The sequence below is a fragment of the Helianthus annuus genome, chromosome 17, assembly GCF_002127325.2.
Source record: "Helianthus annuus cultivar XRQ/B chromosome 17, HanXRQr2.0-SUNRISE, whole genome shotgun sequence".
In the NCBI taxonomy this organism is placed as follows: domain Eukaryota; kingdom Viridiplantae; phylum Streptophyta; class Magnoliopsida; order Asterales; family Asteraceae; genus Helianthus; species Helianthus annuus.
The window spans coordinates 20,404,117-20,548,295 of record NC_035449.2 but is presented as its reverse complement, the minus strand read 5'-3'; the positions used below and the strand labels follow the sequence as shown (position 1 = coordinate 20,548,295).

The following is a 144,179-nucleotide window of genomic DNA, read 5'->3' as shown; positions in this document are numbered from 1 at the left end:
AGCCATTTTAAGCGATTTCCGGGTTGTACCAGAAATCTGAGTTTTCTGATCAGATTATGGAGTTCAAAATACTTCATTTATTATATAAAATCAGTAGCAATTGGATTTGTGTCAAAATGTTATGTAGAACTCGTTTTATGCCCGAAAAGGGTATAATCGGTATTTACCGAGTCAAGGCCATAATCTTAGGTTATGAGCAGGTTAAAAATAATTAAAAATCTTTAAAAATACCAAAATATTATATTACATCAGTGTGTAAAAGGTTTGGTGTCGAAGTTAGGTTTAGATAGGCTTTATGCTAAGTGCGCCGTTTAATTAACAAAAAGTTTCCTAAATGCGCTAATTAGCATAACTCCTATTCTGGATCTCGAACTGCTATGAAACTTTAGGGACATGTTTATAAATCAGAAACCAAGGTTATTGTCCTCTCATATATCCAAAATTCTCGTTTTATAGTCAAAAGGGCGTTATGGTCAACATTGAGCAATTAACGGAAACGTGCAAATGAATTGGAAAATCAACAAACCAATCACAGAGGGTTATACCATCATGTAACTTGGTCCAAGGAAGCTCTTAAGGCATATCTAAATCATACTAAATCGGGTCAGAACTGCAGTCAAAGCAAAGGTTAAAGTTTTGCGACTTTGGTTCCGAACCGGGTTTAAACAGAAAATTGTCTCAAACAAGCCTAGACCAGTTCTTATACTTATTAGCATGATATATGAGTGATAAAATAGGTTACATGTCTTCCACATTGTTAATTATGCGTTAATTCGAAAATTAGCATTCTGTTGACTTTTTCTAAACAACTTTGACCCGACATTTGATCTGGTTAGAATGGGAATCAGAGGGTGCCCTTTTTAAGGGTTTAAAGCCCACATGATTACCAACTTACAACTACCTTCAATTCGACTAATCACTGGACCATTAATGATTAATCGCTAAGTCAAACGTTAATTATGACGGTTTGACTTTTAAGCTAATAACTAAGTAAAACTCAATTAGGGAAGGTTAAGCATACTTACAGAAGTCCTATGCACTAATAGGGATGCTTGGGGACTGTTCTTATGCTCCAGGAAGCTCCAAGAAAACAGATGAAAGGTGTGATCAAATGTTGCAACATGAAGGGCCTTTTTATAGTGTTCTTGAGGCCTTGTGATCATGACAACTAAGTCTAGCATTGTTCCCAGATCATTTACAAGTGCCCCTAAGGCCTAGGAACAGTTAGGGGTCGCCCATGGATGAGAAAATATCTTACTAAGTCGGTTAAAACGTTTATAACCGCCAACAGCCAACTTTCTGTCGCTGGGCACTCCTTACGGACCGTAAGGCAGGACCTTTACGGTCCGTAAGCCTTTACCAGAAGGCAAAAGAAATTTAACCTTCCAAGCTTCGAATAGGCAACTTGCATAGTATGCTTTTGAGCTAGGAATTGTCAGTATGAGGCCTTTAACCCATGCTTGATCAGCTGTGTCTACCCTATCTTGTAGTATCATTGCTTTGGACAATAATGGAATTTATAAACGAAGATTTATCGTGCATTATTTCATAGGATCCATTCTTGCAAAATTTGGAATCCATTATTATTAGAAATCACCGGATTTAAAGGTATAATAGATGTTTATTATCATGTTAGGGTCTTGGGATTTATAATGAAGTCGTTCAGAGGTATAAATTAACATGTCGACATGTTCAAAAATCCTGCCATACATCTTTAACTAAATCCGGGTTTATAACACTTTTGTCGTACATGACACGCGTCGTTATTGATTGAACACAAATTTTCGAGGTGTTACAAGGGGGTTTGAATTTTGAAAATGGAGCCAAAACTTATGTATTATAGATAAGGGCAGTGGTTTTGATGGCAGTAGTTTGGATTTTAAAGCGGGCCAGACCTTTGAAATTTTAATTTAGAGCAGTGGTTTGGATTTTAAAGTGATTTTAAATTAACACCATCAATAATAAAAATGTGAGCAGTGGCTGTTTTTTAGGGAAACCGTTGATGGTCAATATCAGTGGATGTCAACAATAAAAAAGTGAGCAGTGGCTATTTTTTCCTATCAGTGGATACCCAACAGTTTTTGAAACAGTGACGTTTGGTCAGTCAGTGGTCAACACGAAGATTGAAGAAACAGATGTTGTATTTCAGCAGTGGATAACTTTTAACAATCAAATGTTTGAACCAACACAGTGGTTGTAACAGGCTTTTAAACAGATGTTGGGGCTTAAACAGATGTTTCGCCTTATATATCAGTTGTCTGGACTTAAACAGAAGTTTGACCTTAAACAGATGTTTGCCCATAAACAGAAGTTTGACCATAAACAGATGTTTGGCCTTAAACAAATGTTGGAGCTTAAACAAATGTTTGCCCATAAATATATGTTTGCAAAAAAAGACCAATTTCAAGAATACTATACCCAAACAATCAAAATGAGGAGCTTAATAATCATCCAAGTGTACTTGATTTTTATTTATTAGTATAAAGATGAAACAACTGTTCAATTTATAGTACAGATCAAACCACTGAAGTGATGTGATAAATACTGTTACATATAAACACTATTACATATAAACACTGATGTCATAAAAATTGTTACATATAAAACACTGAGGTGATGACATCTAACAACCTAACAGACTATAAAACAATGATGTGAAAAACACTGTTACATATAAACACTGTAACATAAACAAAGGTAGAATAACTAATGTTGATGCTGAACCACTGTTGTTGTTGGACAGTGGTTCACCTTTGGTTGATCAGGCCTTTGGTTCATCAGTGCTTGTCTTCAACAGGACTTTGGTCTTCATCAGTGGTTTGGTCTTCAACAAATTAAATCTGATTGTAAGATTAAAACATTCAATGACTTACAGTACATGGGTCCAAATGATCTCAATTATGCACTAAAATTCCTATACTCATCTGAGATTGTCTTCCGCTCCACCATCTTAATTCGTCTCTCCACAACTTCAATTGTAAAGAAAAGGGCAAAAATCAAATACATGACTAACACAACCTCATTGAAAGTGGGACTGTAAATGAGTACCATACCGAATAACAAAAAGGGATGAAGCCTAAACTTTTGGGCTGGTATCACCTATCAACAGACCTGAAAACAAAATCAGTTTCTAAACAATGACTTCATGAAACTAAAAATCATCAAAGCAAACACAAATTAAGTAACAACCAACTTTAATTCAAAAGCCTGCAAATATAAAATTGCCACATGAACAAAAGAAGTACAACTTGCTGCAAAAATAATAAAGTGTAAAAACAATCTCAAAAACTTCTCTGTAATTAAGTAGTTAAGCTACTCAATTTAGTTAACTACATAAACAATCCAACAATGAATTTACCGTCCTTCTCCTTCTCTTTCACATTTCAATCTCGTCAACAACCGTCCGGCAGAGGTTGCTTCTAATCAACAAACTCTATAAAATAATAATAATAAAAAAATAAGCATAAAATCTATATATTCTACTTGGATTGCTAGAATAATAGTATGAAAGTTGAAATAAAAACGGAGGATCAAGAAACATAGGAGCATCAAAAATTACTAACATGGGGGAATAAATCAACAAAACAGCTTGTGAAAGACATAAACTACAAACATATCAAAATCTACTCGTAATCACATGATACAACAAAACAAGCATCTGAATAAACAATAACAAAGGAAAGACAAAATCAAAAGCTACAAACAGAGTTATTCATGTATTTCATACATATACAATAATAAAAACATTATTACAATATACCAGTGTCACCGATTAACAGGAGCTTGTACAAAAGGGTTCATCGAGTACGATAAGAAACCCTAGGAGATCTGCTTCTTCTTCTGAGGGTACAAAAGGGTTTATCATGTTCAGTATGAGAAAATAGATAAAACGAAATAAAATTTCTGAATGAAAAATAGATCTTACATGAATATTCTGTTGGCTCCTTTTGTTGTCAAGCCATCACATTTTCTTGAAACTCCTTTTATTTTAAGTTGCATTCATGGTTTGTCTTCGTAACCATGCTGAAATTCCCTTGTTGATACATACGTTTATTGTCAGGCTACCCCGAAACCAAGTTCAATTGCTTGAACTTATCCATTTCACATATTCAATTTAAAACGTCATATGATGTATTGGGAGCATCATATTCAAATATTTTTGCAAATGTTCTTTTGTTTCGAGCTGTAGTAGACTTGCTTGATCTACGACTCCACTAAATCGTTTGTTGAATATGATACCTGGCGGTGATACTTTCACAAAATTGAAGCTTGCGCTAATTTGGTTACGCACCTCATACACGGATTTGGTTGTCTATTCATTTGTTCTAAATCCATTTTGTTTATCACGATTAAAGCGATCTCAGCACAGTTGTGTGTTAAGACAATGGTACCTAGATTCGTTTCATATCACAGTGTACCTCCTAACAATTCTTTTGTTATAAATTGAATACCTTACAGTGTTTATTGCTTTCCATCTTCAATCAGAAACCGTAGTTCTTTGATGTTCCATAATCAATTGAAAACTCCATAACATTGTGTAAATCAAATCCTCAGGTTGTTTTAGTACACTTTCATTTGTTTACAAACACGGTGAACTTGTTCGGTCACCGCTATTATTGAAATATGTCAATTACGACACCTTGTGGTGTCATTACAAATTTGTAGCTTGTGCTAATCATGGTCAACCATTTCACATAAAACTACACATACTTCTGTTTGACTTGTCATTTAAACATTCCTGATGCAACTACGAATCAAGACAATGATACACCAGATTCGCTTGTATTTCATTCGGTATATTTTTCCAATTCAAGAATATCAACACACTAATCCTTACCATTTATTTATTCGAAAGTTGACAGATCTTTTTCATATTCAAGTTGTTGATTTTGAGTTCATATAGCGGATGCTATGGTTTATGAGTACTCATTTGCGTATTGTGACCGATTGTTTGAAGAATCCATTGGTCAACACTCCCCTTTGTGGAACCCCTGTTAACTGAGTTACGCTAGACTAGGCACCTCTACGACTTGTGTCCTTTAACATCAAATGCTAGAACACGTGCCTTGTAACTAATGGGCTCTTATTGTTAAAATATATCCATGGAATTCACCTGATGTGAGTGAGGTTAGATGCGGTTTGGTAGTTACCCCAGTATCATTCATATACATACACGCATAATGAAACCCTAAGTAGTTAAGGTAGTACAAATTTCGAGGACGAAATTTTCTTAACAGGGGGAGAATGTGACAACTGTCAAAAAAATCCAGGTATCCGTACATTTAATTAATATGAATTAGTGCTTAATGACTGTGCTGAATTTCAACTGATAACTTAAATTGCTTTCTGATTTCTGTATCATACATACATGTGCATCACATTTTATATTGTCACATCATTTATCACATACAAACTTTAGTGACATAAACGATGCACAAAGCACGGTTAGCACAGTTAGCGGATAACTCAGAAAAATGCTAACGATGTCCAGTACATAGACCCTCAGTGTTTTGAGACCCCGTAAGGGCCAGAGACAAGGTACTACACTAGTATGGTGTGTAGGGAAGTAATGATCATAAAACTGCGTCACTAGGTGATAGTTTAAGTGCCGGAAAGTGCCTAAAACCCACTTTAAGTGCAGAATTCTGCATATTTCAGCAAAATTCAGCATTTTAATAAACTAGTAACATGCAAAAATATGGCAAAATGGTCCTGAATGCTTTCCTAAGTGTCGGGAATTAAAAGTGTCACAAAAGGTAATATAAAGATCACTAAACGGAATAACTTGACACTTCAACGAATCGGTATCTAACCGAACAACCGGACATTACCCGGAACACCAAAATTATACTAAAAACATTATTTTATTATTTCTTGGCTAGTCATGATCCCCGAACAACCTAATACACTATATAATGCACCCTACACATAAACACTATATTTTTACACTTAATCTCCAACTAATTAACATAATTTACCATTAAAACTTACATTTACCCCCCCCCCTTCATATTTACGGTCACTAGGTGACCCCACCTCCCCAAATCTTGCAAGATCACACTAAATCTCTTCTTAATCTTCTTTGGATTTGATTAGATTATGTTGGTACTATTTGAAACATATAAACCTTTGGGTAATAACAAAGAATGGATTATAAGAACTCTAGAACACACTTCATCTTCAACACCACATCTCACCTCCTTCCCTCATCTCCCTCACGGCCGAGCATAGTACCACCCCCATCACCATTTTCCATTTCACTTCTAACCATTCCAAGTGGTACTCAAGGTGTAAGGAGCCATATTAGAAGGTTTGGTGGTCTTGGAACTTGAAGGACCTCTATTACTTGCTTTTATCCACCATCTTTGTCACCTTCTTCATCAAGTGTTCTTCCCTAGCCTTTGTGCTAGTTGTAAGACTCTCATAACCCTTGTTTACTTCTATTTTAGTTGGTTAAAAGATATATTATGTTGTGAATCACAAGAACACTAAAAGACATGAACATGAATCATGAACATAAAGCTTACATATGATGAAATCTTGATAAAATAGTGTTGTTTAGTGTATGTATGATACTTGTTGGTTGTTTACTTGAGATTATGATGTTGAGGAGCTTGCTAGATTGTGATTAAACACATGATCTAGCAAGTTAGAGGATGATTATGTGTTAACACATGAATATCATCCTCATACATAAGCATGAACTTGAATAAAAAGATGATTTCTTGAAAAATAATAAGCAAAGTAAGCTAGTAATCTTATGGATCTAAGATTTATGAATGGTTTTCCAAAAGAACCAAGTTTAAAATGTGATTTTTAGAAGATCTTGGTTTTTACTTAAATATACACTATTTTTAGTGGTAAAACAAGTGTATAAACACTTATGAAATGAGAAGATCTCACAAAGAAACATTTTTGTAAAGTATGTTTACAAGTTGTAAACACCTAAATTCTCTAAGAATGAGATTTTTAGAGAAATAAACACACTTTAAAGGATAACTAGACCTACTAAAGACATTAGCAAGTTACTACAAGTTTTGTAAAAGATCAAGTTCATGTTGTTATGTAAATTGTGTAGTTGGTTGTACTTGGTAAGTGTAAGTTATTTAAGGATTGTTTGTTGATTGTTGTGATGATTTTTAAAAAGAAAATGATATGCTTAATAGCATGGACACCTCCATTTTCAAAGGAAACTATGGAAAAATTTTCTAAAAATACAAACACTTAGAAAATATTTTCTAGACAAGTATGCTTTAAACTATGTTTTTCAATGTAAACTTTGCCATACATTTTGTTCCAAAAATACAAGTATTGGAGGTCGGTTTTTGTAAAAAAAATGGATATATATATATATATATTTAGAATATATATCTTATATTAAAGACACTTGTGTGAATATTTGTATACTTTGTGGAATAGTTATATTATTTTAGGGTAAAATAATATAACTTAACAAATACCAAGAATTTACAATCCCAAAATAATACCAAAAATCACAAGGAATAAATATATAAGTTACACACATAAATATTGTGAAACCGAACACAAGAACGTAATTTATGAAATATTCCGAAAAATACCATTCCAAATATATTTTTGGTAAATACTATTTTGGATACAAGAAGTGAAAATGTGATTTTTGTACATATTACCAAGTTACGTCATATTTTCAACAAGAAGAAAATATATTGTTTCTGGGAGATAAAAATATATTTTCCTAATATATTTAGAAGATATATGATTTTTGGGAAAAAAAATATATATTCTTGGAATACATTATTTTTGACAAATAAGTTATATATATTTTCTAAAGTGAGACTTGAAAATACATTATTTTTGAGAATACAAATACAAGAATACGAAAGTACATGTATGAAATACCCCCATCCTTGGGAAAGAAGTACGAAATTAAATACTTGAGAAGTATTGTTACAAAATATTGTTAAACAATTATTCCAAGATTAAATATAATTTAAAGTTAAAATAATTACTATTTTAACAAGTAATCATAACTTGGAATAATATTGGGAACATAAGAAACGTAACTCAAAAACGTAAATACAAGCAAGGCACGACCCGTTAGTCTAATAGACCCTAGTACATTGTAGGGAGTCGTGTTCGCTGAGGAGATTTGGGTTACGATTCTGAAGACGCAATACTGTGAGTTCATGTCCCCCTTTTCTTTTAACTGTTTTCAGTTTTATACTTCGGGGTGAAATACATGTTACAATTATGACAAACGTTTTATACATGGTATGATTAGCTTAAGGAAGGTTTACTGCTTGATCATGTGAGTGGTGGGTATGACACTTAAGGCCATTAATCCTCATTGTAGGACCAAGGGACATGAGTGATAGATCTATTTGGGTGTAGCGAGCCAACACCCATGCGGACCAGGGTGGCCCATGTGGTGACTATGTCTTCTTCCCGGAGACAAGTTTGCTAGGTTTGAGTCTTCCTGCACCATTTCACACATACCATTGGCTTTGCAACCCATCGGTGATTTGTTTTTCCTTATTGCTACATACCAGGGACATACATTCTTACAGACATACTTTAAAGGTTTATTCATATACACACACATGAACTCGCTCAACTTTTGTTGATGTTTTTCAAATTACATGTATTTCAGGAAACTAATGGATCTGGCAAGTGTTGCATGTTTTCCAGCTGCGTTATAAATAAAAGATGTCATCCGTGGTCGTAAGAGTTTAGGGGATGTATCCTACTCCTGGACGGGATACATGTTTCTAAGCCCGGGTTTGTTTAAGTACTTTTGTCGAGTCCTTGTGAACTCATTTAAACATGTCATGGTTTGTAACTTAATTTGGGTGTCGATGTTTTCAGACAAGTATGTTATGGTATTTTCTAAACTTAATTAATAGATGAGCATCTCATGTTTTTATCATATAGCGTTGTTATGATTGAATGCTATGGTATTAAGAAAGTCACACCAATAACCACGCTTCCGCAAAAGTCAGGGTGTGACACTTCTAGTCCTTTAAAACATATTTTCAAGTGCTTGTACCGTTACAAACTAAACCGATACAACCAAGTTCCTATCGCGTAGCGCGTGGGCAGGGGCGGATCTATCATGGTGACAGGGTAACCTCTGCTACCCCTCAACTTTTCGCCAGAAGTGTAACCCATCTTGTTTTTTTGACGTTTTTTGGATTCGCTACCCTTGAAAAAAATTATGCTACCCCTTCTTAATAACATAGCTACCAGAAGGCAGAAGAAAATGGCATAGATGAAGATGGGAAGCAAGAGATGAAGCCTCCGTAGGATAGAAAGAGTTGCAGAGGCTTGTTAAAAATAAAGGGAAAAAGATGACCTTTTTGGTTTATACTTATTTTAATGATAGGGTGTTGGGAAATGTTCAAAAAACTAAGAAGCCTACAAAAGCATTTGGATGGTCAGCTCATACTTACATTTAAACAAAAAAAAATATTTATTTTTTAACCATTTATTAACTTTTAATTTTTTTTAGAACTGGTCATAAATATTTTTCTTTTTTTAGTTTAATTAAGTTATCATAAACAATACTTCTTTTATTTATTTTTATTTTTATTTTTTACTTTATTTAGTTTAATTAAGTTATCATAAACACTACTTGTTTTATTTATTTTTATTTATTTACTTATTCTTTTTTTTAGTTTTAGATTTCTTTATTTAATAAGTTTTCGGTTTGTGTCGAAGATATTTAATAAAAACCTAAATATTATATATAAATCGTTTAAACATAAAAAGATGGTGTTTTATCACATTTTAAAGGAAGAAAGATGGTGTTTTCCGGGTGATCTTAAGGTCTTTTATCACGCTTTAAAGGAAGATTATACATTTGCAAAATTGATTGAAATGTGTGATCTCACTCGTGTAATGATAGAAACCGGAAAATGTAACACTTTCCCTTTGGTTTAATGGATACTGAAGCCAACTTTGGTTTTATTGGTTGCAACGCCACTTGTGAAAGATGTTTTCCTAAAATGAAGTTTATAAAGATGAATTTACGGAATCGAATGGGTGAGGAGTATTTGAAAGATGCTCTAATTTGTGCGGTTAAAAGAGAAACTTTTTTATAGAGTAAAATTAGAGAATGTATTGGCTTGATTTCAAGCTTTCAAAAACCAAATAAGAGGAATCTATTATGTATATGTTTAAGATTATTTATTATTATCATCATGTTTATATTTTTGTTTCGTTTGCATTGTATGAAGTATGGTAAAAAAAAATTGAACGTTACCCCTGCAATTTTTGTCTAGATCCGTCACTGCACGTGGGAATCTAACTAGTTATATATGTTAAGTAGTTTTGTGTAATGATAAAACTACCCATACTTTATAGCTAGTTTTTAAAGTTACCTTAATACCTAACGTTGTTATAAAAATAAAACCATAGAATTCAATGACAATGTTATAAAAGAATATTACCTAATATTGTTATCTTGACAAAACAACATTATCTAGTATCTTAATTAACTAAAGTCACATTTTAAGTATTGCATTGGATTAAAAAAAAAACAACTAAGTGCTAGAAAAATGAAATTTTGCTTTGAACATATCCATTGATGTACACTCACTCCTAGAGGGGACTCTTAATTTGTCCCACTCCATTCGATACCATGGCTCATGCTAAAATTACACCACATAATTTGAGATCTCATCCACAAAGATATTTGCTGGGATGTATGGGTCAAACACCCTCTAATACTTTTTTTTTCCTTGGAGGCTTCCTAGCTCCTTACTTGGTTGTCAAATTTGCTTTAATTGAATCTCCTTGCTTTCCAAGAAAAAGAAAGAATTTGAGATTTGAGATGACCGACGACTTTTCCACACCTTATCGTTTGAGTATTTCTTTTTCTATTTTTGTCAAATATACACGTCTCATAATAGGGCCTAGTGTGAGAAGAAGGAAAATAAACCTAAATCATAAGTCATAACATGGTTATTTATTTACTAGCCTAAGATCCCGTGATTTTCGCGGGTGGCTTAACACAAATATATAATATCTACTGGTATTGAATCCTCAGGTAGATCATCATTTTTGTTCTATGCCTTTCCAAACTTAGGCTTCACGTCTAAGTCTAAGAACCCGCGAGCTTCGCGGGTTGGTAAAAGAAAATTTCTTCGTTAATAGTTAATACCGCTGACATTAAATATTTTGATTTTATACACGGTAAAAGACAACCGAACATATTAGATTACGACGACAAATTGAAATATATGAATATGCAACAATAACAATTCGTTGAAAATCTCTTTATAAACCACATTAGTTGTTTTACCTGTAGGTTTCTCGTCGTTGTTAAGTATTAGTAGTTTGACCCTATCTCGTATTTTCACCCTTGATAAAGCAACATACAATTGATCATGAGAGAAGACAGGTTGTTTCAAGTACAAACCAACTCTTAAAAGTGATTGGCCTTAACTTTTGTTGAATGTCATTGCAAAACATATGGCCAGTGGAACTTGCCTCCTTTAAAACTTAAAAATATTTGTAAAAGCACATAAAACATGTGTAATAATTTCATGATATAATAGAATTTCACAGTTACATTAGCAAATTATAGTTAAATATAACATTGCAAAAAAAAAAAAAAAAACCAATAATATCTATCTCCAATTTCGCTGTGTAAAGTAAAATGTTCAAAATTTGAATATCCTTCGTGTTGAAATAAAAGGAGTATTAAATAGAGGACATACAATGCTTCCATGTATGGACATCCCTTTTGCTTTTAAGCTCAAAAATGCACTCCGAATGTTGGCGATCGATGTAAGAATTTCAAAACAAAGGTTGTTGCAGAAAATTCACCATTGTACATTTGAGGCATCCTGCAAAAGTTGGCGTAAATTAAATATCCTCCTCTTACATGTGTCTAATCATCACATAGTTGAACACAAACCATGCGAAAGTATCGGTACCGAAAGTACCAGTACAACATTTTAATAGAAAAGATTCAATAGCGAAACTATATTACTACTGTAACAAAATATAGATTATAAAACTTCAAAAAATTGGGACAAAAATTGTTTCGGCTCAACCCGATTTGCTCCGACCCACATATGGTAATGACTCGTCTTGACTCATTACGCAACCCACCCTACCCATGTCTAAATTATAGTAATTGTATGGATGGATTAAACACATACCTCATTGTTATATGCAAATAAAAAACATACGGGGTAATAACTTTTTGCAATTGGTTGATTCATCTCAAGATCCAAGTAAGCTATATGTAGTCTCGAATATGTAACAAAAATGGAACTTCAGTGTATTTCTTGATATGTCTAATTCATTCAAATGTAACTTCAGCAAAAACCATTTTCATCCAACTCACCAACTTCATCCAAAATTTTGAGTTAGATAAGGGGTATTTATGTCATTTTATATATATTAATACAAAATAAAATACTAAAACTAAATAAAATATAAAATAACATGTATAAATTAAACCCACCCATTTATAGCCTCACCTGTTCTTTGGGATTTTACTCCTGATCATTAGCCTCCACTTGGTTCGTTTATGCTTAGTTGTAATCATTTTAACATGCTCTCCCACCTCCTTTTCCATCATTTCCTTATCTAACCAAGAATAAACAAAACAAAACGAAATTAAGATTCAAGCAATTACATAGATAACTAAACTTCGATAAACAATCCTGAAAATCATACCTCTATTAAAGTTCTGAGTCCTTAGGGTAACCAAATAAGCTAGCCCGTTACATTGAGAGGCACAATCCGTCAGACCAACAACAAAGTGGACCAACCTATAACATTTTAATCGTGATGTTATAATCTTTAAAGTTCTTTTTATGCCAAAAGTATAAAGCTGGGAATTGAATTTTCATTTTGATCACCTAATTTCCTCTAGAGATATTAAGAGCACCATACTTGACCACCACTTGTAGTTGCATATTCCCTTTCTTCAACATTATCTTCAAGCCTATGATCAATCATAACAAATGTAACAGTCATACCAGACGTCTCGCCTGAATACGTTAGAAATAAATAAACGCTAGAAGTGATAGTCATTTGGCATTGGCAACCCCCAAATCTGCATAAGACTAAAGTTTTAAGTCTAAATAACGTTAGGCAATTGCTTAGAAGGTAAAAATTGCTTATAAATCAAGTTTGGCAATTGATAACAGATTATCAAAATTGACCCATTCATATATAACTGTTTTTTTTACTACTGTAATTTTAGTGCTATTCAATTTATGTTATCCTATAAAACGAAAATTCACCTTGGCCTTTAGCTGGGTTTGCCTTGACAGAGTTGGTGTTGTAAGAGGAAAGGTAATTGCTGGTGTTGTTGTGGGGGGTGGTAGTGAAGACAAAGAAAACCAAAACCTTGTGTTTAGAAAAAAAGGAACTTGAGAAAAAAAAAAGCCATTTATAGCAATTACCCTAAAACAGTGAAAAAGGCAATCGTTCAACCACTTAAGTATAGTGGATGGCAGGGATGAGCTCGGTACCAACCGGTACCGAAAATAGCGGTATTGAAAATCTCAAAAAATGGGTACCGGTACCAAAACCACAAATTTCGGTACCGAATCGGTACTGAAAATCTAGTCGGTTTGGTAAATTCGGTACCGGTTCCGAATCGGTACTCGGTATCATTTGCGCTTCCCTAGATAACATTTCCAAGATAAAGCATAACATATCATGACGACGAATTAGTTATTAAAAGTTTATAAACCATGAAAAAGAAAGTTGACACAAAACATAATAAAATAGTTAAAATGTTACCATATCTTTTTAATTTTGGATGTATGAGGATATGGTAAAACTTGTTTTTCACCTCGGCTTCACGGTCAAGTTTAAAATGAGTAACCTCAAAAGTTTTAACATCAACAACTTTAAATACCATATAGTCATTATCTTCAACACCACATTTCCAGTAAACATAGAACTGCTCCCATGCATTGTGTTTATTATATACATATGCCAACGCAAGCAACTGCAAGATACAATATAATCAGTCATTTTATCTTTTAATTAATAATCGTTTTTTTTTTCAAGAATCGATAATCACTAATCTAATCAAATTAAAACTTCACATAGGAACTACAAATAGTCAACATGAAAAATAACTAATGACAAATGCAAACCCGAATTGAAGAAGCAAGACCACAAAATTTGTCACACTGTGAAACACACAAAGCTAACCCTTGCATCTTGTCATGAGCCGAAAAACTTCATATAGGAACTGCAAATAGTCAACATGAAACAAAACACTAAGGATAGGAAAGAAGATGCAAACACGTTTAAATGGGGATGATACCTCTAGAATTTGGAAAAAAAACACCTATACATACCTGAATAGAGTAACAGCAACTAACGCCAGCTGATAACAACTTTGAAAGCTAAAAGATAAGTCCTGCAAAAGGGAACAAAACAAATTAGCAGCGCCAATTGGAAACTAACAAAACTGTACCAGAAAAACTAAACATCATCACACGACAATGTACTATGGTGTTAATATGATTTTTCTCAACAGTGTTCAGGCCTTGGAGGAACACACAAACAAACTCAAGGACATCCCAACAATGTACATTTCTATGATTGAGTAAGAAAAGTTAAAAACAACACAAACCTAATGGTTGAAAATCACAAGCTACTTTGACCCTTTCAACCTGTGACCCGACTATATATTTGACTCTACGACCTGCTGCCTGTGACCCATAACCAGTGCATCAGACAATTTTTCCCTTAAGTTACTGGCTCCACTTCTTCAATGAGTATGTAAAAAACGAAGCAGTAGGCCCGGAAAAAAAGTAAAAACAGGATCCAGCATCTTCATGGTGGCCAAAAACATGAAGTTACAATATTTTTTTGTGAGTTGTCAAAATGGCAAATTTTGAAGCATGATTTTCGTTAACTTTTTGTAACAAATCCCAGATGCCATTTTGATTCTTATCGAACAATTGATCCAAGATTACCAAAAAACCGCTATGTCTGTACATTTAAGCATAACATTAAAAAAATGTCTCTAACATGCTTCTACACCATGATCATAGGCTCATAGCTTTAGCCCAACACATCTAGCTTTTTCATGCATTTTATTTTATCCTTTTCTTCATTTTTGATCATTTTAAGAACTGGAGACCCAAAAGAAGACCAACCATACGAAAAATGTAACCAAATCAGAAGAACATAGAAGAACATATTGTTACCTTAGGTAATATCCGTGACATGGAGTCTAAATCAACGACAAATTAGCAAAAAATTACGTCAAATTAGCAAAAAGATTAAAGTTTACCTTGGATTCTGATTGGAGCTCAGGTTACTCCTGTTCTTGCTGTTGGTGAGAAGATTCAGTGTAGGATCTCTTTTAACTTCAAAAGCCTTGTCTTCCTATAAAGTGATTTCAACCAGATGCTCCTTGTTACATTAAAAGTTTACATGTTACTAAAAGAGTATGTACATATACTACTTCCATAATCAAATTTGTAACAAATTAGTGAGTGGCTTGTATTTTATGTATCGAATTAGCTTCACATTACAAAAAAAGAGTTCAAACACATAATCAATATGAAAGCTTTATATTTTTAATAGAAAACTAATGACACTGAAAGATAGAACAAATATTACCAAACATGACAAAATTAATGCCTCATTTGATCTCAATTGACATAAAACCAATTGCGCTACCTATATAACAAAATCAAAACATGAAGCGACACACTCTAAGGCTGCCTTAACTGAAACTTGAACCAAAGTTTGAAGCCAAAAGAGAGTTTATTATTAAAGTCACCAGCTGGCTTTCTGTTCCAATTTACAGAAGATGAGTCAAACATTGATAAAAAAAAAAGTGTAGTCTAGAAAGTATTTATCAAACAACATCGTATTTTTCCGAAAACTTTCCCATCAGCTTAATGGCATCTTAACTTCATTGTACTCATTTGAATTTAAAATAAAACATAATGAAATTAGAGTGCTCAGAAGGATCCATTGCTTGTTTCTAATCATGACTCATAAATAAGTAGATTTCAACATCACTGCCGCTCTAAATCATACAACAAAATTGAAATTCAAGTCATAAAAGTGGTTTGTAGAACAGATAAATGTTATAAATACCAGGAAAATGTTGATCATTGACATTCTAGAATGAACTGGTACATGAACAAATAATAAGCAATACTTGTGTGGTACATGGTTGATGGTAAAAGGCAGCACCAGACTTTGACCTTTGACCTGAAAAGCCAAAATTTGGAAAAAGGTAAACTAAGCTCCTTAGTTAGCATGATCATGGATTGTTCATAACAGTAATTTTCAAATACACAGACTAATCTTATCATCAAAGAGTTTTATACATTTAAAAATAATACCATGGATCTTTTATCACACTAATTGTCTCTAAAGAAAAGAAAATTGTTCATCACAACATCTCATCTTAGTACCCTTCAAGCTCTCCACATGTACTCCATTTAGCAGCTTCCACTCCAATCAGATCACATTTTCATAAGAATCTCAGTTCACAATCGAGTTGCATCAGTCATATAATATGGGTATATGTACACATCATATTTAAAATTATCTATTAGAGCTATATTAGTTGTAGTCTTAATTCAGGGAAAGCCCTTTTTTTCCATTTCGCCATTACTTCTTATTAATTTATTAAAAGAGGTTTTTTTTTTGTTTCAGTTTCAGTTAGATATAGCAATTGAAGACATTGAACCAAGGCCAATCAATACACCATTTAAATCAGATGCAACCATTATAAACAGTAGTGTTTGTAGTGTCAAATCCTCATCTAAAAACCTCAAAATCACCATTATATTCAGTTCATTAACATAATTCAAACAAAGTAATCATCAAAAAGCATCTTCTAGCTAAAAAAATTTACTTATGTGCACTGTGCAGTAAGTAAAACAGAAAATATGGCATATACTGAAGATCATTTGAAAAAAATGAGTTAAATGAAAAGGTTACCTGGTTAGTTTGAAATCGTAAACGCTGCGAAATCAACTCCTTCACTCAAAATCCCTAACAATTTCAAGTAATGATGAAACAGATCAAAAAAAAGTCTTAAATATTCAATTAACCCTAACTACATTGATCAAAACCAAAGAAAGAATGCAGAATTTAGCCTCAAAGTTAACACACTGAACGTATCAATCACCAAACTCTCATACCAAAAGATTTGTATCAAACAAAAGTAAATTTAATTGTATTAAGAAATAAGAAAAGAATAATAAGATACCTGAAACCCTATAGTGGAAGATCCGGCGATCAATAGGCGGTTAGATATTCGCTTCGGTATTCCGTTTGAAACTTTTGTTTTAGGCCATACTTGATTGTTTTAGGCCCGAAACAATGCAGTGTTGATTAGGCCTGAAACGAATCGTGACATGATGTTGTAAAAGTTCATCATTGAAACTATGGTCCATGAACTTTGTTGGCAACCACTGCAAGTAGTTAAATAAATTAATAAAAAGTATAACATAAACTACAAACATAAAGTAAGCATAACATAGTAACTTAGATATTTGAAAGGTTACCAGATTTTTTGCTTCTGGAATCATCGTTATATGACAAAACTTATCTTTGACATCCGATTCATGGTCAACCTTGAAATGCATGATTTCAAATGTGTTATCAACAACGACGTTAAAAAGAACAAAATATGTGTTTTCAACACCAAGATCTCTAACAACTGTCGACCATCCACGTTATTGTAAAAGGGGGGCGATAGCTGTAATATTGATTGAAAGAATTAGTTTTCCAAATAAGAGTTGCAATACTCTATACTAATAATTGTATAACGTATAACACAACTAAGATACAGTTTAATCCAATATTACCAGATATAGATATGACGTAGAAGCATACAAAATAATCTTCAGAAAGCCTGGAACCATTGCTCTAGAAAACAGAGAATAATACTATTTAGTCGGCTTTCAATCTGATATAAACCTCGAACTTTCTTTTAAAAAACATAAACATATGTTAATGTCAAAAGTTGTTGCTTTACATGTTAAGGTAAAATAAATATGACCAAATTAGGCAAAGTTAGTGAAAAAGAGTTTAGTGAACAACAAAGACGAAGTTATAAATAAGATTTTATATGGGATTTCAAAGAAAAATTCGAAGATGTAAGTTTCTTTAACACCTTGAAAAGACATGTTTCAAGGTAAACCATTACAAAAGAAAAAAAACTGAAGCCTACACTTCAATTTTGTATGAACTAATAAAGAAAACATATACAATTACAGTTTATAATCTATACAATAAACATCAAGAATAGGGGTTTTGAAAGATACGACCAATAAATTATTGTAATCTATAACATCATATAAAAAATCTCATCTTAAAATAATAAAAAAACAATAGGTTCAATATTATCCCTAAATCAGCGAAAGTTCGTTAATAAAAGTGTAGTGAAAACCAAACAGGAAGTTCAAAATCAGATATTATATGAGAATTAAAACCTATATAAAGAAGTAACTTTTTCATGCATATAGAGTTGTAACATGTGCTTTGGGGATTTTTCAAAAAAAAAAACTTGATTTTTTAGTTTTAACCCAAAGGTTTTACCTTTTGCAATTTTAACCCTATAAAATTTGTTTTTTTAACTTTAACTCAAAACTTTTCATTATTTGCAATTTAACTTCACAACTTTTGTCAATTATACTTCTCGTCTTTGGTTTAACGTTTTTACGTTTCGTTACGTATAGTTCTAAATTTTTCGAGTTCATAGGACGCAACGTACGGGTGTGGTTCAACTTTTTATGCTTTGTTTCAAATTTTGAAAGTTAACATGGCGCAACGTGCATATGTGGTTCAACGTTTTTACCTCTATTTTTTCATGGTTGACAGGTTCGTCGCAACACGCAGATCCTAGGTCGACTCAGTGTTGGTGGTCGATCACGGTTGTGTGACATTAATACTATTTGAAGTCGTTTTACGCCCCGCCACAAAGCAGGTTGTGCTTTGGGTGTTTTCTAAAGAAAAAATGGTTATGCATATGGTTGTCGTAACCTTGGCTTTAGAGATTTTCCAAAAAAAAATTGATTTTTTTTACTTTTCACCCAAAAGTATTTCATAAATTACTTTTAACCCAAAACTATTTTTTTTTTTTTTTTGCTTTTAACCCAAAACTTTTTATCTTTTGCAATCTATCCTCATAACTTTTTTTACTTTCAACTTTGATCCTTTATAGTTTTCATTTTCCGCAAATTTTCCGCTTTATGCTTGGTTCTAAATTTTGTGACTTAACACATCGCAACGTGCGTCTTTGGTTTAACTTTTTTTACGTTTCATTCTAAATTTTGCGAGTTAACACGACGCAACGTGCGTGTATGGGTGAACGTTTTTACATCGTCTTTTTTTTTCGTTTGACAGATTTAACATAACGTGCGGGTCTTAAGTCAACTTAGTTATAACTAAAGAATCCCCGCCGCATTGCGGCGGGTCTCAATTCTAGTTCAAATAAAAAATCAAGAATACAATTTTCATGAACACCTTCCAAAATACATGTTTCAAGGTAAACGTTAATAAAAAAAAAAAGTAAACCCTGCACTTCACTTAACGATGAACTCAATACAATTAGGGTTTATAATCTACACAATAAACATCAAATAACACATATGTTTTGAAAGATACGGCCAATTACGCTTTATAATCTACACAAGAACAATGGATTAATTAGTGAAATTAATGGAAAAAGAACACAGAATGAATGCATTAACAAACAATTAAAGAAATTAACCTCGAAGATTTTGATTGAAAGATGGATCAACAGTCGAATCGATGATTGATGAACAAACAATGGAATACGTAACGATTTATAGATCTAGGGTTTTTTATAGCAATTCTTTTTTAAAGATGGAAACTCGTTCATATTTTGGAAGGTGATTTGAGAGAAGATGAGAAAATGATTGTATCTTAACATTTTGCAATCACACACAAATTTCATTAAGGAAAAGTAATGTAAACCTACCTTGATGAAAAACGAATATGAAATCAATATTGAGTACGGATTCTGGAAGTGAATTAGTAGGTTTTAGGAAAGTCTTTGTCTTGCGATTGAAGAAGAAAGATAAAGGTTTAGGGTTTTTTGATTGGTGTGAAAACAGAAAACCTACATACCTGCTTATACAGTTGAAGATGAAGATGTTAGGTTTTGATGATGTAGAAGATGAGGAAGAAAAAGAGGATGTAGAAGTGAAGCCAGAGAGAAACTTTGAATATGATTACCAACATCAGTTAGATTCTTCATTGAAAATAATCTATGGATCCAAGTTTGATTTGAAGAGGATGTAGAGTGAAGCCAGAGAGAAACGGTTGAAAGAATGATTTAGGCTTTGAGAGGAGAATGATTTCAATTGATTGAGAGAATTGATTAGTTTCCAAAATTCAGGCAGTTTCAAAAATAAAAAGAGCGTAGGAAGGAAGAAATACATTGCCGCTCAAAGGAAAAAAAAGAGGAGAGGATGAGATGCCACGTGGCATCAACCAGCCTAAGCAAATGCCATGTGTCATAAACTTGTTTTGCTTTATTAGAAATAGTAGATAGTAGATTTATTATTTATCGTTTGAGTGTTTTTTCTTTAAGTTTAAGATAGATGAATAAACATTACATTTCAATAGTTTTCCTAAATTTTTAAGATCAGAAAAATAAATTATCTATCTTGTTCTCTTTCTTCTCGCATACAACATGTACTCTATTATAAACTAAACTCTCCCATGTATATATGGAGAACCACGTAAATACTATCTTTTTAAATGTGACACTTTTAACCATCTTTTGAATTCCCTCTATCCTATGAATGTGATCAGGGGCGGATCTACGTTAAAAGAACGGGTTCGCAGGAACCCAGTCTGGAACCCAGTCGGTTTGTAATTTTTATTGAAAAACTATATAAAAAATAGAGTAGGAACCCATAAATAAATTTTGGGTGAACCCATTAAAGAAAAATGTTTAGTGTTCCACTGGCATTGTGCGCCCTTTCCAACTGCGAGATACTGAGTTCGATTCACAGCATCCATCAAATTTTCCCATTTTTCATTCTTTTTTTAGGGTTAAAGTAAAATCCTCATTTTTCATTATCTCTTTTAGGCTAAAGTAAAATCAAACCGTGAATGCAAAACACATCCCGCCCCCACAGTTCACCCACTCCAGCCCCCTACCCCTACCCTGCTCCAGCGACCGTCTACCACCTCCACCTCCGGCGACCGTCCACCACTCCATGTTCCAAATCTCTTTAACTCTCGGGTGTGTTATAACTTATAGTTTTTTTATGTTAATTTTCAATTTGTTATCTTTCGAATATGCTTTAAACTAAGATTAGTGATGTTAATTTCTAGAGATAATGTTGGATTCACAGAAGATGACTTGAGCGATAAAAAGCCGCATACCCACAACTAAAATCTCATATTTTTGTGTTGTTAAGATAAATTCTTTCGAGGTAAACGTTCAATTTTTCTTATTTATCTATGATTATGTTTATGATTTTCAAACTCTGAATATGAATTTCTTTATGACTAGTGCTAATGGAAATTTGATACGGAAGTTAGGGCATTATTATGTTTTGCGACCCGATCCGACCCGACCCAAAAGTTCTTACTGAAGTTTGTGAAAATTTGACCACCCAAAAAAGTGAACCCATAATAAAAAAAATCCTGAATCCGCCACTGAATGTGATTATATTACATGCACTATATATAAGTGTTTATATAATCCTTATAGCTCTCTGACTTATTTGAATTCTCTCTATACTATGAATGTGATTATATTTCATGCACTATATGTAAACGTTTAGACAATTCTTATAGCTCTCGATTTAAAATGGTCAATTTAATTCAAAACATATTTTAAGTAAAATACTACGATAACTACATAATACACTTATACGATCTATACAGTGCTCCTTAATTTAAAAGTAGAAAGAAAGATAGTACTATAGTAGGTAGTTGGCTATATACATACCTTGTACCTTTTGTATATCATTATCATTATTATTATCATACTATTAAAAACACAACTTTAGGAATAGTAGTTTTATAAATCTTGACCATTCATTTTGATCTAAGGGTTCACATTGATTATAACTCTACCCATAACCTAAGGTTGCCACGTTCTAAACCCAGACAACAACTGTCTTGCCCAGAGGTTTTCTCTGCTTGCCACGCTTGTCCTCTGCTCCGTCCACCAGATCTCCACATCCGACCTCCACTGCCACTTTGGTTGGTTCAGATGATGCACAACTGATTCCACTTCCATCTTCATTTCGTTTCGCCATCACAGAGACCGACCGGTTATCCGGTTATGACGGTCTCACACATCAGACCATGATGAACGATGACGACGGCTAGGAGGTGTTTCGGTTACCAGAACGTCTACAGAAGGCGTAGGTGTTCCGGCAGAGGGGATTTATGATTTTTAATTACCTTTTTCCTCCATACTATTAAAAACACAACTTTAGGAATAGTAGTTTTATAAATCTTGACCATTCATTTTGATCTAAGGGTTCACATTGATTATAACTCTACCCATAACCTAAGGTTGCCACGTTCTAAACCCAGTCAACAACTGTCTTGCCCAGAGGTTTTCTCTGCTTGCCACGCTTGTCCTCTGCTCCGTCCACCAGATCTCCACATCCGACCTCCACTGCCACTTTGGTTGGTTCAGATGATGCACAACTGATTCCACTTCCATCTTCATTTCGTTTCGCCATCACGGAGACCGACCGGTTATCCGGTTATGACGGTCTCACACATCAGACCATGATGAACGATGACGACGGCTAGGAGGTGTTTCGGTTACCAGAACGTCTACAGAAGGCGTAGGTGTTCCGGCAGAGGGGATTTATGATTTTTAATTACCTTTTTCCTCTCCAACTAGATATGATTGTTACAACTTTATATTAATATTTGGTTATGTTCAAAACAAATCATATTAATAATTGGTTATGTCCAAAACAAAGTGATATTCAACTCACTTTTTTAAAAGTATTCATGGTAGGGCATCCCTTGCAATTGACATCTATGGTTTATGTAGCCTTATCATGTTTTATTTTTAATTCAAGTGTGAATAACAACTTTTGCCCTTAGACTTATTAGCTTGCATATTAGTTAACGATCTTGCTTTTCCATCTAAAATCAGACTCTTTTCAAAGTCCTTTTCACGTTTATGTCACTGTAATAATCAAAATGAGAGTAAGCTAAAAAAAAGAGTGTACTGGTTTTACAAAAGAGAAAATCACTAAATTAAAACAAAATTTAAAAAATAGACATGAAAATTAGGGGAGGCGGGGCGCTCCGTGATAGTATGTTATGAGTGGCTCACCATGCGTGGAACACCACCGTCACTCATGGTGACCACGTGCAGTGGTGATAACGCATGTTGGTGACAACGCGTGAAGATTTCTTCCCAAACACTCTATGCTTCCTTCTCCTTCACATGATATCATGGGTGTGGTGAGTGATGGGCACATCCACTAGAATCCATCACTAGTGATGGAAGTTCGCTCACGTGACGGAACATGATTAGGTGTGGTGCGTGAAAGGAAGTGGAGCACCCCTAACCCCCTTAGCCTTAACCAAAGTAATCATTCTTCTTTTCCTTCATTCAGAAACCGTCATATAATTAGTTCTGCCGTTTGAGACAATTAAGATTTAACCTACACTTTTTGGTAAAAAGAAAACACCGGATAAGCCTAGGCTTTTGGTGAAAAGCGTCTAAGCCCACAATTTTATTGAAAAGCGCTGGCTAAGACCGTGGGGTATGGTGGGGCTTGGGTTAGGGCTTGGGTTGGGCATTTGGTGACACGTGTAAAGGGAGCCAGCCCATTGCCAGGTTACGTGTCCGCGGGGTATGGCGGGGCGTGGGTTGGGCTTGGGTTGGGTGCACCGCGTGGCAGAAAAGTTTTTAAAAAAAATACAAAAAATTTATAAAAAATCACACAACATTTATAAAAAAAAACCTACAACTTCATTAAAATTTTAAAAATTACATAATCCTAAAAATTACATAATTTCTAAAAATTACAAAATAAAAAAACCTAGAGCGTTAAAAAAATTTCAAAAAAGTCGATCTTGTCGAACGCCTTGTTTTCCTTGCCTCGAAACTCTATGTTCGCCACCGTCATCCGGTCCTTGTGGCTTAACTCGCCACCGGGAACGGCTTTGTAGTAAGCCTTGAAACGCTCGAGCTTGGGCCGTAGCTCGCGCCATTTATGTTGGCACGCGTTGAGGTTGTGGCGGTCGTTACCGACGTTATGTCGGTAGGCCGTGAATGCTTCCGCCCAATATTTTGTTTGGCCCGGTGGCCGCCCCTTCATAGCGTCGACGACGCTAGTGACGAGTGTCATTTCTTCTTCACGGGTCCAGGATGCCATAGTGGTGTTGGGTTCGTGGGATGGGGGGGACCAGCGGGGTAGCGGGTTCAAGACAGTGGGTTCGGGAGGGGGGGGGAGTTTTGGTTCGTGGGATGGGGGGACCAGTGGGGTTGGGGTTACAATATATAGGCCTTTGGGGGACCCTGGTGGCGGTTAGAGAAGATGGGGGATGGGGGGACCGTTTGAATTTTAAATTTCAAAATTTAAACAACCGCCTGACGTGGCGGGTGAGCCAATGAGATTCAGCCACCTCGCTTGGCCATACCGCCCCACGCCCGGCTTGAAAGCTAAGCCCCAAGGGGTCACGCCACAACCCAAGCTCACCCGGGGTGGTGGCTTAGACGTTTTATCCCAACTTAAGCTCCATGCCCCACGGCCTAAGCCCAACTTTTGATGTAAAGCGTTAGCTAGCTAGCCCCACTTTTAGATGTCGGCTAAGACTAGGGGTGCAAACGAGCCGAGCTACTCGCGAGCTACTCGAGCTCGGCTCGAAAAAAAGCTCGAACGAGCCGAGCTTAAACGAGCTCGAGCCCGAGCCTAAAAACAAGCTCGTTTAGTAAACGAGCCCGAGCCCGAGCTTCGCTTATCGAGCTCGAGCCGGCTCGCGAGCCTAATCGAGCTTTCTATTTATATATATTTTTTATTAATATATTAAACATATATTTATATAATAATAATAATTACCATTTATGTAAATATAAAAAATAACTAAATTATATATATAATAATAATTATTATTAATATAAATTAATTAAAAAATACTAAACGAGTCGAGCCCGAGCCGAGCTCGAGCTTGAAGAATTACATTCGAGCCGAGCTCGAGCTTCAGAAATAAAGCTCGAATCGAGCCGAGCTCGAGCTCGAGCTTTCATATGTTAAACGAGCTCGAGCTCGAGCCTGGTCGAGCTCGGGCTCGGCTCGGCTCGTTTGCACCCCTAGCTAAGACTTAACCCTTCTAAAAATTTAATATCTACTTTCGAATTTTTTTTGATAAACTAGTAATTTTTCTCTTTACAAAACTATGTTTATAGCTATATAGTTAGTTTATTACAAAAATAGTCATGGAATTCACAAATTACCAAATAATATTTGTTAGTCATTGGTGTAAAGTAAAAAACTCACAAGCTATGGACCATAACTATATCAACTTCAAACACGATGGACTTATAGTGAAACTTATCTATCAATATTTAGCACATGCACTGCACCTAGATTTCGTCAACTCATACCAAACACCGAGACTGGATATGGAAGTGATGACTGCAGCGGTGCTGGTGGCGGCGGCGGTAGCGGTGGCGGTATACGGGTGGAGATTCTTGAAGTTTGTTTGGTTACTTCCGAAGGCCATGGAGAAGAGTCTGAGAGAGCAAGGTTTGAACGGAAATCATTACAGGTTTATGGTCGGAGACATGATGGAGATGGTGCAGATGACAAATGAGGCCAAACTCAAACCGATCAAAATAACCGACAGTATCCTTCCACGTGTCATGCCCTTTTACTATGCTTGTGCAAACACTCATGGTACGTCCTTAGGGTATAAGGAGTGGTTAAACAGTTTAGAGTGGCAAAACGTTGAACCGACCAATCAGAGCGTGCCATGTCAATTTGGCAAAAGTGTTTAAACTTTGGTGAAAAATGTTGGCAATGGTTTAAACACTTGGTGAAGTGGTAAACTATTTTTTTAAAAAAAAAGGAAAAAGGTGTGATTGGTTGAGATAGGAATGGACCCCACCCACAATACCCCTCTCTCTCTCTCCTTCTCCCTCTTGCCGAAACGGTGTTCCATCACCGAGTTCATCAACCATTTCGTCAAAATATATGTTGGCGGTGGGGTGGGCAAAGTTTACCGATCGGTAAATTGCCTTTACCGATCTCCACTCCGTATCCCCTTACTTGGTTTCTTTTTCTTTCCAACATAAGATGAAACATCATAGTAACTAAAGCATGTTTGGTTTAGCGGTATCAACATGTTAGATAAGTCACTGTCTTTTCAAGTAATGAGAGTCAATCCCTTTAACGGACAAAAATGATGTAGTTTAATTGTAGTTTAATTGTAAGCTGTCAACATCATAATACTTGTAAAACAAAGGCGAATTGGAAACAAATAATCCCACCTAACTCAATTTGTCTGATAATAATCTCAAGTCAATTATTGGACGATAATAATCCGAACTGGTCAATTTTTTTTTTTTTTGTAAAATAGTACACAGTTAATATAGTTTAACGGAGTTAAGTTTTTTTTCGAATTACAAACCGATGTTTTAGGGCTTTTGATCAGAACGAGGATACGAGTCGATTGATGTAAAACTTACCTCGAAATGGCTTGATTTTTGTTAATTGGAAGTTTAAACACCCGAATTGAAGCACCGTTTTCGTGGGTTGGGGCAGTATTTCAAGGTAAGTTTTACATCAATCGACTCGTATCCTCGTTCTGATCAAATGCCCTAAAACATCGGTTTTTGTAATTCGGAAAAAAACTTAACTCCGTTAAGCTATTTTAACGGCGGACTATTTTACAAAAAAAAAAAAAAAAAAAAAAAAAAATTGACCAGTTCAGATTATTATCGGCCAATAACTGACTTGAGATTATTATCGGCCAAATTGAGTTAGGGGGATTATTTATTTCCAATTTGCCTAAAAGAAAAATGAATCATAATCATTGCGATAGAAAAGTTAATAATAAGTTGAGTTTCGAGTTGAGATTCACCTTGTGAAGTACTTACTAGTTTAAACTTTTAAATTAAATGAGTCGAGCTCAAGCTTAGTGGAGCTCAAATTTGTTTGGGACTTTTACGTCATGAAGTTAAGTGGTTACAAAATTAAAAGTTTCAAATTGGGCCATAATATAATATAAACAGTTTTTATATTCTCCAGGGCCAGCCCGAAGGGTGGGTGACGGCTCAAGGCCCAAACCCTCCGGGGCGTGATTTTTTTTTTGTATGAGTTTTACGTTGTAAAGTTAGAATATATACATAATGAATCGGACAATAACATCCTAAAGTGTTTGGTTTAGTGGTTTGGAAGTTAATTCAACAGTAACAAGACATGGGTTCTAATCTTGGCGTCGTTAGATATTGTATTTCTTTTCATTTGCTACCTATTCATTAAATGATTGGTGTTGATTTAAATGGCACTAATTCATTTCCATATATTTAAAACCTTTTTATATATTATTTTAAAAAAGTTTATAATTTAGGGGTCCGTATTTTCTGTTCGCTCAGGGCCAAAGATTTTCGGAGATGGCCCTAATATTCTCTAAAGTCGATTGGAAACTTAGCCAGCCACAAGCATAAATAGTCTCAGCAACAAATAATATTAATGGCTGTATCAAAGTATGTTTTGCAAATTACAATCATTATACATATCATTATACATTTATACACACACATGAACATAAGCATAAAAGAATGCATAGATACAACAAAGTTTTAAATGCAAGTATATATAATATTTGTTGCTATGATCTTCGTATAGGTAGCAATATATTCTTCACTTGGATGGGGCCAAAACCTATGGTGCACGTAACAGAACCTCAATTAATACGACAAATATTGGCTGATTATAATCAATTTCAAAAGCCGAAATTTGGAAATCCATTAGCAAGTTTGCTTGCAAAAGGACTTGTAGATGCTGATGCAGATCAATGGGTCAAACATAGAAAGATCATCAACCCTGCATTCCATGTTGAGAAACTAAAGGTTCTATCTACACGTTGTTTCTGTTTTACTTAAACAGTTAAGATAATCGATCAATTGATCAAAACTGACATTTTTGTTTTAATTGTTTCTTGCTATAGCATATGTTACCAGCCTTTTACATTAGTTGCAACGAGATGATCAACAAATGGGAAGGGATAACAAAAGGAGGATCTGGTGAAGTTGATGTTTATCCTCATCTCCAAACAATGACCAGTGATGTTATTTCGCGTACAGCCTTTGGTAGCAGCTATGAGGAAGGAAGAAAGATATTTGAACTTCAAGTCGAGCAAGCAACGCTAGTTATAAAAGCCATGCAATCAATTTATATTCCAGGATCTCGGTGAGTAATTTTTTTCAATAATCGTATTTGCTATGTTGCGCCATTTTCTTTCCAACAAAAAAAATAAATCTAAAAGTAATAGTTAATCATCGCAAAATGGGCGGAGAGGGTTGGGGCCAAATTGAACCGGATCGTTTTTGACAAGTATAAATTTGGTTAAGTCAAAACGGGCTCTAACCAAAATGGGAACGCCTTAAAATGGTGGTATAGTATTTGATTTTACATATGTATGATTTTACAGATTTTTGCCTACAAAAAGATACAAACGAATGATGGAGATTGAGCGAGAAGTGAAGAGTACGATAAAGAAAATTATTAATAAACGATTAAAGGAAACCACATAGAGTACTAAAGAAGATTTGTTGGGCTTATTGTTGGATTCAAATGACAAAGAAATCAAGCAACAAGGGAATAACAAATTTGGACTAAGCATTGATGAAGTCATTGAAGAGTGCAAACTCTTTTACTTTGCAGGACAAGAAACTACTGCAAATTTGATTACTTGGACTATGATTTTGTTGTGTCAGCACACAAATTGGCAAGATCGCGCTAGAGCCGAAGTTTTTAAAATGTTTGGAGATAGAAAACCAGATATCGACGGATTAAATCGTTTAAAAACCGTAAGTCTCTTCTGTCATCCTTTGTCGATACTTGACACCGTAGATATGAACATATTAGTATTTATATTTAGATTCAACGATTTTTGTCCTTTACAAAGGCATATATTAACTATCTAACCAATAACAAGCAAATAAGTAAACTTACATTTATACGAAACTGGATCTTTTAATTTGCAGATTAATATGATCTTCCACGAGGTACTTAGGTTGTACCCGCCTGGTGTAGGCTTGTGGCGGATGATTCATGAAGAAACTAAAGTAGGAAACTTAACATTACCATCCGGGTCACACCTTACGCTGCATATGATGCTTTTACATTACAACGCTGATATATGGGGTGATGATGTGAACGAGTTCAACCCGGAAAGGTTTGCTGAAGGTGTGTCAAATGCAACCAAGGAACAAGCATCATATTTCCCATTTGGAGGCGGCCCGCGTATATGCATTGGACAAAACTTTGCTCTGTTAGAAGCAAAACTCGCACTCGTTATGATTCTAAGACGCTTCTCCTTCGAGCTTTCACCGTCATACTCGCATGCTCCACATATCATTCTCACCTTGCAACCGCAGTTTGGTGCTCAATTGATTTTGAGTGAGCTTTGATGGTTAGTGTGGCCAAAACTAGTTGAATATTTTTTCTTTTTAATTTGTATTACTGTTTGGTGGGTTTATTTGTAGTTTTTAGCTGCTTTATATAAGATAAGTCTTATATTCGTTTGTTTGAAATTTTTATAAGTTGAAAATTTAACTTCTTTTTGTTTCATAACATGTATATAATATGTTTAGACTACGTATTATGGAATGACTCTGTTGGGGCTTTATTGAGAAAAAGCGTTGTCACGTGGCGACACGTAGGCGCACTTTTTTTCTTCACATTTCACGCCACCACATGGGTGTTGTGGCGTTTTATGGGACTTATGTGAAATACGGAAATGTGGTATTAGGTTGAGGTGGCTAGTTATGATTGGATGAGTATATTATTTAATACTAAAGAATAAAAACCACCCATTTCCCTTCCCATACCCGTAAGTGATTACACGCCCCGACTGGCGCCTTATGTAGCGGTGTTCGCACCCTAATGTGAGTTACCTGACACCAGCTCCCCATAACAGGTGGCCTTAGAGCAAAGGGTTGAATTGGTAATTTACACTCAAGTAGATGATTTTTGTAACTACTCTGACAAAAGTTAATAAACCTTTTTTACCCGGTTAAAGTTAAAGTAGCCCAAATGCCCAAAGTAAATACTAAAAGTAATTACTAATGCCCAAATAATTAAACCTTTTTTATTGAGTTTTCTTTTACTTTTGTGAATTATTTTATGATACTAGTCACAATTAAGATCTAATCCTTTTAAACACATGTCCAAACTCACATAATAGTGGACAATCACGTTGTTTACATATATATATATATATATATAGGTAGGTAGAGGTTCAACTAAGAATTTAATCTTCCCTAAGTTTCCTAAGAAGCAATCTTGAGCTTACATGTGGCAATCTCATTAATTTAGATGAAAGGGTAATATTGGAAAATGCAAATTTCAAACAGATCTGTACTTAGTTTAATCACACGATTTTCATTCCTTCATTCATTCATTGAGCTTCATCATCTGACCAATTTCATCGAGATCGTTTTCATCTAAATCAATCGCAAATCTCAATCTCAATCCTGCTGAATCGTTGATCGTTTTCATCGATTTGCCGGTACCTGCGAGATTGAGATCAATCCTGCTGAATCGTTCATCGTTTTCATCGATTTGGTGGAACCCTAGCTCCTCTGTTCATTCATTGATTTGCTGATTTATCCTCCTCTATTTTAATGATGTCTACTACTGTCGATGGTAAAATACCTTCTAGTTTTAATTTCATCTACTTTTTAGGTTTTTAGTTTTGATCTAAGTTGTGCTGGTTTTTATTTAAAAGTGTAGTTCTGAAGTTGTGCTTGTTTTTTGAAGTTGTGCTGGTTTTTTTATATTACATCATATTTTAAAGTGTAGGTTTGTAAGGTTGTGCTGTATCTTTATTTTGTGCTAGTTTGTCTGGTAAAGTTGTGCTTGTTTTTTGTGCTGGTTTATTGTAAAGTTTGTGCTGATATCTTTTATTTGTTCTGGTTTTTTGATTTGTTCAGGAGTTCGTATCTGTCCAACTACTGGTAATCAGTATTATACTCCTATTGTTCCAGATTCTTCCAAACCTGTAGTTGGTATGCATTTCCAGTCAATTGATTCTGCCTTTAATTTCTATAAGAAGTATGCTAAGTTATCTGGGTTTGAGGGTCGAAAGCATACTCAATCTTCAAAAAATGGTGTTGTGATTAGAAAGTACTTTGTTTGTGCGAAAGAGGGTTCAGCGACATCCTGTGCTGTTGACACGGTAAATGATAGTGTTGGTGCTGATAAAAAGTTAAATGACCGAAGGAGGAGACCTTCTAAACGTACCGGATGTAAGGCACACATCCGTTTGTCTTTAACTCCAAAAAATACTTATAGAATTTCTCATGTATTTGAGGAGCATAATCATTCTTTTGTTGATGAAGAGGATTATCATCTTTTAGCTTCGTCTAGAAAGTTGACATTCACTGAAGAGCAACTGCTTTCTGATTTTTCTGAGATGAATATTGGTCCAGTTAGGGCATTCAACCTTATGAGAAAGATTCGTGGTGGATTTGATAAGGTTGGAGTGACGTCTACTGATTGTAAAAATTTTAAAAGAGATATTAATTTGTTCATTGGAGAGTTTGATGTGGATATGGCTGTCCAACGTCTTATGAAGAAGAAGCTGTATTTGCCGAATTTTTCTTGTGAATTTTATTGTGATGAAAAAGGTGCTCTTGCTGGATTATTTTGGGCTGATGAAGAAATGAAACTGAATTATGAGGTCTTTGGGGATGTTATGTCTTTTGATGCTACGTTCCGTACGAACAGGTATTTTATTCACTTTTTGTAGATCATTTATTCATATTTTTATTAAACTAGCACAATTCAGCAAGCAGTTGTAATATAATCAATTCAATTTTTAGGTATGACTTGGTATTTGTTCCGTTCACTGGAATCGATAATCATCATCACAATGTCACGTTTGCTGGTTCTTTGTTAGCATCTGAAACTGCTGAATCATATAAATGGCTTCTTCAAAGTTTTTTGAAGGCTTTTGGTGTTGCACCTAAGGTGGTTGTGACTGATCAGGACGCTGCAATGAAAATTGCCATCCGAGATGTTTTCCCAGATACCAGACATCGTTTGTGTATGTGGCATATAATGATCAAAGTTTCTGAAAAGGTAACTTTCTTAAACCAGCACACTTTTAGCATATAAACCAGCACACTTTAAACAATCCATTTAAACCAGCACACTTTAGCATATAAACCAGCACACTTTTAAACCAGCACACTTTGGCATATAACTCAGCACACTATTAAACCAGCACACTTTCTTTAAACCATCACAGTTTAAGCATCATAGTTTAAGTTTATACATCAACTAGCACACTTTAACATATAAACCAGCACATTTTAGGATTTGTTTGCTGTTTTAATATACTAATTTTTTTTTTTGTTATAGGTTGGTACTGAGCTATCACAAGATGAGGTTTTTAAAGAAGATATATGTGATGTTGTATGGACTGATGCTCTTGAACCAGCACAGTTTGAGACACAATGGTGTGATTTAATGATTAAGTACAACCTTACTAGTAACAGCTGGCTGTCTGATATGTACAACCTGAGATCAGATTGGATTCCTGCATACTATCGTCATGAACATATGTCCGGTCTTATGCGTACAACATCTAGGTCTGAGAGTGAAAATCATTTTTTTGGTCAATTAACCAACACAAAATTGTCATTAGTTGAGTTTTTGAGCCATTTTGATACTGCAATGGAATCTCAGAGGTTTAAGCGCAGCAAACGTGATCATGATACCAGATACACACAACCTCGCATGAAAACCAATTATGAATTGGAACTGGAAGCTGCAAAGATTTATACTCGGGGGATATTTTTTGATGTTCAAGAAGAAATTCGACTTGCTTGCAAGAATTATATGTGCAGGCGTGAAGAAGAAGTTGGTGATTCAATTAAGTTTTATATTCTACAGGTCAATCTTCCTGGCCTTCATGAGGTATTTATTTATACCTTTAGTAGCACAAACATGTTCTGCTTTTTACAATACATTTTAAGTAGCACAGTGATTTATATTTACAATTAGAATTTTACATATATAAACCAGCACACTTTTGTTATAAACTAGCACAATATAAGCATTTGTTATTTGTGTAGGTTCTTTTTACTCCTAAGGATATGGTAATTAAATGCAGCTGCAACCGATATGAGCAGTATGGTTTGCTATGTAGGCATGCCTTTTGTGTTCTTCGTCTTTGTGGTATAAAGGAGTTCCCTAAAAAATATGTTATGGGGCGTTGGACAAGAGATGTTCCAAAAAAGACAAAAGTTTCGAGTTTTGATCAAAATGCTGCTGGTAATCAAGTTGAACGTGCTTCCAGCATTGTGCGTGAGATAATGACTGCAACTGAACATATTGTTAACCGTCTTGTTACAAATATTGACCTGTTATCGTCGTATAGAGACCAAGTGATCGAGTCGAAGTTGAAGGTTGATTCTGCTGACCTTCCTGCAGAATCACTTGACAAGAATGCAAGATTAGCTAATATTCTTCATGCTGATCAGCCATGTTCATCGTCTTCTGCTACCATTCTTCCACCTAGTGGTATTAGAAACAAGGGGTGTGGTTCAAACAAACGCTTAAAGTCTTTTCGTGAGGTATCATCTTCAAGAGTATCAAAGAAAACTAAAACTAGAGGTTGTTTGATATGTGGAGGTCATGGACATAATAGTCGGACTTGTAAGATGAAGACTACTGTTGCTGATTCCAGAAGAGCAGTTAGTCGTGTGTGTTGGAAACCAGCACAATATTAATTGTATGAAACCAGCACAATTTTAAACTTCTTCTATGATATTTGGATTTGTTATTTTTTTCATTTCAGTTTGGATTTCTTGTATTCTTATTATGTTTACAACATTCAACCAGCACATTATTAGTTTTTGTTGATTTTTCAACATTCAATATACTGTTTAAAATGTGCTGGTTGAAACCAGCACAATTATAAAACCAGCACAATTTCATAGAAGAAGTATAAAATTGTGCTGGTTTTATAATTAAACTTTGTTCTTTAAAACCAGCACAATTATAAAACCAGCACAATTTTAAACTTCTTCTATGAAACCATCACATATTGTCATAGTGAAACCAGCACAATATTAATTGTAAAACCATCACATATTGTCATAGTGAAACCAGCATAAAATTAACTCCTAATATAACTGTTAAAGCAGTACAATGTAATTGTTAAACCAGCACCATATTAATTGTTAAACCAGCACAAAATATTACAGACAACTACCAAACTAATGTTATATTGTTCAACCAACACAATCAATATTTCTGGTTCAATCTGTCATTGATTTTCGTTTCCGCATTTTTCTTGCATTCCTCTTTCTTTTCAGGCTCCATCTTCTCATACTTCTCTAACAGTTCCATCATTTCACCTTTCGCTAAGTTGATGTCGGATAAAAGTATTTTGCTTAAATACTTGTATCTCAGTTCAACCAACTCTTTGTCTTGTTCCGGTGACTCTTTCGACAGCCCACTATCCCATTCCTTCTTGCTCACATGATTCCCTGTGTATGTCTCCATGTGTCTCATTGCAAAGACACCACAATCTACAAAGTTCTTTTCCGTTTGCCACGACATTTTCATTATTTCTGGTTCCAAGGGCGACATCTTTTTGTGCATTGTTGGGTATTCAACTTCAAGGTAATCACATACAATTTCTTTCTGTAATTTGAAAATTTTCAAAATCAAAATCCCTAAGCATCACAAATATAATTAAAATAAACAGCACAGAATTAATGGGCATCAATATATTACCACTCTTTTAGCACGTGCCATTTTTTGTGCTTTTGCTTTCCCTTTCATGTTGTCTATAATCTTGATGGCTTCTCCCTTGAAATCAAAACATACAATGTAGTAGTGCTTGTGTTGTAGTATTGGAATGAACAACATGTCCACTTTCCTAATAGTTCCAAACTCGGTAGTCATCAATGTCGCGGCAATGTTTTCGCTGAAATTTTGTGTGCAGGTCTTTTTGTTCAGTTTTGGTTTGAAGTTGTTTTCTCCCTGCACAGAAACCAGCACAATGTGTTATAAACCAGCACCAGCACAATGTGTTATGAACCAGCACAATAATAGCATTTCATATATTAGACTAACCAGCTATTAATAAAACATTAATTTTTCAAAACCAGCACAATGTGTAATAATCCAGCACATTTTGTTGAATGCGCTTTTTCTAATCTGTTATTAAAACCAGCACATATTAGAAAACATACCAGCATGTTGCATGGGCAGAAAACTCTTGCCGGCGAACCTTTGCTTCTGTAGACCTCTTCACTGTTTAGTACCAATGACCAAGCTGTTAGGACTTGGACATGTATGTATAAGTTCGGGTGAAGCGACTCCAGACATACCCTTGAAAGGTTTGTGTTAAATGCTGTCTCAAATATAAACACCCTGCATTGTTGTAATACACATTAGTTTAAATACTTATTTTTATCCAATTAAGATTTTGTTGGTTTTTATACTTACCAGGGGTCGTCAACTGTCGAGAACATCCATTCGGCTATCCTTACTTCAATTTTTTCAGTTTTTGTTTTTATTTGTACAACTCGCTGCATATATGGTGAACATAAAGGTTCGGCAGGGTGAGTTGTACGTTTGCTTTTCTTCTGGACTCCGGCGTTTAGGTCTTCACCTATGAAGTCTTGTTTTTCACTGTCTTTTTTGGGTTCCTTTTCTGGTGTTTTAAAAACCTCTCCTTGCCGTGCTGGTTGACCAGCAGCGTCACTTTCTCCCTTTGGTGGTTCATTAGCATCTTCAAATCCTTCTTTCTTTGCTGGTTGACCAGCAGTGTCACTTTCTCCCTTTGGTGGTTCATTAGCATCTTCACCTCCTTTCTTTGTTGTTTCCCCATCAGGTTTACCATCTTTAGCCTTTTCTCCACCTGCATCCTTTTCTTCTTCACCACCAACTCCATGATCAGCACCATCTTTTTTGCTGCTTGCTACTTGTTCTGCCTTTTCTATTTCTTTTATAACCTCTGGCCACATTGAACTGGTGATTCTGAAAGGAGTTGAATCAAATTGTGAGACCACCATTTTTTTTTGTGATTGGGTAAGTTTAACTTCATTCCCTTCTTCCTTTTCATTCCCTCCTTCTGTCTTCTCTCCACTTCCTCCTTTTTTCTTTTCTTCATTCCCTGCTTCTGATTCTTGCTTCTCGAAATTGTACTTTTCACCATATACTAACAATCTTTTTTCTCCACTCATCCACAGCATCCACAACCTCATCACCTCTGTACTTTGTTAAACATTTTGTAATCATTTCGTGTGTTTCTTTGACATGCATGTCCAGCTCTTTTGTTTTGGTTTTTATCAGACAAATCCATTCCTGAAAAGATAACCAGCACATTCTTTTTATAAAGTAGCACAAATTGTAAAAGTAGCACATTTCAAACTAGCACAGTTTTACAATCCATTTAAACCAGCACACTTTAGCATATAAATCAGCACAATTTCACATTCCAAATTCTAACATTAAACTAACATATACTAGGTATAAACTAGCACATTTTTCAACAAATGTCATAAAAGTAGCACATTTTTTCAATAACCATCTAAACCAGCACTTTTTTCAGTAATACTACAGATAAACACAATAAAATAGAATTTACCACTCCACTTGTTGGATTTGTAGGTGGAATTTGTGAGAGTTTTTCCTGGGATTGTGGAATGTCCAAACTTTGTGTAATGTCTAGAGATTCTGGGAAGTCACTAAAGTAACGATTTCTAGCTTCATCAGTTTCCTTCGAGATTTCTTGATATGTGGATAGAGGTTGTTCAGCTGGTGCTTTTTTCTTCATCTTCAGTTTTACCTTCAAATTCTTTCGTTTTTCATTTTCTTCTGTTTCACCAGTTGTTGCTGCTTTCAAACTTGTTTTCTTCTTACTCTTCACCACCATTTGAGTAGGTGTTTGTGTTGTCAAGGCGAGTTTCTGTGCTGGTTTCAAACTTGTTTTCTTCTTACTCTTCACCACCTTTTCACTTCTCTTTCTTTTATTGCTTTCCACCACCGGACCAAGCTTTTTAATTGTATCATTTTTATGATACATTACAGCTGGTATCATCTTCTGTGTTGGATTTGTTCTTTGGTATGTATCATGAGCATAAACCAACTGATTGATTTACAAGTTAGTTTTTGTTATTATGTTTGATAAAAAACAATAAATATAGATCATTTTTAGATAACTACAACATACCACTAGAAATGTTATCGGCCCGATGTAATGTGCTGCTTTAGATTGGAACCAGCTTGTTGTCTTTCTGTTCAAGCAGTCGATCACGTAGCTGCACCAGTCAACATCCTTAATATCTACATCAGGTTGCAATGTTGTAAGGAATTTCATGTTGACGTTGCCACCGTGTGTGAGCTCTGCCATTATTGAGTTGAACATTACAAGAAAGTTCAGTTGAAATAGCCTTCCACTCTCCTTCTGTTCTTCCACAACATGAATAATATGATGCATTTTTGGCAGTTCATCATCAATTTCAAATTGATTTCTAAACTCTGCAACAACTGGATCACTCATTTTTGGTTTACTCAACTCCTTAACCTTCACTTTACCCATTGGTATGCCAAGAACTTCTTGTACAAGGTTAGGTGTTATCACTACATTATGTGTACCTAGATTCAGTGTGTTGATTGTAGGTTCATAATTGTTAGTGAGCCAGTATCCCAGATCAGTTGGTATATTTGTTATATCAAAGTTCTTCATGCTTTCAAATCCCATGTTATCTACTTCTGCTTTCTGTTCGTCAGATAACACTTGCATGAATTGAGCAAGGTTTTTTGGGCTGTTCCTGATTCTAATTCTTTTTTTCTTATCAAATTCCTTGAAAAGTGTTGATCGTATAGGTTCAGGGTTTGTGGCAACAGCTTTTAGTGCTGTTTTTTGTTTCTTTTCCGGGTGTTCGAAGTCACTGTCTGATGAGCCTGCAAGTAATTTCAGAAGAAACATAGTAACCAGCACAAGTTATAAAGTGTACTATATATTAAAAAAACAATAACCAGTACCATTTTGATCATTTAATACATAATAAACCATGATTTTTATAATTCAAAACATCATTGTTACATAAGGTTCAGAAAAACATGATCATAATACATAACAGCATTGATAACATTAGAAAACTAAAACAAACAACATAAACATGATGATCATAGCAGGAGCTGGCTAGATTGCTACTTCCTTCCAAAATTCTTGACTGAGATTATAGGTTTTTCCTCATCTTCTTCATGTTTAGGTTGTAGGATGGGGATCTTTTGTTTTTCATCATCTTCTTCTTTTTTGGGTTGTACAACTGAGATTTCAGGTTTCTCATCAATCTCTTCTTTTATGGGATCTGAAGGTTCACCACCAGAAGTAGGATGATTGGTATAGCTTGGCCACCAGATTGCTACTTCATTCCAAAATTTCGGACTCATATAATATTCCTTTTTTGTTGGTCTTACAACTTTTAGTGGAATGGGATGCAAAGTTTCATTATCAAAAGTAGGGATTGGTTCTCCTGGTTGTACAATTTGTAGTGGTTTGGGATTGTACAGCTCTGTTTTCACACACAAAAAACAACTGAAACTTATATTACTTATCTCCTGAATTTAAAAGTAGCACAGTCGGTAAACCAGCACAGATTTGGAACACTAAAGTAGCACTTGTGCTAGTTTCTTCTAAAACACTAAAGTAGCACAGACGGTAAACCAACTAGAATTTGTGCTAGTTTACTAGAAAACACTAAACCCTTTGTGCTGGTTTCTTCTAAATCAATAAACTAGCACAGACGGTAAACCAACTAGAACTTTGTGCTAGATATTTCTAAATCACTAAACTAGCACATAGGTTAAACCAGCACAGAAAATAAACCAGCACAAAAAATAAACCAGCACTATTTCATAAAAAACACAACGATCGATCTGTTTAATAAAATGCAGAACATGAATCAGTTTAGACATATTAAAACCCTAGAAATCTGTTCGTTTACAGATCCTTAACAAACCTTCGAAATCGTCATCATGTTTTGTTTCTTTATGCTTCTGGCTTCTTGTAGATCTCTTAGAACCTGTGTAATCGATTTGATTTCGAAGAAACTTAGAAAAACCGTACAAAATTGAAACGAATACACCAAAATGCAAAAAAAAAATGGAACGTACTCTCTGAATCCATCGTTGATGCTGTTTTTGTTGTTGTTTGTTCGATTTTCGTCTCTCTGATTGTCGATTTTAGGTGAAGTTTGTTAGCGATTGGGAAGTTTTCAGAGAGAGTGAAGAAGAAGTTTTTTTGAATCGTCGATAACTGCTGTGCTTTTTGTCCAGTACTATTTGTTTGTTTATGGCGAAAATACCCCCGCGCGTTGTATTTTGTTTACTTATCTAGTTTAATATTAGGGATCTAATCTGGTCCATTGGTTGTTTAAACAAATGGTGTAGATTGCTTCTTAGGCAACTTAGGCAAAATAGGCTTCTTAGGGGAACCGCCCCCTATATATATATATGGTAGGGATCCTAAGAGAAGTCCACCCTATTTGAGAAATTTGAGAACCAATCTGGACCATACATTTTCTCTAAGCAAAAAATGCAAAAAAGGTGGAAAATGCAATTTTTTTTTTTTTTTGGAAAAATCGCAGCTTTTTCGTTAAGGATTAAATTTTTTATTTTTTAAAAAAAAATTTGGGATTTATACACATGTGTATATTGTTAATCTTTTAACTATACATATATGTATATACATGTTTAAAATTGAAAAAATATGTGTTATAAATCCTAAACCTTATACCATAAACACTAAAACTAAACCTTAATGCTAAACCCTAAACCCTAAAGCTAAACCCTAATTCTAAACCCTAATGCTAGACCCTAAAGCTAAACCCTAATTCTAAACCCTAAAGCTAAACCCTAATGCTAAACCCTAAAGCTAAAACTAAAACTAAACCCTAAAGCTAAACCCTTAATGCTAAACCCTAAAGATAAAGCTAAACCCAAAAGTTAAAGCTAAACCCTAATGCTAAACCCAAAAGTTAAACCCTAATGCTAAACCCTAAATACTATTACTAAACCCTAATGCTAAACCCTAAACCATAAAGCTAAACCCTAAACCCTAATGCTAAACCCTAAATAACACTTATTTTTTAATTTTAAACATGTATATACATATATGTATAATTGACAATATACATATATGTATAGTTAAAAAGATTAACAATATACACATGTGTATAAATCTCAAAAAAAAAATTAAATTCTGAAAGAAAAACCTGCGATTTTTCCAAAAAAAAATTTGCATTTTTTTACATTTTATTTGCATTTTTTTGCTTAAGGAAAATGTGTGGTCCAGAATGCTTCTCAAGTTTCTCAAATAGCCTACTACTTCTCACATGATCCTTATCCTATATATATATGGTAAGGTTCATGCGAGAATCACCTTTATTGCGAGAACCGCGAGAACCAATGTGAACACAACCTAAAATAGCTAAAAAAACCTAAAAAAACCCTAACCCCCCCCCCACCCCAAGCTAAATGCTAAAAACTAAAACCCCCAAAAAAACCTACCCCCCCCCCCAAAAAAAAAAAAATAAAAAAACCTAAACCTTCCTCCCCCACCCCCCAAAAATTCCCCCCCCCCCAAAGCTAAAATGCTAAAAACTAAACCCCCAAAAAACCTAAAAAGAAATCTAATTTTTTTTTAATATTTTTTATGTAAAAATCGCTACTTTTAGTAGCCTTTTTTTTTAATTTATTTTTTTTGCTACTAAAAGTAGCGATTTTTTTATAAAAATATTAAAAAAATTGTGTTTTTAGCTATTTTTAGGCATTTTTGGTTGTGTTCACATTGGTTCTCGCGGTTCTCGTAATAAAAGGTGGTTCTTAACGGATCTTTGTTCTATATATATATATATATATATGGAGAAGATCATGCGAGAACCACCTCTTATTGTGAGAACCGCGAGAACCAATGTGAACACACCAAAAATGGCTAAAAATAGCTAAAAATCACACACAAATTTTTTTTTTAATATTTTTTATATAAAAATCGCTACTTTAAAAAAAAATTTGGCCACTAAAAGTAGCGATTTGAGCATAAAAAATATTTTAAAAAAAATTTTTAGATTTTTTTAGGTTTTTTGGGGGTTTAGTTTTTAGCATTTTAGCTTGGGGGAGGGGGGTTTAGGTTTTTTTTTTGTGGGGGGGGGGGGGTTAGGTTTTTTAGGGGTTTTAGTTTTTAGCATTTAGCTTTGGGGGGGGTTAGGTTTTTTTTTGGGGGGGGGGGGTGGGGGGTAGGTTTTTTTAGCTATTTTAGGTTGTGTTCACATTGGTTCTCAAGGTTCTCACAATAAGGGTGGTTCTCGCATGAGCCCCTCCCTATATATATATATAGGGGTAGGTTAACGTACAAATGCGCTTATCGTACATTACATACGCTACAATCTCAGCCGTCCAATCATCTTCCCGCATTGAATTCGCATGTTGTTTTTTTGTAACAATTTCGCATGTTGGTTTTTTAACATGCGATTTCATCAAAAATTACACAAGCGAAATTGTTACAAAAAACAGCATGCTATTTCATCAAAATTATCACATGCGAAATTGAATTACCACATGCGAAATTGTTACAAAAAAACAACCTGCTATTTCATCAAAATTATCACATGCGAAATTGAATTACCACATGCGAAATTGTTACAAAAAAAACAACCTTCTATTTCATCAAAATTATCACATGCGAAATTGTTACAAAAAAACACCTGCTATTTCATCAAATTTATCACATGCGAAATTATTACAAAAAAAAAAAACAACATGCGATTTTCATTGCGGGAAGATGATCGGACGGCTGAGATTGTAGCATACGTAATGTACGATAAGGGAATTTGTACAGTACCCTTTACCTATATATATATATATATATATATATAGGGTTAGGTTCATTTGTGAACTTCCCCTTATTTGTGAACTAAATGAACATATCTTGACCCTTGATTTAGTTTTAAGATTATAAGGGTATGATTGTAATTAGTAATTTAAATTTGATTTTTTATTTAATTATAATCCAAATTTGAGTTTAATTTAACACGATCAGTTTTCCATTTTTTATGTAAGTGCTTCCTATTTTCTTGCAATTCAATTAAAGGAATGCATAACCAAAATTTTGAATTCAGAATTTATGACAATAATAAGGTCGAAAGATATTTTATTTTTATAAAGCTTAACTAGTTACGTAGCTTTAAGGTTTACCAATTTATTGTTCTGGACATTCAATGTATATTATTTTTTTGTAATACATATGTATAATGTGTGCTTTCATCACAAAGAGAACTTCATAAAAGTAGACAATCCAAACATGCCATTATATGAGATAAATTGTAACTTTCAAAGTATATCATACATTACACATATGTACCCATTCTAAATTGTCCTTTTTTTTTCTTTTTTGTTCTGGACATCACAATTATGTATTATTCTTGCAATACACATATGTATAAAATGTGCTTTCATCATCCACACAAGTTCATAAAAGTGAAACATCCAAACCCGTCATAAAATACGATAAGTTGTATTCAAGTTATAAGCAGCAACTGAAAATAACACAATCTATAAATTTAACCACCAAAATAATGGTCGTAATCATACTACATTAAATATCCGAATAAAGCATCTCAAACCTACCGTAAAAAAATTCCACCAAAACAATTAAAAAGGCAAATCGTAAGTGTAAACACCAAACCAAATAGTTCACAAACTTCTTCCTAAGTTGTGCTATTTTGGTTTTCGTTTTGGACTCATCAGTTGGGAATCGGGCGTCCCGACGCCCTTCAATGATCCCATCCAGGTTTCCATGTGGCGCATCGCATATACACCGCAATCAACATAATTTCCTACATTCGCCCAACTAATATCCAAACGTACATGCTAGACAGCTTCAATCTCATAGCAACGAGGATGTCTCTCACGCATCAGGTACTTTACCACCACGTCTTTCTACACACAAATAATACGGTATATTGTATAAGTGAGTAGCTGTATCATTATACACGTTTCTAGATAAAGTGCGCTTATGTATAAGACATCTATATAACGGCAATTGTGAAGTATGTGACAATCAACACACATGTGTATCCGTAAAGTACACTTGTTTACAAGACCTAAAATACACATGTGTATCCGTAAAGTACACTTATGTACAATACATCTATATAACGTCAATTCTGAAGTATATGACAGTCAATACACATGTCTATCCGTAAAGTACACTTATGTACAAGCCATTTATATAAAGACAATTTTGAAGTATAAGACGGTCAATACACATGTGTATCCGTAAAGTACGCTTATGTACAAGCCATTTATATAAATACAATTTTGAAGTATATGGCAGTCAATACACATGTGTATCTGTAACATACACTTAAACAACAACATAGGTTTTAAAACACAGACCTGTTGTTCAATTGGATGAACCCTAAATTAAAGAACAAAATTGTCAAAATCGGAATAAAACAACCACAAAAAACAACAAATCAAAGTTAAATCAAGCATCTTAAACAAACCTCGCTAAACAAATAAAGCTTTTTATATGAAAATTTAACTAAAACATTAGCTTTTTACATGCAAATAACAGAGAAAAACCTGGAAATATAGACAATCAGATGAAATAGAGAATTGGAAAAAACTGAAATTCAGTATATGGTTGTACCTTGATATGTAGCCTTAAGATGTAATCTGCATGAAAGATGGTGATGTTGAATGATTCGCCAGAAGAAAAACAGTAGGTCGTTGTTTTTGATCTTCGAGAGAGAACGAGAGGAGGGTTTTTTCTTTGAACAATGATTTGATCTAAAATAACTGATATTAGAATTGAACGAGAGATTCCAAATTTTCAATTTATGGAATGATAGAAATTAGTGGAAGTTACTAATTATCCCTTATATCATTTAATTAAAAACCATGTAATATATAAGAATTACAAAAATGCCACTATTATTAAATCTCAAGATCTCCTCATCCAATGGCCAGGATCTGTTCGTTTTTGTTAACAAAATTAACATTGTTCACTCTTGATCCCTACCCTATATATATATATATATATATATATATATATATATATATATATATGAGGCATAGGACCCTTTTTTTGACGGTGAACTTCATGTATTAGCTTACCACACCATCAAAATCGGAGAGCCTCGTATTGCCCCACTCTAGCCAGACTATGTTGTTTTAACCAAGCTCATGCTGGCTTCAAAGTTTGACTTTTTTAGGCGTTCCCCCGGGAAATCATACCGTCAGCTGCCACTTGACAGTCGTTATGCCACCAAAAGATCAGAACCCCCTGGCGTAACACACGGTGGGACGAAAACCGGGTTGGGGTCGGGAATCAAACTGACAACCTCACACAAGTCCTAATCCAAATCTTTCATTGTCTATATCCACCCCAATATGACACAAGTGGAAATTGAACTTGAGTCTCTATTGGAAAACCCAAGCCTCTTACCACTAGGCCACAAGTGGGAGGACTGAGCCATAGGACCTTGGTAACTCATTAAAAGGAGTTGATTAATTTATCATTAATAACAAGTACAGTAAAATGATTGTTGCCCGTCAATGACGTGTTTCTTGCTAATCCATCAGTAAACAACTTGTCACTAACCCGTCGATAATATTAACACTGTGATTGATCGGGACATAACAAATGTACGGATATTATAGATGTAATTGTGATAAATGAGATCACAATTGGTGAAATATGTTACTTCGATAGAATTGTCACCATATTCCCCACTCCTCGCTCACCGAATTGAGGGTGGCGCCCCCTCACCTCTCGGTAATCATCACTCACCAAAGAGGTCGCCGATGGTGCATTGGTGCCCCGTCCACCCTAAGTTCAAAAGGAATTCATTCTGCTCAACAAGATATTCCATGTTTATCCTACTAAAGGCTAATAATAGACAAACATGTCAATCAGACTGGTACCATTTTCAGGGGATGATGGAGTACATTATCTTTTTGTGCTTGGTGTCTGTTTGAATATTTTAACTTCATTTCATCACCCTGTGATTTTCTCAACAAGAACCATTGTGCCATAATTGCAACCACAAAAATGGATCGTGATTTTTTTTTTTTGTAAGGGTACCGATTTTTATATATGCATTATCGTCATCACAAGTTTATTTATTGGGTTTATTAATTTTAAGAAAAAGAGTTAGTGTTCTATTAGTAAACAAAATAATGTAAGTGAAATTAAAGGTTGAAGATAAGTGAGATTGAAGATAGGGTAATTTTAGATATTTCGCCAGTCAATTAATGGTCAACTAACAAGATCTGTTAACAGGGACGTTATTGATCCAAATCGACAGCCGTATGAACTTGATTGTTCAATTTTGGCACTCAAGGACCGAAAGTGTCATTAGGTGTTTACCACATGGACGAAAATTATACTTTACTCTAAAAAATGGAATATTCGATTTAAATAACCTTGTTAGATAATACTTCTAACTTTCGATTTGTACCAAACTACTCTCAACTTTCAACTTATTGGTCGATAACACTTTCAAACTAACTTAACTCTAACCCAATTAGTTTTTTTGTTGCTGATGTGCCACTTGTATGTTGATGTAACATCTGACGTGAATTCTTTTAATTACGTGACGGCTGACGTGGCATCTGATTCAACATCTAACTTATAAACCTCAATAATAAAACGACAGAAGATAAATAACCGTTTAGGGTTTATTGAGAGGTTTCTCATTCAAAAGAGTACGAGCCGACTAGGGTTTCAAACCTGCTGCAAAAGCCATGGAACCTGCTACCGATCGGATTCCACCGGAAGCAAAATCCATGGAACCTGCTTCATTACCGGAGAAATGTCGAGGACGCTCAAAAACATCTCGTGCTGCTAAGAGAGTAAGAAATAAAAACTATAAAAAGCGAAAGCAAGAAGCCCGTAAGATTTCGGATGAGACCCGGAATCGTTTTCAACAAATACTTGATGACTTTCACAAATCCAATGATGAAGGTATGTTGATTACTCTGTTGATTATTCTATTTCACTCCATTAGTTTAAAAATTGTGATTTCATGGTTTCACTTTCGTACACCTCGTAACCATTTCAGTAACCATTTCAGTCCCTGTACTTAACTGAATAATGGATTGAAATGGTTACGCAAGTGAAACCACAGGGACTGAAATGGGAATCACAATTTTTAAACTAATGGACCGAAATAGTGATTTTTGACAAACCACATGGACGAAAACAGTAAGTAACTCTTAGCTAAAAATGTCTTTATTTTTAACTAAGTTTAGTTAGGATTTAGAATATAGGGTGAGTTTCGGCTACAAAGTGTGTTTTGTCTAAAAAGTGTAAAAAGTAATGTGGGCCTTTAGATTAGATTAGAGTAATATATGCACCTGTTTGAATATGGTGTTTTAGTAATCCTCACTCTGTTATCTACGGGTTTTGTAGATGATAATCATCGAATATTCGAATATCTGACACTAATGGTGTTTTACGTTGATTATCATGTGGTGTTTTATATTCATATTTGTATGATGGTGTGTTTGAAAATTTATGCTGATTATGTGTTTATTAATGATTTCAGAGTACACATTTGATGCCAGCATTTCAAACTATGAACGTGCTGAGGTGCACAAGTTATGGAGAGCAATGGGTATGAAGTCACAAAGTTCTGGGTGAGTATTGCTTGTTATGTATGTTAAAAACATTATTTAAAACCTTTTTTAAGTTGTACGGAAACATAATTAGAAAGCCACTCATTTGTTTGTTAGTTCAATGACAGTCTCTAATGAATTTGATCGTGTTTAGAGTAGGGGCTAATAGACGCGCTACACTTTACAAGATCAAGGTCAAGGTTAAGGTCAAGGGCAAAGTCAAGGTCAAGGGCAAAGTCAAGGTCAAGGTCCCGGCTCAGGCCCAGACCAAGAACAAGACCAAGTCAAAAAATACAGAAGCAAAACACCCGGTCACATCTTTTGCATTTTCAGAAGAGGGGAAAACAGTTTTAAAGGACTTTTTTTCTTTTTATCCACCTGGCAATCACAAAGAGGATGAAAAGATTGTTGTCACGTCTAGTAAAAGAGCTAATAACATACGAATGAGAACTGACGATATGTTCTGTAAACCTCGGATGGAAAAGGCTCGAGTTTTAAAGAAGTTTCAGTCGTTTGTTGCCAGTATGCAATCGGATCCCAAGTTAAAACAGGTTTTTTTTACAACACCTTTAAAATACTTTCTTTTGAATTTTGATAATCAACATCGATCTCAATATCTCGTATAATGTTCGCTTTCCAGATCACTGAAGTAAGGTCCAAACTTCCAATTGCATCCTTCAAGGACGTTATTACATCGACAATAGAATCCAATCAGGTTTCACAATCTACGTTATGTATCATACATTATTTTTTTTATATATTTTTTGGATATAAAAATGAAAATAATTTCGCTTTTATTTGCGTTTCTCCAGGTAGTTCTCATATCGGGCGAAACTGGTTGTGGGAAGACAACACAGGTGCCTCAATATTTGTTGGATTATATGTGGAGTAAAGGTGAAGTATGTAAGATAGTCTGCACCCAGCCACGGAGAATCTCTGCCGTTTCAGGTATCTGTCAATAAGTTTATTTAAAGTTATGTTTTTTGTTTAGTTTTCATGTTTATATAAAGTTATGTTTTTTTTTTTTTTTTTTTTTTTTTTTTTTTTTTTGTAGTTGCTGAAAGAATAGCTAATGAAAGAGGTGAATCTATTGGACTGAGTGTTGGATACAAGGTATTTGGTGAATCTATTATTACACTTAATTACATATTTTTCAATGATTATTACACCTAACGGTTATGGTGATAAACCCTAGATAAAGTTGGATAAGAAAGGTGGAAAGGAGTCATCCATCGTGTTTTGCACGAATGGAATCTTGTTGAGGATTTTGGTACAAGCTGGTAACAGTTTAGCTGGAAAAGATAAGTCAGCAGAGATGGTCAAAGATGCATTTCCTGACATCACTCACATCGTTGTGGTATTAATTTAATTTAATTATCAATATATCATTCATGATACTCTTAATTTGTGTTCAACGCACTTTGTTTTACTTTTCCTTTATCATGCTATATTTGATGTGTTTGTGCAGGATGAAATTCATGAAAGGGACCGATTCTCTGATTTTATGCTAACAATCATTAGGTACTTTAAAAGCTTAACTTTAACTCATTATCATATTCCTTTTCTTTAATTACGTTTTCTTTTGCAGAGATATACTTCCCTTGTATCCTCATCTACGCGTGGTTAGTACAAATATCTTTAATTGTTTTTTTAGTTTTTATTAACGATTTGTAAGTTTGGATTTTTCAACTTTTTGAGTTTTTGGTTTATATTTTGAAAGGTATTGATGAGTGCTACCCTCGACGCTGAACGATTTTCTCGGTACTTTGGAGGCTGTCCAATCATACGTGTCCCGGGGTTCACTTACGATGTAAGTTTGTTTTCTTTACTCTGAATCGACATATATATCTTATTCTGAGTTTGTTGCATTTGTGTTTTAGGTAAAAAAGTTCTACCTGGAGGATGTACTTTTGCTTGTGAAAACAAATGCTCGTTCTCTTGACCGCACTTCAGAAACAAACGTTAGCGAGAAATCCAAATTAACCGAAGAGTACAAACGTGCCCTTGATGAGGCTATTAATATAGCTTGGTCAAGTGATGAGCTGGAATCCTTATTAGACATTGTTTCAATGGGTGAAGGATTAGACGTTAGTAATTATCAGCATTCGGTGACAGGTGTCACACCATTAATGGTCTTAGCTAGAAAAGGAAGAATCGGTGATATCTGCATGCTTCTTTCTTTCGGTGCTAATTGTCACTTACAAGATAACGAAGGAAAAACCGCGCTGTCATGGGCCGAACACGCGGATCAAAAAGAAGCTTCCGAGATTTTACGGAAACATCTAAACGCTGATCTGGAAGAGGGAAAGCTATTGCTTGATAGATATTTGAAAGATGTTAATCCTGAATTAGTTGATATTGTTCTTATCGAACAATTACTGAGGAAAATATGTACGGAATCTGAACAAGGGGCTATTCTCGTCTTTCTTCCAGGGTGGGATGAAATACATAGATTACAACAGAAGTTACTTTCTAGTGATTTTTTTAAAGATTCGTGCAAGTTTTTGATAAGGGTTCTTCATTCCATGGTCTCCTCTACAGAACAAAAGAAAGTTTTTATAAGACCGCCTCACGGTTGCAGGAAAATTGTTCTTTCAACGAACGTAGCTGAAACATCCGTCACAATTGATGATGTCGTTTTCGTAATTGATAGTGGAAGAGTGAAAGAAAAAAGTTACGATCCACTTTTGAAAGTCTCGACGTTACAATCTTCTTGGATTTCTAAAGCAAATGCGAAGCAACGTGCAGGGCGGGCAGGGCGATGCCAGCCTGGAATATGTTATCGTCTTTATTCGAAACTTCGGGCAGCTTCGCTAATGGAGTTTCAAGTGCCCGAGATTAAGAGAACAGCAATTGAAGAATTGTGTTTGCAGGTAATAATCTGATCAATAAGCCTGTAAACGAACCGAACATTCATGAGCTGTTCGTGAACTTGTTCGGCGGGAAGTTCGTTTATTTAATAAACGAACAAACATGAACACAATTTTTTGTTCATTTAATTGAACGAACATGAACGCAAATTTTTGTTCATTTAATTGAACGAACATGAACACACGTTTTGTTCGTTCATTTATGTTCGAGAACATCCGTTTATGTTTGTTCATTTGTGTTCATTCATGTTCGTCTACTTACATTTGTTTAGTCTGTTCGTTAATGTTCATTTCATTATAAATATATAAGTAGTTATATTTGTGTATAGTGTGAGGTTCATTGGGGAACACTAAAAAAGTGGGGAACAGTGGGGAACCGACTCAAATGAACTCCGATTGGACTCATTCCAGCGGCGTTGGAACCGTCTCGTCGAACCCTAACTAGGATCTCTTAACCCTAAACCCTAAATCATAACCCCTAAACCCTAAATATATTAGGGTTTGGTTTTTAGGGTTTAGCTTTAGGGTTTAGCATTAGGGTTTAGCTTTAGTGTTTAGCTTTAGGGTTTAGAGTTTAGGTTTAGGGTTTAGATTTAGGGTTTAGCTATAGGGTTTAGCTTTAGGTTTAGCCTTTAGGGTTTAGCTTTTAGAGTTTATAGTTTAGATTTTACGGTTTAGCTTAGGTTTTAGCCTTATTTTTTAGCTTTAGGGTTTAGAGTTTAGGAGTTAGGATTTAGGGTTTAGGGTTAACAGATCTTAGTTAGGGTTTGACGAGCCGGTTCCAACGCCGCTGGAATGAGTCCAATCGGAGTTCGTTTGAGCCGGTTCCCCGCTGTTTCCCACTTTTTTAGTGTTCCCCAATGAACCTTCCCCTATTTGTATAAATGTTAAATATAAAAGGAACTTCCTAACTACTTATATAAAATAACTAATTGGCAATTGGGCTTTCTAGTAACAAGAATGGGGTATCCAATGGAACTTACCGTAATTAATCACTAATTTATATAAAAAAATACTTTATATTCGTTTATGTTTAGTAAATTATGTTCATTTATGTTTCTTTAATATGTTCGTTTGTGTTGTTTATTGTTTGTTGAATCATGTTCGTTTAAGTTTGTTTGTTCATGTTCGTTTACGTTCGTGAATTGTTCATTTAGGTTTTAAATGAACGAACATAAACGAACACGAACATACCTATTTTCTTAATAAACGAACATGAACAAAAAAATGTGTTCGATTATATATGTTCGTGTTCGGTTAAAGTTAAATGAACGAACACGCCGTTGTCCGTTTTCGTTTGGTTCTACTAATCAAAGGTTAAGTTTATTATTAATAGAAGAATTGTTTTACAACTTTTGATTAATATTTTCACACAGGTGAAGCTTCTTAACCGAAGTTGCAAGATAGAAGATTTTTTGGAAAAAACATTGGACCCTCCCGTTTCTCTAGCCATATATAATGCGATTACGGTTCTTCAAGATCTTGGAGCTTTATCACCTGATGAAGAACTTACCGAGCTTGGTGAGAAACTCGGTTCGCTCCCGGTTCACCCATTAACAATCAAGATGCTTCTTTTTGCTATATCAATGAACTGCCTTGAACCAGCTTTGACTTTAGCGTGTGCAAACGACTTTAGAGACCCTTTCGTCTTCCCAATGTCACCTGATGGTAAAACAAAAGCAAATGCCGCTAAATCTGAGCTGGCATCGTTATACGGTGGCCATGGTGATCAATTGGCGATAATCGCAGCTTTTGAATGCTGGAAAAACGCCAAACAAATGGGTAAAGAAGCCAAGTTTTGTTCTCAGTATTTCGTGCATGCTGGTGTTATGAGGATGTTATGTTCAATGCGTCAGCAACTTCGACGTGAACTTCAAACCAACGGATTTTTTCCAAGAAATTCACATAGGTTGAGTGAAAATTCTCAAGATGGTGGAATAATTAATGCGGTTCTTGTTGCTGGTTTGTATCCTAAGGTAGGAAGATTACTTCTACCTAGTGCAAAGTCGAAAAAGTATGTTATAAATGATGTTGGTAATCAGAAGGTTATGTTGAGTCGACAGTCGGTTAATTCTAGGATAACCCTTGAGAAAAAAGACGTTGATCCTTTGGTGATTTACGACGAGGTAACACGTAGTGATATGGGTTTCAGTATCAAGAAATGCAGTTTTATCGGCGCACTCTCTTTGTTATTGCTAGCTACTGAAATTGCTGTTGCTCCTATTAATAACGATAACGAGACGACTTCTGAAGAAGGTAGTAATGAAAGACGTGAAGATGAATTTATGTCTAATCCTGATACTGCGGTTGAAGTTGTTGCTGACAGGTGGCTTTCGTTTAAGTCAACAGCTCTTGATGCTGCTCGGATTTGTTGTTTGAGAGAAAGATTGTCTGATGCAATATTGTTCAAGACCACACATCTGGGGAAAGATCTACCTCGCGTACTTGCAGCCTCTGTCGCTGCAATAGCCAAGGTGTTATCTTGTGATGGCGTTGCTGGTATTAATGAAATTAAGGTTGCTCAGCAGGGAGACAATGTGATAATGGCGGGTTCAGGTTCAGATGACTTTCTTAGATCGCTTTTATCCAACGCTTTAAAACACAGGGTGATGAATCCAAAGGGAGGTTCTCGCAAACGCTCTTATGAAGAGGCTATCATGATGATATAGCTTGAAATGAAAGATGGTTTTGATGGTTATCATAGTAGACCCAATCTGTTGATACTCAATTCCCTAACCAAACCCAATTGCACCATTTGAACACAGTTTTATCGGTTCATCTTCATCTTCTCTAAATTTGAAATCATGAACTCTTATAGATGTAAAGTTTCGTTTAGTGGATTTTGTAGTTATTGTGTTGGGTTTGGTGAAATCTTACCCATCTGGAATCGTTAGGTAAAGAAATGGGTTGGGTATCGTTAATCTCATATCCATACCCGGTTGTATAATCTTGCCCCATACCCGGCCCATTATACGTTGGGTATCGGACATACCCATTGTGTATACCGTTGGGTTTTTATGTATATATATTTTTATTTTTCTATTATAATTTTATGTTTTAAAAAATTGTATAACATATTAAATAATGATAAATAACATACATGCCATGATCTAAATAATAATATAAATATATTATAGAGTAAATTACTGTTTTGGCTCCTATGGTTTAGCCAGTTTAATCCTTTCAGCCTCAAAAGGAATATTTTAACACATCAGGAGGACTCTGATGTTGTATTTTATAATTGTTTTGGCCCTTAACACTAACTTTGTTATTTCTTGCATTTAAGTGTAAGGGTAATTAGGTAATTATATACCTTAGAGGTTGTTTTTGATAATTACAAAGTTCTTTTTAATATTTCAGAGATTATTAATGCAATTACTCAAGTTTTTTTTTGTTATTTTTACGATTATTATTTAATAAAATACGTTTTAAATATACAAATAAATATGTATTTTCATTAACCGTTTACTTTTATAAATATCGTTTTAAAAAAATAATTTGTTATTTAACATTTGATGTGTTTTTTAAAACCTTACACTTGTTAACTTATTTTTTTAAGGTTTTGCTTTTGTATAAACGTTCTTTTTTTTAATCTTCGTTTTTTAAACCACTTATTTGTTTAAAATCGTTCGTTTTTAAATTCCTTCAATTTCTAGAATCGTTCATTTTCTGAAGTTCATTTTTCCTAACGGCTATAAGTAAACTGACTACAAAGTTTTAAAAATGGTTCTAAAAGGAACGATTTAAAAAGAAAGCATTTAAAAATCAACAACTTAAAAAACAGATTGTTAAAACCAGTTGAATTATAATATTATGATGAACTGATGTTTGAAATTGGCGAAACGTGGTCATTATTTCAATGGATTTCCTACATGTGATGTAAGGATAGACAAGTTTTGAGAAGTCGAGACGGGACGTGAATTTGGAGTCTTGTGATTATACGAATGTTTTTGAAAATTAGATGGCCATTTGAACCGTTCACCGGTTCAACTTGCATGAGCGAATAATCATTTTTGCTCTGGTTTATTTGATATACACCAATTTATAAATATATGCTCCATTAAACTATATTACAGATTATATAACTATAGTTATATCATTTATATCTTATACAACCTCCAGTAGACTACACGTGTCTATAACCTAGCTTTATATATAAAGAAAAGAACAAAAAGTAGATAGATGTTTGTGGCCTAAGTAGGTAGGTGGTTGTAGGAGTAGTAGCCTCGCCAACCCCAATGTCCCTCGCTGTGGCTAGCTAACTTTTCTGGCAAACCATGTGCCTCTGAACTACACCTATCAGATAATTAATAGACGTTTTTTAAGGCTAAAAAGTGTGGGGTCATGGTTAGAACATGATTCGCTACGTAGAAATATGAATGAAAGGCTACAAATCTCAACCCCCTCAATGATTTATGGTGGTTGGTGTGGATTGAACCACGATTACCATGTGCCACTTTTTCCACTTTCCTAAATTTTGACACTTTAGAAAATAAATTAAAATTATAAAAGGGATAGTGGTTTGGACTTTGGGTAATGACCATACCCTTTGAATGGTGGTTTTGGATGGTGGATTAGAGGTGGGTGACATGACACCTATGTGGAGGATCATAGTGGCCATGAGAGCCATGACCACACCCTTTATCCTAAATATGGTAAACATGTTTGGTCGGGTACACGTAACATGTTAATACGTGTTCGGAGTAAAGTGAATTTGGGTCAGAAATGTGTTATCTATACTATATTATAATGTATAGGGGGGGGGGTATTTTAAGATATCCAAAAAATAAGAACTTTTCCCCCCTTTATTTATAAAAAGACCTCTAAAATGATGGTAGTTTTGTCTTTTAAACACTATTTATTCTTTAGCTCCTAAACTTATTATACTTAAATCCTTAAGGTTTTAACAAAATCTATACTATATTATAAGTTAGATGAGGGAGGGATATTTTAATATACCAAAAAAATAAGAACTTTTTCCCTCTTAATTTATAAACACGCCTCTAACATGAAGGTAAATTGGTCTTTTAAATACTAATTATTTTTTAGTCCCTCATCTTATTACATTTAATCCCTTTTTGTTTTAACAAAATTATGGATAATTAGTTGTATTTTTCTCTCTCCACAACAAACTTATAAATCTTTTACGTATTCTTGTCATATCTTATAAACTATAATGTTTTAAAAAAATCCAAAGGTACCGTGACAACCTACTCATTTTTGTCGACGTTTTGATAGTTGTCTTGGTCAGTATTATTGTACGAATTAAAATGTACAAGTAGATGATTCATTAATATACAAGTGATTAAAACAATGTGTCATATCACATTTCAAATGCTCAAAATTCTCTATGTTGCTATCATTGTTGTCAATTTAATAATATTGTTTTGTAATATGATTCCCAGATAATATGGCAAAAACAAGTTAGGAATAATTTCCATCTACTTTTGCCAGATTTAATAAAAGAATACAGAAAATAAATTAAAGTTCCATACAAATCCTCATCACTAATTACATTTTACTTTCGTATTTTAATTACACTTTCATTTCCTCCATCTTTATTTATTTAAATAGTGTGGAAATACAATAGGAAGTTTATTTGGCTAGGAAGGATAGAAAGTGATCTTGACCATCCATTAAGTTAATCAAGGGCTAAGATTAAATCAGGGAAATTGAAAGGAAGAAAAGAGGCGCGTGAGTTTGTTCAAGGGCATTCTAGTCAATCCAAGCCAATAGTTTCTCTCTCCTCCAATTCCCCCCATTTTTTAAACGTTAATAACTCTTTCATACGACATTATTTTTTTTTATAAAAATTGCACCAAAAAAACGAGCGTTTTTTATCTTTAAAACGAGTATACTATTGCTATATTTAAAAAAAAAAATTTAAAACCCAGTTGCGTAAAACGCAATAGAAAAACCACCAGTTACGTAAAACGCAATGAAAAAAAAAAACCTAAAAAATGACATTTTTCTAAAACGCAATGCATCAAAAACACAAAGAAATGTCTTATTTGTAAAACGCAATGGCCAGAAAACACATAAAAATGTGTTTTACCTAAAACGCAATGCACCAAAAACACATAAAAAAGTGTTTTACCTAAAACGCAATGCACCAAAAACACAAAGAAATGTCTTATTTGTAAGACGCAATGGCCAGAAAACACTTAAAATGTCTGTTTTCTAAAACACAATGGACTGAAAACACATAAAAAAGTGTTTTACCTAAAACGCAATGCACCAAAAACACAAAGAAATGTCTTATTTGTAAAACGCAATGGCCAGAAAACACTTAAAAATGACTCATTCTAAAACGCAATGTACTGAAAACACCTAAAAAATGTGTTTTACCTAAAACGCAATGACTAAAAACACTTAAAAATGTGTTTTTTCTAAAACGCAATAGCAAGAAACCACATAAAACTCTCTTATTTCTATAACGCAATGGACACATAAAACTGTCTGTCACTGTGAACTGTCTGAATTGTCTACGAATTACTTTCTTCGAAATGAGCCAATTTCTAGAAAATTAATTTTTCTGCAATTTAATCGTTAATAGTTTCTCTCTCCTCCAATTCCCCCCCCCTCATTTTTTAAACGTTAATAACTCTTTCATACGACATTATTTTTTTATAAAAATTGCACCAAAAAACGAGCGTTTTTTTATCTTTAAAACGAGTATACTATTGCTATATTTTCAAAAAAAAAAAAAATTAAAACCCAGTTGCGTAAAACGCAATAGAAAAGCCCCCAGTTACGTAAAACGCAATGAAAAAAAAAACCTAAAAAATGACATTTTTCTAAAACGCAATGCCCCAAAAACACATAGAAATGACTTAATTGTAAAACGCAATGGCCAGAAAACACAAAGAAATGTCTTACTTCTAAAACGCAATAGCCTAAAAACTCAAAAGAAAATGTACTTTCTAAAACGCAATGGACTAAAAACACATAAAAATGTGTTTTACCTAAAACGCAATGCACCAAAAACACAAATAAATGTCTTATTTGTAAAACGCAATGGCCATAAAACACTTAAAATGTCTGTTTTCTAAAACGCAATGGACTGAAAACACATAAAAAAGTGTTTTACCTAAAACGCAATGCACCAAAAACACGAAGAAATGTCTTATTTGTAAAACGCAATGGCCATAAAACACTTAAAATGTCTGTTTTCTAAAACGCAATGGACTGAAAACACATAAAAAAGTGTTTAACCTAAAACGCAATGCACCAAAAACACAAAGAAATGTCTTATTTGTAAAACGCAATGGCTAGAAAAGACATAAAAATGACTCATTCTAAAACGCAATTGCCTAAAAAACAAAAGGAAGTGTTATCTGTAAAACGCAACGGACTGAAAACACCTAAAAAGGTGTTTTACCTAAAACACAATGCACCAAAAACACTTCAAGAATGTGTTTTTCTAAAACGCAATTGCCAGAAAACACATAGAAATGTTTTAGTTCTAAAACGCAATTCAACCCCAGCCAGGGGCTCTGCCCCTTGGACCCCGCCAGGGGCTGCGGCCCCTGGGACCCCGCTACCAGGGGCTGCCGCCCCCGGACCCCCGCCAAGATCGTAAAACGCAATGACTAAATAAGAAACCCAGATCGTGAAAATGAAATTAAAGAATTTCTTACATGGATCAAAGCCGATTTCTTCATCAATTGACATTGACGAAATTTGAATGATAGAAACACTTATCAACGCTCGAATCGAATGAATCGAGTGATTATCTCCAAAATCACCGGAAAAAACGAGATTTTTTTTATGAAATTAAACTGGGTTTTCTTCAAAAAAAAAAAAAAAAAGCTGAAGAACACGTTGATCGGGTTTTGAATCATTGATTGGTGATGAATATCGCACTATAATGTAGTGATTATTGAGATAGAAAGTGATGAAATGGTTGAAGATGGTGGGTTTTGAAAATGGTGGGTTTTGAAGTTACTGGGTTTTGAAAAAGGAAGAAGAAGGAGTTGGATTGACTAAAATACCCTTTTTCTTTATTTTAAATGTTGCCACATGTCATAATTCTATGGCTTCCTATCCTTCCTAGCCAAAATTAACTTCCTATTTGATTTTTTTCCCTATTTAAATAACGGGTAACTTTATAAAAATGTAATCAAGTTTGACAATTGTTCTAATTAAATAACTAAAACTTTTTTTTTGTCTCTCTAACATCACTAAAGTTTCATTTAATGTTCTAATACTATGTAATTATTAGGTTACCAGGTTACTAATATGATGTGTCAGGTTTCTTTGTTTTAATCTTTAATTAACAAAAATAAATAAATCATGTTTGTATTTTTAAATGATTAGAAAATAATTCAACCATTTTTTCTTTTTTATTCCTGTTCTTTATCCTGTACTTAAATCCAAAACGATACATCCATCTTTCTGATGCAACGATTAACTCAACTAGATGCGTGCAAACATAGACAAACATGTATACATTAGTTATAGGGAATCGCTTTTGTATCTCAGTTGCTAAAGTGAACAGATCTGGAAATTGAATGTCGCCGGAAAATCACAGAACGATGGTTGGAGGTTTTTGTGGTGCTACTGGTTGTTGGCGCCTGGCGGAGATGATACCATCTCCGCGATGGAGATGTAGACTAGTAGTGTCGGTTATATAATACAGTGTCATATTTGTTCGCCGGAGTATCTATTTTCTTGCCGGAACATTGAAAGAAAACAGAGTAGAGAGAGAAGTGAGAGAGGGTTGAAATGGATGTTGCAGACAAACTTGAAGTGGTGGTGGTGGGCGGTCGTCGCGCGATTGCTTGCGGGTGGTTTGCAGGCGGTTGTGTGCAGGTAGGTGTCTTTTAGGTCAAAACTACAGAGATACATAAACATTATATCTTTTTAATGTAAATCTTTTAGTATCATTATGATTTTGGTTGTTTATATATTTAGTCCACGTTGAAGGTTATAACAATAATAATAAATACAGATATGTAAAAATATATTATTATTATTATCCCTAATTTATGGATATATCAAAAAGAAATTAAAAAATAAGAGAAATAAAAGTTAACCGGATGACCCGGTAATTACATACTATTAAAACACTAATTTAAAGTTTAGTTAGTTTAAAGAAACGAAAAAAGTTTGAATGACATAATTGAAACAATTGATAAACTTGGTTACATTTCTATGACATTTCCCCTTTAAAGAATAGTTACACCTTTACCCTTATTTTAAGCCAACTACTTTCACGATTGTTAAACGGTCATAATTTTCATACATTAACACCTTTAAAAAAATTACATTATAAAAACGAGCATTTTATTCTATGTAGTTTGAGTATAGTATTGCTATTTTTATAATTTTAAAAAATTGACATGTTACTTGATTAATAATATAAAGGGTGAGCAATAACTGAATCATTGACCGAAACCAAACAAAAAAAGGCGAAACCGAATCACAATCAATCGAAAACTGACTTAACTTAAAATCGGTTGTTAGTTTTTTTTGTACCCTTAGTTAACTGAAATTAACCAAACCGAAACTGAACCGTTCATATAGTTTTAGATTTTATACCTCCATTTCATGTTCTTTTAAGCAGAAATTTAGCTAAAGTTTGGTTTTGAATATTAACCAAAATTTACTTAAACGAACTAAAATCTGATAATTTAACTAAATAAAGCAAACCAATTAACCAAAATTCTTGGATTTAGTTTTCAAATTTCAAAATTCCCAAATAAACTGAACGAACCGAAAATCTACGATTTAACCAGATAAACCAAACCAATTAATCAATATTCTCGGATTTGGTTTTCAAATATCAAAATTCCCAGATTCAAATATTTAGCCAAAGCAGTCATTGTGCACTACTCTTCTACACTTCGTTCTCTCTCACTCTCATATTCAAATTTCAAAAATTATCTTAGCTTTCCCTCTTAATTCCTTTACATGCTCAACAAGCAACAACCACATCAACAGCAATTCCTTGGTGAAGTGTTTTGTTTTGAAATCATTCGTACCAGCATACAAAAAGAGAGAAAGGGAGAGAGAATGGGGGAGAGTAGTGATGGTGGTACATCTAGGGTTACCCCGACACCGGTGGTGACCATATCTGGCGACGTCTTCGGCAACATCAATGGTGGAAGAAATTTTAGGGTTTACGGTTAAATCGAATTAGGAGAAGAAAATATAGGGTTTACATATTATTTGAATCCCTGTAGAAACTCTAGTTAAATCGAATTTGAACAAAAGGTTTGGTGTATATTCATCTGATGGTGCTACTCATGGTATAGGTTAATGAATTCTGCCGTTATTTTTTTAAACTTTGTTCAATTAGAGACATTCACGCTTCAGGAACAAAGATGAACAGATGGATGTTTAATCTTGAAAATTGAAACTAGGGTTTCATTTTAACCCTACAATAATTCAACTTTCTTTGCAGGTTCCTTTTCATGTTTTTTGGTGGTGTAACGATGGTATGTTGAGCAAGACGAGCCTCATAGGTCAGTAATTTTGATTTCAATTGATTGAAATTTGGTTTTAGGTCTTTATTTTCAATATTAAGCAAAAACATGTTAAACTCAGGAACGAGTACATTTTTGTTGATAAAATGAAGCGGATCTAAGGTCTTCAAAAACACTGACGAATTGATGTTTTCAAGTCGAGTAGTTTGTATCATCGAGTGTAATCAAGACAAAATTTGTTATGTTAGTCATTGGATTTCTTTGTTTGCCACCAACTGTTGAAATCGTAGAGTTGATTGATGTATATAAGAGGATAGAAAGATACAACTACAACGTAAACAAGTAAGCTATGTAACAGTAAGGTGTAATACAGATGTACAAGTAACAAATGCACACCTTGGTTTTAAATTGCGTGATGCGCTCCGATGCATTTGGTCTAAAATCTGATGCGTGACGCGTGATGCGAGCGTATCATGTATGTGATGCACTCTTTATAAAAGAATATTAAAAAATTGTTTATACATAAAAACTTTGAAAATATACTTGAAGTAAAACATATAATATATATATGTGTGGGCGCTCGGGGGCAAAAGTGAAAGTTCACTAATTTTAACGTTATTTTACTAATTTCGTGAAAATAACGTTAAAAGAGTGGGATGGTTAATCATGCATCATGTGGTGGCGTTTATAGCCGAAAGACAAGGGGTACATGCACTAATCGACATTTGTCTCACTTGCTGAGTGTTATGTGCCTTATGTCCAAGGCTTGATGCAAAACAACTATCGAGTTGTGGGTCTCATTGGAAGCAGTCTCTCTATTACTACGCGGTAGAGGTAAGGTTGTCTACATCGCACCCTCCTCAGACCCTACCTTAGATTTGCTATTGGTGGGATATATCGAGTATGATGATGATGATGACTTGAAGTAAAACAAATGACGCAATAAAAAGATAAGAGTTGTGCTTTTTGGTTCAAATCAAGCATACTAAGATATTAATTATTGAAAAAACCGAACCCAGTTCATAAAATCTAGAAAAAACATAAGAAACAATGTCGCATGCATCAGAGCGCATTATGCGATGAGCACACCATAAGAAATGCGCGCAATATACTCGCATCACGTAAACGCAACGCATTAGTTGTGGCGATGTGCTCTCATCAGCGCATCGGGCACATCACGCATTATGCGCGCATTTTAAAACCAAGCTGCACACGCCAACTAACTCTAGCCTGGTTTATTGCCTTGTCTGTGATTATCTTGTGGGGGTATCCACTTTACCTTGATGATCACTACAAGTTGTTCAATTGGTTTATGGGGCCACACTGACATTAACAAACATTTCAAATAAGATAAAAAAGGAACCATGGGTGAAAATACGGGATTCAACTATTTAAAAAAATGTACGAGAATTTTTTTATTTATGTTTTGCTTTTAGCCATACACTACTAAACTATTTATGCGATTTTTTCAGGAAGGGTTGTTGTTGGCAGAGAAATACTGGTTGCCAAATAGGGACCTAGTGCTGAAAGAATGTGAGTTCTCTGGCAAAAGTTTGATCTCAATCATGAAGACTTTTCTTTGATATGTTTTTTGGTCATACTAGCAATTACTTGGTACACTTTTCATGTCTTATTCATTCGATGATTTGCCGATTTGAATATATAACCTTACATCCTTTTTCCTATCATTTTGTTGGCTTTAAATAATTTAGGTTTGTATATTTTTATACTTCGTTTGCTTTTATTCACAAGGGAAGAATACTGGAGCCTGTAGAAAAGTTGAAGGGGAGATCAAGGAGCCGGAGTCTAAAGGTAATTATTCTTCTTTGCAAGCATATGCTTGTTTCTTTGGCATTGAAATGCCGTAGTTTTTTTATTGGAGTCATTGTGACTAAAAGAACTTTTATTTTGAGTGCCCCTACTCGAAGGGGGCACTCGAAGCCCATCACCACACTGAGCTGATGCAAGTATATGTTTATTTATTTATTGTGATCTCTATGGTTTTAATAGGGGAACATTTGTTTTATTGTGTGATCTTAATGATTTCTGCTCTGGGGTTGTTATATTGTTGTAGGCCTTAATGATTTATATATTTTTATTTAGCAGGGCTCATCAACCATCATCTCATGTAATTTATTTGGAAACTGCGGGAGCAAATTGTCATAAACTTAAGTAAAGACAGGTGGGTTTGGAATAACCCTTTGGGTGATGAGTTGTCCATGGATTTTGTTCAAAATTTGATAGCGACCATGAATAACGAAGATAATGGTGGCCGTTGGCCTTTGTGGAACAGTTGGGCTCCCCAAAAATAAACTTCTTCATGTGGCACGCGTCGTTAAAATAAGATTCCGGTAAAAAAGGAGCTAGCCGCGAGGGGTGTACGGATTCATAATGGTTGGCTTAAGTGATTCACATGGTGACTTCATGTACGGTTGTAGTGGCAAGTTTTAGTGTCGCTTAAAATCCCCATTCCCCATGGGGAGTTTTCATGCAACAAGGTCTGGGGTCTTTTGCAGAATCTGAACGGGTCAAGAGATTAGAAGAAAGTGGTCACTGTAGTCTTCATGGAAACATTGTGGCAAATCTGGAAAGCGAGAAACGCCAAAGAATTCGAAGGTTGCAACATTCTGGTTGCAAAGGTCGTCGAGGAGATTAAGATGAACTCGTTTCTTTGGGTTAAATGTAGATCTAAATTTAATGTGGTTAACTGGGATAGGTGGCTAGATGCCAACCTTCGTGATGTAATAACCTAGTGCGTGTTTGCTTGTTTGCTCAGGTTTTCAGTTTCTTTCTGGCTGGCCCGGTTTTCAATATGATATATAGAAGTTTTTTCCGTTAAAAATATATAATTTATTTCATAGTGCTTGTGCAATTCATGTCAATTGGTATAAAAACCAGTTGAATTATAATATTATGATGAACTAATGTTTGAAATTGCAATGGATTTCCTACATGTGATGTAAGGATAGACAAGTTTTGAGAGGTCGGGACGGGACGTGAATTTGGAGTCTTGTGATTATACGGATGTTTTTGAAAATTAGATGGCCATTTGAACCGTTCACCGGTTCAACTTGCATGAGCAAATAATCATTTTTGCTCTGGTTTATTTGATATACACCAATTTATAAGTATATGCTCCATTAAACAATTTTACAGATTATATAACTATAGCTATATCATTTACATCTTATACAACCTCTAGTAGACTACATGTGTTTATAACCTAGCTTTATATATAAAGAAAAAACAAAAAGTAGATAGATGTTTGTGGCCTAAGTAGGTAGGTGGTTGTAGGAGCAGTAGCCTCGTCAACCCCAATGTTCCTCGCCGTGGCTAGCTAACTTTTCCGGCAAACCATGTGCCTTCGAACTGAACCTATCAGATAATTAATAATCATTTTTTAAGGCTAAAAAGTGTGGGGTCATGGTTAGAACATGATTTGCTACGTAGAAATATGAATGGAAGGCTACAACCCCCACCCCCTCAATGATTCATGGTGGTTGGTGTGGATTGAACCACGGTTACCACGTGCCACTTTTTCCACTTTCCTAAATTTTGGCACTTTAGAAAATAAATTAAAATTATAAAAGGGATAGTGGTTTGGATAATGACCACACCCTTTGAATAGTGCTATTGGATGGTGGATTAGAGGTGAGTGATGACGTGAGGTCGAAGTCTCAATCAAATTTAATCCAAATACTACTAGATAGCGAGCGATAAGTGGGTATCGAACACAGGGATTTTGTGGAATATGCGTTACCTAATGGTTAGCTAATTAACTAGATTAAACTAATTGCAAGAAAAGTAACTTTCAATGATTTGGATTGTTTGTTTTTGAAAACTACAATTAACTAATTAAATTGCAAAAGAAAAGTTTGGTTTGTAAACAGTAGAGGAACAAATGACCATCCTAGGTTTCCGGTTTACATTGACATTCCTATTTAAAATTCAACTAGAAAGAACCACATAGACATGGCTCATGTGTTGTTACTTGTTGTGATGAAAGGGAACTAAGTACTCGGATTCCTAGAACGCGAGGTTGTTACCCGATGACCAATTAATCAATATCTAATCCTAATCCCGCCCATGATATCTCGATTGCCAACGGCACCAAGAACGTATGGTTTAGACTATGATTAACATATAAATTAACAATTTACTAACAAGCAAACAACACACCATAATAAACATACCATCATAGCAAGTCTATTAACATATAAATATATTATAGAGTAAATTACTGTTTTGGCCCTTGTGGTTTAGCCAGTTTAATCCTTTTAGTCCCAAAAGAAATATTTTAACATATCAGACCCTGATGTTGCATTTTATAACGGTTTTGACCCTTAACACTGAGTTTGTTACTTTTTTTGCATTTAAGTGTAAGGGCAATTAGATAATTATATACCTTAGGGGTTGTTTTTGATAATTACAAAGTTCTTTTAATATTTAAGAGATTATTAATGCAATTACTCAAGTTTTTTTTATTATTTCGTTATTTTTACGAAACATGGTCCTACTTATGCATAGGTTGGGCAACCTAAAGAAAATACAGCCTCGCGAAACATGGTCCTACCCTATTCGTGTGAAAAGTGTACACTATAAAGAACTGAAGGGTTTGAACTATCAAAGTTCAGTCTATCACGAGTTGATCACCCGATGAAAATACTTCTTTATGATACAAAGTCCTACAAAGGTGATGATGGGGTTGGTTAAAACCCATTTCCCCTCCCATAATAATGGAATGAGATAAAGAAATAATCTACACAAAAGCCGACAAGGATGAGGCATCTCCTTGTCACCAAGTAAATTAGCACAAAGCCAGTAAAGCAGTACATCTCTAAGAATAAACAAGGAGGAGTCATCTCCTCGTTAGCAAGGTAACAACCTAAAGGCACGAATAACAATGCAAATCAGAAGTCTCATAGGTAAATGACAAAAGGTTGAGACAAAGGCCATTAATATAACACAAATGGACAAGATAAGATCTATCGCTTTTAACAGGAGGGAAGTCAAAATATTACTTGATATATGTCACACCCCAATTTCTACGTGTCACCGTTGGGCCCGGTGGGGGTTCCGAGACGTAGTTGATATCGTCATAGTCAAACAACACAGTATATAAATGCACAGCGAAAGAAAAAGATAATTATATTACAATCTGATATAAAGTAATATTCAAGTATTACAACGGAACGTAATGGATCCACAAGCGGATCAACATAAAGAGGAAACTTGTTCAACAGACTTTAACATCTAAGCTTGCGAGACTTCTATTTGATGCTAGGAGAGACCAGCCTATTACGCTTAGTACCTGCACTTAGTCTTTTTGGGAAGATACGTCAGTTTTCACTGGTAAATACAATTTAACTGACTCATTTTGAAAATGTTTTAAAAATTGTTTTAAATGCCCGCGGCACAAAACTTTTTATAACTTGGGATAATTATTTGCCTATAATCTTGTAAAAGAATTACATGTTTGTTATGCGTTCAGTTGCCCGGGTCGTACCGGGTTAAAGATTAATAGACACACCACTTAATATAATTCCGCCACGAGACTTCTCTCGTACCAACGATTATACTTTATTGATTTGCACACACTATGGGTGTACGCCTACACCCGTGTGCTAAGGTCGTGGCCATTCTTTGAATGATGCCAAGGATATCCGGGACATGGTCATTAAACCCCCAAAGGCGTTAAACAAACAAAACAACATTTTTAAACGGGTTATTTTGACAACGCTTAACCACCGACCGGTTAAGGTCAATTACCCGACCAAGCGGTATTTTAAATACCGTACCCCAAGCCCGTATAAGGGAAAATAAGTTAAACGTATTTACCTGAGCAAATTTTTACAATTTATCCCAGCCGTATACCACCAAGAAAGTACAGATAGCTTTTACTGGGCTCCTAAATCTGGAACGAAGGTTTTTAATAACCTATTAGAATCCTAACGGGTCTTTAATTAAGCTTATGCTTAGACCGGTTAGTTTTCAAAAGGAAGACACGGTTCAAACGCATGATAAAGCGAAGACCGGTTTAGAATGTGGTTTTAACCCGACAAGCTTGTACGCTTGTTTAATATAGGTAACTTAAACACATTCTGATTTTATGCAAACTAGCTACATAAGCCGATCCGAACGCGAAAAGGGCGTAACGGGTAATCACAAGAGTCATGAACAGGTTTCCTAAGTTAATATGCCTTAAATATGATGTGATATCAGTAAGATACCTTCCGTTATGCCCAAAATGAATTTAAAACCAATTTATGCCCACGTAGGGGTATTTTGGTCATTTTAAAGGTTACCAAAGAGATTAAATATTAACCTGAGTCACATGTTGATATAATTAGTAAAAATACTTAATTTACTAAGTTATATCAGTAGGGTATTACATATATGTGAAATTTATCATTTATAACCAAACTATGCATCGTAGGGGCATTTTGGTAATTTAAAATAAGCTTTAAAAGCTAAATTTTTAAATCTGAGTTTAAAACTTTTACCTACTGTTAAAATACAACTATTTACTAAAAATATCAGTAGGTATCAAACCATATATGTTTAAAATAGTTTTAACGCATACTATGCGTTTAAAATGCTTAAAAAGGCGATTTAGAGCCATTTCCGGGTTTTCAAAGAAAAGCTGATATTTTTATTATTCCAGAAGGCTCAAAATATTTTATTTATCATATTAGATAAGTAGAAAATGGTTTGGGGTCAAAAGGGTTTGTAAAACTCATTTTATAGCTCAAAAGGGCAAAACCGGTAATTACCGAATTAAGCTTAAAACCCTATGTTATGCTCAGCCTAAAAATAATTAAAAATCTTCAAAAATCCCCAAATATTATTTTATATCAGCGGGTAAAAAGTTTGATATCAAAAATTGGGTTTTGATAGGCTATACGCTAATTACGCCATTAACTTAATAAAAAGCTTTCAAATTACGCTATTAAGCATAACTCCTAATCTAGACCTCCAATTGATGTCAAGTAGTGAAGGTTTCTATCCTTTCACTTTTTCAAAAATCACATTTTAAGGTCAAAAGGGCATAACTGTCAACATTTAGGCATTTAACGGAAACAAGCATGAACTAGGATTTCTATGGAACCAAGTTGTATAAACTTGGAGGGTTATACTAACTTATAATACGGTCCTAATGGAATCCTAAGGCATATCTAAACTAAGCTAAATCAGGTCAGAACTGTCACACCCCAACCGATGGCGGAAACATCGGGATGAGACGAACAAATTGCTCAAAACAACATAACACTAATTGTGACAATATAGATTAAATCATTTTATTAAAACTAAAGAACAATACATTGTCTCAACATGATTAAAACATAAATCATCTTTCAACCATAGTTTATTTTCTAGGTGAGTTTCTAGTCCACCCTAACTTGATTCTTGAATTCTTCATCTATCAACCTGCAACATGTATTAAAGTACAATCAACAAAAACGTTGGCGAGTATACAAGTTTGATACATAGCATAGTAGAATAAAATGTTTAAATGTGCTCATATCCAACATGAATAAAATGATACATGTTACTACTTTGCCATTCAATATCGTTCAACATCGTTCAATATCGTTCAACATCGTTCAACATCGTTCAACATCGTTCAAATGTCGTTCAAATAGCGTTCAAATATCGTTCAAATATCGTTCAACATCGCAATACCCCAAAACTCAAGGACATTGAGATTAACACGTTCAACTTGCATAGCATAAGAGATTAACAAGCATCAAATTGTTTCATGTTTAAATGTGGATAGAGTGTGATTAAAAACAAGACTCAAGTGTTGTGTAATTTGAATATGGAATACATGTTGCACCCAAATGTGTTTAAAACGAAAATGGGATCGAGTATACTCACCTTAGAGTGCGTTGCGTTTCTTGGTAAGAGAGTAAGAGAAAGGGTTGTCCAAGAGATTGCAAGAGCGCAAGAGATTTACCCTATTGTGTTTGGGAATTCGTTAATTAATGTTGGTGAAATAATCAATATGAAAATGGTAAAATTAGTGGGAATTAATAGCAATAGTAATATTTTAAAATAGTAATAATATTAACTTTATTTTTATAATTCAATAATATTAATGTTTGTATTAATAATGTTAACAATAACAACTTTGTTATTATTATCAATATGATAATAATAGTAATACCGTTAATAATAATAATAGTAGTGATAATAATGATAATTTATAAAAATTCCGATTAATATATATATAAAATTTTCTGATTAATAATTCTAACAAGATGTTAATAACAGTTCTGAAAATAATACTAATATTATTAAAAATACTGATTTGATAATATCAATATTAACAATGTTTGAACTGGGTTTTATAAACAAAATATTAAAAGTTAAGTTTATTTATTTAACAATAAACTAAATAACAATAACTGATTTTATTTAATAGTAAGAACAAATTAATAATTAATAATATTATTGATAATAATAATAATAGTAACAATAAAATAACAAAGGAAAAACACAGAAAGAAGAAAGACGTCGGATGGGGGTTACCGGGAGTTTATCTTCTCCGGCGGTTCTCCGGCGACTTCGGTAAAGGCAGCAGTGGTTCAGGCGAGGGTTGCGGGTTTTCTGTCTTCTCCGGCGACTGGTTAACAAGGGGCAGAGGGTGAGAGTCGGTGTGTGGTGAAGGGGTGTGAGGTGTGGTCGGTTTATATAGGTGATTACGAGGTCACGCGAATACGGAAACGAGATCACGATCGATCTCATAATTGTCAATCAAGAAAGGTCAAAAAAGGAAACAATGAATGATTTGGAAAGTTTCCGGAACCGCTCGATACAAAAGGAAGGTTACAGCTATGGTTGTTTGGCGGTAAATTTTGAAAATGGAAACGAGAAGAATTAAAGTAATTGATCGATTTATGGAAATGATCGAATTCCTCTGCTGTCAATTCTTGATACAAGGGAAGTTGACCGGAAAGAAAGGAAGTGTTGCTGCTTGGGCGGCAAAAAGGAATCAGGTCGAATTCGAAATAGTGGTTAAATATAATTAGTTTCCATATATAAGTGGATGTGGCATGCCCGGCCGGTTGGTTAAGTGTTCGTTTGATAAGCAAGAGGTCGCGAGTTCGAATCCGCCTGGGGCCGGTTCTCACCCAGGAGACCCCCCTTTTTGTTTCTTTTTTTTGACTTAACTGAACTAACTGAGTTCTCTAACTCAGTTAGTGATTTCTTTATAAAAACTAACCTAGTTGGATTAACTAGGTTAATTTGAAGGTACTAAAGGATTTCCTAACTAGGTTAGGTTTAAACTAACCTTGTTAGCAACTAATTTATCAAAATATTAGTTTATTTAATTTTAAAAAAATATTAAATCATCAAATTAATTATAATAAATATTATAATTATTTGATTTAACCCAAATTTCTGGTAATTTACCGAATTATCGTACGAATTCCCGATTTTTGAACGGATTAGGGTAATCTCTTGATAATACTTGTTTTGAGAGCTGGGATTTGGATATCTTTCAATCGTTTTTACGTGTTTGACATAGTTTGACGTGTTTCCAAGTGTAATAACATAACATAGTATTAAAACAAGCATATGATAAAAAAAATTGCATTTTTCATTATGATTCAAGTCTCGAAGTACAATTTGGGAATAAATAGGATACAATGAGAGTACAACTGACTGAAATTAGAAGGTACAACCCATAAAGCTATAAATAGAAAGATCAAAAACGCAGAGCGTTACAGTCTCCCCTACTTTAGGAGATTTCGTCCTCGAAATCTTTAAGAGGAAGGCTGAACGAAGGGGGAAACGAAATGATGGTTGCTCAATGAAACATGAATGTTGAGGAACAACGCTGATCGTGACGATTTTACCATTAGGGGTTGGCATCTTGAGCTTGGTTGGCATTGAGAGCTGGACCTTTTGGTGCTGGTTGCCGTTCTTGATTCCATAGAGGACAGTGTGGGCGAAGGTGGGTTGTGTCTCCACACTTAAAACAGGCTCTAACTTTGTTTGCAGGGTTAGTGAGACAATAAGCGGTATCGTGGCCAAAACGGTTACATATAGTGCAATGGCGGCATTTCGAGTTGCTAGGGTAATGACGGTTGCAGGTGGTACATTTGGGATGAATTCCAGTGTATGGTTTACTCGTGTTCTCTGGTGTAACAGGGTTTGGGTTAGCAACAGGTACAACCGCATTGCAGCCAGGGTCTTGAAACTTGCGTTTCTTACCCTCGCCACCACTTGATTGTTGGACGATTTGGTTGGCTATCTTAGAGGAGCCGGTAGGTGTTGCAATTTGTTTATCACGAACGCGATTGTTGTTCAGGCTAGCTGCGAGTCGATAGACAGCCTCGATGTTGTCGAGCTGGGCTGCCTCGATGGTGTCTCTCATGGTAGGGGGTAAACCGTGGATATACTCTTTGATCATACGATCAACAGTGAGAACCAGGTGGGGTACAATAAAGCTCAGCTGTTTGAAACAGGTGGTATACGCGAGGTTATCGTCTCCAACTTGCTTGAGGGCCCAAAACTCTTCCTCAAGCTTCTGTTGTTCGTGAGGAGGGCAGAATTCCTCCATCATGAGTTGCTTCAATTCTTCCCATGACAACGCATATGCCAATTCGTTTGAACGAATGTTCCTTTCATTCGTCTACCACTCTAGGGCTCTTGCTTGAAAGACACCAGTAGCACTACGTGTCTTGAGCTCATCAGGACATTCACTGTTGATAAATGTGACCACTATGCTGTCGAACATTCGAACATAGCTGTCACACCCTCTTTACCAGTGAAGGGCTTAGGGTGGCAAGAGGCGAAATGTTTGTAGTTGAAGGCAATGGGCTTAGGTTGGGCAACTTTGGAGTCAATGGAAGAGTTGGGGGTGTTGGAAGCTTGAATCTCAGTCACAACTTTGGGGATAAGACGAGCGAACTGCTTAGCCATAAATGCCATCATCTTCTTTTGAGAGCTAACCCTTGACTTTCTAGACGAGTTGGAAAGTTGGCGAGATGAAGACATCTACGAATTTGAAATGAAATGAGGATGAGACTTTGATCATAATGATTATTTGAGAAAAATTGTTTAATGTATGTAACATGTAGCACATTGTTTCACATTGTTTTTCACATAGAATAACATGAATAAGGTGACATGAAATTTTCACATAGGATAACATGTATGATAAAATCATAATAAATTTAATTTGTTCACGAAGGAGTATCATTAATTGTTTTAGATTGCGACAATAGTGTAAATTGTGACTTCCTAGATTGAAATGAAGATAACGCTCAATGTAAAATCACATAGAAATTGAGATAACATAAAAGAGGTTTAACGTAAAATATGGATTGTCACGGAACGTAACATACGACAATTCCAAAGTGAATCGAAGTCCTTTTCGAATTAAGGAAACGTGCTTTGGCCTAATGGACAAATACTCTCATCAAGGAGCGACTAACGATATTTGTCCTTCCAGTTACTACACGTCCTTAATCGATTGGGAAAATCGAAACTTTGGCGAGAGCGAAAATCGAGGAGTGGGACTAGTTAAACAAGATGCGAGTATCACCTCTAACTTGATAACATCGTACCCTAATGTGGTTGGTACTTATCCTAAAATAAGGGTCCACTAGAATATGAAATGGAAAACTCCCATCAAGGTTTGGATATCACTCCTAACTTGAGGGTAGATTTCGTGCAAAAATCAAAGTATAGCTGAGTGAAAATCATCACCAAGTGTGGGAATCACCCCTATCTTGATGAATCATTTCGATTGTGTTGTAAGAGTGTCTTCAAAGCCTCCAAGTGTGTATTGTGTTTGCCTTAGGAAAGGCATGTATATTAAGAGTCCAAAAGAAGGTAGAGGGAAGCAAAGAAGATAGAAGGGAAGTCGTTTTAAGCAACACATAGTGAATAAGCTCCTAAACTATAGACTAGGCAAGGCATTCCTAATTCCCTATAGTTATGGCTCTGATACCAATCTGGTATCAGAGTACACCTACTATAGGCTAGGCAAAAGTAAGGCAATCCTACCTAATTCCCTATAGTTATGGCTCTGATACCAATCTGTCACACCCCAACCGATGGCGGAAACATCGGGATGAGACGAACAAATTGCTCAAAACAACATAACACTAATTGTGACAATATAGATTAAATCATTTTATTAAAACTAAAGAACAATACATTATCTCAACATGATTAAAACATAAATCATCTTTCAACCATAGTTTATTTTCTAGGTGAGTTTCTAGTCCACCCTAACTTGATTCTTGAATTCTTCATCTATCAACCTGCAACATGTATTAAAGTACAATCAACAAAAACGTTGGCGAGTATACAAGTTTGATACATAGCATAGTAGAATAAAATGTTTAAATGTGCTCATATCCAACATGAATAAAATGATACATGTTACTACTTTGCCATTCAATATCGTTTAACATCGTTCAATATCGTTCAACATCGTTCAACATCGTTCAACATCGTTCAAATATCGTTCAAATATCGTTCAAATAGCGTTCAAATATCGTTCAAATATCGTTCAAATATCGTTCAACATCGCAATACCCCAAAACTCAAGGACATTGAGATTAACACGTTCAACTTGCATAGCATAAGAGATTAACAAGCATCAAATTGTTTCATGTTTAAATGTGGATAGAGTGTGATTAAAAACAAGACTCAAGTGTTGTGTAATTTGAATATGGAATACATGTTGCACCCAAATGTGTTTAAAACGAAAATGGGATCGAGTATACTCACCTTAGAGTGCGTTGCGTTTCTTGGTAAGAGAGTAAGAGAAAGGGTTGTCCAAGAGATTGCAAGAGCGCAAGAGATTTACCCTATTGTGTTTGGGAATTCGTTAATTAATGTTGGTGAAATAATCAATATGAAAATGGTAAAATTAGTGGGAATTAATAGCAATAGTAATATTTTAAAATAGTAATAATATTAACTTTATTTTTATAATTCAATAATATTAATGTTTGTATTAATAATGTTAACAATAACAACTTTGTTATTATTATCAATATGATAATAATAGTAATACCGTTAATAATAATAATAGTAGTGATAATAATGATAATTTATAAAACTTCCGATTAATATATATATATATATAATTTTCTGATTAATAATTCTAACAAGATGTTAATAACAGTTCTGAAAATAATACTAATATTATTGAAAATACTGATTTGATAATATCAATATTAACAATGTTTGAACTGGGTTTTATAAACAAAATATTAAAAGTTAAGTTTATTTATTTAATAATAAACTAAATAACAATAACAATAACTGATTTTATTTAATAGTAAGAACAAATTAATAATTAATAATATTATTGATAATAATAATAATAGTAACAATAAAATAACAAGGGAAAAACACAGACGTCGGATGGGGGTTACCGGGAGTTTATCTTCTCCGGCGATTCTCCGGCGACTTCGGTAAAAGCAGCAGTGGTTCAGGCGAGGGTTGCGGGTTTTCTGTCTTCTCCGGCGACTGGTTAACAAGGGGCAGAGGGTGAGAGTCGGTGTGTGGTGAAGGGGTGTGAGGTGTGGTCGGTTTATATAGGTGATTACGAGGTCACGCGAATACGGAAACGAGATCACGATCGATCTCATAATTGTCAATCAAGAAAGGTCAAAAAAGGAAACAATGAATGATTTGGAAAGTTTCCGGAACCGCTCGATACAAAAGGAAGGTTACAGTTATGGTTGTTTGGCGGTAAATTTTGAAAATGGAAACGAGAAGAATTAAAGTAATTGATCGATTTATGGAAATGATCGAATTCCTCTGCTATCAATTCTTGATACAAGGGAAGTTGACCGGAAAGAAAGGAAGTGTTGCTGCTTGGGCGGCAAAAAGGAATCAGGTCGAATTCGAAATAGTGGTTAAATATAATTAGTTTCCATATATAAGTGGATGTGGCATGCCCGGCCGGTTGGTTAAGTGTTCGTTTGATAAGCAAGAGGTCGCGAGTTCGAATCCGCCTGGGGCCGGTTCTCACCCAGGAGACCCCCCGTTTTGTTTCTTTTTTTTGACTTAACTGAACTAACTGAGTTCTCTAACTCAGTTAGTGATTTCTTTATAAAAACTAACCTAGTTGGATTAACTAGGTTAATTTGAAGGTACTAAAGGATTTCCTAACTAGGTTAGGTTTAAACTAACCTTGTTAGCAACTAATTTATCAAAATATTAGTTTATTTAATTTTAAAAAAATATTAAATCATCAAATTAATAATAATAAATATTATAATTATTTGATTTAACCCAAATTTCTGGTAATTTACCGAATTATCGTACGAATTCTAGATTTTTGAACGGATTAGGGTAATCTCTTGATAATACTTGTTTTGAGAGCTGGGATTTGGATATCTTTCAATCGTTTTTACGTGTTTGACATAGTTTGACGTGTTTCCAAGTGTAATAACATAACATAGTATTAAAACAAGCATATGATAAAAAAAATGCATTTTTCATTATGATTAAAGTCTCGAATTACAATTTGGGAATAAATAGGATACAATGAGAGTACAACTGACTGAAATTAAAAGGTACAACCCATAAAGCTATAAATAGAAAGATCAAAAACGCAGAGCGTTACAAGAACTGAAAGTCAAAGCAAAAGTCAACTTTTGCGACTTTTGGTTCCGAACCGGGTCTATACTTAGAATTGTCGGGTTTAATCATGCTTAGGCATGTTCAACTAATATTTACCAAGTTATTAATGTGGCAAAACTGATTTTATGACTTTTAATTTAATAGTTATGCATTTTACTTAAAACTAACCCGTTTGACTTTCATTTGACCCGACAATTAAACTAAGTAAACGTGGTAATTAGGAGGCGCCCTTTTGAGGGTTAATTACTTACCTAATTACGGTCACGTAGCCATGTTCGTTGCGAACCATGGCTTAGCCGTTTAAAAGTCAAAGCGTTTATCAATAACGCTTGATCATTCGGTTTAAAACGCTAAACCAATTAAACTAGCACGAAAGAATACTTACTAAGAGTCCAAAGGACTGAATGAAGGTTCCCAAAGGATCAGGTCCCTCCTAGTTGAGAGATATGAGCAGAATTTAAAGGAGATGGTGTGAAATGAAGGAAACCCATCACCTATATATACTTTTCGGGATTGCACGGGATCGCGACACGTGTCGGGAGGTTAAGTTCAGATCATGACAAGTGTAAAGTGCTTTTATAACCAATGGGCAGCCCATAGATTCAATGTTTGTGAGCATGAAAACCATTTTTTGTACAAAACCAGCAATGAACAGGCTGTATGTAGCTGTTCTGCATCTGATCAGCCCACGCGGCCCGCGTAGGGAAGCCAGGCAGGTTACGCGGCCCGCCTGCAAGTCCAAACCAGCAATACAGCTTTTATAAATGGCAGAAATGGTCCCTGAGAGCCTTTAAGGTCACTTTAGGCACGTTCAAGGCCCGTTAACCTCATTTTAAGGCCCCATTATGATGTTTAAATATAGGGGACATGAAACATGCTCAAAAACATGTCGGATGTCGGTTCGTTTGGCCGTACGGTCACGTTGTGCGTCGAATTACGACGAAACACGGACGGACGCTAAAAATGGTCCCAATTACGCGACGAGTGGAATTTTATCATGCCACATACTAAAATAAAATATTTTAGTGCTTACATAAATTTTTGGGTGTCCGGGGATATTCATAATGCGAGATATGCGCAAAAGTGCAAACTTGTACACTTTTTGACACTTTTAGTCCCTGCATGACATAAAAGTTTATTTTTGCGCACCAAACACCTCTAAGCCTATATCTAAGCTATATAAAGGATAAATAGGGTATGTTTAACTTATGGACATATTCCGGAAGGTACGTTACCATACGATTCGACCTCCTTTTGCAGTTTGACGCAATTAGTCCCTTAATTGCGCAAAGTAGCGCGAAATGCCGTTTAATGATATCTAAGCTTTCCATGGCCCATAATAATCATTCCCACGCATATACTTAAATATTACTACGCTCTCGTTTTCTTAAATGGTCCCCGAATGGCGTAGATTCAAAAGTTGACGCTTTAGGCCCCTCTATTGCGCAAACTTGCACATCTCATCATTTATTAGCATTGAAGCCTCAACTAACCCATATTAGGCCTCCTTGGAAGTATTATTAAACATCACGATGCTTCGGGTCCGCTAAAAGGTCATTCAGGGGTATAATTAAACATATTGACACTTTTAGTCCCTCTAATTTGCAAAGTTGCGCATAACTTTACTTATAGGCATAAAAACCTTAGATAGCCATTACTTGGCATTCCCGAGAGTATAATTAAATATCATGAAGCTCCCGGTTTGTTAAAAAATCACTCAGAGGTAAGAATTAACATGTTGACGCTTTTAACCATTCATCGCGCAAACTTTCAATTAATTACACAAACGGCTACACTTAATCATCAAGTGGCCCATTTGTGAACATAATCATCGTGAGAGGTTATTTAGAAACTTATTTTAGGTATGCTAACACTTCCAGTCCTTTCAAAATCAAAGTTTTCGATTTTTCGAAAAATTAGTCCCTAGATTTCACTGTTTGACTTCATTAGGGTTTATTACACGTGTCAATACATCATTGGACGTGATTTTACGAGGTGTTACATCCTCACCCCCTTAAAAGAAATCTAGACCTTGAGATTTGCTAGAATACTGAAAGTACTTTATGTCACATAATGGACTTAATTTCTATAGCATATCTGGAGCCTCTCCAAGCCCCCAAGTTAACCTCTATAATAGGTATATGTATCTTTTTGGGACTTCTTAACTTGCCGACCTTTAATTGATACGGGTTTCTCATCAAACCAAAAATCTTCATTAATCTGCATATCATTAGATGATAATGCTCCTTGACTTATTGGGGAAACATATCTTTAAACTATTAGTGTGGGTATCATTGCGAGTTCCACCAAGCTCCTTTAATGAATTTTAGCTCATAAGCTATTTGATCTTGATACATTCGATTCCCTCGAATGATTCTGTATATTCAGAGCTTAACTAGCCTGGTAATTAACAGATTGGTACACCCTTCCAGGGTGATATATTTGTTGAACTTTATCCCTTAATCAAAAACTTAGGAGGGTTGCTGCATTCATTAATCCTTGATTCTCTGCCGAATACTGGCAACTTACAGATGATTATGGATTTGCACGATCTTATTCGTTGTTTCCAAGGCAACTTTCAGATCCTGATATTTGGACTTGCCAATTTTCTATCTAACAATAGATGTTTAACATCTCATCTATACAAGGTCTCCCAAGGAGCAGCCTTGATACTTATATAACAACTATATAGAAAAGCTGATCTTAAGGTGAGATGGTTATTCCAATCACTGCTTAAAACTAATCTTAAGGAATAGCTAATCCATACTGTTAGTCGAACAAGTCGACGATCCTGGGCAGTTGATGACAATTTTAATCGTTGCCTAAACAGGGTTGTGGTAATCATTGCACAAACTGTCACACCCCGATTTCCACGTGTCACCGGTGGGCCCGGTGTGGGGTACAGTGACGTAGTTGGCATCGTCATAGACAATCAACACAATATAATAATGCACAGCGGAAGCAGAATAGAAACATTTCAACTTTTAAATAAAGTGTAATAATAAATATCACAGTAGTTGAAATGAATCCATTCTGCTTCCGCTGTGCATTATTATATTGTGTTGATTGTCTATGACGATGCCAACTACGTCACTGTACCCCACACCGGGCCCACCGGTGACACGTGGAAATCGGGGTGTGACAGGTTGGTATCAGAGCCAACGCTGAGTGAATTAAACACTATCCTAATGTGTTTAATCTCAGTTACACAATTGCACATTCCTCAATTTTCGAGTCTAGACAAAGAACTTAGGAAATGTTCAACATTTCGTTTATTTTATTTTAATCTCATTATTTACATTGTCTTATATATTTTGTTGTGCAACTTGTTTGACTTTTGACAGGATCACTATGCCGCCACGAATGAGAGGTCGAGGAGGATTTGCTACGTCTCACGACCATGAGGCAGGGCCCTCACATAGGCGAGCACCATCCGCCACGCACAACACAGCCGCCAACGACCTTTGGAGGTCTTTCGCCGAGCCTGCCAGACACTCGGTATCCGCCAGCACTTCACCGTCTTTACCCCACTCGTTTGGGCCCCACTCAGAGAATGGGCCCCATGGTTCGCATGGATCCTACATACCTTTGCATCAGTCACCGCACCAGTATCCAGCACCAGTCTACCAGGGTTTGTATAACCCTGATGCTTTTGTGGATGAGCCAGTGGGTCATAACCCACTTGGACCGGAGGACCACTTTTCTGGTGGTCACGAGATGGACGTCGACGAGGATACGGACCCCTCGCTACCGCCATCAGGTACGCCTAACCATCCGATTGAGATATCGGATGGGTCGCCATTTAGGGGATCACCCTACAATGATGGGGACAGCTTTCAGGAGAGATTCAAGCAGCATGATTGGTATTTTACCCCCAGCCACAACTCTCCGATGATCCAGTCTCACCAGGTTTCACCGGTGCACTCGCAGCACCACTCGCAGCAGCTTCAGCAGCAGCCGCCTCTACCACAGGACCTATCTGAGGCCCTGTGGCGTGACGTGATCACTCCGTCACCACCGCCGCCACCAGTTTTACCTCCTCCACCTCAGAGGCCGAGGAGGAACGCGCGCATGTCTATGCGCGGGGGGATTCGCATAGGCACCCCTCCACATGTTAGTAGCAGCCGCTACACGTCTCTTCCCGGGGAGTCCGAGACAGGGGAGTCTCAGCATCCCGTATCGGAGGTTACTTCTGTACCGATCCCGCCTCTGCCGCCGCAGAATTTTGGAGAGCCGATTCCGGCTTATGCTAGTGCCGCTCAGTTCAACCCGTTCGAGCATGTTTTCCCTCAGGGTTATGATTACACAGGAGACCCTTATTGGCAAGCTGTGAACTACAGCTCACTCCCACCTAGTGGTCCATTGGGAGACACTTGGGTTGCAGGGCAGTCTACTTTTGGTTACCCTCCGGGTTACCAGCAGCCACCGCAGCCGCAGCCGTACCAGCCGCCGCAGCCGCAGCAGTACCAGCCACCGCCACCGGCGCCTATGATGTCACCGCCGTAGGTTCAGGAAATCCTGCATGGGATTGATAGCATGCGACGTGAGTTTCAACACGAGATGCGAGCTGATCGCCGTCGCACCAGTGGCATGTTCAAGAAGGTATTTGACCTGCTCAAGGGTAAGAGCAAGAGGGATCATTGAATCCTTCGATTATTGTCTCATTTACTCATGTCCCTGCGTGGACATCCATCCTTGTACTCTACCCCTGCGTGGGTATATCTATCTTATTCTACCCCTGCGTGGGTATGATATCCTGTTAACCCCTGCGTGGGTTTGTTTTATTTTGTTATTGTTATTACTTGTTTAGCCCCTGCGCGGGCATGATATTCATGTTATTCATGTTATCCATGTTATTTCAAAGTCCCGTTTAGGGCAAATATGTACTGGTATTTTATTGGAAATTTAAAATGGTTAATTTGAATTTATCATTTTATTTATATGCATGAATATAATATTAAAATAATGGAAAATATCAATTTTTATTTGATTTGCCATTTTATAAGAATCTTAGTAAGGTATAACCTAGCTTGAATGCCTTATTAACAGGCCTGGCCATGACGGTAAAACCTGGTTGAAAAGATTCAACTTCCTGTTAACATCTGAGAACATGTTAACATTCCTGGCTAAGCGTGATCGGTAGAATCACACAAGCCACCCTTTTTAATAAATTATCTACAGATTTTTTTTTCTGTATACAAGTCTATTAATGACTTGATACCTACGGGTTATGACTATGTCATATAGTGGCAGTTGTGGTTTATAACTCCCTGCCTAGTAAAGAAATATCTACAGATTTTATCTGTACACAAGTCTGTTAATGGCTTGATACCTACGGGTTATAACTATGTTATATAATGACAGTTGTGGTTTATGACTCTCTGTCTAGTAAAGGATTATTTGTTTAATTATACAATTTATAATCCTATAAAAATCTAAATTTATAATTTAGTAATTGTCCATGTGACTAGGCCTATGGTGCCAATATATATATTTTCATTCCTTGATTGCTAATAAGAGCCTGAATGAATTTATTAAATTAACTGCTAAGGTTCTTGATACCATGGTTAATAAATCGTCTAGAACGATAATACTGTTAGGTTCTAAATAAGACCTTGTCCTTTATTGTAGCTTAAAGCTACGATGGCCAAATCGGAAGAAACCAACAGTCATTCTGGGGAACGCTCAGATAATGCAAAGATTCACGTTACCGGTGCAGAATTGCAAGCACTGATAGATAATGCTGTCGCCAAGGCTATGGATCGGCAGTTCAAGGAATCTAGTGGTACTCGGAGTAGGACCCGAACAGAAACGCACACAAAGCCCAAGACTCATTCTGAGGCTCATAGTAAGCCTCCTTCTAAAAAGAGTGAGCCAAAGAAAGCTGAGGATGATAATCATTCCTCCAACCACAGCAGCGTCCCAAAGCAGGAGATTAAGCTGAAACATGACACGTACAGCAGGTCCTGTACGTACAAGTATTTTGTATCTTGCAAGCCCAGAGATTTCACTGGGGAAAAGGGAGCCGTCGACTGCATGACGTGGATTGACGAGATGGATACTGTGGTTGATATCAGCGGGTGTGCTGATAGGGACGTCGTGAAGTACGTGTCCCAGTCATTCAAAGGAGATGCGTTAGCATGGTGGAAGTCACTCCTACAAGCTGCCGGTAAGGCCACACTGTACGGTTTGTCATGGGAACAGTTTGTGGCCCTGATTAAAGAGAACTTCTGTCCGCAGCACGAGGTCGAGCGAATCGAATCGGATTTTGTATCCTTAGTTATGAAGAACCTCGATTGTCAAGCGTATCTTACTACGTTCAACACGTTGTCTCGTTTAGTGCCTTACTTGGTGACCCCGGAGCCGCGAAGAATTGCTCGATTTATTGGGGGTCTGGCACCGGAGATAAAGGCGAGTGTTAAGGCGTCAAGACCTACAACATTTAGATCCGTAGCAGATCTATCCCTCTCCCTCACGCAAGACGTGGTTAGATTGAGAGCTATGAAGAGCTCTGAGGAGAACAAACGAAAACGTGAGGATGACACCTCACGAAGATCTGAAAAGCGACATAGAGGGAACAACGACCACAGGAAAGGGTCGGGGTCTAGGAAAAGTGATCATCAGTCGGGTGAGAAACCCAGATGCAAGATCTGCAGGAGGCACCACTTTGGGAGATGTCGTTTGGAAACGAAATCCCAGTCTTCGGAGAAACGTTGTGGAATCTGCAAGTCCACAGATCATAAGGCTGTGGATTGCAAGAAGATGAAGGATGCAACGTGTAACACCCCGTGTTTTCCCAAAAGTCAAAGTCAAAGTCAAGAGTTGACTGTTATTGGAATTAAAGATCAATAAAGATTAATTTCATTTTAGTTTCATTTTGATTTTCATATTATTTGGAGTAAGTGTTGTATAATCAAACTAATCGGCCGATAACCGAACTGTGAATCAACGACCGACTGTGAATGATAGGAAGTAACAATGCAATAAAGCTAGTCAATCAATAATCAAGCTAATCAAATCAATCATCGAACTCAAGTGTGGATAATTTAAATGCTTTTATACGTGTGTGTGTGCCTTACGTGTTACTTGTGCATGCTTACTTTATGTTAAAGTGTGTGGTGAATCAATCAAAATCAATCGAGACTCGAAGGATAATCAAACACAATCGAAACCGACTTTGAAAATAGGTTGTAAGGATGCTTGTATGTTAGATATAGTAGTTGGGACTGAAAGTAATTTGAATAGAAATTCCATCCTACTCTACTCCTCAACTATCGAACTCGAAATATCAAAAATCGTCGCGAAACACTCAAAACCAGGCAAGTCGATCGAACAGGGCAACCTGATCGAACAGGCTAGCCGATCGAACAGGCTGTTCGATCGGGCAGCTGCTCGATCAGGGATGCTGTTCGATCAGCCAACCCTTTCCATTTTTGGAAGCCTATAAATAGGGCTGTCCTTGTCAAGCTTTCCACTTTTGGAAAAGCTCTGACCGACCAGCCTTCTATTCTCGCCATTTCTCAGATTTCTCTCAAACCTGTAAGTATTTCACTCCAATCTTTGTACAATCTTGTTCATTAATCGATTCTCCATCTTTCTATCTTTCAAAATCTGAATTCCAACCGTGAAATCACCAAGATCTAGGTGTTCTTGGGTGATGTCATCATGGTGTTCTTCAAGAACACTAAGTTTGGCATCATTCCACCATGAATGACTTAGATCTAACCGATTTCCACATGAACAACCTAAAATCTACCAAAGATCTTAACATTTCACGGTGGAAAAGGATTGAAAGACGGGTTTTCATCTATCTTTCAACTCTTTTACACTCAAAACGGTGGAAACGAGACTTGAACCGATTTATAAATCAATCTAAACAAACACATGGTTCAAGATTCGGGTTCTACCGAGAGATATACCGATTTCGGGTTAAACGTTAAACTTAGGTTCCAAACCGTCCCTGACCGAGTTGGGTGATTCCTGCTCGAGTCAGTGGGCTAAGTGGGGACTTCAGTTTTGTGGTTCAACTCGTAGTCAAACTATCTCCAAATCACACCAAGTAGCGGGAATAACCAAGTGTTAAGAGATAGGCTAACCAGGTCAGAATGCTGGCCGAACGGTTAGGCTGTCCGATCGGACAGCCCAACCAATCGAGCAACCCAGCCGATCGACCGGGCTAACCGATCGACTAGCACTTAGACCCACCAACTCACAAAAGTGTAGTATTGACGAGGTACTGTTCGATCGACTACGCCACTCGATTGAACATTACTGCTCGAATCATGAGATACTATACTTCAACACTTAACCTTTTCGAAACATTGGAATGTCACCCGATCGAGCATGCCACCCGATCGAGTGACACTTTGCCAAACCTCAGCTGCTAACCGATCGGTTGGACCAACCGATCGAACGGACTGTTCGATCGGCCAACTTGAAAGGTAATGCTGCAAAAACTTCAAAGTTCAAACCATCATACGCAAACACATCCTTCACATCAAAGGAAGAAACAATCCACTTGAAGGAACCAGCCGATCGAGCCAGCCGGCCGATCGAACGGGACGTTCGAACGGACTTTAACCCAATCGAACAGCCCACTCGATCGAACAGCCGTCCGATCGAATGGTCTATCCGATCCAGTTTCCACTGTTTACTTTTCCGCATTACTCATTGTATTGTTATCGAACTATTCAGGCTAACCTATTCTCAGTGCTCCTCTCAATCCACGATCAACCACTGTGAGTATACTCGATCCCTTTTTGCTTTCAGCACTTTTGGGTGTTACATACGTAATCTATCAAATTCACAAACAACACAAACTATTTGAACGCTAACCTACTTGCATGTATTACTTGTCTAAATGATTGCTGTTTATTATGTTTACACGTGGAGTGCTATCTGCCTGCTTTAGCAACGTAGTACTATAGTTTGGACTCAGCACCCGTTCACACGGGGGTTGCTAAGGACAATTACTTGCATGGATTACGGTGGTAATCATGTATTGCGAACTGTCTCGGACAGTCAACTCGAAGTCGTTGGTATCGATGGTCCCATGTTGATAATTTACATGCATCGTTTGCCCTTGTGTACGTGCTTGGTTATGCGTAAACCTTTCGAACTTTATATGCTATATCAAACTTGTGTACTCACCTTTACATTATATGTATTGACTTTTATTTTAACGTATGTGACAGGTGTTTAAGCTACTAGCGTGCTAGGGAAGCGAGGCAATAATAAGCTTCTAAGAGCCTGTGACCTTAGGACAGTGTCCACATACCTGCTCCAGGGCCATAATTCTCTGTAGATCTTGTACTGGCACCTGTAGTCAGTAAGATCTACAGTTAGCCGTCTAGAAGTCTTAAAACAATATTTAATTCGGTCTGTAATAATTAAGAATTTGAGTTGTCGGAACAGTTCCCATATTGTTTAGTTGATTTCTATGATAACTTGTTATTATTTGGGACACGGTATGGGACGTGTTAAATAACTGAATTGTATGATAGTTGTTATGGAAACTTCTGAACAATCTGTTTCGCTCAGTGCCGCGCCCCGATGATTCCGCCATCGGTTGGGGTGTGACAGATTGGTATCAGAGCCATAACTATAGGGAATTAGGTTAGACACGATCTAGTCCGGATCGCTGTCTTAGAGACCTAGACTATAGCTAGGAACCAAGAGACCAAGTTTATGTGTTTATTTTATGTTGTTTCCTTCTATTCTATCATTACATCCGAACTCCGAGCCAAATTTCGTAATCTGGACGGGATTAGGAGTGAAACCCGCGAATTCCTGCCTAAATTACAAAATTTTTGCCAATTATTTTGTGCGATTTTCTAAACGGGGGAGAATTATACCAAATCAGGGCTGAAACCCGTAATTTGATGAAAACTTTCCTCTAAATTTTTCTTAAAACAAGGAAGAAATTGCTGAGCTAGGGGTGAAACCCTAACCTTGGCAGTTATTCCAACTTTATTTTATCTCGCCAAGGCAATTGACGGACTCCAATGACCTGAACTCACGAGTATGGCCTAGAATGCGCATGCATAATGCCCAAGAATCGAGGCAGAAACATGTCCCCTAGAGTCGAAAGTGACGACAAGTCAACTGTGAATAGTTAAATTGCCATGGTTAGTCAAAGTCTAGTAGCCGCAGACAATCCATTTTCCGATTTTGAGTGTTGCTTCGTTGATTTTATATGATTTACCTGTTTACGTATTTTAAGATTCGTTGATGGCTCCATTTGTTATCAATCTGCGTGACTTTTGTTGTTATCCTATCTCGATTCAAATCCCTGTTGATGTGATCTAAACGAAACCAGTGTGCTATGCTACGCTATACGACTAAGTTAGACGATACCATGTGATGCTATCCGATATGCAAAACGAACGACACTCGAACTTGTGGCTATAGGTTTCTGTTTTCTGACAGCCTCTGTGATAAAATTTCGTACGTGTTTAGGGAATTAAGTGCTCTATTTGCTTAATTGCTTATGTGCCCTAATTGCTTCTGTGCTTATGTGCCTCTATGATGATGTGCTTATGTGTTTATATGTGTTACGTGACGTGAGATGCGACGTGATTCTAAGCTTTAGTAAACTAAGACGTGCGAGATTCGAATTCGTTGTGTTGAGCCCTATGGCGATGTCTATTGCAGACCATGTCGTCATCATCAAGAACTCGCCAAAACCTTTCCCGTCAGGAAAAGAGAGACCGACGTCTCGCCAAGCTCATCTCAAGGTCCGTAGCGAAAGCTGTCAGTGAGGTGTACGAAAACACCAGCAAGTCGTCGGAAGAATCCCGAACCCTCACTGAATCCAGCAAAGCTCCGTTCAGTTTCAAGCAATTTAAGGCGTGTGGACCGAAGGAGTTCACCGGTGAAGAGGGCCCTACAGGCTTATTTCACTGGTTTGACTCTGTGGAAGTTACCCTTCGTCAAAGCGGATGCCCGGATCATCTTCGAACTCTCAATGCTACCGGTGTCTTCCAGTCGCGGGCATTGGACTGGTGGACAGCCGAAAGGAATAAGCGCGGGAACGACGCTGCCTACGAGCTGACGTGGGAGGAACTGAAGGCTATCATGCTGGACGAGTTCTGTCCTCCCCACGAACGCCAAAAGTTGGAGGATGAGTTCTGGACCATCAAGCAGAAGGAGGGCGACAACGCTGGTCTCACCGCCCGTTTCAAACAACTGAGCATTATCTGTCCAGACCAGGTCAAGACTCCCGAGATGACCATCAAGAAATACATCTGTGCCCTTCCGGATTGTGTTGCAGATTTTGTGTTCGCCGCCAAACCCGCATCAATCGAGGAAACCTACCTACTCGCTGCCGAGATTAACGACAAGCGAGTTAAGGCTGGTGTCTGGGATAAGCCATCCAAGTCGTTGCATCAAGTTACTGCCGCATCAACCGACAACCCTACTGCTCAAGCCTCCAAGTCCTCGAGAAGAAGAAAGAAGAGCAAGAGTTGCGCCGCCGCAACCAATGCTGCTCCTCTTCAGTCAGTACCACCACAACAGCAACAACCACAGCGCACTGCGCCAGTGATCAATGCGCCGCCGGCTAAGCGTGCGTACACCGGCCCCCACCCACTCTGTGCTACATGTTCTTATCATCACCCGGTGGGTGTGGCCTGCCGTTACTGTGCCCACTGCAACGTTTACGGGCATTTCACTGCGAATTGCCGCTATGGTCCTCGTCAAACGCAAGCTCAAGCCGCTGTTAACCAAGCCCTGCTACCTGCTCCTCAAGCTCCTCAAGTTGCACAGGCCCCGGCAAACAATGTTCGGACCTGCTTTGCATGTGGTGACCCTAACCACTTCGCAAACCGGTGCCCGAACAGAGTGGTGAAACAAGAAGCTCAACAACCCCAGCAACAACAACAGCAGCCTCAACAACAAGCCGCTCACGCCAGAACTTTCAACATCAACGCACGCCAGGCTCAAGCTGATAACAACGTGGTCAATGGTACGTTCCTTGTGAATGGTATATATGCATCATGTTTGTTTGATACTGGAGCCGATAACTGCTTTGTGTCATTTGAATTTGAGAAGCTTCTTAGACGTAAGCGCTCTTATCTTTCGTCACCCTTCGAAGTAGAAGTCGCTACCGGAAGAACCATTGCTGTCAATTCTGTGCTCCGTGATTGTACTCTCGAGCTCAACAATCATATATTCCCGATTAATCTCATTCCAATGCAGCTCGGAAGTTTCGATGTCATAGTAGGCATGGACTTTCTTCGTGAAAACCATGCTGAAGTTGTGTGTTCCGATAAGATGATTCGTTTTGTGCTAGCTAGTGGTGATATTCTATGTGTTTATGGTGAAACTGCTGCAAAAGATCTCAAGCTCATGTCATGTCTTCAAGCTCGCAAATATCTCCGCAAGGAATATCGAGCCTTCTTGGCCAACATTGTTGTAGCAGAGACAGACAAGAAAAGGAGAGTTGAAGTCAAGGATGTTCCTGTTGTCCGAGAATTTCCTCAGGTGTTCCCTGATGATCTTCCTGGATTACCTCCAAGTCGTGATATCGACTTTCGAATCGACCTTATTCCAGGAGCCAACCCAGTGGCCAAGGCTCCGTATCGACTCGCTCCATCTGAGATGCGAGAACTCTCAAACCAACTCCAAGAGTTACTTGAAAAAGGCTTCATTCGCCCGAGCACTTCTCCATGGGGCGCACCAGTCCTTTTCGTCAAAAAGAAGGACGGGTCGTTCCGAATGTGCGTCGATTACCGGGAATTGAACAAGCTGACCATCAAGAACCGATACCCCTTACCAAGAATCGATGATCTGTTTGACCAATTACAAGGTGCTCAGTGTTTCTCCAAGATTGACCTACGTTCAGGCTACCATCAGTTGCGGATTCAAGAGGAAGACATACCCAAAACCGCTTTTCGAACCCGGTACGGCCACTACGAATTTGTTGTCATGCCTTTTGGTTTGACCAACGCACCCGCGGTCTTTATGGATCTGATGAATCGCGTGTGTAAACCGTTCTTAGACCGTTTCGTCATTGTATTTATCGACGATGTCCTGATCTATTCCAGATCGAGGGCCGAACATGCGCAGCATTTGCGATTGGTTCTCGAGTTGCTTCAGGGAAACCAACTCTACGCCAAGTTCTCCAAGTGTGAGTTCTGGTTGGAGGAAGTTCAATTTCTGGGTCACATTGTGAATAGTCGGGGGATACACGTTGATCCTGCAAAGATTGAGGCAGTCAAGGGATGGGTTACGCCAAAGAATCCGTCAGAAGTTCGCTCTTTTCTCGGATTAGCCGGTTACTACCGGCGATTCATCGAAGGGTTCTCAAAGATTGCTGTGCCACTTACCTCCCTTACTCATAAAGACAAGCCTTTTGTGTGGGGAACCGCGCAGGAGACTGCTTTCCAAACCCTCAAACACATGCTGTGCCATGCACCAGTTCTTACCCTGCCGGACGGAAGCAATGACTTCGTTGTCTATTGTGATGCTTCAAACCTTGGACTTGGCTGTGTACTCATGCAACGAGACAAGGTTATAGCTTACGCATCTCGACAGCTCAAAATCCACGAGAAGAACTATACAACCCATGACCTTGAGCTAGGCGCAGTTGTCTTTGCCTTAAAGATTTGGCGACACTACCTGTATGGTACAAGGTGTACGATCTTCACCGATCACAAGAGCCTACAACATATCTTTAACCAGAGAGAACTCAATATGCGTCAACGCCGATGGGTAGAACTTCTCAACGATTACGACTGTGAGATCCGTTATCACCCAGGCAAGGCGAATGTAGTTGCAGACGCCCTCAGCAGAAAGAATTACGTGATAGGTGTTCGAAACATCCAGGCTCAGTATAACCTCGAAGCTCTCATCCGCGAAGCACAACACGCTTGCTTTAACGAGCGTACGTTGAAGAAAGAACGAATCTATCACGATGGAACTCAGCTCGTGAGCAAAGCCAACGGGATATTCTATTATCTGGACCGAATCTGGGTTCCGAGGAGGACAGATTTGCGAAAGATCATCATGAACGAAGCCCACAAATCCCGATATTCCATTCATCCCGGTGCGGACAAAATGTACCAGGACCTTCGCTACAAGTACTGGTGGCCTGGGATGAAAAGGGATATTGCTCTATATGTTGGTAGCTGTTTAACTTGTGCAAGAGTCAAGGCTGAACACCAAAGACCTTCAGGCTTACTCGAACAACCGCCGATACCCGTATGGAAGTGGGAAAGCATAGCTATGGATTTCATAACTAAGCTTCCGACCACGCCATCAGGTCACGACAGTATTTGGGTTATAGTCGACCGTCTAACCAAATCAGCCCACTTTCTGCCAATACGAGAAGACTATAAGGTGGCCAAGTTAGCCCAAATCTACACCGACGAGATCATTAAGAATCATGGTACGCCTCGAGACATCATTTCTGATCGCGATGCTCGGTTTACATCAAGATTGTGGGAAACTTTTCAAGCAGCTCTTGGTACGACGCTGAATTTGAGTACCGCATTCCACCCGCAAACCGACGGGCAGACTGAAAGAACGATTCGTACTATTGAAGACATGCTCCGTGCGTGTGTTATCGATTTTGGTGGTAGTTGGAGCAAACACCTACCGTTGGTCGAATTTTCGTACAATAATAGCTATCACTCCAGCATCGAAATGGCACCTTTCGAAGCCTTGTATGGTAGGAGATGTCGCTCGCCTATTGTGTGGCACGAGGTCGGTCATTCACAATTGACTGGGCCCGAGATTCTGCAAGAAACGACTGACAAGATCCACCAGATAAGGGAAAACTTGGTGAAGGCCCGGGACAGACAAAAGATGTACGCCGATAAACGACGCAAGCCCCGCGAATTTGCAGTTGGCGACTACGTACTCCTAAAGGTATCACCTTGGAAGGGAGTAGTCCGATTCGGCAAAAAAGGGAAACTTGCGCCTCGATTTGTTGGACCTTTTAAGATTCTGGAAAGGATCGGTAAAGTTGCCTACAAACTCGAATTACCGGAGGAACTCAGCAATGTCCACCCGACTTTCCATATTTCAAACCTTCGAAAATGCGTAGCCGACCACGACGCAATAATACCACTCGACGATCTTCAGGTCAATGAGACACTACACTTCGTGGAAAAGCCTGTCGAAATCATGGACCGACAGACCAAGCAACTCAGACGCTCTCGCATTTCTATTGTAAAAGTACGATGGGAAGGCAAACGAGGCGCGGAGTTCACTTGGGAACTCGAAAGTGACATGAAGGCCAAGTACCCGCAGTTATTCAGATAGATCTGAAGCATCAAATTGGTAAAATCACACGGCGATGTACGGTTCTCGGCCTAATTTCGGGACGAAATTCCCTAAAGGAGGGGAGACTGTAACACCCCGTGTTTTCCCAAAAGTCAAAGTCAAAGTCAAGAGTTGACTGTTATTGGAATTAAAGATCAATAAAGATTAATTTCATTTTAGTTTCATTTTGATTTTCATATTATTTGGAGTAAGTGTTGTATAATCAAACTAATCGGCCGATAACCGAACTGTGAATCAACGACCGACTGTGAATGATAGGAAGTAACAATGCAATAAAGCTAGTCAATCAATAATCAAGCTAATCAAATCAATCATCGAACTCAAGTGTGGATAATTTAAATGCTTTTATACGTGTGTGTGTGCCTTACGTGTTACTTGTGCATTCTTACTTTATGTTAAAGTGTGTGGTGAATCAATCAAAATCAATCGAGACTCGAAGGATAATCAAACACAATCGAAACCGACTTTGAAAATAGGTTGTAAGGATGCTTGTATGTTAGATATAGTAGTTGGGACTGAAAGTAATTTGAATAGAAATTCCATCCTACTCTACTCCTCAACTATCGAACTCGAAATATCAAAAATCGTCGCGAAACACTCAAAACCAGGCAAGTCGATCGAACAGGGCAACCTGATCGAACAGGCTAGCCGATCGAACAGGCTGTTCGATCGGGCAGCTGCTCGATCAGGGATGCTGTTCGATCAGCCAACCCTTTCCATTTTTGGAAGCCTATAAATAGGGTTGTCCTTGTCAAGCTTTCCACTTTTGGAAAAGCTCTGACCGACCAGCCTTCTATTCTCGCCATTTCTCAGATTTCTCTCAAACCTGTAAGTATTTCACTCCAATCTTTGTACAATCTTGTTCATTAATCGATTCTCCATCTTTCTATCTTTCAAAATCTGAATTCCAACCGTGAAATCACCAAGATCTAGGTGTTCTTGGGTGATGTCATCATGGTGTTCTTCAAGAACACTAAGTTTGGCATCATTCCACCATGAATGACTTAGATCTAACCGATTTCCACATGAACAACCTAAAATCTACCAAAGATCTTAACATTTCACGGTGGAAAAGGATTGAAAGACGGGTTTTCATCTATCTTTCAACTCTTTTACACTCAAAACGGTGGAAACGAGACTTGAACCGATTTATAAATCAATCTAAACAAACACATGGTTCAAGATTCGGGTTCTACCGAGAGATATACCGATTTCGGGTTAAACGTTAAACTTAGGTTCCAAACCGTCCCTGACCGAGTTGGGTGATTCCTGCTCGAGTCAGTGGGCTAAGTGGGGACTTCAGTTTTGTGGTTCAACTCGTAGTCAAACTATCTCCAAATCACACCAAGTAGCGGGAATAACCAAGTGTTAAGAGATAGGCTAACCAGGTCAGAATGCTGGCCGAACGGTTAGGCTGTCCGATCGGACAGCCCAACCAATCGAGCAACCCAGCCGATCGACCGGGCTAACCGATCGACTAGCACTTAGACCCACCAACTCACAAAAGTGTAGTATTGACGAGGTACTGTTCGATCGACTACGCCACTCGATTGAACATTACTGCTCGAATCATGAGATACTATACTTCAACACTTAACCTTTTCGAAACATTGGAATGTCACCCGATCGAGCATGCCACCCGATCGAGTGACACTTTGCCAAACCTCAGCTGCTAACCGATCGGTTGGACCAACCGATCGAACGGACTGTTCGATCGGCCAACTTGAAAGGTAATGCTGCAAAAACTTCAAAGTTCAAACCATCATACGCAAACACATCCTTCACATCAAAGGAAGAAACAATCCACTTGAAGGAACCAGCCGATCGAGCCAGCCGGCCGATCGAACGGGACGTTCGAACGGACTTTAACCCAATCGAACAGCCCACTCGATCGAACAGCCGTCCGATCGAATGGTCTATCCGATCCAGTTTCCACTGTTTACTTTTCCGCATTACTCATTGTATTGTTATCGAACTATTCAGGCTAACCTATTCTCAGTGCTCCTCTCAATCCACGATCAACCACTGTGAGTATACTCGATCCCTTTTTGCTTTCAGCACTTTTGGGTGTTACATACGTAATCTATCAAATTCACAAACAACACAAACTATTTGAACGCTAACCTACTTGCATGTATTACTTGTCTAAATGATTGCTGTTTATTATGTTTACACGTGGAGTGCTATCTGCCTGCTTTAGCAACGTAGTACTATAGTTTGGACTCAGCACCCGTTCACACGGGGGTTGCTAAGGACAATTACTTGCATGGATTACGGTGGTAATCATGTATTGCGAACTGTCTCGGACAGTCAACTCGAAGTCGTTGGTATCGATGGTCCCATGTTGATAATTTACATGCATCGTTTGCCCTTGTGTACGTGCTTGGTTATGCGTAAACCTTTCGAACTTTATATGCTATATCAAACTTGTGTACTCACCTTTACATTATATGTATTGACTTTTATTTTAACGTATGTGACAGGTGTTTAAGCTACTAGCGTGCTAGGGAAGCGAGGCAATAATAAGCTTCTAAGAGCCTGTGACCTTAGGACAGTGTCCACATACCTGCTCCAGGGCCATAATTCTCTGTAGATCTTGTACTGGCACCTGTAGTCAGTAAGATCTACAGTTAGCCGTCTAGAAGTCTTAAAACAATATTTAATTCGGTCTGTAATAATTAAGAATTTGAGTTGTCGGAACAGTTCCCATATTGTTTAGTTGATTTCTATGATAACTTGTTATTATTTGGGACACGGTATGGGACGTGTTAAATAACTGAATTGTATGATAGTTGTTATGGAAACTTCTGAACAATCTGTTTCGCTCAGTGCCGCGCCCCGATGATTCCGCCATCGGTTGGGGTGTGACACAACGTGTTTTGGTTGCAACGAGAAAGGGCACATTCGGCCCAACTGCCCAAAGTTTGCAAAGAAGGCCGAGGAAGGAAAGAAGACTAATGCGAGAGTCTTCAGGATGGACGCAAAGGAAGCAGTCCTTGATGATAACGTCATTACCGGTACGTTTCTTGTAAACGATGTTTTTGCTAGAGTCTTGTTTGATTCAGGAGCCGATAAGTCGTTTGTAGATGATAAGTTTTGTAAATTGTTGAACCTTCCTGTTAAAACCTTAAGTGTGAAATATGAGGTGGAATTAGCCGATGGAACCTTAGAAACCGCCTCGACTGTTCTAGATGGATGTGTTATATCCATTAGGAATCATTCCTTCCCGTTATCCTTGCTTCCCTTTAAGCTAGCTGGATTCGACATAGTAATAGGCATGGATTGGTTGTCGAGTAACCAAGCCCAGATTCTGTGCAATAGAAAGCAAGTAATAGTTAAGACTCTGTCTGGTGAGTCACTTACTATTCAAGGAGACACCCAGCATGGATTGCCGGAGCAAGTGTCCATGCTCAAAGCATCCAGATGCATGCAGAAGGGATGTGTCATTTATATGGCACAAGTTACCATAGATGAGCCGAAGCCGAAGATTGAAGATATTCCTGTTATTTCGGAATACCCTGAGGTATTTCCTGAAGAACTACCCGGATTGCCACCGGATAGACAAGTAGAGTTTCGGATAGATATCATTCCAGGTGCTGCACCTGTAGCAAGGGCACCATACAGATTGGCACCAACGGAGATGAAGGAGTTGAGGACGCAGTTGGATGAGCTTTTAGCTAAAGGCTTTATTAGACCTAGCTCGTCTCCTTGGGGAGCGCCAATCTTGTTCGTTAAAAAGAAGGATGGTTCGATGCGTCTGTGCATCGACTATCGTGAGCTTAACAAGGTCACTATCAAGAATCGGTATCCGTTACCCAGGATCGACGATCTGTTCGATCAGTTGCAAGGAGCAAGCTATTTCTCCAAGATTGACCTAAGGTCAGGATATCATCAGTTGAAGGTCAAGGATGAAGACGTACACAAGACCGCGTTTAGGACTCGTTATGGACATTACGAGTTCCTAGTGATGCCGTTTGGACTCACTAACGCACCAGCCGCGTTCATGGATCTTATGAATCGCGTCTGCAAACCTTATTTAGACAAGTTCGTCATAGTCTTTATTGATGACATTCTTATCTACTCGAAGAGCCAAGCTGAACATGAGAAACACCTTCGTTGTATTCTCAAACTTCTGCATCAAGAAAAGCTTTATGCCAAATTTTCGAAGTGTGAATTTTGGCTTCGAGAAGTCCAGTTTCTTGGACATGTTGTAAGCGAGCGTGGTATCCAAGTAGATCCCGCTAAAGTCGAAGCAGTCATGAATTGGCAGGAGCCGAAGACTCCTACCGAGATTCGCAGTTTCCTCGGATTGGCAGGATATTATAGGAGATTCATCGAGAACTTCTCAAGGATTGCTGCGCCCCTAACTTCGTTGACCCGTAAGAAGATTAAGTTTGATTGGGGCCCTAAGCAGCAGGAATCCTTTGACATTCTGAAGCAGAAGCTGAGCAATGCGCCAGTGTTGACATTGCCCGATGGTATAGATGAATTTGTGGTGTATTGTGATGCATCGCATACGGGCATGGGTTGTGTACTCATGCAGAAAGGCAAAGTCATTGCCTATGCTTCTCGCCAGCTAAAGGTGCACGAGAAGAACTACACCACCCACGATTTGGAATTGGGTGCGGTTGTATTTGCATTGAAGCTATGGAGACATTACTTGTATGGAACCAAGTGTATCATTTATTCGGATCACAAGAGTCTTCAGCATCTGTTCAATCAGAAGGAATTGAACATGCGTCAAAGGCGATGGATGGAAACCCTCAATGATTATGACTGTGAGATAAGATACCATCCAGGCAAGGCAAATGTGGTTGCCGACGCCTTAAGTAGAAAGGAAAGGGTTAAACCGATCAGAATCAATGCCAAGCGCATTGAAATAAGGAATAATTTGAATGAAAGGGTGTTAGCTGCACAGAAGGAAGCTGTGCTGGAAGCTAACTATCCTGCAGAAAAGTTGGGAGTAACTGAGGAGCAGTTATCCCACGACAAGGATGGAATGTTACGACTAAACGGACGAATATGGGTTCCAGTATATGGAGGACTTCGGGATGTTATCCTCCAGGAAGCCCACAGCTCTAAATATTCCGTTCATCCTAGAGCTGATAAGATGTACCAGGATTTGAAATCAAACTACTGGTGGATTGGTTTGAAAAAGTCCGTGGCCGAGTATGTGGCCAAATGTCTGACTTGTGCGCAGGTCAAGGCTGAGCATCAGAAGCCGTCAGGTTTGCTTCAGCAACCTGAGATCCCCAAATGGAAATGGGAAATGGTGACAATGGATTTTATCACCAAGTTGCCGAAGACGAAAAAGGGAAATGATACCATATGGGTCATAGTAGACAGACTGACTAAGTCAGCTCATTTTCTACCCATCAAAGAGACGTATAGCTCAGATATGTTAGCTCAATTATACGTCGATAAGATAGTAGCGCTACATGGTATACCTATATCTATTATCTCGGATAGAGATACTAGATATACGTCACATTTTTGGAAGAGTTTCCAACAATCGTTGGGCACTCGTTTGAATTTTAGTACGGCTTACCATCCTCAGACCGATGGTCAGAGTGAGCGTACTATTCAGACTTTGGAAGACATGCTTCGAGCATGTGCGATCGACTTAGGTGGTAGTTGGGATAAGAACTTACCACTGATTGAATTCTCCTACAACAATAGCTACCATTCCAGCATAAAGGCTGCGCCTTTTGAGGCCTTATACGGTAGGAAGTGTAGATCGCCCATTTGTTGGGCAGAAGTTGGAGATGTCCAGTTGTCTGGACCGGATATCGTCTTCGAGACGACAGACAAGATCGTTCAGATCCGTGATCGTTTGAAAACTGCCAGGGATAGGCAGAAAAGTTATGCGGATCCTAAGCGCAAGGATTTTCACTTCGATGTAGGTGAAAAAGTATTGCTCAAAGTATCGCCTTGGAAAGGTGTGATGAGATTTGGAAAGAAAGGCAAGCTGAGCCCGAGATACATAGGACCTTTCGAGATAATCGAACGTGTCGGGGCAGTCGCTTATAAGTTAAACTTGCCTGAAGAGCTTAGTGCTATTCATAATGTGTTCCATATCTGTAATTTGAAGAAGTGTTTCGCTGACGATTCACTAGTTATACCGCATACAGATATACACATAGACGAAAGTCTAAAATTTGTGGAAAAACCTTTGTCGATTGAGGATCGACAGGTAAAGAAGCTTCGAAGGAAGCACGTGCCTATTGTAAAGGTCAAATGGGATGCCCGTAGAGGTCCCGAATACACGTGGGAAGTGGAATCCACGATGAAAGAAAAATATCCCCATTTGTCTGAATAAATCTCGGGGTCGAGATTTCTTTTAAGGGGGTGAGGATGTAACACCTCGAAAAATTTCGTCCAATAATGTCTTGACACGTGTCATAAGGTTCCGTTATGTGAAAACATACTTTAGAGGGACTAAAAGTGACAAGCAGTGAAAACTATGGAACGTAAGGGTCCAAAGTGTCAACAATGGTTAAATAGACTCTATGATAACCCTACATAATGTTTATAACCTTTAACGGATGGTTCATGGATCATACGACGCGGAAATTGCACAAAAGTGAAGTATTGCAAACTATAGGGGCCAAAAGTGTCAACATGTTTAATTTATACCTCTGAGTGAACTTTTGGCAGACCCGAAGCTTTGTATAGCTAAAATATACTCACTAGAATATGTGGTTAAAATTTCATGAAGTTTCGTCAACGTATGAGAAAGTTATGGCCAAAACCGTACTTAAAGGACTAAAAGCGTCAACGTCGAATTTCAGGGCTTTTCGGTTGAGCGCAAAGTTATCCGAGGGCATTACCATGTTGGTAAAAGTCCTAAGGTTCTTAAAAACCAAGATTGGGGGTTTACGGGTCGAGAAAAGTAGCCGAAACATCGCATACAAGCTCAGGGACCATTTCTGCCAAAGTTTAAAAGTTGTTGGCTGATCAGGAGGGTCAGGCGACCCGCCTGGGAAAGCCCAAGCGGGCCGCGTGGGTTGCCCAGCGACAGAAATTCGAAAAAAGGGTAGTTTGGCCCGAATTTGATGTTGGTAACAGCTGGTGGCACCTCCAATTGAGCCAATAACATTCCTTGCATGCCTACATCAACAGTAAACCTCAAAAACTCTGCTTTAAATCCGAATTCATCTCATTTCTTGGCATTTACAATTGTGAACAAGAACACCAAGACTTGCAAGAGCTCTCAAAGCTTCTCTGGAGATAATCTGATCATCAAGGCCGACTTCTAGTGTCCACTAAACACCTATAGAACCTTTGTAAGCTTTCAATTCGTTCCTTAATCCATTCTTGTTGTGATTATTGATAAAAGTCAAACTGGGTGTTCATAACCTTTGACTTTCCGATTAAACGGATTTCTTTCAGTCATTTCTCGAATTGAAACTTGTTATAGATTGGTATTTATGTGGGAAACAAACCCTCTAAAGGGTACTACCTGATTCCCACTACATGCATGATGAATGTCGAGTCAAACCTAATTCTAAAAAGTCAACAGAAGCGATTTTTGTGAAAAATGACATGATTAATGATATAGATGACATGCAACCTGATTGATCATTAAAAATAACTTGTAATACATATAAGAATGTGTTTTAATCATCATCAACTCGACGATCTATAGTATAGCCACGAATCGGAACCGAAAGTCTTGTAAAACGATTATTTCGTAGACTATCGATTCGGATTCGTACATGCATGTTCGAGATCTGTATTGGAAAGTATTTTTGACTATTTTTATTTTAGTTAAACTTTCTGGAATTTTCTTTGATTGAGTCTATGCTTAGTCTATTCGAATGCATGTTTCCGATTTATGCATAAAGTTGACTATTTTGCCCTTTTTGATTTAAAACGGGATTTTTGGAAAAGTGAAAGGATAGAAATCTTTATTTCTAGTATATGAACTTGCACCGAAAATTTCGGATCAGTTGGTGGTCCAGATTGTGAGTTATGGCCATTAGCGTAAAACTATATTATAAATTTACATAAACGGTCCTTTTCGCGTAGAACCCGTTTCTGGCCACGTTTTGATACGAAACTTTTTACCAACAGATGTAATATAATATTCTGGGAATTTTGATGATTTTTAAGTAATTTTTGGCTGAACGGATCCTAGATCACCTAGTCATTTCGGCTTATGTCGGTTTTGACCGTTTTAGCCATAAAATGAGTTTTACACCTCCTTTTGACCCGAAACCTTTTTCTACTGATTTTATATGATGAATAAATTATTTTAAGTATTCTGGAAATATAAAAATCTCAGATTTAAGTTGAAAACCCGAAAACGCCCTTAAATCGCATATTTAGCGTTTTAAGCGCATAGTGAGCGTTATACTTGTTTTAAACATGTAAGACTTATACCTACTGATGTAAATTGCATATTTTCATATAATAACAGTAAGTATAATATTTTGAACTCAGATTTCCAGTTTTGGCATTTTTAGCCCTTGTGAAATTACTAAAATACCCCTACGGTGCATAGTTTGGTTTTAAATGATAAATTTGATACATGGGTCATACCCTACTGATATAATATGTTATATTAAGTATATTTACTGTATGAACCAGACCCGAAACTCAGATTTCTAATTTTACCCTTGTATTATCTTTTAAATGACCAAAATGCCCTTCTAAGGCATAAATTGGGTTTAAAATTATTCCGGGCAATATAGAACATAACTTACTGATATAATGTCATATTTTAAGCATATTATCTCAGGGAACTTGCATTTGAATCATTGGTCTACCCGTAACGCCGTTTTCGCGTTCGGTTCGGTTTACGTAACTAGTTTGCGTAAATTGACCGAAACGGGTCAAACGATATCATTTTTATTTCAAAATCCAGAATGTATTTAGTATACCCATATTATACAAGTATTCAAACTTGTCGGGTCTAAATCACATTCTATCCGGTCTTTCGCTTAATCGTGCGTAAACCGTATCATTCCTAAAACTAACCGGTCAAAGCTTAAGCTTAAATAAAAGGCCGTTAGGAATCTAATAGGATAATTATAAACCTTTGTTCCAGATTAGGAAGCCCAGTAAAAGCTACCGCTCTTATCATTTGTGTTACATACTTACTCAGGTAAATACATTTTGACTTATTTTCCCTATACGGGCTTGGGGTACGGTATTTAAAATACCGCTTGATCGGGCGCACAAGTCCTGCGCCTTATAGGTGTACAGTCTTGAATAGCTTGTGCGACTTCGTTTAAACAGTTTTGTCTTACTTAAAGGCTTTGGGGGGTTATTGACCGTGTCCCGGATATCCTTGGCATTATCTTACGAGATGGCCACGACCAGAGCACGGGGTGTAGGCGTACACCCGACGTGTATAACTCTTTAATGTGGTGTGTCATTTAATCTCTAGCCCGGACAGTAGATCCCGGGCCACCAGAGATACAAGTGCATGTAATTCGTTCACAAGTTTATATTATATAAATATCCCAAGTTAATAAAAATATTTATGCCTTGTGCATTTAAATCAATTTTCAATCATTTTCAAAATGAGTCAGTCGATTTGTATTTACCAGTGTAAACTGACGTATTTTTCCCAAAAGGTTAAGTGCAGGTACTATACGGAAATAGGCTGGTTGTTTCCTAAGAGCGTCCACTATAGTCTCGCAAGCTTGGACGACAAATATCTGTTGAACTATTTTTATCTTATTTTATTTGATCCGCCTGTGGATCCATTTCAACTACTGTGATATTTATTATTACACTTTATTTAAAAGTTGAAATGTTTCTATTCTGCTTCCGCTGTGCATTATTATATTGTGTTGATTGTCTATGACGATGCCAACTACGTCACTGTACCCCACACCGGGCCCACCGGTGACACGTGGAAATCGGGGTGTGACACAAACAAAATGAACCGTCTTTCTTACTTAATAATACCAAATTCTTAAAATATTGAGTTAGGCTATATGAACCTCTATCTTAAAGCTCACTTAATCAGGGTTCCGATTCTTCCAATGATGGTACTAGTTATCATGGAGATTTCACAATAATGCATTCCTAAACGGGATGTTAATCTTAACTCTACTTGCCTCAGAAGGTAAACAGGGTATTCTAGGAGAAGATAATCAAATACAAGGAGGTTATAGAGATTTTCCCAATCTCATGCTCCAGTTCATTTATCTGTGCCTGAGTCAGATAAGTGGCACATTTATGTTACGAGTCCACAGATTTCTTAATCAGAGACACTTACTTGGACAATTCCATTGTGGATATCTTCCTTGAATACCATTAGTTGACTTTTAGTATCATATGATTATCGGAATATCTTTGTGGTTCCATGCATTAAACCTCCATGTTGATCAGGCATGGAAGCTATCTATGGAACTTGCTAGGATACACCAACCCTCATATGGCGCTTTTTGTCATACCACCTGGTATTCTTAATCAATAGAGATTAAAGAGATATCAATTATGTATGCTGACGCATTTCCTCTAGAGAGAGGATACTTCTAAAATTCTACGATCAGAGGTCTCTGACAGGAACAGAAGCAATGGTTCTTATGATTTCGCCTGTAAGTCTTACCTTACTCTTAACATCTGGGGTTCTTACGGGAAAGATTTTAAAAGTTTGCTAAGCTTAGGGTTTTATGAGAAACTTATCAGCACCCGAAACCAAACAAAATCCTTAGTAATAAAAATTACAATATGGGATTTATCTAGTACCATTATTAATGTGAACTACCTCTAATCATACATCAGGAGGGTCAAAAGCCTCCATTTTTAATCCTTTTTAAACTCAGTTGTAGAATCCTTAACAATTTTAGGGCAGACTCAGCCTTGACCTATTGTTTCTTAATGAATAGCTGAGGTAGATCCATAATGGGTTTATAACAAGCAGGCTTGGAAACCTTAATGTGCCCTCTTATTGCTGATGCTAGCCACCGATAATTAATTGCATTAAGCTTAGATTTTGGGTAATCTGAATAGAGCACTATCTCAGCCAAAGAAACAGGATTTGAAACATACTGTTTATGGTCCAAAACTTTTATGGCGAGAGTCAGAAAATTTTTATTCCATCTTTTCCATTTCGTGATGTGAATAATAGGTTACCCTAATAAGGTCCTTACTAATTAAGGATATTGCCATCGAATGACGGTGGTGCATACCTCACCGTGTACTTTCCAGCAGAGCCGCTGATATACCTAATGGGTTCTACGTCATCCAACAATTTTCTGCAATTCGATGGGCCCCTTTTTACTATTGAAGTCTCTTGACTTCCAAGAGCTCCAGTACATCCTAAAGGGAATGGCTCCTTGCCATATATGATTTTGTTGGGTTTATTCTTCGCATTTGAAGTATGAATATAGTTCTTCTCATGAGCAGCGACATGAGTCCTAATGTGAACAGCATTTGGCTTCTCAAACCTTTTTATGACTTTTCTCATAGCCTTTCCATCAGCTGCGTTAATTTCAGTTTTGGAGATTAACTCCATTAGTGTTGAAATTCACATTTGATACATCATTAACATTTGTCGCATTTCTAACATCGCGACTGTTGTTGTCTCTTCTGAGTTTTCCATACTCAAAGCTTTGGTGTTAATTACCAAATTCAACAAGTGCTTAGGCAATCCATACCCAGTGTCTCCTCGAATTGTCAAGGGCTCACCAATAGGAGTCTTGATAACTACTTGCTTCTTACCACACACAATATAGGCTTGGTTTTAAGACAACCAATCCATTCTTATTACTAAATTGAGTCCCTCTATTTCAATGGAAACAAGGACAGTGAAAAGAATGGTTCCTAATGGATATAGAACATCCATCTAATATTGCTGAAGCAGTCTCTGAGGTACCATCGACCAATTCTTCTTCATACGTAATGCTTAGAGTTTTAACAGGCAGATTTAATAATTTACTAATCTATGTCTATAAAAGACTTATCTGCACCTGAATCAAGTAATACTCTAGCATGAACATCATTAATCAGAAAGGTTCCTGTTGTGACATTGCCATCCTGAACGGCCTCTTGAACATCCATTTGAGAGCCTCCAGCTTTGATCTTCTTAGCTTCCCCAGGCTTGTTGGTTTAATTTGGGCAATTGGTCTTCGATGTGCCCTATTCCCTTATAACCATAGCAGGTTGCGTCCTTTCTATCTTGGCACTCCAAAGATTTGTGCCTTTCTTTATTATAGATTTCACAAGGCTTAGCTTGTGAATTCCAAATGCCCTTCTCTTTAGTCGCCTTCTTTGGGCAGTGGGTCTTTATGTGCCTTTTCTCGCCACAACCATAGCATGTGGCGTCCTTCAAGTCCTCGTATTCATGAGTCTTGTGATCTGTCTTCATACAGATGCCACCTCTCATGATCTGCTTTTGGATACATTTTCCAAAGTGTTGTTTTCCCGCAGGTTTTACATTTGGGTTTTGCCTCAATTGGCTTGGACTGGTTATAATTTGGACCGGTCTTACCCCCTTTTTTTGTAACCTTATTTGGGATATTCTTGCACTGTCTCTTATGATCCTTAAATACTCGGTCCATTGCTTTGTTTACGGCTATATCCAACATAGCTTGTAGCTCAGTGCCCGTTAAGACCAGTCTTACAGTATTACTCTGATCACTGAATGACTGTGGGCTTCATATGAATCTGCCATGATGAAGCTTTGAAGGCTAAAACCAGGTAATAATAACTTACTTAATTATATAGCTAATCGTCGGATTTTATGACTAAATAACCATGGTGAAATTAAACCTTATAGGCGATTAGATAGTATAAGATTTATTTGATTATGTCTTGCCTAGGTTTTTAAATAAACCATCTTTGGCGTTTTCACAGAATCTAATCCTTCTTATTAGACAGGGGATATAAGTCTCAACTGTCAATGTCGTACATACACTTTATACAGCACAAAGGCTTGTTTTAAAGGATTCTTTAGATGGCACAAAGCCTTGTCACAAGGACAATCTAAAACATAATCAACGATTCCCTTGGATCGGACAATTTCATAACTCATTACCTTTTGACAGGAAGTTATGAATAACTATCTTTATCATGAATACATATTTGCCCGTAGGCATACATCTTAAAAAGATGTTTTTGACATATACATCATGTTCGACGATTATTAGCCATGATTCATTTGATCATTTAGGCTAAACAAGGGGTTTGGAAAAATCCCAATATAAGAATGACAAGTGTGATTTTATCGCATCACTGTTGTCAGGTATGTTAACATATATATCAAGGAATTGAATCTCCTTTAAACAGGTTTTACCATCATAGCTAGGTCTTTATTGACATTCAAGCTAGGTTATACCTTTTAAGACTCTTTTTGGGTATATTCACTGGCAGAAAAGGAATGATATTTATTTTATTCAGTATTTCCATTATAATTATCCTAAATTTATTTTAAAATATAACTATGGCACAAAAGGCCAAGTCACAAGGGCAACTTTAAATTATAAACCATGATTTTGCAGAATCAGGTATTTAGGCTTTGAACGTTGTTCGTTGCCTTTTCTTGACAGGGAGTCGTATGCTACCACCGTCTTTTGTCTTATATGACAATGAATATGGCCCGTAAGCATTACATCCTTAATGGATGCTTTATTCATCAAATAAGAAGGATTTTGGGAGAGTCCCGAATAAAGATGAATTATGTGATTGAATCATATCTGCCAGGAATGTTAACATGTTTACAGGTGTTTACAAGGATTTGAATCCTTAGAATAGGCTTATGTAATTTCTAAAATTTATAACCCATGGTTTTTCACCGGACGGCTGTTTACCTTATCTGACCTTGCCATGTAGCTTTAATTGCCACATAAGGAAATAATGGACAAGGTTTATTTTAGAAAGTTTTACAGTATTATGATTTATTAACCATGGTTTCAAATAGTCATTTCCGGTTAATTTGTTAATCATTTATATATTCGGGACCTTTATTACAATCCTATATTACAGTTTTAATATTGGCACCAAAAGGCCTAGTCACGTAGACAAGTTTAATTTATAACCAGGATTCTCACAGAATCGAGGTACTAGGGTCTGAATCCAAGTTCATTACCTTTTCCAGACAGTGAGTTGCAGACTTCCACTGTCTCTTAGTCCCAGAGGACGTTATTTATTACCCGTAGGTACTTCATCCTTAAAGGATGGCTATTTACTTACAGGAAATTTTAAATAAATCCCAATTTTCAAAGATGGCCTGTGTGATTTATACCGCATCACAATTTGCCCAGCATGTTAACATACTTTCAGATGTTAACTAAATTTGGAATCTTTTGCGCAGGTTTTACCATCTTGGCCATGTCTGAAATGTCATTTAGGCTAGGTTTTACCATCTTGGCCATGTCTGTAATGACATTTAGGCTAGGTTTTACCCTTAAGATTCTTTTAAATTTTTAACGCAGAACAATCCTATATTGAGATGTTAACAAGGATCTGAATCTAATTGAGGAACTACCATCTTGGCCCTGTCTTAGAACGACACCTGAGCTAGGTCTTATCCTTTTTAGATTTTGCCATTTTACTATAATGGTAGATCTCATAATGGGAATGTTATCTAACTGTTCCCTTAAATTTAAACAAATACATGGTTGCCCTAAACGGGACTTCTACGAAAATGACTTGCCCATGCAGGGGCTAATCAGAAAAATAACAAAGGAAACAAATCAAGGACAAAATGAAACAAACTAGGATTAGCCCTAAGTTCTTGTCTAGACTCAAGAATCAAGAAATGTGCAGTTGTGTAACTGAGATTAAACACAAAAGACTAGTGTTTCATTCACTCAGCGTTGGCTCTGGTACCAACCTGTCACACCCCAATTTCTACATGTCACCGGTGGGGGTTCCGTGACGTAGTTGATATCGTCACAGTCAAACAACACAATAATAAATGCACAGCGAAAGCAAAAGATAATTATATTACAATCCGATATAAAGTAATATTCAAGTATTACAACGGAACGTAATGGATCCACAGGCGGATCAACATAAAGAGGAAACTTGTTCAACAGACTTTAACATCTAAGCTTGTGAGATTTCTATTTGATGCTAGGAGAGACCAGCCTATTACGCTTAGTACCTGCACTTAGTCTTTTTGGGAAAATACGTCAGTTTTCACTGGTAAATACAATTTAACTGACTCATTTTGAAAATGTTTTAAAAATTGTTTTAAACGCCTGCGGCACAAAAATTTTTATAACTTGGGATAATTATTTGCCTATAATCTTGTAAAAGAATTACATGTTTGTTATGCGTTCAGTTGCCTGGGTCGTACCGGGTTAAAGATTAATAGACACACCACTTAATATAATTCCGCCGCGACACTTCTCTCGTACCGACGATTATACTTTATTGATTTGCACACACTACGGGTGTACGCCTACACCCGTGTGCTAAGGTCGTGGCCATTCTTTGAATGATGCCAAGGATATCCGGGACATGGTCATTAAACCCCCAAAGGCGTTAAACAAACAAAACAACATTTTTAAACGGGTTATTTTGACAACGCTTAACCACCGACCGGTTAAGGTCAATTACCCGACCAAGTGATATTTTATATACCGTACCCCAAGCCCGTATAAGGGAAAATAAGTTAAACGTATTTACCTGAGCAAATTTTTACAATTTATCCCAGCCGTATACCACCAAGAAAGTACAGATAGCTTTTACTGGGCTCCTAAATCTGGAAAGAAGGTTTTTAATAACCTATTAGAATCCTAACGGGTCTTTAATTAAGCTTATGCTTAGACCGGTTAGTTTTCAAAAGGAAGACACGGTTCAAACGCATGATAAAGCGAAGACCAGTTTAGAATGTGGTTTTAACCCGACAAGCTTGTACGCTTGTTTAATATGGGTAACTTAAACACATTCTGATTTTTGAGACAAAAACGATATGGTTTGACCCGTTTCGGCTAATTTATGCAAATTAGCTACATAAGCCGATCCGAACGCGAAAAGGGCGTAACGGGTAATCACAAGAGTCATGAACAGGTTTCCTAAGTTAATATGCCTTAAATATGATGTGATATCAGTAAGATACCTTCCGTTATGCCCAAAATGAATTTAAAACCAATTTATGCCCACGTAGGGGTATTTTGGTCATTTTAAAGATTACCAAAGAGATTAAATATTAACCTGAGTCACATGTCTGATATAATTAGTAAAAATACTTAATTTACTAAGTTATATCAGTAGGGTATTACATATATGTGAAATTTATCATTTATAACCAAACTATGCACCTTAGGGGCATTTTGGTAATTTCACATAAGCTTTAAAAGCTAAATTTTTAAATCTGAGTTTAAAACTTTTACCTACTGTTAAAATACAACTATTTACTAAAAATATCAGTAGGTATCAAACCATATATGTTTAAAATAGTTTTAACGCATACTATGCGTTTAAAATGCTTAAAAAGGCGATTTAGAGCCATTTCCGGGTTTTCAAAGAAAAGCTGATATTTTTATTATTCCAGAAGGTACAAAATATTTTATTTATCATATTAGATAAGTAGAAAATGGTTTGCGGTCAAAAGGGTTTGTAAAACTCATTTTATAGCTCAAAAGGGCAAAACCGGTAATTACCGAATCAAGCTTAAAACCCTATGTTATGCTCAGCCTAAAAATAATTAAAAATATTCAAAAATCCCCAAATATTATTTTATATCAGCGGGTAAAAAGTTTGATATCAAAAATTGGGTTTTGATAGGCTATACGCTAATTACGCCATTAACTTAATAAAAAGCTTTCAAATTACGCTATTGAGCATAACTCCTAATCTAGACCTCCAATTGATGTCAAGTAGTGAAGGTTTCTATCCTTTCACTTTTTCAAAAATCACATTTTAAGGTCAAAAGGGCATAACGGTCAACATTTAGGCATTTAACGGAAACAAGCATGAACTAGGATTTCTATGGAACCAAGTTGTATAACCTTGGAGGGTTATACTAACTTATAATACGGTCCTAATGGAATCCTAAGGCATATCTAAACTAAGCTAAATCGGGTCAGAACTGAAAGTCAAAGCAAAAGTCAACTTTTGCGACTTTTGGTTCCTAACCGGGTCTATACTTAGAATTGTCGGGTTTAATCATGCTTAGGCATGTTCAACTAATATTTACCAAGTTATTAATGTGGCAAAACTGATTTTATGACTTTTAATTTAATAGTTATGCATTTTACTTAAAGCTAACCCGTTTGACTTTCATTTGACCCGACAATTAAACTAAGTAAACGTGGTAATTAGGAGGCGCCCTTTTGAGGGTTAATTACTTACCCAATTACGGTCACGTAGCCATGTTCGTTGCGAACCATGGCTTAGCCGTTTAAAAGTCAAAGCGTTTATCGATAACGCTTGACCATTCGGTTTAAAACGCTAAACCAATTAAACTAGCACGAAAGAATACTTACTAAGAGTCCAAAGGACTGAATGAAGGTTCCCAAAGGATCAGGTCCCTCCTAGTTGAGAGATATGAGCAGAATTTAAAGGAGATGGTGTGAAATGAAGGAAACCCATCACCTATATATACTTTTCAGGATTGCACGGGATCGCGACACGTGTCGGGAGGTTAAGTTCAGATCATGACAAGTGTAAAGTGCTTTTATAACCAATGGGCAGCCCATAGATTCAATGTTTGTGAGCATGAAAACCATTTTTTGTACAAAACCAGCAATGAACAGGCTGTATGCAGCTGTTCTGCATCTAATCAGCCCATGCAGCCCGCGTAGGGAAGCCCAGGCAGGTTACGCGGCCCGCCTGCAAGTCCAAACCAGCAATACAGCTTTTATAAATGGCAGAAATGGTCCCTGAGAGCCTTTAAGGTCACTTTAGGCACGTTCAAGGCCCGTTAACCTCATTTTAAGGCCCCATTATGATGTTTAAATATAGTGGACATGAAACATGCTCAAAAACATGTCAGATGTCGGTTCGTTTGGCCGTACGGTCACGTTGTGTGTCGAATTACGACGAAACACGGACGGACGCTAAAAATGGTCCCAATTACGCGACGAGTGGAATTTTATCATGACACATACTAAAATAAAATATTTTAGTGCTTACATAAATTTTTGGGTGTCCGGGGATATTCAGAATGCGAGATATGCGCAAAAGTGCAAACCTATGCACTTTTTGACACTTTTAGTCCCTGCATGACATAAAAGTTTATTTTTGCGCACCAAACACCTCTAAACCTATATCTAAGCTATATAAAGGATAAATAGGGTATGTTTAACTTACGGACATATTCCGGAAGGTACGTTACCATACGATTCGACCTCCTTTTGTAGTTTGACGCAATTAGTCCCTTAATTGCGCATAGTAGCGCGAAATGCCGTTATTGATATCTAAGCCTTCCATGGCCCATAATAATCATTCCCACGCATATACTTAAATATTACTACGCTCTCGTTTGCTTAAATAGTCCCCGAATGGCGTAGATTCAAAAGTTGACGCCTTAGGCCCCTCTATTGCGCAAACTTGCGCATCTCATCATTTATTAGCATTGAAGCCTCAACTAACCCATATTAGGCCTCCTTGGAAGTATTATTAAACATCATGATACTTCGGGTCCGCTAAAAGGTCATTCAGAGGTATAATTAAACATATTGACACTTTTAGTCCCTCTAATTTGCAAAGTTGCGCGTAACTTTACTTATAGGCATAAAAACCTTAGATGGCCATTACTTGGCATTCCCGAGAGTATAATTAAATATCATGAAGCTCCCGGTTTGTTAAAAAGTTATTCAGAGGTAAGAATTAACATGTTGACGCTTTTAACCTTTCATCGCGCAAACTTTCAACTTATTACACAAACGGCTACACTTAATCATCAAGTGGTCCATTTGTGAACATAATCATCATGAGGGGTTATTTAGAAACTTATTTTAGGTATGCTAACACTTCCAGTCCTTTCAAAATCAAAGTTTTCGATTTTTCGAAAAATTAGTCCCTAAATTTCACTGTTTGACTTCATTAGGGTTTATTACACGTGTCAATACATCATTGGACGTGATTTTACGAGGTGTTACAATATAGTATCGAGAGATAACCATATGTGAAACAAATCATCACAAGATATTATGAGGATCAGACATCCCTTTTTTAGCCACCACTAGCACGATCACCCACAAGCTACTTGATGCCTTTGCCTTCTCCACCACTGGTATAAACATTTCTTTCTCCTCCAACCTTAGCAGCTCAACCACCTTTACGCTCTGTTCCCGAGTTAACTTAATGAGGGAAAAGAAAAGAAAGTAAAAGTGGGAAAGGAAAGGACGAGAAAGGAAAAAAAGATTGTTTCCCACCATTTCCTCCCAAATCGGAAGGAAAGAAAAACTAAAGAATTTAGCCTAGTTTTCCTTTCATTTCCTTTCTTTTCCTTCCTTAAACGAAACTTGGGAACACGACATGTTTTTTTTATTTTCCTTTATTTTCCTTCCTTAAATGGAACTCTGGAACACCAAATATTTTTTACTTTCTTTTTGTTTCTTTTCCTTTCCTCAAGAAGCTTCGCCTAGTCTAATCTAGGGAAAGTGACGCCAGACTTCTCGTAAGAAATATTCACCTGGTCTCACCCAAGAAAGACTCATCTAACTTCTCCTTAGGAAGCTTTACATGGTCTCATTCAGGGAAAGAGGTGATGCCCTCTCCAAAAGAAACTTTACTTGGTCTCGCCCAGGAAGGGTTATGTAAGACCTCTCCTTTAGAATCTCCATACAATCTCACCTGGAGAAACTTGTTTGGCCTGCTGACACAACAAAGAGAAGGAAAGGACTATATTCCATCCCCTCTGCTAACAAGAGGAAAGATCCTCCCCAAATACTTCGGGCTGAAAGATGACATTACACCTAAGGAAAATCCAATGCACTAATTCAATATGTAAAGTAGAGATAAGAAGAACAGTATATGATCATGGATAATAGAGGGGATCTCCTTTGAACAAGAAAGTTTAAGTCGAAAATTTACTCAACTAAGGGATACTTGGAAAACCAAGATACTGGAGAAGAGAAAGCAACATACACGAGTACTCGTTTAAGAAAGGCACGAGATTGCCTAGAGTGAAGAAAAGGATAGTTGAAGCACTACAAATATCAACCTTAAGGAATCAAGAAACACACATCGGATCAAAAACTCGGACATAAAACTATAACTTTGCATCTTCTCCTCTTTACTTCTCCTATTGTGCTTCCTCTCATCAACAAGTTAGAAAAAGCGATTGGTCTAGACACCTTATTGTAACATTCCATTTTTTTATCATACAAGAATTATAGGTTGTTTAAATTTATTAACCATTAGTAACTAGTTTTATTTTTAATATAATTATTCGACCCAAATAGTTTAAAAAAAAAAACTTTTTTTATATATAGTTGGTTGGAATGGTATACTAATTAATTGGCCTGTATATGGGTGACATTTCTATTAAAATAAAAAGTATATAAAAACTTATATTATTAGACAGGTAGATTACGGGTAAGTTGACTGTTAGAAATATAAAGTACCTAGACAGGCCTAGAAACCGTTTAATAATTAAATTATAAAAATACAATATATTTGAACCTACTCCGTTTTTAACGAAACTTGGTTCAAAATGTAGATAAGATTATTCTCGTTCTAATGACATATTTATTGTTTTATAAAACGACATATTTTATAAGTTTTAAGCGCCAAATAAGTGAAGCAGCTGAATTAATTATAATATATAAATAATAAAATAATAAAAAAAACAAAATACTTGAAATGAAAACAAAAGGCACGTGTGTGCATATGTGTACCAAAAATCAAATTTTGCATTGAATGGAAATTGTATACTTGTTCTTACATTTCTTTGGTAGCAAGTATATTTCAAGTATAAATAGCATGAGAAGGCAAACACTTTAAATTGTTCAGATTCTTTCCCTTTCTTCAGTTTCTCTCGATCTATCTCTCTCTTTCTATAATTCTATGTTTTTATTTTTAATCAATAATAATAATAATAATAATAATAATAATAATAAAGTTCTGCCCCGTTTTAAGTGTTTTAACCCCTATCACTGATACCTTGTCCGATTGATCTGGAGCCCCTTAACGCATGTCAAGGCTCTGCCCGACTAAGTTCGTTGGGGTTCTGTCTCGTGACGTATGGATAAAGTTGAATTTGGGTTATTTTACTTAAAACGAGTGCATTATATATCTTATTAAATAGCTCAGGAGTTATACCCAAAATTATACCAGGAGACTTTCTAGTTGAACCCTAAAGTTACAAAGTGAGTCCATTCTCTTTTCTCACAGTTTGTGACTTATTATCCTTTTTATCACCTTTTTGTGATACACTTATATTTAAAAATGTTTTTCCAAAATCCTAAATGTTTATCAGTTATACTTACAGCGATTAAATTTTTGTATTCTGTAATAACTGCCAGTATGGAATGTTTTATACATTACTTGACCCTCGTAACTATTGGCCAAAAAGTTAGCCAATAGTAGCATGACCACAAGCATGGGGGAAATCTTGTCCCGGTAGCCATAGCCTATAACTAGTATTATTTTTACATTAAATCATTAATAAATTTAATGTATGTTTGAAATAAATCTAAATGGTGTGTATATAAAATAGAGCTCTATTAATCATTATTAACATATATATTAAAGAAAATATATTTAATAAACCTAAATTACTATTAACATTATAAAATAATAGGGCTGTAAACGAACCGAACGAACACGAACAAGGCCTTGTTCGTGTTCGTTCGTTAAGGAAATAAATGTGTTCACGAACGGTTCACGAACATTTACCGAACGAGATTTTATGTTCGTGTTCATTCATTAAGGAAATGAGCATGTTCGCGAACGGTTTACGAACACAAACGAACACAAAAAAATTTGGCGAACGCGACAAAGGATAAAGATAGATGGCCAGAGAGTAGCACTCGAACTTTAATCCCTTATTATGGAACGGAGGTCGATGGTATTCGCCGATGTAAATAATGAGAAATGAAAGGGAAATGATGCATAAACAAGGTGAAAGTGGGTTTTCTAGTTTAATTGTTAGGGCAATAAAATAAATAAAAGTTTAATGATATAAAAAGTACAAATAAAATATAAAAAAGTACAAAGATCTTCAATTAAAACACAAACATACGAACATAAACAAACGCAAATCAACGAATGTTCACGAACACGTTCATGAACACCTTACCGAACGTTCACGAACACAATCGAACGAACGAGACCTCTGTTCATGTTCGTTCATTTAACTAATCGAACGGAATTTCTTGTTCATGTTCGTTCGTTTATTAAACGAACGAACATGAACGAACTTCCCGCCGAACGGTTCACGAACTGTTCGCTGAACGTTCGGTTCGTTTACAGCACTATAAAATAATATTTAGTCCATAAATGTATACCATAATAAAATAGTCAAATATAATATATTCTACTATACTAAGATTATATTTTTAATCTTAGTCACGTTAATATAATAAATAATATTATTACAATTATTTAATTAATATATTATATTTGATAAAGTTATAACTATTAATTTGACAGAAAATGATATCTTTCATTTTCTGGGCTAATTGGTTTTGTGGCATGTGGTAAATACTGATTGAGTTTTGAGTAAATACTGTCATATCGAAACTGCCACCATGTGGTAAATACTGATTGAGTTTTGAGTAAATATAAACAAATATAAAACCCTTAATGCTGTAAAGTATAACAATATATTTATAAAAAATGGAATGAACTCGCCAGTATTTATTACTGATAAAATACTTTCAAAACGTGTTTCAGGTAATCGGCTGTAAAGATAATAGAAGGCAGCTATGGAGCACTAAAGGCTTAAATAAAGTGGCTATAATTACATGAATAAAAGAAGAAATTTATGTTTTATTTATTTGCGTTTATCCCTATAAAAACAATTGAATGGAATATGGGTTTTAGCCCATTTGTTTAATATTAAAAGTTTGGTGTTTTACAAACTCTGAAATTATTTCCTAACTAAGATCCCGATGAAAAATTTTTTGCTGCATAATTAATAAGCACCGATACCATCTGACTGGCTCGCAGCTCCCGCTCCCAGGGTGGGGTCGGGGGCTGTGACAGAAGGTGGTATCAGAGCCACTTGTTTAACCTATTTAGGTGTTCTTTTAATACCTAAACTTAACCAATAAAGTTAGGAAATTAATACAAAGTAACCTATGTGTTATTTTTGTAGATTTAAATATATGTATATATGCACATATGATTCCTGGAAGTATTGTTTTGTTTTAATTATTCTGTGATATTAATAATTGAAAATGTTTGTAATTCAGATGTCGAATAAAGTATCACATAATCCAGAAGTTCATGCTAATAATGAAAATTATTTGGATAAAAATGCTATAGAAAATATAATAGCCCAAGGAATAGCTAACGCTATACCTTTAATAATTAAAGCTGTTAAAAACCACGTAGAACCCACCAAAGCTGTGAGTAGCAAGCATACTCGTGACGAAAGTTTTAGCCATAATGTCAATGGAGGCAATGATGATATTATCAAAGCCCCATTTCCCAAGAAAATGAAGGTGATGACTCTCGGGTGTACCTACAAAGAATTTCTAGCTTGGAAACCAACTGAGTTCGCAGGCAGTGAAGGAGCCACGGCTGCTCTGCGATGGTTGGAAAAGACGGAAGTTGTTCTTAAGTTCAGCAAATGTGCCGAAGAAGATAAGGTGATGTATGCTTCCAACCTCTTTAAAGAAGAAGCCTTAGAATGGTGGAATACAATCCTTCAGGCAAAAGGAAGTGACATGGCTTATGCCATGAGCTGTGAAAAATTAAAGGAAATGGTAGAAAGGAAATTTTGTCCTCCTTATGAAAAGGAGTGAATGGCTAACGAGTTCCTAAATCATAAAATGATAGATGTGAATTGTCGTGAATATACGACAACGTTCTTCGAATACGCAAGAATGGTACCAACTCTGGCTTCACCAGAACCCGTACTAATTTCTCGTTATATTTAGGGATTAGTGAGCGAAATCCGAGACATGGTCAAGGCTGCCAGACCACAGACTATTGAAGAAACAGTTGAACTAGCTAACACCCTGACAGATGGATTAATCCGCACAAGAGACGAAAATAAGAAGAAAGAGATAGCCCAGAAAATTTCCCAAGAATTCTAACAGAAGAAAGGAACTGAACCGTCATTGGAGCAACCTACCAGCAGAAACTATAACAAAAAGCATTCAGGAAAATGTCGTTTTAGGAAAGCACCCTACTGTAACTTCTGCAAGATGGCCGGGCGTATAGAGGAAGAATGTAGAAGGAAAACTAATATTTGTTACAATTGCGGAGAAACATGACACATCAAACCATATTGCCCGAAACTGACTAAAGCACCCGACAACAAGGCCAAAACAACAGATGGAGCTAAGAAGAACAGCGCACATTCGTACTTACTACGCAAGAAGCAGAAATGCTTCCAAACGTAATCGCTGATACGTAATATCTAAGTTAAGTTATTATTTGGCCCTAGTATAAATCAAAGTTGTTAAATAAATTCATCTTGTCAAGTACTTCATCTATTCAGAACCATAATAGATTTGTTTGGTCTTCACTTTTATTGAATCATTTAATTGGTTACGACACCTTGTGGTGGCGTTTTCTTTAATTTGAAGCTTGAGCTAATCTCATTTTCACACCTGATGTACGGATTTATTTATTTAATTTCCGTTGATTCATTATCTTAGACAGTCTTAATACAATTATGTGTTAAGATAAGAGTACACAAATTCGTATCTTATTCCGGTGTATCTCTAAAGATTCTTTCATCATTGATCGAAAATTCTATGATATTCATTTGTTCTTTAATTATCCACTGAAAGTCCTATAAGATTTATTTGAACTGCATATCCAAAATTACTTCATTAAAACTTTCAATTGATTACGAACACGGTGAATTTGTTCGGTCACCTTAATTATTGAACTATTTCAATTACTACGACACCTTGCGGTGTCGATATAAACTTGTAGCATGGGCTAATCATAATAATACGAATCATTCAAAACCACGTATGTCTTTCGTTTGACTCATCATTGAAAATAGTCTTAATGCAATTATGTTTTAAGACAATGATACACTAAACTCTGTTGTATTTCACTGTATCCTTACAATTCAATAAATGTCAACACATTGATTTTTCCTCATATCATGATTCGATAGTTGACAAATCATTTTTGTACTTTTATTTCACTTGTTCATATTTATTCTGAGCTGACAACTAAAGTAAGTTTTCCTTTGATGATGAATTCTATTGACTCTAAAAGTCATTCACAACCTGTAAACATTCAATTTAGCCATTTATTGATCATATGTCTCTTTTGGCTTAAACCTAGTCACCTTGGAAATTATATCATTTCACCTCGTTCGTTCGACATCAATTCCTAGAAATAATTCACTTGAACCATTGAGCCCTGTTTATTGTAAAACACGTATTCATTTGAACAAGAATTGATTCTGTGTCATTTACCTTAATACTGTTATTATCAACTAAGACGTGACATGACTTTAAGAAGACATCGTAGCCCAAATCTCGAGGACGAGATTTAAAACAAGGTGGGGAGGATGTAACATTCCATTTTTTTATCATATAAGAATTATAGGTTATTTAAATTTATTAACCATTAGTAACTAGTTTTATTTTTAATATAATTATTCGACCCAAATAGTTTAAAAAAAAACTTTTTTATATATAGTTGGTTGGAATGTTATACTAATTAATTGGTCTGTATATGGATGACCTTTCTATTAAAATATAAAGTATATAAAAACTTATATTATTAGACAAGTAGATTACGGGTAAGTTGACTGTTAGAAATATAAAGTACCTAGACAAACCTAGAAACCGTTTAATAATTAAATTATAAAAATACAATATATTTAAACCTACTCTGTTTTTAGTGAAACTTGGTTCAAAATGTAGATAAGATTATTCTCGTTCTAATGACATATTTATTGTTTTATAAAACGACATATTTTATAAGTTTTAAGCGCCAAATAAGTAAAGCAGCTGAATTAATTATAATATATAAATAATAAAATAATTAAAAAAACAAAATACTTGAAATGAAAACAAAAGGGCACGTGTCTGCATATGTGTACCAAAAATCAAATTTTGCATTGAATGAAAATTGTATACGTGTCCTTACATTTCTTTGGCAGCATATAAATAGCATGAGAAGGCAATCACTTTAAATTGTTCAGATTCTTTCCCTTTCTTTAGTTTCTCTCGATCTATGTCTCTCTTTCTATAATTCTATGTTTTTATTTTTAATCAATAATAATAATAATAATAATAATAATAATAATAATAATAATAATAATAATAATAAAGCTTTGCCCCGTTTTAAGTGTTTTAACCCCTATCACTGATACCCTGTCTGATTGATCTGGAGCCACTTAACGCATGTCAAGGCTCTGCTCGACTAAGTTCGTTGGAGTTCTGTCTCGTGACGTAGGGATAAAGTTGAATTTGGGTTATTATACTTAAAACGAGTGCATTATATATCTTATTGAATAGCTCAGGAGTTATACCCAAAATTATACCAGGAGGCTTTCTAGTTGAACCCTAAAGTTACAAAGAGAGTTCATTCCCTTTTCTCACAGTTTGTGAGTAATTATCCTTTTTATCAGCTTTTTGTGATACAGTTATATTTAAAAATGTTTTTCAAAAATCCTAAAGGTTTATCAGTTATACTTACAGTGATTAAATTTTTGTATTATGTAATAACTGCCGGTATGGAATGTTTTATACATTACTTGACCCTCGTAACTATTGGCCAAAAAGTTAGCCAATAGTAGCATGACAACAAGCATGGGGGAAATTGTGTCCCGGTAGCCATAGCCTATAACTAATATTATTTTTACATTAAGTCATTAATAAATTTAATGTATGTTTGAAATAAATCTAAATGGTGTGTATATAAAATAGAGCTCTATTAATCATTATTAAAATATATATTAAAGAAAATATATTTAATAAACCTAAATTACTATTAAAATTATAAAATAAGGTTTAGTCCATAAATATATACCATAATAAAATAGTCAAATATAATATATTCTACTATACTAAGATTATATTTTTAATCTTAGTCACGTTCATATAATAAATAATAATATTACAATTATTTAATTAATATATTATATTTGATAAAGTTATAATTATTAATTTGACAGAAAATGATATATTTCATTTTTTGGGCTAATTGGTTTTGTGTCATAGAAAATATATTTGACAAACTAATGTCACGGGACACTACTAAGTCTAGAGTCACTAGTTGAGAAAATGATCAACAGTGATATGACCAGAAATATGACCAGAGTCACTAGTTGAGAGAATGATCAACAGTGACATGACCAAAAGCATCAGTTGAGAGAACGATCAACAGTGTTATGACCGGAATCACTAGTTGAGAGAATGATCAACAGTGATATGACCAGAGTCACTAGTTGAAAGAATGATCAACAGTGATTTGACCACCGTCACGGGAATCGCCTAGTGACCGATACCATTGAATCATAATAAGATATATTTTATATTTATTACCTGATAAACTTCACTATTGGACAAAAGTTAGCCAATGAGTAATATGACCACTGTCATATCAAAACTGCCACCATGTGGCAAATACTGATTGAGTTTTGAGTAAATATAAACAAATATAAAACCCTTAATGCTGTAAAATATAAAAATATATTTTATAAAAAATGGAATGAACTCGCCAGTATTTATTACTGATAAAATACTTTCAAAATGTGTTTCAGGTAATCGGCTGTAAAGATAATAGAAGCCAGCTATGAAGCACTGAAGGCTTAAATAAAGTGGCTATAATTACATGAATAAAAGAAGAAATTTATGTTTTATTTATTTGGCTTTATCCCTATAAAAACAATTGAATGGAATATGGGTTTTAGCCCATTTGTTTAATATTAAAAGTTTGGTGTTTTACAAACTCTGAAATTATTTCCCAACTACGATCCTGATGAAAATTTTTCCGCTGCGTAATTAATAAGCACCGATACCATCTGACTGGCTCGCAGCTCCCGCTCCCAGGGTGGGGTCGGGGGCTGTGACACTTATCGCCATTGATCCTAAAAGCAAATAGTTAAACACCCCCCCCCCCCCCCCCCCGCATGGAGAAGGAAAGGTCAACTTACGCTATCTCCTCCTATGAACACAAAGATGCAGATCATCTCCTCCGTAACGTCTTCGCTCAGCAACACCCAATCAACATAGCAATACTTTTCCACCTTGCCAAGCAACAAATAACTTTTTTCCTCGTACCAAGTCATATAGGATTTTAAGACAAGAAAACAAAGGTGACATATTTTCCACAAAAATACAAGCAAGAAACAACAAAAGTTGTTAAAATACTAAAAGTCCTACTATAAGAGTCAAAAGTTACATCATACAAAGCTTAAGTAGTTGGTGAATAATCTACAAGACCACCGAAGCACACGAGGAAGGAGGGGATGATTCCTCCCTTGGTTCATTCAAATAAAGATGTACGTCAATTCTAATGAAAATATAGGTCATGATAGTCAAGGATGCCTAGGAAAGGTATACTTTTATCCTTGTGCTAGAGGATAAGGACCTGGAAAAGCATAAGGGATTGTTACCAATTGATAATGCCAAGCCTGATGTCCCTAAGCTATGAAAAAAACGTACTCCAAGGAGGGGGACCTCTCATGTTGGCCTTTTAGATTTGAAGCAGTACTTCAAGGTTAGAAGGGACCTATCCTATTGACTTTTCAGATATGAAGTAGTACTTCAAGCCTAGAAGAGACCTCTCTTGTTGACTTTTCAAATATGAAAGTATTACTCCAAGGAGGAGACCATTCCTGTTAGATTTTCAGGTATCAAAGGAGATACGTGTGTAAACCACACTCACACCATATATGTGAATACAAGGTACTCGAAAGACTTAATAAATCAAAATATGTGAAGACAAAGTCACTTAATCCACCGAAGATTCAACGATGACTACATATGAAGAAAAGTACAGAGATCATGAAGACTACGAGTCTAGCATAATGTAGTTAAAAATACATCATACTATATTGGGGGGCTGATGACGGGAGCAAGGAGAAACATTTCTTCTCCTTCCCAAGTTTAGAAGCAAGATTACCTTCCTAGGAGCAGCAACAGAGTTTCCTCCCCAAAGCAACATAAAAGTTTCATCCCCTAAAGGAGTAGCCAACGTACGAAGAGGTGATGCCTCCTCCTCCTTTAAAGCCAACTGGACATAAGGACTTCTATTATGACACGCCCATTAGACTTAAGGTGGCCCACACAAAGACATAAGAGAGAGTTGAACTATGATAGGCCCATTAGGCTTAATGTGGCCCACACATAGAAAGCCTATCATCCACCATGAATAGAAGAAAACTCCCACTCATTCAAGACATTTCATGGCAGTCTAAAACTCCACCACTAACATCTCATATAACTCGCTCTCTACAAAGGGAACAACTTCTCCTGCATACTTTCTCTTAGTTGATAAAGCAAGTACTTTCCCTACTTTTTATTTATCTTGTATTTCCTATTGTTTACATACATATATATATGATCATATATTGTAAGCATATTCATATATCGATAATAACACTTATGTTCATTTCCATACTAAGTCTGGTCCTTTCTAGCCTATTTATACATCTAGTCATCTACAACCTATTTTTAGAGTGTGTGTGTGTATATATATATATAGGGGAGAGTTTAAATGAGAACGCTAAATATTGTGAGAACCGTGATAACAAATGAAAAAACCGCGAGAACTTGGTCAAAAACGAATCAAATTCAAAATTTTTTTCTACACTTATCATTATTATTCGAATACAATGTTATAAATTTAATTTACACGTTTAAATTTACGTGAATTCGTAAATAAAGAAAATTTACATATGTGTAAGTTTGCCATTTACACATGTGTAAACCTGTTATATTTACACATGTGTAAAAAAATCTAAAAAGAATGATTTTGAAAGGAGAAATGAATTATTTGATGTTGTAAATTCTTATTTTTTTTGATGTTGTATCTTAATTACAATGAGGTTTATATTAAAAAATTGGTTTTGATTGGTTTTCTCATTCGTTCTCACGGTTCTTGCAATATTTAGCGTTCTCAAGATAACCCTCCCCTATATATATATATATATATATATATATATATATATATATATATAGGGTAAGGTTCATACGAGAACCACCTTTATTGCGAGAACCGCGAGAACCAATGTGAACACAACCTAAAATAGCTAAAAAAACCATAAAAAACCTAACCCCCCCCCCCCAAAGCTAAAATGCTAAAAACTAAACCCTCAAAAAACCTAAAAAATCTAAAAAAAATCTAAAAAAATAAAAAAATCTAATTTTTTTTAAATATTTTTTATGTTAAAATCGCTACTTTTAGTAGCCAAATAAATTTAAAAAAAATTAATTTTTTTTTGCTACTAAAAGTAGCGATTTTTTTATAAAAATATTTAAATTTTTTTTAGTGTTTTTTAGCTATTTTTAGGCATTTTTGGTTGTGTTCACATTGGTTCTCACGGTTCTCACAATAAAGGGTGGTTTCTAACGGATCTTTGTCCTATATATATATATCACCTCTTATCTTTCTATGTTGTTATGCTTGTAATCCAAGACCGGAAGTGCTTGATATGATTATACCCGGCATCAAGCCCGACCCGGATTCTCGTTGTTGCAATTTTAACTTCTAAATATAGAGGATTGATTTTGTCTTCTTTAGATTGTTCTTTAGTATAGAGAATGAGATGGGGTGGTGTTTCAAATGGTTTTTTTTAAGTTATTCCGTAAAATCTACAAATAAAGGAGTGTATAGGGTGTGGTTGTGAATGTTCTTATAGTTTAGAGTAAATTACACTTTTTCGTCATTTACGTCCACACCATTTTCAGTGAATGTCCTTTAGGTTTACAAATGTGAGGAATTGTACTTTATGTGTTATAAAAGAGGCTCAGATCTTTGAACAATCAGAGCTCGTTTAATAAGATCTATAAACAATCAGAGCAAAAAAGGGTAAGTTACTGCACCTACCTCCCGCCACCTTCCTTAATCCACCTCTTTCCATCAAGTCTAAGTTACTGCTTTAAACCTATTTTTTTGAATTTTCCAGAAAAGTAGACTTTGTGGCAGAGGAGGGGATGATTAAAATTTAATTTGTGACCATTGTCTAATGTATACTTTTTGAATCTTTCATGTGCCTTGCACATGACAAAACTTAACCGAAAGATTTAACGCCCGTGATCTTTTCTAACATAAAGTAGGAACATGTCATTTATAAAAATAAATAACATCCATCGAAAAATGATGTAAACGTTAAATAACAAAGGAGTAAACTGTCAAAATGGTTTGTAAGTTTAGTCTACTTTTGCTACTTTAGTCTAAAAATGAAACCTTTTTGTATCTGGGTCCTTGATGTTTCGTTTTTGTTGTCATTTTCATCCAATTAGCAAATTGAGTTAAATTTTTTTTTTGTTAACTTCTCCCATTTTTGTTGTTTCCTCATTTAAACGAAGGGTATAATCGCCATTTTATACCGTAATATATTTGAATTAAACGAGGAAAACGACGAAAAATAGGAAAAATTAACAAAAAATTATAGCCAATCGGATGAAAATAACAACAAAAATGAAACCTTTAGAACACAGATACAAAATGTATATTTTTTAATGGCAAATTGGAAAATAATAATCCCCCCTCTCTCTCTCTGAAATTGACTGATAATAATCCCAAGTCAGTTATTAGCCAATAGTAATCCGACCTCGTCCAATTTTTTTTGTAAAATAGACCGCCGTTAAAATAAGCTTAACGGAGTTAAGTTTTTTTTTTTCTGAATTACAAACCGATGTTTTAGGGCTTTTGATCAGAACGAGGATACGAGTCGATTGATTGATGTAAAATTTGATACGAACTAATTGAGTAATACAAGTTAGTTAGATAGCAGATTGGATACAAGTTGTTAGAGGTTAGTTGGAAAGTTAGTTAGGAAGTTAGTTGTAAAGTTGAGTATAAAAGTGACAACTTGTAATAGTGTAGGGATCTTTTGGAAAATAATAACAGTTCTTCCTAAACCTTCTGTCAACTACCATTAACGGATTCTCGGTAGCTATTTCAATTACATAGCTTCCTGAACGTTAATTGAGCTCAACCATTGTTGATTCAGTCTTGAGTTCATACATTTTCAATCCTTATCATTGGTATCAGAGCAGTCTGTCCTTGGACGCTCTTGATTCAATTCGAAAACGAACCCTAATTCAGCTAATTGGGGAAAAACCTACCGCATTCAATTCAATTTCTGAATTCAATCATTGTTCGATTGGATTCCTTCATTTGAGTCCGTTCAGTTCAAATCTCAATTGATCTTTGTTCAGATCAATTCCAAGTCAAAATGACAAAGAGGCATGGTCACAACGACACAGATGATGCTGAAACTAGTCAGCAGTTGAACAATAGAATAGAAGAAAATACGAAAGCGTTGGAGGAGATGAGGAACATGGTGACCGGGCTGTCTCTGCAGTTGACTCAGATAGTCAACAATCAACCGAGGAATCACCAGAGACAAGACTTACAAGCTGACGGAGAGGGGTTTAATTTTGCGGCAAGACTGACGAAAATTGAATTCCCTCGATTCAATGGCAATGATCTTAATGCATGGTTGTTCAAAGTGGAACAATTCTTCCAGCTTGATAGGGTGACAGATGCAACAAAAGTAAGGTTAGCTGCCATTCACTTTGAGGATAAGGCATTACAGTGGTACCAATCTTTCATTAGTCAAAGAGTTGAAGGTGAGGTATTATCTTGGGCAGAATTAGTAGAAGCTTTAAAAGTCAGATTTGGTAAACTGTTTGTTTGATGACCCCATGACTGAGTTAAAAAATTTAAAACAAACAGCCACAGTTCAAGAATATCATGATAAATTTGATGCTATTATTAGTAGGTTGCAGTTACAGGGTGAATATGCCTTGAGTTGTTTTTTGGCTGGGTTAGAAGATGAGATACAGTTGCAGGTGAGGATGTTTATTCCTAAAAACATCCAAGAAGCTTTTTGCTTAGCAAAACTTCAAGAGGCAACTATTAAAGCCAAGAAGGGTAGATTTGGATTTAAATCTGCTATCCTACCCACTCCAGTTAGTAATAAACAGATGACACCTTACAACAGACCTCTGAATGCTGAAATTAAAAAGAATGTGATTAGAAAGACTTTAACTAAAGGGGAAATGGACGAACGTAGAGCTAAGGGATTATGTTTTAATTGTGATGAAAAATACTCACAAGATCATGTGTGTAGAGGAAATAAGAGACCCCAGTTGTACCATATAGAAGTGGAGTGGCTGGAGGATGAGGTTGATACCGAGGAAGAGGTAATAATGGAGTGTGCACAAATTTCAGTAAATGCAGTTGAAGGTAATGATATGTACAAATCAATAAGAGTCACTGGTCATTATGGTAAATATGAATTACAGCTGCTAATGGATACGGGTAGTTCTCATAATTTCTTGGATATTACACTAGCAAAGCAGTTAGGATGTAGGTTGGTTAAAGGGCCGGCCATGTTGGTGAAGGTAGCAAATGGGCATGAAGAGATTTGTGACCAAATGGTTAAAGGGTTCTGCTGGAAAATGCAAGGAATTCAGTTTAAGGCGGATGTCTATGTCATGCCATTGGGTGGATGTGACTTGGTGTTGGGAGTACAGTGGTTTACTACTTTGGGTAGTATTAAAATGAACTACAATGATAGAACAGTAGCATTCAAGTTCAAAGGTCATAAGGTGATATTAAGGGGACAGCAGGGTAAAAGTTTTTCACAAATCAACAAGGGCAACCTGAAGAAGATTGATCAACAGAGAGGAGAGCTGACTATGATTCAGGTGTGTGCAATTGATGGGTATAGTAATGCTACTTCTGTCTCGTTGCAAGAAAGTCCACAAGATGCTGTCCAGAAACAACAGTTACAGCAGCTGTTGGTAGCCTTTGATGATGTCTTTCAAGACTTGAAAACTTTACCTCCTTTAAGGGGACAATTTGATCATAGGATTCCTTTGAAGAAGGGAACTGAAGGAGTGAATTTAAGGCCCTATAGATATCCGGTAATTCAGAAAGATGTAATAGAAAAGATGACCAATGAACTACTGGAACAAGGGGTAATTAGGTCCAGCACCAGTTCATTTGCATCTCCAGTGGTTTTGGTAAAGAAGAAGGATGGGTCCTGGAGGATGTGTATTGATTACAGGAGGCTAAATCAGGCTACCATTCCAGACAGATTTCCTATTCCTTTGGTAGAAGATCTGATGGATGAGTTACATGGTACTAAGTATTTTTCTAAACTGGATCTCAAAGCTGGATATTATCAAATAAGGATGGATGAGGCTGACATACATAAAACTGCATTTAAAACTCACAATGGCCATTTTGAATTCCTGGTAATGCCTTTTGGCCTTACAAATGCCCCTTCCACTTTTCAAGGGCTGATGAATCAAGTCTTTAAGCAGTATTTGAGGAAATATGTATTGGTATTCTTTGATGATATACTGGTGTACAGTCCATGTTGGGATACTCACATGTCTCATTTAAGGGATGTGTTGCAAGCCTTAAGGCAACATCAGCTGGTTGCTAAGAAAAGTAAATGTGAATTTGGGGCTACTAAGTTGGAGTATCTGGGACATATAATCTCTCAAACAGGAGTGTCCACTGATCCAGCTAAAGTTTCAGCCATTCAAAAGTGGCCTATCCCAACTAATGTCAAGGAGTTGAGAGGATTCTTGGGTCTTACAGGGTATTACCGGAGGTTTGTGAAAGGATATGGTACCATTACTAAACCATTAACACAATTACTCAAAAAAGATTCTTTTCAGTGGTCTAGGTCGGCACAGGAGGCTTTTGAACAGTTGAAAAGCAGTATGAGTAAACCTCCTGTGCTAGCATTACCAGATTTCAAAGACACTTTTGTAGTAGAGACTGATGCGTCCGGATATGGAATTGGGGCAGTATTAATGCAGAAGGGCCATCCTATTGCCTACATCAGCAAGGCTTTATCTCCTAGGCATATGGCCTTATCGACATATGAAAGGGAGCTATTAGCCATTATACATGCAGTACAAAAATGGCAACCTTATTTGGCTCATAATCATTTTGTCATAAAGACGGATCAACACAGCCTGAAGTACCTATTAGATAGCAAGATTTCTACCCCTTTTCAACAGAAATGGTTATCGAAACTTATGGGGTTTAGCTTTGACATTATGTACAAAAAAAGGAGTAGAAAATAAAGTGGCTGATGCTTTGTCAAGAGTTACACATGGGGAGGTTTTACAACTAGCAGCATCAGCGGTCCATACTGACATTTGGAGGGAAATTAAAGAAGGGTGGCAGCACGATGCTGAGTTAGTAAACATTATACAGGATTTGAAGAAAGATCCCTTGTCCCACAGTCAGTATAGTTGGGCAAATGAAGAATTAAGACGGAGGGGTAAATTGGTCATTGGAAATTCGGTAACCTTGAAACAGCAGATATTAAAGTGGATGCATGCTTCTGTACAAGGTGGTCATTCGGGTATTCATGCTACTGCACAAAGGATTACTCGGTTGTTTTATTGGCCAAAGCTCAAAAGGGATGTGATTGATTTTGTGAAGCACTGTACAACATGTCAGCAATGTAAGTCTGAAACGGTGGCTTATCCAGGTATGCTGCAGCCTTTACCTATTCCAAAAGGGTATGGGAGGATATTGCAATGGATTTTGTAGAAGGCTTGCCAAAATCCAACGGTAAGGAGGCTGTGCTAGTGGTGGTAGATAGGCTAAGTAAAGGGGCACACTTTATAGCTTTACATCACCCTTTTACAGCAGTAGATGTTGCCCAGCTGTACCTAGATCATATCTATAGGCTGCATGGACCTCCCAGATCAATTATATCAGATAGAGACAAAATCTTCATCAGTAACTTCTGGAAAGAATTGTTGGTATTACAGGGGGTAGAACAAAAGATGTCAAGTTCATACCACCCTCAGACTGATGGTCAAACGGAGGTGTTGAATAGATGTTTAGAAAACTATTTGAGATGCATGTGTTTTGAAAGACCAAATGAGTGGGTCAAGTGGTTACCTTTAGCTGAGTATTGGTATAACACTACTTACCAATCTGCTATAAAGTGCACACCTTTTGAAGTCATATATGGTCAACCTCCTCCTGTACATTTACCTTATATTCCAGGTGAGAGTAATATTGAAGCCGTGGATAGGAGTCTAATGGTTCGTGAAGAAGTCATTAATATCCTTAAGAGTAACTTGGTACAAGCTCAAAATCGTATGAAACAATTGGCTGACAATCACAGGACTGAAAGGAGTTTTTCAGTTGGAGATTGGGTGTATTTGAAGCTGCAGTCTTATAGACAGCAGTCAGTGGCACAGCGGTTGAATAAAAAACTAGCAGCAAAATATTTTGGTCCATACATGATACTATCCAAAGTTGGGGAGGTGGCCTATACACTACAGTTACCGGAGGGATCTTCCATTCATCCTACGGTGCACGTTTCAATGCTTAAAAAATACTATGGATCACCATCTAGCTCTATATCAGAGATTGAGGAGGGAGGAGTTAATCCTGCTGTATTGGAACCCGAGAGTGTGGTGGATTCAAAGACATTCAAGAGGTTCAACAGGGTGGGGGTTCAGTGGCTAATCAAGTGGAAAAATATGGGACCAGAAAATGCTACATGGGAAGATGCAGCAATAATAATGCAAAAATTTCCTAACTTTGATCCTTGGGGTCAAGAATCATCTTAACAGGGGAGTATTGATACGAACTAATTGAGTAATACAAGTTAGTTAGATAGCAGATTGGATACAAGTTGTTAGAGGTTAGTTGGAAAGTTAGTTAGGAAGTTAGTTGTAAAGTTGAGTATAAAAGTGACAACTTGTAATAGTGTAGGGATCTTTTGGAAAATAATAACAGTTCTTCCTAAACCTTCTGTCAACTACCATTAACGGATTCTCGGTAGCTATTTCAATTACATAGCTTCCTGAACGTTAATTGAGCTCAACCATTGTTGATTCAGTCTTGAGTTCATACATTTTCAATCCTTATCATTCAATGTTACATACCAAACAGGAGAACACAACCCAAAAGACTAGTCTTTTGGGTTGTGTTCTCCTGTTTGGTATGTAACATTGGTATCAGAGCCAGAACTCGGAGTGGTGGTCCACGGAGTGGTGGCCTGGAGAGAGCCAGCCGTGACCAACGTGGCCGTGACCAACGAGGCTCGGAGTGGTGGCCCATGGAGTGGTGGCCTGGAAAGAGCCAGCCGTGACCAACATGGCCGTGACCAACGAGGACGTTGGCCCTTAAGGAGGGTCGATTGTTATGGACTAATATCATTGCAAGGTATGGGACTTGTCCCACATCGGTTGTATGGGCAACTGATGTGGGGTTTATATACCAAATGGGCTCTCTCACCCACCAGACTAGTCTTTTGGGTTGTGTTCTCCTGTTTGGTATGTAACAAAATTTACCTCGAAATTGTGTTCGAAATGGCTTGAATTTTGTTAATTGGAAGCTAAACACCTGAATTGAAGCACCGTTTTTGTGGGTTGGGGGCAGTATTTTGAGGTAAGTTTTAAATCAATCGACTCGTATGCTCGTTCTGATCAAAAGCCCTAAAATATCGGTTTATAATTCGGAAAAAAACTTAACTCCGTTAAGCTATTTTAACGGCATACTATTTTACAAAAAAATTGGACGAGGTCGGATTATTATTGGCTAATACCTGACTTAAGATTATTATCAGCCAATTTCAGAAATATGAGATTATTAATTTTCAATTTGCGTTTTTTAACTGGTAAAAATGAACTAAAGCCATAGAACATTTTAGCATTTTACTCGATAACAAAGCAATAGAATAATAGGCTTGAAATAGGGCTCATTAGTTCCCTTTCCTTTCCCTCCTTAACACATTAGCGTGAGGTTTCTCATTCAACAGAGCCAGCCGACTAGGGTTTCAAACGTGCTTCCGATCAGATTTCACCGGAAACAAAAGCCCATGGAACCCGCCTCATTACCGGAGGAGTCTCGACCCCAAAAAAGATCTCGTGCTGAAAAAAGGAAAGAAAATAAAAAGCAACTGCAAGAAGCCCGTAGGATTTCGGATGAGACCCGGAATCGTTTTCAACAAATACTTGATGACTTTCACAAATCCAATGATAAAGGTATAACATTAATCTCCACAACGGGATGGATATTACACTTTCATTTCAGCTCTTTCCTTGTTATTTATTTGAGTTAATGCTAATTGTTCAGTTTGGATGTTGATCATTCATGTTATGTTAATTAGTTAAAAAAAGTCTTTATTTTTAACTGAGTTTAGTTAGGATTTAGAATATAGGGTGAGTTTCGGCTACAAAGTGTGTTTTGTCTAAAAAGTGTAAAAAGTAATGTGGGCCTTTAGATTAGAGTAATCTATGTACCGGTTTGAATAAGGTGTTTTAGTAATCCTCACTCTGTTATCTACGGGTTTTGTAGATGATAATCATCGAATATTCGAATATCTGACACTAATGGTGTTTTACGTTGATTATCATGTGGTGTTTTATATTCATATTCATATTTGTATGATGGTGTGTTTGAAAATTTATGCTGATTATGTGTTCAATGATTTCAGAGTACACATTTGATGCCAGCATTTCAAACTATGAACGTGCTGAGGTGCACAAGTTATGGAGAGCAATGGGTATGACGTCACAAAGTTCTGGGTGAGTATTGCTTGTTATGTATGTTAAAACATTATATTTAAAACCTTTTTTAAGTTTTACGGAAACATAAGCTTTTGCTTAGAAAGCCACTCGTTTGGTTGTTATTGTTAGTAGGGCTGTAAACGAATCGAACGATCACGAACATGGCCCTGTTTCTGTTCGTTCATTAAGGAATGAGCATGTTCATAAACTGTTCACGAACGCTTACCAAATGAGATTTCTTGTTCGTGTTCGTGTTCGTTCATTAAGGAAATGAACGTATTCATGAACTGTTAATGAGCGCCGATGAATGCAAAGTACGTTTATGAACACAAATGAATACCTACCTACAAACATATATTCATTTTAGAATAAAATCTGCATAATTCATTAAAAAAAGATTACGGAGAATCCACCAAAAAAATAAATAAGCACTTAACATAATTGTTCGAACACAGTTGACATAATTATCCGAACATAAATGAACACATTACCGAACATTCACGAACGTAAACGTACGAACGCAACCTCTCTTCATGTTCGTTCATTTAGCTTGACAAACAAAATTTTTTGTTCGTGTTCGTTCATTTATTAAACGAACCCCGCCGAACGGTTCACGAACTGTTCGTTGAACGTTAGGTTCGTTTACAGCCCTAGTTGTTAGTTCAAGGACAGTCTCTAATGAACCTGATCGTGTTTAGAGCAGGGGCTAATAGGCGCGTTACACTTTACAAGATCATGGCCAAGGTCAAGCGCAAGCCCAGGGGCTCTGCTTGGACCCAACCCGGGACCCAGACCAAATCCGACAATACAGAAGTAAAAAGCCCCGTCATGTCTTTTGCATTTTCAGAAGAGGGGAAAACAGTTTTAAAGGACTTTTTTTCTTTTTATTCACCTGGCGATCACAAAGAGGATGAAAAGATTGCTGTCACATCTAGCGAAAACGCTAATAAGACACCAATGAGAAATGATGATATGTTCTGTAAACCTCGGACGACAAAGGGTCAAGTTGAAAAGAAGTTTCAGTCGTTTGTTGCCAGGATGCAATCGGATCGCAACTTAAAACAGGTTTGTTTTACGAGATTTTCAAAATACTTTCTTTTGAATTTTGATAATCAACATCGATCTCAAGATCTCATATAATGCTCTCTTTCCAGATCACTGAAAATAGGTCGAAACTTCCAATTGCATCCTTTAAAGACGTTATTACATCGACAGTAGAATCCAATCAGGTTTAATAATCTGGTTTATGTATCATACATTGTTTTTTTTTATATTTTTTTGGATATAAAAATGAAAATAATTTCGTGTCTATTTGCCTTTCTCCAGGTAGTTCTCATATCTGGCCAAACTGGTTGTGGGAAGACAACACAGGTTGGCATCCTTTTCACACAATTAGATTACCGAGCCATGCATAATGAGCCGAGTCGAGCCTGAGCTCGATTAACTTATGAGCGCTCGAGCTCGGCTCGGTTCGAGGTTTGTTTTTAAAGCTCGAGCTCGGCTCATTGGTGGTTTCTCGAGCTCGAGCTTGGCATATTTATAATCTATTAATTAATAAATTAAATAAAAATAATATAATGGACTTGTTTAGGCTTACATGCTCAATAAGTGAAGCTCGGGCCTGAGCTCTTTTACTAAACAAGCTTATTTTTAGGTTCAGGCTTGGCTCGTAAACAAGCTTATTTTTAGGTTCAGGTTCGGCTCGTAAACAGGCTTAAATAAGCTCGGCTCGGCTTGTTTACGAGACAACTTCAAATAAGTGGTAAATGTTATTAAATATTAATAAAAACTATTATTACACTAAGGCTCGACGTGCTTCACATGCCAGGCTCGAGCTCGGGCTCGATAAATAAATGAGCTTTATTTTAGGCTCAAGCTTGGCTCGGGCTCGATAAGGCTCTGCTTGTTTCGAGCTTTTTCTTGAGCCGATCTCAAGCAGCTCGTGAGCCACTCGGCTCGTTTACACCCCAATGCAAAATTATAAGTATGTGACTTTTTCTTCAATTTATATATATATATATTCTTATAAAGTTAATTTTGGTGCAGGTGCCTCAATATTTGTTGGATTATATGTGGAGTAAAGGTGAAGAATGTAAGATAGTCTGCACCCAGCCACGTAGAATCTCTGCGGTTTCAGGTATCTGTCAAAATTTTTATCTAAAGTTACGTTTTTGTTTAGTTTTTATGATTATTTAAAGGTCCTTTTTTTTTTTTTTTTTTTTTTTTGTAGTTGCTGAAAGAATAGCCAGTGAAAGAGGTGAAGCTATTGGACAGAGTGTTGGATACAAGGTATTTGGTGACTCTTTTGTTACACTTAATTTGCATTTTTCCAATTGGTAGTTTGTTTTACGTGTTTTACATTCTTACATATTTATGAACGATTATTACACCTAACGTTTACGCTGAAAAACCCTAGATAAAGTTGGACACGAAAGGCGGAAGACGTTCATCTGTTGTGTTTTGCACGAATGGAGTCTTGTTGAGGATTTTGGTACATGCTGGTAATACTTTAGCTGGAAAAGAAAAGTCAGCGAAGACGGTCAAAGATGCATTTCCTGACATCACTCACATCATTGTGGTATTACTCTAATATCAAAATATTATTCGGTTTCGGTGTTCGCATTGTTTTACTTTTCCTTTATCCATGCTATATTTGATGTGTTTCTATGAATTTTTGTAGGATGAAATTCATGAAAGGGACCGATTCTCTGATTTTATGCTAACAATCATTAGGTGTGTTTTACTTTAAAAGCTTAACTTTTTGTAAAGTTAACTCACTATCATATACCTTTTTTTAATTACGCTTTTTTTTGCAGAGATATACTTCCCATTTATCCTCATCTACGTGTGGTTAGTACAAATATCTTTATTTGTTCTTTTAGTTTTTAATTTAGGGGTGTGCACGGTTTAGTTTTCGGTTATTGAAAGCCGTTCGGTTTTGATTTTTCAGTTTTAGCAACGGTTCAGTTTGGTTTTTCTGGTTTTTGGAACAAAATTGCGTAAGATTCAAAAATAAAAAGTATAATCCAAGATTTAATTGATTTTGTTCACATAAACCTAACTTTAATCTATTTTTATGTTCCTCCATAGTTTTTATTAATTCATTTACTTTTGTAACAATATTTATGTTTAATTTTGTTATTTCTTGTAGGCAATGGATATATTCAAAGATAGATAAACATGTTATTTTTTAATAAATACTAACAATTCTTAAATCAATATATAACAAACACTATTTTTTTTAGGTTTTTAGTTTCGGTTCTTTTTTTTTTCTGATTATTATAAAATGCAAAACATAACCGATCATATTCTGAAAGGTATTGATGAGTGCTACACTCGATGCTGAACGGTTTTCTCAGTACTTTGGAGGCTGTCCGATCATATGTGTACCGGGGTTCACCTACGATGTAAGTTTGTTTTCTTTACTCTGAATCGATATATATATAACGTATTCAAGTTTGTATACTGAGTTTATTGCATTTGTGTTTTAGGTGAAAAGGTTCTACCTGGAGGATGTACTTTTGCTTGTTAAGTCAGAGTCAACAAACGCTCGTTCTCTTGTCGGCACTTCAAATGCAAAAATTAGCGCGAAATCCGAATTACCCGAAGATTACAAACGTGCCCTTGATGAGGCTATTAATATAGCTTGGTCAAGCGATGAGCTGGAATTCTTATTAGACATTATTGGTACAATGGGTGAAGGATTAGACGTTAGTAATTATCAGCATTCGGTGACAGGTGTCACACCATTAATGGTCTTAGCTAGAAAAGGAAGAGTCGGTGATATCTGCATGCTTCTTTCCTTCGGTGCTAATTGTCACTTACAAGATAACGAAGGAAAAACCGCGCTGTCGTGGGCTCAGCACGCGGGTCAAAAAGAAGTTTCCGAGATTTTACAAAAACATTTAAACTCAACCGAACTAGACACGGAAGAGGAGAAGCGATTAGAACTAGACACGGAAGAGGAGAAGCGATTACTCGATAGATATTTGAAAGATGTAAATCCCGAAGTAGTTGATATTATCCTTATCGAACAGTTATTGAGAAAAATATGTACGGAATCCGAAGAAGGGGCTATACTTGTGTTTCTTCCGGGGTGGGATGAAATACAAAAATTAAACGATAAATTACTCTCGAGTAATTTTTTTAACAATGCTAGCAAGTTTTTGATATTGCCTCTCCATTCTATGGTCCCGTCCATAGACCAAAAGAAAGTTTTTGTTAGACCGCCTCATGGTTGCCGGAAAATTGTTCTTTCAACGAACGTAGCGGAAACGTCCGTCACAATTGATGATGTCGTTTTTGTAATTGATAGTGGAAGAGCGAAAGAAAAAAGTTATGATCCGTTTATTAGAGTCTCGACGTTACAAACTTGTTGGATTTCTAAAGCGAATGCGAAGCAACGAGAAGGACGGGCAGGGCGGTGCCAGCCCGGAATATGTTATCATCTTTATTCGAAACTTCGCGCAGCTTCACTAGCGGAGTTTCAAGAGCCCGAGATTAAGAGAACACCTATTGAAGAATTGTGTTTGCAGGTAATACTCATTTATAACATTTTCAGTTGTTTACGATCAATAGTTTAAGTTTATTATTAATAGAACAATCGAAATACGTGTTATGATGGAATTGTTAAATGCGTATTTGTGTGGCCGTTAATGTGCTAATAGGCTAGATCGAGTCTGTACTGTATATGTGGTTGTTAGAGTGTGTTTAAACAAATGGAACGGTCAAACGCATCGTGATTGACATGTTTAAACTTATGACCCATACGATTAATATTGTCAATCGTATGCTATCACTCATGCGTTTGATCTGTCTGTATGTTTAAACATACACTAACAATCACATATACAGTACAGACTCGATCTAGCCTTTTCGCACAGTAACGGCCACACAAATATGCATCAACAGGATTCACAAATTTTGGTTATGAACTAATTCATTAATCTTTTCGCACAGGTGAAGCTTCTCAACCCAGATTGCAAAATAGAAGATTTTTTGAAAAAAACGTTGGACCCGCCTGTTTCCCTAGCCATACATAATGCAATTACGGTTCTTCAAGATGTTGGAGCCTTGTCACCTAATGAAGAACTTACCAAGTTCGGTGAGAAAATCGCTTCGATCGCGGTTCATCCAGTAACAATCAAGATGCTTCTTTTCGCTATATCGATGAACTGCCTTGACCCGGCTTTGACTTTAGCTTGTGCAAACGACTTTAGAGACCCTTTCATCTTCCCAATGTCACTCGCCGGTAAATCGGAAGCAAATGCCGCTAAATCGAAGCTGGCGTCGGTATATGGCGGCCATGGTGATCAATTGGCGATAATCGCAGCTTTTGAATGCTGGAAAAACGCCAAAGAAAGGGGTCAAGAAGCCAGGTTTTGTCGTAAATATTTTGTGGCTGCTGGTGGTATGAGGATGTTATCCGCAATGCGTGAGCAACTTCGACGTGAACTCTGTATGAATGGATTTATTCCAAAAGATTCATCTCGGTTGAGTGAAAACTCTCAAGATAAGGGAATAATTAACGCTGTTATTGTTGCGGGTTTATATCCTAGGGTCGGAAGATTATTTCTTGATGGAAGGGCGAAAAGGTATATAAGTGATGTTAATGAGCAGAAGGTTATGTTGGGTCGTCAGTCGGTTAATTCTAGGGTAACCCTTAAGAAAAAGAAGGTTGATCCGTTGGTGATTTACGATGAGGTAACACTTGGTGATATGGGTTTCGCTATCAAGAAATGCAGTATTATTGGCCCGCTCTCCGTGTTATTGCTAGCTACCGAAATTGCTGTTGCTCCTATTAACGATGATAACGAGACGGTTTCTGAAGACGGTAATAAAGAAAGACACGAAGATGAATTTATGTCTAATCCTGATACTGCGGTTGAAGTTGTTGCTGACAGGTGGCTTTCGTTTAAGTCAACGGCTCTTGATGCTGCTCAGATTTGTTGTTTGAGAGAAAGATTGTCGGATGCGATATTGTTTAAGGTGATTATTTTAATATCCTTTTATTATATATTTCATTTTTATTTTTATTAGCAGACTTTTTGAAGTTATATCGTGCAGATCACGCATCTGGGAAAAGATCTACCTCCAGTACTTGCAGCCTCCGTCGCTGCAATAGCCAAGGTGTTATCTTGTGATGGCCTTGCCGGTATTAGTGAAATGATTGGGGAAAATGGTAAAATTTCGGGGTTAAGTACGCTTTTAAATAACAAGGTTAAGAAACGCAAGATATATAAACCGAAATCGCGGGAATATAAACCTTGGCGTCCGTCAGAAAATCAACATCCAAATTGCGATGCTCCAAGCGGAAGCTCTCGCAAACGCGGTCGTGAAGATATGGCTTGAAAATTAGAGATGGTTTTGATGGTTATTATATTGAGTTGTTTAGATTTTTTGGCTGTCTTTTTATAACATGTAGCTACTTGAATTGGTTTACAGTCTTTGGATTGTCCTGTTACAGCCCAAAAGTTTTAAGGCTGTGAATAGCCAATACATGTATTTTTTTTAATAGTTGTATGACTAGAAAACAAATAGTTACTTAGGTTTACATATTTGTTTTCTGTCATAAATTGCAAGTTTTTTTTTTCCAACTTAGGTTTACCTTGTTTTTCAATTATAATTTTATATGTGGTGTTGATGTTATGTAATTACAAAAAAAGTTTTTTGTTGTTTTTCACAGGTGATATATATCTAACCATGCTATAAAGTAATTATGGTGAAATCATATTTGTGTTTAAATCCTTAAATGCATTCAAATTCTACTTGGTGCTTATATAAAACGTGACTGTATTTTTGCGTATCATAAGTGAAATCTGTTTAAATGCATGCTTTTTCTGTTATAATAAAGTTAAAATAGACTAGGATAAATTCTTACTAAAGCGTTTGTTATCAAATGTACTTGAGTTAGAGATAGTTTTTTAATTTATTAAAATGTAAATTGCCAAAATTGTCCCTGAGATTTGGTTATTTTTAATAGTTTCATCCAGAATAACTTTTTTGTGTCATATTGTTCTTCACTTTTAAGATTTTTTGTCATTATCATCCAAACGTAAAACTTTTTCTTTGTCAAAATCGTCCCTGAGATTTAGGATTTTTTGCCATTTTCAACAAAATATCTGACATAAAATATAACCCAAATTAGACATTTGGATGAAAATGACAAAAAATTCTCAAAAGTGAAGAACAATATGGTACAAAAAAGTTGTTTTGGATGAAACTGTCAAATATACTCAAACCTCTGAGACGATTTTGGCAACTAACTCTTTATTAAAAGAGCAAAAAAGAATTCATTGTCTTTTTTCTCTTTTTTCTTTCTGGCATGTGTCCAGGGGCGGTTTATTGTGTGCGCCAAGGTGGGTCATAGCTACGGGTGTTCACTTTATCTGAAACTCGAACCCGACCCGATGCCACTCGACTCAGAGAAAATATCATACCCGAATTACCCGAACCCGATGTATAGCAAACCCGGTTGACATTAAATGGTTTGGTTAATGGATATAGTTTTGGTGATTCGAGTTAACCCGGAAAACACGAGCAATTTCAAGCTCATGTTCAAATCCCGATGAATTCTATTTTGAAATACTTGATAGTGCACCCTCTCCCTGCACTACACTATTTGCTCCCAGATGCTCGTTTCATGACCATTTCACTCGTTTTAGCTCCATTTATGCAACGGGACCTACCAAACTACAAACTAATAAAATACAAGCCTAAAATAACCAACAAAACAAATAAAAACCTATCAAATTAATATACAAAATACATGGGAAAAGTGATGTGTTTTGTAACACATCATTAATCTCAACCATTTGATTATTGATCAATGACCAAAACTCTCTTGTTACATTTTGTACGAATTAACTCTCTTGTACATGACCCATTGCCTATTTGTTAAACAACCATCTTAAAAGAAAAATATGAAACTTTATTTTTTTAATACAGGACCTCCTACAAAAATTTAAAGAGATATAACAACTATATTAGTTTAAGTTTAAAAAGCTTGTGTGTTATATGGAAAACATGTATCAGAATCTTATAATAAGTATAAGTATCATTATTATAATAAATGATTTCAAAGAATGTCATGTGTCTATGTTGGAATTACGTCTTATCATTATCCATAAAGGTTTATATACAAGACACATCCGGACACACATATCCGGATACAAAACAGACCCAAAGCCCAATAAACAAACAAACTCGGATAGATATCAATATCATAAACTCGGACAAAGGAACTACATACCCTTAGTCTGGACTATAACAAACACAACATAAACCTGGATTAGGAACATACCCTAATTCGGAACCCTCATAAACTTGGACATATATCATAAGTTCGGACAGACTCACCGTTATATTACAAGTTACATTTCAGACCCTAGACTTACGGAAATCCAACACTTATCACACAAGTGCATTTACAAAAGCAGCTAAAAGCTACAAATAAACCCATCAACAGTAATACAAATTATAAAAGAAACACATATTCAATTAGTTTTGTCCACACTAACCATCAAAGCTCACTCAAAATCAATTGAGCACCAAACGGCGGTTGCATGGCGAGAATGACATGTGGAGCATGCGAGTATGACGGTGAAAGCTTGAAGGAGAAGCGTCTTAGAATCATAACAAGTGCGAGTTTTGTTTCCAACATAGTGAAATTTTGTCCAATGCATATACAAGGGCCCCCTCCAAACGGGAAAAATGATGCTTGTTTCTTTGTTGCATTTGACACGACTTCAGCAAATCTTTCTGGGTTGAACTCGTTCACATCATCACCCCATATTTCAGCGTTGTAATGTAAAAGCATCAGATGCAAAATAAGGGGTGACCCGGATGGTAATGTTAAGTTTCCTACTTTAGTTTCTTCATGAATCATCCGCGGCATGCCTACACCAGGCGGGTAGAACCTAAGTACCTCGTGCAAGATCATATTAATCTGCAAGATTCAGATTGGTATAAAAGCAAGCTTACTTATGTGCTTGTTATCAGTTAGATAATTAATAGACGCCACTTTGTAAAGGACAAAAATCATTGAATCTAAATATAGATACTCATATGTTCATATCTATGGTGTCAAGTATCGACAAAAGATGACCGAAGAAACTTAGGGGGCATTTGGTTCGCAGGAATTCAATGGAATTTAGAGAATTGGAATTTGAATTCCATCTCTTAAGATGTTTGGTTCAAAGAATTTGATGGAATTGGAATCCCAATTCCAATCTTCATGTGTTTGGTTGACAATGGAAAATGGAATTGGAATTAAGCATTAATTCCTTCAAATTCCTTTAACTAAAGGAATTCAAAATCCTTCCTATATGTGAAGTAATTAAAGTAAATTCATTGCAATCTTCGACCGTTTCGATCCACATCGTTTCAACCCGTACTGTTTCGACCCATACTAGTTTCGATCCGAACCGTTTCGACCCGTACTGTTTCGATGCGAACGGTTTTGACCCGTACCGCTTCGAAGCGAACGGTTTCGACGCGAACCTTTTCGACCTGTACCGTTTCGACTCGAACCGTTTTGACACGAACCGTTTCGACGAGAACCGCTTCGACCCGTACCGTTTCGAATCGAACCGCTTCGACCCGTACTGTTTCGAATCGAACCGTTTCGACGGGAACCATTTCGACCCGTACCGTTTTGAATCGAACCCCTTCGACTCGAACTGTTTCGACGCGAACAGTTTCGACCCGTACCATTTCGACCCGAGCTGGTGGTTGTTGGTGCCGGGGTGATGGATTCCCGACCCGAACTGGTGGTTGTTGATGCCGGGGTGATGGATTCCAATTCATTTGACAACCAAACACAACAAAAATGGAATTGAGATTCCAATTCCAACAATTTCCAATTCCAATTGGAATGTTTAAATTCCAAATCCAATTCCTTCAAATTCTAATTCCTATACAAATTCCAATTCCAATTCCAAATCATTCCGCGAACCAAACGCCCCCTTACAGTTTTTAAACGATTTAATCCGTCGATATCTGGTTTTCTATCTCCAAACATTTCTAAAACTTCGGCTCTAGCGCGATCTTGCCAATTTGTGTGCTGACACAATGAAATCATAGTCCAAGTAAGCAAATTTACAGTAGTTTCTTGTCCTCCAAAGTAAAAGACTTTGCACTCTTCAATGACTTCATCAATGCTAAGTCCAAATTTGTTATTCCCTTTTTGCTTGATTTCTTTGTTGTTTGAATCCAACAATAAGCCCAACAAATCTTCTTTAGTGCTGTCTGTGGTTTCCTTTAATCGTTTATTAATAATTTTCTTTACCGTGCTCTTCACTTCTCAGTCAATCTCCCTCATTCGTCTGTATCTTTTCGTAGGCAAAAATCTGTAAAATCATACATATGTGAAATCAAATACTATTAGCAACTACGACCCATTCTTCAACAAATTAGGTTGAAGAAATAAGTTACTTATCAGGTAAGGTCATTTAGGTCTACTAAAATTATCCAACGAGCCAATTTGGGCAACCACCATCACCTGTAGCCACCATAATACTTTTTCTTTCTCAAACCACCATTTTAAGGCGTTCCCATTTTGGTCAGATCCCGTTTTGACTTAACCAAATTTATACTTGTTAAAAACGACCCGGTGCAATTTCGCCCCAACCCACCCCACCCATTTTGCCATGGTTAACTATTACTTTTAGACGATTCTTTTTTATTGGAAAGAAAATGGTGCAACATAGCAAATACGATTAATGAAAAAAATTCCTTACCGAGATCCTGGAATATAAATTGATTGCATGTCTTTTACAACTAGCTTTGCTAGCTCGTGTTGAAGTTCAAATATCTTTCTTCCTTCCTCATAGCTGCTACCAAAGGCTGTACGCGAAATAACATCACTGGTCATTGTTTGGAGATGAGGATAAACATCAACTTCAACAGATCCTCCTTTTGTTATCCCTTCCCATTTGTTGATCATCTCACTACAACTAATGTAAAAGGCTGGTAACATATGCTATAGCAAGAAACAATTAAAATAAAATGTCAGTTTTGATCAATCTATCAATTACTTTAAATAAACAGAAACAACGCGTAGATGGAACCTTTAGTTTCTCAACATAGAATGCAGGGTTGATGATCTTTCTATGTTTGGCCCATTGATCTCCATTAGCATCTACAAGTCCTTTTCCAAGCAAACTTGCTAATGGATTCCCATATTTTGGCTTTTGAAATTTATTATAGTCAGCCAATATTTGTCGTATTAATTGAGGTTTTGTGACATGCACCATAGGTTTTGGCCCCATCCAGGTGAAGAATATATTGCTACCTAAATGAAGATTATAGCAACAAAGATTATATATATACACCTGCATTTAAAACTTTGCTTTATCTATTCATTCTTTTATGCTTATGTTCATGTATGTGTATAATGATATGTTCTGAGATATAAGAAGATAGATATACTCAACAACATCTAACTTATAATTTGCAAAACATACTTTGATACAACTATTATTTGTTGTTGAGACTAATTATATATGCTTGTGGTCGGCTAAGTTTCCAATCGACTGTAGAGAATGTAGAAACAAATTATATTATGGCCCAATTGGAAACTTTCGATTTTATAAACACTTAATTTAGAGGCGTAAAGTCGCAAGCTCGACAAAGCTTGAGCTCGACTCATTTAACTTAAGAGCTTAAGAGCTTGAATTCGACTCATTTCAAGTTCTATATTTAAAGCTCAACTCATTCAATTTAAGAGTTTGAATTCGAGTCATTTCAAGTTCTATATTTAAATCTCAACTGGTTGAACTTGACTCATTTAATTTAAGAGCTTGAATTCGACTTATTTCAAGTTCTATATCCAAAGCTTGACTAGTAAGTATTTTACAAGCTGAATCTCGGCATGAAACTCAACTTATTATAGTGATTATAATTCCTTTTACTTTTATGAATATTATGATGTTTTATCTTTTTTAGAACCGTAACTCACACACAATATAATTCTACTACTAAACTACACTTTTTCTCTTCCACTAAAGCTCATGGCTTGAGAATCACTCGAAACTCCACGAAAAAGCTCGATAAAAAAAAACTCGTTTTGTTTTCAGGCCGAGCTCGAGCCAGGGGTGGTTGGCTCGTGACTCAGCTCGATGGCTAGTATGTATGTGTGTTGTGTATATATATATTTATTGTTTAGATATGTGTGTAAAACTTTTTGTTTTTGTTATTTTTTTTCAAACATCTTTGTTAGTATGATGTTTTGATCTGATGTTAGAAAGAAAGAAACCAGGTACGTACCATGAGTGTTTGCACAAGTATAGTTAGGGCTGTAAACGAACCGGACGTTCAGCGAACAGTTCATGAACCGTTCGGTGGGAAGTTCGTTTATTTTCGTTCGATAAGCTTAACGAACGAACACGAACAAAAAATTTCGTTCGATAAGCTTAGCGAACGAACACGAACAAAGTTCTCGTTCGTTCGACTGTGTTCGTGAACATTCGGTAAAATGTTTGTTCGTGTTTGGTTTATTATGTTTATTTTTCTAAAAGTTTTTAATGTTTTATTAATTTTTTTACTTTCCCCCATAAGTATTATTTCCCTCTCTTTTTGTTTACCTTTCCCACTTTTTTTACTTTCCCGCCTAATTCCTACACTTCAGCACACTAATTATATTAAAAGTTAGTAAAACTAATAACCCATGTGGTCCTAACGGTGCATTTTTTTTTAATTTTCAAAATTAATGTTCATTTGTGTCTGTTTGTGTTCGTTTGCGTTCATGGTTAATGTTCACGAACAACCAAAATTCCTTAACGAACAAACACGAACACAAACTTCTGTTCGTCATGTGTTCGCGAACAGTTCATGAACAGTTCACGAACATCCAAACTTCCTTAACGAACGAACACGAACATAGCCTTGTTCGTGTTCGTTCGGTTCGTTTACACTCCTAAGTATAGTAAAAGGGCATGACACGTGGAAGGATACTGTCGGTTAGTTTGATCGGTTTGAGTTTGGCCTCATTTGTCATCTGCACCATCTCCTTCATGTCTCCGAACAAAAACCTGTACGGATTTCCGTTCAAACCTTGCTCTCTAAGAGGACCCGGGGTGGTCCGTGTTCGGCCACCCATCACGCGTGATGGGCAATTTGTACACCGCCGCCTCCATTTTTTTAACGCGTTGAAGTATCACGGCGTGGATCCGAGCACGCGTTGAACTTTGAACTTGTTTGTTGTTTTGTGAATGAGTGAATGAATGGTATCTTGTACATTGTGCATTATAACTTGTACATTGGAATCCCATCACTAGTGATTCCACCCCTCCTACATTTCTATCACTAGTGATAGAATATTGGTTGTACACATGGCATGACTTGATTGGATAGTGAGAGTGATAGATTCTATCACTAGTGAACCACCCTAGTCCCCTAAGGCTCTTCTCCATGGCCTTCGGAAGTAACCAAACCCACTTCAAGAATCTCCACCCGTATACCGCCACCGTCACCGCCACCGCCACCGCTACGGCTGCACTCATCACTTCCATATCCAATCTAAAGCTCGATAACTTTCAATGTCGATATGAGTGGACGCTAATGAGGTACATTATATGTGCTAATTATTGATGGATAAGTTTCACTGTAGTCTATGGAGTTAATATGGTTAAAGTCCTTGTGAGTTTTTTTTTATTGGTCACTTGCACTAAACAAAGGATTAAAAGCGGTAAAGAATGTCTAGTGAATACCAAGTTTTTATGTGATATCGAAAATAATTACTGATAGAAGTAAAATCCTGAATCACCGGTTCAATTCAAAATAAAAGTAAAAGATAGTTCTACGGCTCGTTTGGATACAGATTCACCACCAAACAAAACGGTGGGGCTGCGACGTCTAACCGAAGATACAGATACACCACTACGGTTAGAGAATCATGTCTACGTTCACCACCCAACATGCCACGATTGAGCTAGCATAGGCGAATTAATTAACCCACGAACATGAGATAATTAACACTCATTCTAAAACTCATTGACCTTCATTCATTAAGTTTTGGTGAATACATATATGAACAAAAAGATAGAAACCTACCATACCCACGTATACTAATTATGGACCTAAAGTACTAGCTAGTATGCAGGAAGTACAACTAAGAAAGCATGCAAATTAAACTTAAAAAAAACAAAGTGCTAACTGTTTTAAATGAACATGTGAACGTGGGATTCTCCATATGCATGATAATTTTAACCTCCATAAAGTATAATGCCATAATGGGGCTCCATTTTGCTCCAACCGTAACCCACGGTCATTGGCCTACCCGTTTCGAATGACCCGAACCCGCTGCTATCAATTACTTTACTACGAGTTTAGAAAATATACTTTTTTTTTTCTACCATGTGTCATAACCAATTGTAACTACGGCGCATCACTAATCATGCTTTCAACCTTTGATAAATTGATAAGATTTGGGCCTTGATAATCGTCATATTCGAACCACCCAGTTCGACCATGAAACATATTTGGGGGACTTGGGGAGTTGGGGTCATGGGAATATGGGATACATTTCAAATTTCATAATGATTGATGAATTTCAACGCTGAATTTGTCGTGTATTCTGATAAGTGGAGTCAGAACAATACTTAACACTATTTCTCACTAGACCTTTAATATGTTTGCGTCAACAGATAGAAATTAATCTATACATAATGGTGATCTCTTTGTGATTATTTTCTGTTTGAATTCAACTTTTTTCCAGTTATGTACCAGTACAACAGGATAAATATCATTCACTGTAATAACTAGGTTATAACCCCGTGTATTACACGGGTTGAATAAATGAATTTTATATACCAAATAATAAAACATTATCTTTTTAAAAGCCTCCTTTATTGCACGGGTTAAAGAAATGTAATTTTATATATTAAAGAATAAAATAAGTTATATCTATAAGAACCATATGTATTGTATGGGTTGAATAAATGTAATATTATATACCAAATAATAAAAAAAAATTATACCTTTAAAACCATTGTATTACACGGGTTGAATAAATGTAACATTGTTTACCAAATAATAAAAAAATTATATTTTTAAAAACCCCCGTGTATTACATGGGTTGAATAAATATGATTTTATATACCAAATAATAAAAAAAATATATTTAAAAAAACTAAAGGATTTTTTTATATTTAAAGTAGGATAAGATTGAATATTAATCTGAATTAACGGATTTTTTAATATTTAAAGCAGGATAAGATTGAATATTAAATCTTTATTTATTTAGTTAATATAAGATTGTAAAAATCATATGATTGAATAGGTGGGAGGTTGTATTATGACAAATCGGTTAACCGTACTGAATGATAAAGATAATAGTGATTGTTGAACAAATTAATCAATCGAATTTAACAG

At 36.4% G+C, this 144,179-nt stretch overlaps 5 protein-coding genes, 1 long non-coding RNA gene and 1 pseudogene across 15 annotated transcripts; 4 read left to right on the top strand and 3 right to left on the bottom strand.

Moving 5' to 3' along the window:
- Nucleotides 1–11,742: 11,742 nt before the first annotated feature.
- Nucleotides 11,743–20,388, bottom strand: LOC110921623. 7 transcript variants are annotated; one of them, XR_002582508.2, is made up of 14 exons: nt 20,095–20,388; nt 17,808–17,868; nt 17,505–17,698; nt 17,207–17,411; nt 16,936–16,989; nt 16,081–16,197; nt 15,263–15,357; nt 14,319–14,380; nt 14,112–14,209; nt 13,245–13,960; nt 12,858–12,943; nt 12,673–12,767; nt 12,474–12,582; nt 11,743–11,831 (listed from the first exon to the last, which is right to left on the bottom strand). It is a non-coding gene; the product is annotated as an uncharacterized LOC110921623 (long non-coding RNA). The 7 variants fall into 7 exon arrangements; XR_004886317.1 differs by having other exon boundaries at nt 12,858–13,054; nt 13,868–13,960; XR_004886318.1 differs by having other exon boundaries at nt 13,868–13,960.
- A 5,191-nt stretch (nt 20,389–25,579) lies between these two features.
- On the top strand, nt 25,580–29,728 carry LOC110921622 (annotated as a pseudogene).
- Nucleotides 29,729–30,608: 880 nt separating this feature from the next.
- LOC110925613 (protein FAR1-RELATED SEQUENCE 5-like) lies at nt 30,609–33,934 on the top strand. Its single transcript, XM_022169523.2, has 5 exons — nt 30,609–30,842; nt 31,130–31,925; nt 32,021–32,279; nt 32,562–33,119; nt 33,278–33,934. Exons 1-5 carry the CDS (start codon nt 30,821–30,823, stop codon nt 33,932–33,934), a joined length of 2,292 nt encoding a protein of 763 aa, XP_022025215.1. The 5' UTR covers nt 30,609–30,820.
- Nucleotides 33,935–38,227: 4,293 nt separating this feature from the next.
- LOC118489133 lies at nt 38,228–39,436 on the bottom strand. Its single transcript, XM_035986765.1, has 3 exons — nt 39,342–39,436; nt 39,188–39,250; nt 38,228–38,740 (listed from the first exon to the last, which is right to left on the bottom strand). The coding sequence occupies exons 1-3, from the start codon at nt 39,352–39,354 to the stop codon at nt 38,376–38,378; spliced, it is 441 nt and encodes a 146-aa protein (XP_035842658.1). The 5' UTR covers nt 39,355–39,436; the 3' UTR covers nt 38,228–38,375.
- Nucleotides 39,437–45,905: 6,469 nt separating this feature from the next.
- LOC110926235 (DExH-box ATP-dependent RNA helicase DExH6) lies at nt 45,906–52,756 on the top strand. 2 transcript variants are annotated; one of them, XM_022169989.2, is made up of 12 exons: nt 45,906–46,197; nt 46,781–46,871; nt 47,005–47,401; nt 47,491–47,565; nt 47,663–47,798; nt 47,905–47,963; nt 48,046–48,207; nt 48,319–48,371; nt 48,439–48,472; nt 48,571–48,660; nt 48,731–49,723; nt 51,097–52,756. In XM_022169989.2, the coding sequence occupies exons 1-12, from the start codon at nt 45,978–45,980 to the stop codon at nt 52,387–52,389; spliced, it is 3,603 nt and encodes a 1,200-aa protein (XP_022025681.1). In that variant the 5' UTR covers nt 45,906–45,977; the 3' UTR covers nt 52,390–52,756. The 2 variants fall into 2 exon arrangements, with proteins under 2 accessions (XP_022025681.1, XP_035842657.1); XM_035986764.1 differs by having other exon boundaries at nt 45,943–46,197; nt 47,010–47,401.
- On the top strand, nt 46,781–135,364 carry LOC110926236 (DExH-box ATP-dependent RNA helicase DExH6). Of its 3 annotated transcripts, none has more exons than XM_022169990.2 (14): nt 128,008–128,282; nt 128,735–128,825; nt 129,506–129,872; nt 129,962–130,036; nt 130,134–130,178; nt 130,854–130,944; nt 131,038–131,096; nt 131,224–131,385; nt 131,488–131,540; nt 131,624–131,657; nt 132,125–132,214; nt 132,299–133,342; nt 133,767–134,795; nt 134,874–135,364. In XM_022169990.2, exons 1-14 carry the CDS (start codon nt 128,117–128,119, stop codon nt 135,156–135,158), a joined length of 3,591 nt encoding a protein of 1,196 aa, XP_022025682.1. In that variant the 5' UTR covers nt 128,008–128,116; the 3' UTR covers nt 135,159–135,364. The 3 variants fall into 3 exon arrangements, with proteins under 3 accessions (XP_022025685.1, XP_022025682.1, XP_022025683.1); XM_022169991.2 differs by having other exon boundaries at nt 128,255–128,282; nt 129,511–129,872; XM_022169993.2 differs by lacking the exons at nt 128,008–128,282; nt 128,735–128,825 and adding an exon at nt 46,781–46,871 and having other exon boundaries at nt 129,511–129,872.
- Nucleotides 135,365–137,159: 1,795 nt separating this feature from the next.
- On the bottom strand, nt 137,160–142,027 carry LOC110923823 (cytochrome P450 CYP72A219). Its single transcript, XM_035986763.1, is given in 6 exon segments — nt 137,160–137,754; nt 138,778–139,156; nt 139,547–139,788; nt 139,877–140,100; nt 140,720–140,737; nt 141,732–142,027. Coding segments are annotated over 6 exon segments (1,464 nt in total). The 5' UTR covers nt 141,907–142,027; the 3' UTR covers nt 137,160–137,328.
- Between the last annotated feature and the right edge of the window lie 2,152 nt (nt 142,028–144,179).

Coding starts and splice junctions, on each gene's coding strand:
- LOC110926235 (XM_022169989.2), top strand. CDS start 45,978: ATGGAACCTGCTACCGATCGGATTCCACCGGAAGCAAAATCCATGGAA. Junction 47,566..47,662: donor CGACAATAGAATCCAATCAG/GTTTCACAATCT, acceptor GCGTTTCTCCAG/GTAGTTCTCATATCGGGCGA. Junction 48,208..48,318: donor ACATCACTCACATCGTTGTG/GTATTAATTTAA, acceptor GTGTTTGTGCAG/GATGAAATTCATGAAAGGGA.
- LOC110926236 (XM_022169990.2), top strand. CDS start 128,117: ATGGAACCCGCCTCATTACCGGAGGAGTCTCGACCCCAAAAAAGATCT. Junction 131,097..131,223: donor GACAGAGTGTTGGATACAAG/GTATTTGGTGAC, acceptor GAAAAACCCTAG/ATAAAGTTGGACACGAAAGG. Junction 131,541..131,623: donor TTTATGCTAACAATCATTAG/GTGTGTTTTACT, acceptor TTTTTTTTGCAG/AGATATACTTCCCATTTATC.
- LOC118489133 (XM_035986765.1), bottom strand. Junction 38,741..39,187: donor ACATGATGACGATTTCGAAG/GTTTGTTAAGGA, acceptor GTGTGAAAACAG/AGCTGTACAATCCCAAACCA.
- LOC110925613 (XM_022169523.2), top strand. CDS start 30,821: ATGATGTCTACTACTGTCGATG. Junction 30,843..31,129: donor GATGTCTACTACTGTCGATG/GTAAAATACCTT, acceptor TGATTTGTTCAG/GAGTTCGTATCTGTCCAACT. Junction 32,280..32,561: donor TGATCAAAGTTTCTGAAAAG/GTAACTTTCTTA, acceptor TTTTTGTTATAG/GTTGGTACTGAGCTATCACA.